This window comes from Schistocerca americana, unplaced genomic scaffold (genome assembly GCF_021461395.2).
Source record: "Schistocerca americana isolate TAMUIC-IGC-003095 unplaced genomic scaffold, iqSchAmer2.1 HiC_scaffold_15, whole genome shotgun sequence".
Classification (NCBI taxonomy): domain Eukaryota; kingdom Metazoa; phylum Arthropoda; class Insecta; order Orthoptera; family Acrididae; genus Schistocerca; species Schistocerca americana.
Window position 1 is genome coordinate 7,829,947 of NW_025725583.1, and position 131,830 is coordinate 7,961,776.

The following is a 131,830-nucleotide window of genomic DNA, read 5'->3' on the forward strand; positions in this document are numbered from 1 at the left end:
TGGCACTGCACGTAGTGGGCGTGTGGCGGATGCAGAGATCACTGAACGTGAATTGTCACATGCAATGAATGTTTTTGAACTAACCCGATGAGTGTTTGTGCTGGTGTCTGCTGATGAAGGTCGATCAGGTGAAGGAACTGTGGATCACAGTTGCAACAGCAAGGTTCAAAAAAATGTTCAAATTTGTGTGAAATCTTATGGGACTTAACTGCTAAGGTCATCAGTCCCTAAGCTTACACACTATTTAGCCTAAATTATCCTAAGGACAAACACACACACTCATGGCTGAGGCAGGACTCGAACCTCAGCCGGGACCAGCCGCACACACAGACAACGAGGTATCAGCCGCGGTGAGTTCGTCGGAAGTGTGTGCGATACTTTGTTTCAACTCGTCGTTTTGCCGATGTAGTTGCGCTGCTGCATCATACTCTGACAGTAGATTAGTGATGCAGGTAACAATTTTGTCCGTGAGGGTGGAGCACTCACGAACCAAATCACATGTCGTGACGTAAACAGAACGACGAGCATAAGTGCCTGTGCATGGTATCTGAGTGTCAGAAGGGTGGTGTAGCACTGAACCTTGGACTATATTGGGGGAGAGTTTGTAATGGGACAATAAATCCATACCGAGAAATGGTTCGTCAACGTCGGCGATGTAAAAAGTCCACAGGAAACGTAGGGAAGGAGACAGATGCACCATAACTTTAGCAGAGCCGATAGTTTGTAATGTTGATTCGTTGACAGCGCGTAGAAGCGGCTTCGATCGGTGAAAAACCGGGAGGAGCCAACGATGTAGGTATGATGGACATGTCAGCGCTTGTGTCGACTAAGAAAACAAGCCCCGATGAATTGTCGGTCACGTATAAACGACCACTCGCCTAAGAGGACGAGTGGACAGAGTGCAGTGTTTGAGGATGCCTATGAAGGACTTGGCATCTTTTAGATCCTGCGTTTGGCGTTTGGGTGCTGGTAAGGTAATCTGCACTTCTTGGCCTCATACCCGAAAATCTTGTGGTACCAACAGTATGGATGAGCCGGATGTGGCGGGGGCAGTGATTGTGACAGTGGAGGAGGTCTGTCCCCGCTGATCTGTTCCGGAATGTAAACCGGGATGTTAGGTGTGTATACGAATCTTGAGTGCTCGGAAAGAGGAGGGGGTGAACGAGTACTGCCCAGTGGTGTAGGTGGCATGGAGGCGGAACTAGCCCTGCCTCTGCCCGCAGACGGCCGGTAAACAGGCGGCATAGTGCCAACCAGCGGTGAGAGGTGTGCTGGTTGTTTTTGTTGCTGTAGTGCATACAGCTGATCTGCAATGCGAAGGCGAGAGCTGATAGACTCGAAGGAGTGCAGAAGCAGGTGTATCTGCAGGTTGGTAGGTAACTTGGCAGACCATACCGCTCACAGGGTAACATCTGGCATCGTGTGTTCACTCACAAGTAGCCAAAGGCAGCACCAGATTTGTGACGGAGTGCGGTCCTCCAGGTGTTCATCGTACAGGATCTTGATTATTAATTCCTGTGGCGAGCAGGCCAGTCGGTCCAATATTGTCTTCTTGGTGAACTCGGATTTTGGTGGCGGCAGTGGTGAAAGGAGGAGGTCACAAATTAAATCTGAATGGTCACGGAGGTGCGTGATGAGATATAGAAATTTAGAGTTGTCATTGGTCACCTCATGTAACTCAAAAAGGTGCTCCACAAGTGCGAACCATGAAACGGGGTTGTCCTCTTATAAAGGAGGTGGCTTCACAGCTGGGGGGGGGGGGGGGGGCGAGGGTGGCTTCAGCGTATCTTGGAAGGTGTGCTGTCCCGTGGTAGGATAGGCTGTCCTGTAACCCGCCACTACTGGCGTGGGTGTGTTACTAGCAAACACATCCTGAAACAATGGCCGGTTGCAATGTCCCTGAAGAGTCACAGTAGCACAACACGGCAGGCATGGTCGGTATCGTGGGAACGATTGGATGCGCGGCGCGTGAGGTAAGCCCGTAAACTGGACCACAGGTTAAAGGCGCAGTACATAAATTGTCCACCTTGGAAATGACAGGGAACGCTGGCGCGGCAGGTGCAGACGGTACTGGAGAAGGAGGGAGCGGCTGTATGGTCGGAATTAGGTCCCCCGTGAGTGAGGGAGGGGGTAGGGGGGGTGGTTTTTGTACTTGGTGTGACAACAGCGAGAGTTTCCTGTGCACATTGGAAACGCACCCCGTGTGGTAGGACCATAAATCACTGGTGAAACCTGCTGAAGGTCACATTGTCATGGTACAACGTTCCTGGATGGTGAAACACCGTCAGGTGTTCTCGAACTAACGTGGCTGAGAAACTGGGCGACAGATCTGGTGGTTGAGCCTGGCGAATTTGATATATAAAAATGTCCGTTACAAAGTTGTGAGGAAGGCAAAACTGGCATAGCTTGAGAGCAAATGGTTCAAATGGCTCTGAGCACTATGCGACTTAACTTCTGAGGTCATCAGTCGCCTAGAACTTAGAACTAATTAAACCTAACTAACCTAAGGGCATCACACACATCCATGCCCGAGGCAGGACTCGAACCTGCGACCGTAGCGGTCGCTCGGTTCCAGACTGTAGCGCCTAGAACCGCACGGCCACTCCGGCTGGCGCTTGATAGCAGCTGACCGCGTTTGCGTTTTGCACGAATGGCGGGGTTGCACATGGCACTACTGTAACCGACGTTGCGGCGCATAGAGGATCAAAGCACATGTGCGAATTGGATCCCTTTGAACGCAACACGAGTGATCGATCGTTACACGATTCTAGAAATCGTACACTTCACCTTTCACATGGTGGTGTGCACAGTCCGGCGACATGAAACCTGAGCCCATTGTTTGAGGTAACGGCTTAACACTCGGTCGTTGTAGAGCTGCAAAGTTCGACTTTAACTTCGTTGGAGATCGCGAATCACTGTCCGTTAGCGGCGAAACAACCGTTGGCAGGGGATTGGAGTGGCCTGGTAGTAGTAGCTGAGCCTCCAAATAAAACGTTGGGTGAGGCAGCCATGGCGTCGAACATAAAACCTGTTAATTCCACGCTGGCCGGAGTGGCCGTGCGGTTCTGGGCGCTGCAGTCTGGAGCCGAGCGACCGCTACGGTCGCAGGTTCGAATCCTGCCTTGGGCATGGATGTGTGTGATTTCCTTAGGTTAGTTAGGTTTAATTAGTTCTAAGTTCTAGGCGACTGATGACCTCAGAAGTTAAGTCGCATAGTGCTCAGAGCCATTTTGTTAATTCCACACAGCCGGTGTGCAACAGACTGTTCCCATAAATGTCTAAAGATACATATATTTCAGCACAAAGAAAGATAGACGTGTACACTGTACAAGGTATAAAGGCTGACAGGAACATTAACATGACGGCTCGTCAGAGCAGTTAGAGTTCAAAGATCATGCTTTACGTGGTCGATGTGACCAATCGATGCCACACCATCAGAACCAAATGAGCTCTTATTTTTGAGAGAATGTATGATTTTCTTAATTTAAGAAGGAGAAGTTGTTGATACGTTTATATAATTAAATTTTATGAGAGTAACTTTTGCAAAATACTACTGTGATTTTTCTCTTGAACTGCTTGTCCCTAAGCTTTCTACTATATTTAAGAAATGACTGTTAAGTATATTTATACCTGTGACTCATCATTTACAGCCTCGCATTTAGTTCAGTAGTGATATTACCCTGCTCTGTTGTTGGTTGTCCTGTTTCTTGTTTCACTACATTCCATATACCTTAAGTCTGTTGTTGGAATTATTGATTTCTGACATTATACGCATGTTGCCTGATGTTTTAATCACTTTCTTGGTAATCTTGAGTGGCTTTTGTGCTGTGCAACTGTTACAGGATCCCTACTCGTTCTTGCCAAAAAATACATTTCCCTTTTCCTTTCACAGTATACTCTAATCCCTCTAGTGATACATGGTTTTCCTCATAGCGGTTTAGTGTCTGTTCTGATAAGCTTATGTGGAAGCTATTTTTCCTGTTAGCATATGTTTCATCATAAATTCCATTCTGGGTCACCTACTGTATACTATTCTTAAAAACATCTGTAGTGGAGTCATTAATTATTCTAACTGATTTCCACAGAGTAGTATCCATACTGTAAGACACAGAGTTATTTACCCTTCTTCTTAGGCTTTTCAAACCGAATCGTATTTCAAACCGAATCGTATTTCCTGAACGTTGTTTTAATAGTGGACACCGCCGTAGCATAGTCATTCAACGCCTCATGTACTGTTCTGCAAACTTCGTGCACTATCAGTGACATCACATGAGTGGATAGTTAAAAAGGAAAGGCAGACTTCTCAGACTTAGTGGAGTTTTCGGTTATTAAATGTAGTTTTAAAAATGGACATTACCTCAAAATAATAACTCAAGGCCACACTTAACTACTTTACAAACTTCAGACACTATCATTGTTATCACTTGAGTGGATCTTCCGAAAAAGAGATGTAGGCTTTTGAACTGTCTCCCTTAGCACGAAATGGAAGCGTCACTGCCGAGCGAACGCTAGGCGGGTATAGCTTCCCTCCAAAACTTATCATTCTTTTCGTGGAGTTCACTCATTTGAAGAAGCAGCTCAAAATCAGTTGTTGACATATGAGAAAAGTTATCAAATCGTTCTGAGGGTTCATACATGAACTGGCCTAATAATAATTGGCGTCTGTCATACCTGCAAGAATAAGTAGAAATAAAATCAGGTTGGAGAAATTTTAATACAGTAACTGATAATTTATAGCATTTTTAAAACTTACTGATTTCGAAATGTATGAAGTGATGTAGCCCGCCATCTTCTTTTACGTGTTTTCTTTTCTTTTGCAATGACAAAATATAATTATTCACACTCAAAACCGCAAATGCACCGTCAACAGTCTGTGTGTTAGCCATGTTTAAGGTGGCTCTAAACAAATTCAACTGAATGTTGGCTCCAAGGTGTGATCACAGTCGCATAAATATTGGCCAGCGTTAGCGCCAACGTTGGAACCAACGTGTGGACGAAAGGTAAGAAATGCACAAAGGTGGAGCAGCGCAAGTTCCAGGAAGTGAAAGCGCTGGTAGCTTCAGGAAATAGGGTGGTTTTGTGGCCAAGCCCAGCAGGATCTGCAGCAGCCATCGAATAGCTGAGTGGTGAGAGGAAAAGAATCTCACTAAGCAGAGCTAGAATAATCTGTGCACAACAGTATTGGAAACAAGATATGCGAAATAAAAACAGTGTGCACTATTAATGGCACTAATGATGAGTACTGTTATAACAATAATGTGATAATAAATTGTTAAATAAAAATGGAATTAATATAAAGCAAGTAAAGTAACTGACAAAGTAAATTAGAAACAATGGAAAAGCAAGATTTAGTGATGAATCGAAACGCAACAATTAATACTTTAGTTAACTTACGGCTAACTATAGTCTACAATAAAAATATAAACACACAAAATGGAAACAGCAAGCCTTAAATGTTCTTAACTCCTAAACCACAGGCTTCCCAATTCATTTGCATTGCAAACTGATCTTTTTCCATTTTTGGTCTTCACCATTATGCTGCCATCATTTGCTCATACTTTTTGTAGCCCAAATCTCGAAAGCGCGTTATTCCAAATGTTAAATCTTTCAGAGGTGAGATCCTCTCGTATTGTCAGCGTTTCTTCATAGCTCTGAAGATTTCAGACTTTTCCTGTACGACACTAACTTCATTATTATCGGTCTAGGTTTCGTAGATCCTGAAGTCCTACGTCCCGCTCTGTTAGTTCTGTCTAGCTTCTCGTGGGCAAGATCCATACTTAATTCGTCTGTGTTCTCATCTACTGTTCCCTGGAATACCAAACAGCCTGCGATAATTGCGTCTCTGATACTGATCAAGCTCGTCATACTTCTCGACCGGTTTCTGTCCGAGTAATTGCGCTCTTTCTTCAGTTTCTTTTAATGATTTTTTTCAGAGCACGGACGCATTCGTCTCATGTTGAATACAGCCCTGTATTGTTCGAATTCAGCATTGGTAATGTGTTGCTTGATATAGTCACGTCGATTAAATATCGCCGGCCGGTGTGGCCGTGCGGTTATAGTCGCTTCAGTCTGGAACCGCGTGACCGCTACGGTCGCAGGTTCGAATCCTGCCTCGGGCATGGATGTGTGTGATGTCTTTAGATTAGTTAGGTTTAAGTAGTTCTAAGTTCTCGGGGACTGATGACCACAGATGTTAAGTCCCATAGTGCTCAGAGCCATTTGAACCATTTTGAATTTGATTAAATATCTAGGCGTAACGTTGCAAAGCGATTTGAAATGAAACGAGCACGTAAGAGTGTTAGGAGGGAAGGAGAATGTTTGACTTCGATTTATTGGGAGAATTTTAGGAAAGTGTGGCTCATCTATGAAGGAGACTGCTTATAGAACACAAGCACAACCCACTCTTGACTACTGCTCTTTGGGAGCCCCACAAAATCAGAATAAGGAAAGACATCGAAACAATTCAGATGCGAGTAACTAGGTTTGTTACCGATATGTTCAATCAGTACTCGAGTATTACGGAGATACTTCGTGAACTCAAATGGGAATATCTGGAGGGAAGATGATGTTATTTTCGCGATACACTGTTGAGAAGATTTACGGAACCGGCATCTGAAGCTGACTACGGAAAGATTCTGCCACCGTCAACGTAGTCCTGAGTAAGGACTACTAAGATAAGAGAAATTAGGGCACGTACGGAGGCATTTAGATAGTCATATTTTCCTCCATTATTTGCGGCGTACCGGGAAAGGAGTTGACTAATAGTGCTACAAGATTCCCTCCGCCCTGCATCATACAGGGGCTTGCGGAATATGTATGTGGATGTAGATGAAATAACGTGAAAAACAACTGTTTTTGTCTCAATCAATAGACGTGACTTTTTTGCTGTTAAAACAAAATTGTGGAAGAACACGCATGGCGCATCGTACCTCTACGGTATGTTGACTGCTGATGCTGATGTTAACAGATGTCCCCCTTCCGCCTACTGCTCCGCCCATTAGCACAAAGCAAATCAATATGTTTCCCATAAATGATCCTTTTTCATACAGTTTCTTTGACGGTTTGTGTGAATGCCGCCAATCGGTCGAAATGTTTTCGCGTTTCGTTCCATTCCGTGACGTCCAGTGTTAATCGACTTTTGCATGTTTAGTCGATGCTATATGAAATAAATTACGTTTATATGTAGAGCATTAAAGAATGAACAGGAGTTTTAACTTTTAATGCAACTTACCTCTCTAATATTTCTGTTCTCCTCTAAGCCACTGAAAACATTGTCTGTTTTGATTCCATGAGCTCGTATCAACAGTCGTTCAAAGATCTTCCTTTCGGAAGCTGACGGCTGCGATATTGCATCTCTATGTTTATGTTACAGCTAGTCTGTTGTGCGTTACGGTTATGTTTAGTTGTAGATTAGTTAGTTGTGTGTAGCATTACTGTTGCAAATGGCGAATGATAGAGAAATACTGAGAGAGATTTGGAATGGGCGGATACCGACGTGTTTTCATTTAAATTCAGAAGAAGTGCATGACGTTCAGGTTCCTGATCCAGTGTACCTGATGATTCCTAGGTTAAGCTATTTCCCATTGGTGACAGATAAGGTGAGTTTCGACATACATTCTGAAAAACAAAAAACTCCTGAAACTGATTTGATTCTCGTTTTCTTATGTAAGATTTTATTTAAAGTACTGATCATGAACAGTTCAATTTTGTGGGAAGTTTTATATTCATACTGTGTAGCATTCATGTTCACACCATAGTGTCAGGAGATGGTTTTCTACCCAAACTTTTGAGTGAATATTTTTAACATTATCTGGGTCGTACCAGAAGACAAAATGATTTGCATTGTAGCACTGTCAGTACATCTCGTATAGTACGATAGAGCGAGAGGGAGATGGAGGACTGACTGATATATCGTTCTCTGTACGCCTCTGGCCACAGGAAATAGTTACCATCCACCTGTGTTATGGAGATAAAAATAAAATTTAGTTTTCAGGGCAGGTCAGTCGAGCGCCCTGTCTCTATAGTCATGAACGTGGCTTGAGTACACGTCTCAAACGTTTATTTCAAGCTTACATTGCGTGCATATTGCCACTATTGCGGCAAAAAAGCATGTCAGCTAGGAAAAGTGTATGTGGAATGGGCATACAACGCAGCGATAACATTCGAACTTTCAGCTAATAAAACAAGGTACAAAACATTGAAAATATGCCCTTTCTGTGGTTATTAACACTTAATCCTGTCACCTGATGGTTACTGCTTACAGATTATTATATGAAGCTAACTTGAGAAGAATGTAATTTGTGCAGCTGTCCAATACCTCTTATTGATATCAAGATAAATGTTGTTCATAGGTTTGTGTTGCAATATGATGATGCACAAGCATAATCAACAAAATGGAATGGCCTAAGGTATATGCTGTCGTGAAATTGATTGTGTACATGCAGGGACAATTAAGCTTGCTGTGTTTAGTTTTGAAAACCCTCCTCACACCCTTGAAGATCTCAGGATGGCCGACATACCAAAGAAGACCCAAATGTTTTAAAATGCATGGGGGGGGGGGGGGGGGTGGGAAGGAGAGGAACACAATATTATTACTCACCAGCATATAATGAGTTCACAGGTATGAAAAACAGACAACTTTCAAATAGGATGCTTTTAGTTTGGTTAATGTTTTGATTTATTTAACAGTAAAGTTCCTTTTAATTTCTCAAGATCTATTATTTCATTCCTTACTCCAAATGTGTCTAAGTTTGCATGTTTGTAGGTGTGGAGATTGTGCAAAACAATTTTTGAGCAGTTGATTTCATCCTGTAATGTAATGATGATTGGTGTGTTACATCACACATGTCGAGAAAGGACAGAACACTGGCAATACTTCCCTTTCATCTATATTGGTTTTTTTGGGTGTAGTTTGTGCTGTCTCAGACCGACCTGTCCCATAGTCTCAGAGGTTTCATTTAAGTTGAAGGCTAACAGTTGGGATGTCAGTTGGTGAAGCCAATGAATGTGAATATGAAATCTTAGATGTGGTGACATACTGATCTGTAATATGCCTGAGGACTAAGTTAGTGGAAGGTGGCAATTTGGTTGTGAGGTGCTGAAGTCGTATCGAACGCTTCGGCTAATCTGCTCAGTTTGCCATAATAGATGACATGAATTGGAGGGAGTGAAGCAGATGTTCATGGGCTAAAGACCAAGATGTTAGTCAAACCAGTAGTCCTGTAACACTTCCTGTTCATCATTTGCTCTGATGATCTCACAGGTTTCCTTAGTTAATGGTCCTGTGAAGCTAAAGTTATAATGTGCACAGTAGACGTTGGATGGAGCAATATTGCTTGTGTGCGCTATGTAAATACTTTATGTGCAATGACTCTAGACTCCTTTATAACAGACTTAGTGCAGACTTGTGGAAGTTAAATGTTTTTGCACAGTAATACTCTTATCATTAATTGATAAATTGAATGCTTAAAATGTGTAGTTGTGAAGGATAGATGAGTTAATACTGACTGCCAGCTTTATGAGTGATATAGTGATTTTGGCAACGTTTTTTTAAATGAAAAGAGTGACAGGCTGATATTATGTCTTGCCTGAGGCCTAGAAAAATATATTAAATTTGTGGTTTACTACTGGAAGTTTATAATTCCACAACATGGAAGTTGATTACTTTTAGTAACTGGTGAATTTGAACTTTTATTCAGTGAAGAGATATTAGTGAAAAATGTGCTATGTAAATTGATGTTTGCTGTTGTAAATCTATGAAGAACAAAGAATTTTTAATCACCTCTGACAGCAGAGGTGAACATAACTGAGTCACATGACAACCAAAACTTTTGCAGTCTGATGCTCCTTTATTTGATTTCTCACTTCTTCAGGTTCAAGCCAAGGAAACTGCACAATGTCATGCAAAAGCCTTACACTTCTTTCCATATTTTGTAATCATGCTCCAGTTGTGCCTGGCCCCAAGCATTTGTATTTTTTATTTTGCTCTGTGTATCCATCTCATCCTTTGTCTCCCCATGAGTCTTTCACAGTTTTGTGTGTCCCTAGTAATCTTTTGCTGTCATTTTTCATTCCAAGCTTTCCTTGGATTATTTTTATGGACAACTCTACACTCTTGGACTGCTTTTACAGGCCCTCTGGCTCTGAATTGTGAAGAACTCTCCAATCCTTGAAATTAGCTTTCATAGTCCATGGATTTTTCCAAGAACCACCCTCACAAAAAAGAGAAGATGCTTCAGTTTTCACACTGTTATGCTCAGTCTGAAATTTGTAAAGAAAAACAAAGAACGTTAATACCTTGTGTGCTCCTTTGATGCAGTCAGTGTGTTCAGTGGTGTTTTGAGAGTATAGAAGTGTCTATTACCCAGCTGCAGTATGACTTCTATATCTTTCACATGGTGTAGTTTATGTTTTTCTGAAATATTTGAATTCCTTGACCCACATATATTTGTTAACATCCACTTGTAACTTTTTGTTCTCTACTCTTGGCTTTCTGTCACAATGTGGAAGGCATTTATTTTCAGCCCAGATTTCATTGCTACTGTTTGTACAGTTTCCATAATATTTTCCATTTCTTTTGTGTGTGTGACACAAACATAATATTGTCTGCAAAAAATTAATGTGGAGGGTTTTTCCTTCAAATTGACACCAATATAGTTTTGCTTGTAATTTCTCATGTGATTTTTCTCAAGTGCTAGATGAAAACAGACTGCTGCTAGCCCTGTGTCCTGTCTCAAGCTTTTTACAACTTTTAAGTTAGCGGTAACTTTATAAATGTTTGTTTCCTCCTTAGTATTTGATCACCTCCCCCATGCTAAAAAAAAGTGCTTGAGTTTAACAGGAATGCCAAACTTAGTGTTTTGATTAATGTTGTCTTGTGGGTACTAAAGTATAATAAATCTTCTTGAAGTCCACAAAACTATATTGTTTTCTCAGTTGTTTTAGTGTATTATTTCCCCAGTGCTTTTTCAGGACAAAGGTGATGTCTGTTGTGAACTTAGATTACTGGAATCCCCCTTGCTCTTCACCTAATGTCTGTTGCAGAAGGTTTTATACAAGCTGATAGGTATACACAAAAGACTTTGTCTATAACTTTTGTTTAATAGTGTTAAACCTCCACACTTATTTACTACCATCTTGTCCTTCTTTGTAGGCAAAGCATGGGCAAAAGTGACTTTCCACTCTTCTGACAGTGTCTGCTCTTTCGACATCTGATCTAAAAGTCTGTGGGTCTTTGAGACGGGTATTTTCCCTCAATCTTAAGCAGATTGGCTAATATTCCTTCTTCCTCATCACTTATTTTTCCTTAACAGAATTATTGCTTTTCTCATTTAGATAAGACTGGAAATGGGACAGTCAGGATCAACACTTGTGAGCTCATGAAAGATTGATAAGGTTTTTCATTATATTTGGACCATCTTATTGCTATCTCTGATTTGCTAGTCAGCATTGTTCTATTTATGTATAGCAGAAATTGATTTTACTTGGTCTGTCTTCAAACAATTCAGTTTCTGCTTGCAGAATGTAATTGCTGTTTCTGTGAAAGTCTTCTAGTAACTCTTTACCAAAGCTATAATATACCTTTTTCATACTCTTATTGAGAATCCAACAGTTTCAAGTAAGGAACTTTAGACCTATTTGAAAATTCATGCAGATATCTTTGAATAAAGGTGTTACTGTTTTTCAGATACTTCATTTTTATTACTGTAGTAGGGAAGTTGTGATAGAACGTAAATACTTTAGGAGTAAAGGAGACCACTCAGGGAAAGGCCCAATATGAGAGTCCTGGTACTTGCCCCCACAGTATTTCTTTTCATATAGTAAGTAATATGTGTATCAAGTTTGGTTGAAATCAGTGTAGTGCTTTAGAAGGAGCTTTTTACCCCTGGATTTGCCTGCACATGCATATGTCACACACATTTGTATCTCTGGTGAATTTTGGCTTCTGGTTTCATTTTCCCGCAGTTCAATATTTAAGACAACACATCTCCTGAATTGTGTGTCGTACAATGATATATAATTTTACATATACATCCAGTGGTATATGTGGGGACTGCCTTGAAATGTGTTACGAATTGAGTTATTACTGAAGAAGTAATAAATTAAAAAGTCGTGTGTAATGTAGCAGTTTTACCACATGAACAATGGAAATGTTGTAAATGACAAACTTTTTTCCCCCTTCATCAAATTACTGGGGACGTGATTGAGTATAAGTCTTGTGAAGTTTGTTGCCAGTTACTAAGTGCTGTCATTCTCAAATAGTGGATGAATGTAGTCTGGCTGTTTGTGCTTTGTGAGCTACACTCCTTTTTCATCCCTACTACTTTGAGAAGTAGATGGTTCTTACCCCCACAGTAATTCATTCCAGACAGTAAGTCATATTTGTACCAAGTGTGGGTGGAACTGATCCAGTGTTTTAGGAGGAGATGTGGAACACACATTAATAAATACATCTGCTTTTATTATATGTATGGATTCACATTTATTTTTCCCCCAGAATGGTTTTGTCTTATTTCTTTGTAGTGCAGATGTGGGGAATTGGCAAAATCCATCTAGTCTCCTCAGAGAATGTTATTAACAAAAGCTCTCGTGTTTCAATGATACTATGGCTGTATTGATGGAGACAAAGTTTGTCTTCTGGATGAATGTCACAGATCCCTAAGAAAATGAAGGTTACTGCAACAATGGTTGTGCTCATGTTGTTCTTTAGTCTTCATTCTGAATATTAGTTTTCAGTAATATTTATTTTCTGTTCTCTAATTTCTTGCCTTATTCCTTTTAATTCATTATACTTTGTTCTAGATCTTCATTGTGATTTGTGGCTACTGTCTGTAATAGACCACCATGTCAAAGTGTACAGCCTACACATCAGTTGTACAGTGTGTTAATGGCAAGTGCTCCATTTTCTGAAGGACCTGTATGTGTTTTGTCTCTTTGCCTATCCACGGTATCTTTAAACATTTGATGATTATGCATTGTAAAAAGTGTCATTTCTTTTTGTGTCTGTCTGTCTCTGTCTCTCTCTCCCTCCCCCCTTCCCCCCCGCCCAGCTTCAGATGTCCATGTTTAACATTTGTAAAAGAAAAAAAATCTCTTTTTCTCATATTGATCTTATTTGAGGTGAAGAGGAATGTCTTGGTCTTAAGAGCTTTTAAGACTTGTCTGTTGTTACCGTGCTTCTTAGAGGGGCAAAATCTCTACATAGGCCATATGATGATGGTCGGAAACTATATCAACTCTTTTACCATGTCTGTTCTCTGTGTGAAACATTCTTTACATCTAGTGTGTCATGCATGGAATTGGCCCATTATTTATTATGTATTTTTGGGTGTGTTTGGTCTCTCAGCAGAGCATTGCACATCATTGTGTGACCACCATCATAGTTTTTCCATTGCCTGCCCCAAATGGTGACGTGTTTCAGACTTTAATTAATTAATTAATTAATTTACTTGAACATGTGTGGGGCTGTGTCGAACCCTTATTGCTGTTACTGAACTGCATTTGCATTGTTAAATTTGCAGCACTACTGCAAAATAGTTCTCTTATTCTGGAAACTTGTTTTGTCTGTGTCCAGGTGGCAGTAACAACTTTGCAGTTGTTGACATAGTTATAGACTGCACACTTAGTTTGGATTTAAAAAATGATGATGGGTGAATGCAGTTTAATGGCACAATAGCACAGTATTCCCCATCAGATTTTTGTTTTGCAGCTTTATGTTTTTCTTTTGCTGTATTTCTTTTTATTGTAAGTGTGCTTTCGACACTTTCCAAAGAACTGTGTGTCGATGTTCTAATGTATAACAACTCACTATGGCTACATTGGCAAAAGTTCAGTGCCATTTATAGTTGGTGATGATCATCACGGCTATCCATTTGGTGCATTCCGTTCAAATGTGAGTTCAAACATCTCCTCAGGGATTACAGAAGTGTTCGATTCCACCCATCTGCTTTGACCCATGACGTCATCAATGTGGCAGTTATGACCATTCTCCAATATGACTCCTATGACGTCACTAGATAAACATGACAACAAACATGAAAATAAATATAAATACGACAGTAACGTCTACCTCCAAAAATATAATCATAGTTACGGGACAACTGCAGGAAATTGGAGTTTTAGGGGACAAGCTAAATATAAACATAAAAAATGCATGTCATGATCTCAAACAATGCCGGGAAAAAAAAGAAAAAACACAAAATTACTACATTCCGCTGCACCTACAAAAATCCACAGGAATCGGACACTTCCCTTGACCTATATAGCTCAACCGGAACTATTGATACCGGAAAACCAACACATAAAGCAATAAAAACTGGAATCGGACACTTGCCTTAACCTATATAGGTCAACCACAGCTGACAATACCAGAACACAGCTACAACAAAAATTGGAATTTAACATTTCCTTCGATCTATATAGGTCAACCACAGCTGAAGATACCAGAATACACACACATAGCTATAATGACAAAAACTGGAATTGAGCATTTCTTTTGACTTATATAGGTCAAACACAGCTGACGATACCAAAACACACACACACCTACAATGACAAAAATTTGAATTGAACATTTGCCTTGACCTATATAGGTCAACCACAGTTGATGATACCAAAAAACAAACACCTACAAACTTCAAACACACACAAAACATTACAACTTGTAAACAATAGACCCAAAAAAATTACTAGGTACTAGCAATAAATTCCAGTGCTACACACTAGGTTGGCCAGCCCAATCTCTCTCTCTCTCTCTCTCTCTCTCTCTCTCTCTCTCTCTCTCTCTCTCTCTCTCTCTCTCACACACACACACACACACACACACACACACACACAAGAAAAAACTCCCAAACCACCCACAACCTACCAACACCAACCCCCTCCCCACTTCACCCCCACGCCAAAAAATCAAAACACCGCCAACAAATAAAAAACACACAACAAATGAAACACAGTCACCCATTACAACTCAAAAACAGCTGCAACAGAAAAGGCCCTCTCCAACATAATCATAAAACAACCACGCCGCCCCCCCCCCAACCCACCCACCTAAACCCACAACGCTCCCCCTCCCTTCTTCCCCCCTGCCCCCCCCCCCCCCCCCACACACACACATACCAAACCCACTCAACAAACCACCCTCGGCCTGCACATCTTACTCGCTGCCCTCAGAAAAATGCAATAATGCCCAGGGACGCTCTTCCACCAACAATGCTCATGTAAGTGAGAGTGCAGGTTAAAAGAGCGCCTCTTCCCCCTCCCTATGACTGATTTAACTGCCCCCCCCCCCCCAAAACCCCTGTATTGTATTACTACATGCCCCTGTTTCGTAATTTTTAAACTCTAAACTACGGCTTACAACAACATAGCCCATCTTCCCCAAATCCTTGTATGACGAAAAAGAATCTGCAACTACAGTAGTCCTTTCTTCAATATATTCTTCAATCAACCCCACCAATTCTCTCTTAGTATACCCCTCCAAAACACTGAAAACACCGTCAGCATACCCACCTCCGGAAGTAACAGGCCCACCACTTGCTGCTCCCATACTTCCTCTTCCAAAACTGTGGCTGGTCTATCTCAACCACCTCCCCCAACCCACCCAACTTACCGCTGTACCTCACATACTCAGAACACACCTCCTTACAAAACGAAAACCAATCTAACGCCATCCTCTCACTCACTCCAATCTTATGTGCACAAAAACTAATAGACGATCTATCAAAAAAATAGTAAGTAATCAGAACACTCTCTGTCATGGTGAACCTAGATTTCTCGAACCAGGTACTGTGTCTAATGGAACACCAAAGGTTGTCCTTCAGACACCGCCACATGTATCCGTCCCTGGTCTGAGATGTCGGAACTCATGCCAACCTCATATTCTCTCGGCAGACGCTGTACCTCACAACTTCTGCTATTAACCCAAACATCTCCAGGCACTTAATCATGGACATCATGTTCTCCCCCATCTCTGCCCGCAACATCGCGCTGTTGAACTTGATTGTCATATCCATACCACACCACAAACAGAAAACCAATAACACCTATGGAAAACACAAACACATAAACAAAAAAGTTAATTGATAACTCACTGAAAACAATTTCAATCCTTAAGTCGCGGACACTGCCAACAACTCCGCTCTACCAACACCAAAGCTTAAATGAATCCAATGCGCCGCATAACACTCGGAAAACACACACACACACACACACACACACACACACACAGGGGGTCCACAACTCTTTTTTGGATACGTGCTTAGCGACTCTTTTTCCTTACCTCTTCTCTTCTTTCCTTTCCTTTTCTTTGTTCCTCCCTTTCTCTTCCCCCCCCCCCCTGTGCATGTCTGAAGGCTGACCCATGCATTCCCATGTGTAGCCGGTGATGGGGTAATGCGTAATTCCCTGCCCCGAGTAGACAGGTAGGACACGTACGTACCCCCTGGTAACAGCCAGGCCCAGGGAGGGGTGATTACCCGAGCTGATACCTTCGGAAAGTGCCGATTGGTCCCTCCGTCCACTTCTTGGGAGGTGTAACCTGAGGTATGAAAAATCACCTAAGACGGGAGTGCCCTCAGAGAGGGCCCCCACAAGGAAGGAGCGCGCCATTGGAGATACCAGTAATCATGGGGGATATTTCCGCAATGGTTTCCTCATCATCTACTATGTCTGCTCGCAACCGAAAGTTAAATGAGTCTCAGCCACGGACAATTCTTCCTTCGTTGCCGCAGTTCCTTGTTTCTCGGTCGGACGAAGGTCAAGACTTCTCCACAGTCATCCCTTTCATTATTCAGAAAGGTGTCGACGCCATTGCAGGTCCTGCAAAGTCTTCTTCCCAATTACGAAATGGCACCTTGGTGTTAGAAACAGTCAGTGCCCTCCAGGCACAAAAATTGTTGCATACTTCACTGCTACACACCTTCCCTGTCTGGGTGGAAGCGCACCGCACTTTGAATTCATTATGTGGAGTCGCTTACACACGCTCCCTCGACGGATTGTCCAACGAGGAAATTCAAACCTACCTGTGTGACCAGGGCGTAACGGCTGTTCATAGTCATGAAAAGGGTTGACAAGATCATCATTCCAACCCGTACTGTCTTCTTGACATTTGACGGAGTTCAACTTCCTTCAAACATAAAAGCGGGCTATGAGATAATTTCCGTTCGCCCTTACGTCCCAAACCCTACACGTTGCTATCGCTGTCAGCAGTTCAATCATACCAGCCAGTCATGTTCCAATCCGGCCAAATGTGTTACGTGTGGCAAGGATGCCCATGAGGGTGCTTGTCCACCTCCATCCCCTCATTGCATCAACTGTATGGGTGACCACGCTGCTTCCGCTAGAGATTGCCCCATTTTTAAAAATGAACGGCTCATTCAGGAAATAAGAGCGAAGGAAAAGGTGTCGACCTTTGCTGCTCAAAAGTTATTCACCAGTCGAAAGTCCACTGTTCCTCATGCAGGTAAATACAGCACTGTCCTTGCCTCTCCTCGGCCAACAAAGTGATCTCACCTTTAGTGCCACAGTCGTCAGATCGGCCAGCGCAAAAATCGCCCGTTCAACCTGCCCACTCTCCATACTCACTCTATGGCTCACCCTTCATCGGGTTCTGCTAAATCCCGAGCTCCAAAATGAGACACCCAGACTTCCATAAAAGAGCCTACTTGTGATGATTTTTTACATATCCCAAATTCACAACCATCGATTCCTCCTCCATCTCAACGTCCTGTTTCCAAGAAGGCTAATAAGAAACCTAGTTCCTCTCCTTCTCCGCCACGGTGTGTCTCATCTACAGCACCACCTGGCGGTAACCACCCTCAGCCGTCTTCTGTGTCGCCGAGGTGCACTGCTGGTGGCCGATCAACCAGCCGATCGCTGGTGGCAGGAGCTGCTCCCGAACAACCTATGGATCAGGATCTTCTGCCTTCGGCTGAATGCCGTTCCACACTGTCGGTCGCCTGCTCTGAGCAGTCGTTGAGTTGAGGGCAACCTTGGTCGCATTCTTCCCTTTTCTGTCCACCCTATGTCCATTATCCATTGGAATAACTGCGGCATTCGAGCCAATCGGGATGAATTGTCGATCCTCTTATGGTCCTACTCGCCGGTCATCTTCTATCTTCAGGAAACAAAGCTGCGTTTCCACGATCGCTTTGGTTTCTTCCATTTTCAGTCAGTCCGATTTGATCTCCCCTCTGTTGAAGGCACTCCAGCACATGCAGGACTCAATGATTCTTCTCCATGATACTCTCCATTATCACCCAATCCCCTTAAACAGTTCCTTCCAAGCTGTCGCTGTCTGTCTTTCCCTTTCTGGATACACATTCTCTCTTTGTACTGTATACATTCCTTCGTCCACATCAATGGCGAGAGCTGATCTCCTTCATCTTCTTGGTCAGCTTCCAGCCCCCTATTTGCTTGTTGGGGACTTCAATGCCCACCACCCGCTTTGGGAATCTCCGTGTCCTTGTCAGCTCCGGCTCACTATTGATAGATGTCTCCCACCAAGCGGATCTTGTTTGCCTCACTGGGGACCCTACATTTTTGTCTGCCTCCACGACAAATTTCTCTCATTTGGACCTTTCGGTCGGTACTGTTCCGCTAGCTCGGCGCTTTGAATGGTTCGCTCTTGCTGATACACTCTCGAATGACCACTTTCCATGTGTCCTTAGATTGCAGCCACAACTGCCATATATGCGCCCGAGACGCTGGAAGTTTACCCAAGTTGATTGGACACTTTTTTCGTCTCTAGCAACATTCGATGACCGTCACTTTCCTAGCGTCGACGATGAGGTCACTTATATTAAAGAAGTTATTCTTACAGCTGCGGAACGTTCAATACCTCACACCTCCGATATGCCCCGGCGCCCCCCAGTTCCTTGGTGGAACGAGGCATGCCGTGGCGCAATACGTGAGCGGCGATGTGCTCTTCGCGTTTTCCGGCACCATCTTACTTTGGCCAACTGTATCCCCTATAAGCAGTTCAGTGCACGATGCCGTCGCGTCATCTGCTATAGCAAGAAGGCAAGCTGGGACTTCCTTACTAGCTCATTTAACGCCTTCACTCCCTCCTCGGAAGTTTGGAGTCGAATTAGACGATTATCTGGCGCGCCAAGTTTCTCCCCGGTCTCTGGGCTCACTGTCGTGCATGATACATTAGTGGACCCCGTTGCAATTTCTAACTCATTGGGTCAACACTTTGCTGAGATTTCGAGCTCTTCAAATAACCCGACGTGCAGCGGAAGTGCAATCTCTTGCTTTCTCCTCTCAAAATCGCAAAAGCTATAATACTGTTTTCTCCATGCGCGAAGTCCAACACGCGCTTTCTTCTTCTCGCTCTTCCGCCCCAGGACCGGATGGTATCCACATCCAAATGTTGCTGCATGTATCATACCATAGTCTGCGTTACCTCCTTCGCCTTCATAATCGAATTTTGACCGACAGTACTTTTCCCAGAAGATGGCAGGAAGCTATCGTTGTCCCTGTTCCGAAACCTGGAAAGGACAAAAATCTCCCCTCTAGCTATCGCCTCATTTCTCTCACGAGTAGTGTATGTAAGGTTTTGGAGCGTGTGGTGAATTGCCGTTTAGCCTGGTGGCTGGAGTCCCGAAGTCTTTTAACACCTGCCCAATGCGGTTTCCGAAAGCATTGTTCTGCAGTTGACCATCTTGTTGCTCTCTCCACTTACATCATGAACAATTTTCTCAGGAAATGCCAAACAGTAGCAATATTTTTTGATCTGGAGAGAGTATACGATACCTGTTGGAGGACAGGCATCCTCCGCACACTGTTCTCTTGGGGCTTTCGAGGTCGGCTGCCCCTTTTTCTTCGTGAATTTATGGCAGAGCGCACATTTAGAGTGCGGGTGAACACCACTCTCTCCCGTACTTTCTCCCAAGTAAACGGGGTACCCCAGGGCTCCGTGCTAAGTGTTGTACTGTTTGCCATTGCCATAAATCCGATTATGGATTGTCTCCTTCCTGATGTCTCGGGCTCCCTCTTTGTGGACGATTTTGCGATCTACTACAGCTCTCAATGGACCAGCCTTCTTGAACGATGTCTTCAAGGATGTCTCGATCACCTCCACTCTTGGAGCATTGAAACCGGCATCCGCTTTTCTCCCAGTAAGACCGTTTGTGTTAATTTTTGGTGTCGTACAGAGTTTCTTCCGCCTCCCCTACATCTAAGCCCTGTCAACCTCCTGTTCGTGGATGTCGCTAAATTCTTGGGTCTTATGTTTGACACAAAACTGTGCTGGTCCTCCCACGTTTCCTGTCTCTTAGCTTGCTGTCTGTGATCCTTCAACACCCTCCGTGTCCTGAATGCTACCTCCTGGGGAGCGGACCGAGTGGTCCTTCTCCGCCTCTATCGGGCCTTAGTGCACTTGAAATTGGACTATGGAAGCATAGTTTACTCCTCTGCTCGGCCGTCTATTCTTCGGTGTCTCGACTCTGCCCACCACTGTGGATTACGTTTAGTGTCTGGAGCTTTTTACACCAGCCCTGTGGAATGCCTGTATGCTGAGACTGCTGAACCTCCACTGTCCAATCGGCGAGCTGTCCTTCTGAGTCGCTATGCTAGCCATCTGTCTTCCATGCCTGCTAATCCGGCCTATGACATTTCTTTCGACGGCTCCTTGGATTTAGGGTATGCAGGCCGCCCTTCCTCCCTACTACCACCGGGAGTCCGCTTCCGTCCACTGCTACATTCTCTTTCCTTCCACTTTGCTAAGACTTTCTTGACAACTTGGGGTACAGCACCGCCTTGGCTCCGGTCATGGACCTGCCTGCTCTGTGACCTTTGTCAGTTTCCCAAGGATGGTACCCCTTCTCTTGTTTATGGTCGGTCATTTGCTGCTCTATGGGCACAAATGAAGGATGCTACATTTATTTACACTGATGGCTCAGAAACATTGTTTGGTGTTGGGAGTGCCTATATTGTTGGCGACACCCCAAATCGATTTCGGCTTCCCGACCAGTGTTCGGTTTTTACTGCGGAGTTTTATGCTGCTCTCCAGGCTGTCAAATACATCCGCCGCCATCAGTGGATACAGTATGTTATCTGTGCAGATTCGCTCAGCTCTCTTCTCAGTCTCCAAGCTCTCTACCCTGTCCACCCTCTGGTCCACTGGATTCAGGACTGCCTCCACTTGCTTCACTTGGGGGGCATCTCTGTGGTGTCCCTCTGGATCCCAGGACATGTTGGTATATGTGTAAATGAGGGCCGATATAGCGGCCAAGGCTGCAGTCTCTCTTCAGCCTGCTATTCCCATAATTCCCTTCGCCGATCTACAGAGTGTTTTATGTCATCGTGTTGCTCTTTTATGGCACGCACATTGGTCGACGCTTCCCAATAATAAATTGCGGGACGTGAAAGCTCTTCCCTGTGCTTGGACCTCTTCCTCCCGAACTCGTCGTCGGGAGGAGGTAATTTTAACTAGACTCCGGATAGGGCACTGTCTTTTTAACCGTCGACATCTTTTATGTGGCGATCCTCCCCCACTCTGTCCCCACTGCTCTCAACTGTGGACGGTGAGACACCTTTTACTTGAGTGCCCCTATTTTACTCTCATTACATGCCCGCCTACAGCTGTCGCCTGATATATTTTCCATTTTAGCAGATGACACGCGCTCAGCCTTTAGCGTTCTCGAGTTTATTAGTGCCAGTGAGATGACGTCAGTCATTTGAAGCTCTTTTTGGGGACAAACAACCCCCCTTCTATAGTGGTTTTTAAAGCTTTCCTTCTGTTTTTAGTTTCCTCACTTTTTTGAGTTTTGCTCCCATTGCTGCTGGTTTCCAGTTTCGTTTTTTTTACCTTTTCTTAAGTCACAGACCGGGTGTTAATGACCGTAGCAGTTTTGTGCCAAAAAATAAAAAAATAATTAAAAAAAAATAAACAACCCAACCAGAGGGCACCATCAAACACAACAAGATGACATATACAAACACAACCACCTCATAAACTAAACTCCTTGCCATAATGACATCACACGCCCTTACATCATGGGTCAGATCAGACATTTCCATTGACCCCAACATATCACTAACAAGTTGGTTTGTAGAATGAAGCCTTTTTCACAGACATACTATCTTCCTGCTGTCTTCATTTATATTGAGTATCTTTCATTCCTGTCTGATATTTTGCAGCCATCCTGATCAAGAATTTCATTACAACTCTTTTGATAGCTCTTTGGTTCATCGTGTTTAGAGGAACAGAATAGGCACTGAATCTCCATTCTTGTTTTGTCATAAGTGTTGTGTTTATGGGCAATGCACAAGTCAAAATTTAAGTAATTTCTCGGTTCTTCATATTGATCGTGGGTTATCAAAAATCCCAAATAATTAAATGGGCTAACCTGTTCAGCAAAGACTGAAGATTGTAGTTTGATTGTGAGTTGTTGAAGCCAACAATAACAGTCGGTTTTTTAACACTTTGTGCATTGTGTGATAGTGTCTATGTTCCTTCTCAAAATCACTACTTTCTCAGTATGGATGGTATTTACAATTTTTTATATGATTACAGGAATTAAAACCAAGAACATTCCTGCCATAAAAACTCATAATTTTGCAAGATTCCTGAACTTTCATAATTAAAATATGTGTGATTGCATGAGATCAGTCACCATACTTATTGATAGCATTGTTAGTCAAAACTGACTGTATTGTGTTTCATTACTTCCCTCTTGAATGTGATAACAGCAGTTAAATACAAAAATTTGAAAAGGTACATGAGCTGTGTGAGGGGAATGGGAATGCATATCTATCACAAAAAAACATTGATTATTCCATTTTAGTTGCTGCTATAGTTGCTGTATCTGTCACAAGATGATTTACTGTGAGTACCAGCATTTACAATGGAAGCACAGTATTTGGTGCAGGCACACAAGATTGAAGGACATTATAAGAAAAAAGAATTTGCAATTTTTATTGAATTAATGAATTTGCCCATATTAATGAAAAATATCTGGTTTGCTTTGCCTACATACATTGCCTACATACATTTTTCTCCAGCTTTTGGAACTCAGCAGGTTAACTTACTTCCACCTGCTAGCACTATTTACCACTGGTCAATAATGGGTCTTGAGGTGGTGAGGACAAGGTGGCAGGAACTCATATTGTGGCAGCTACAAAGGACCTGTCCACACCAGACTTTTTCACTATAGTGTCCAGAATAGAAATTTTGTACAGAATCTTCCCATCAGAAATGCCAGAGAAAATTTCCTGGGCAATGTCTAAAGGTAAAGTCTTGAGTGTGTTAAAGAAGTGCTGTATAATCATTTCCATCATGTCCAGCACATCTCTCTCGCTGATGTATTATACAATGATTAACAAACTTCCAACAGTGACTACAGAAATTTTTGTTTTAAAGAATTTCCAAATGACTCTTTCGGTGGCATTTGGTTAAAGTTAACATGTTTTCTTCATCGAAGTTTGGTCTCCTATTCACCATTTTGGAAATAGCTCAAAGGCTCACGAATTATTGCTTTAATTTTATCCACCATTTGAAGGAAGAGAGGTCATAATTGAAAATTTGGCTAGCTAAAATATGAATTAATCTCTCTCTCTCTCTCTCTCCGCTTTTGCACTATCAGTGTTGTAATATCATTAATGATTTTGTCTTAAAGGTGGACTCTGTGCTTTGGTGACAGTTTTCATTATGCTTTTGTTGCAGAAATTCTAAGATGCCGCAAAAGCGTAATGAGAACTATGTTAAATTATTTATTGCATTTGTCTTTATTTTCTCTTGCAAATGAAGCGTTTCTCTGAAAATAATGTTACTTGCACTGCAGCACCCATTGTTTTAAGGTTCTTGGTACAATAAGTACTTTGTATTACTCTCGCAATTGGAACAAAAACCTCATTACTTCATTATCTAAGTGAATCAGGCAATACCAAGATGCACTTGGAAGTTGGAGCACGGACAACCCCTTGTAAAGTTTTACATGCTGTCACAACCACACTTACAATGTTAAACAAAATACATAAGGGTCATTCCATGTCAGGGGGGGGAGGGGGGGCAGGGATTCCCATTCGACCATCTCCAAATCTAATGAAATTTTGTTTGAAGGTTCTGTATTGCCTTTGATAGTTATGTACCAAATTTCAGTTCAGTATCTTAAGTAGTTGAATTTTTAGGGACTTTTGAAGAGAGGCTACTCACCTTTGCATCATGTACAAAGTGCAAATGTGCCAAGTCTGCTAGGCTTTTTTAAAAGTTCTAGCAAACATTTGGTCATTTGCTTTAATATACATAGACAACTTTTTATGCTGAATTACACCGTGGCAAAAATTAGGAATTTAGCCACACCTAAATATAGATACAGCTCTCTAAAGTGGCTAAAATATTCATCGTGCTATTCTGAGAACCAAAGTTTGACCAACCAGTACTAGTTTTCATATGAACCCATCACACCAAAACTTCAGGGGGTTATTCCTACCATATGATGTCTTTATATGGATCAAATTTAATTAACATTGGATGCCTAGATGAAAAGATATGCTTCTGCACAGTTGGCCAAAATTTTCTATGAACAAATTTTAGGGTATTTTTGGGGAGTAATATGTCAACTGTGTCATGTTCAATTCTGTTTTGTAGCCATAACTGGAAAGAGCACACTGAAAGCTTTCAAAGTTGTATTGTTTAATTTCTGAATCTTGCATTTTGATGTGGAAGAATATGTTTCAAAAGTTATTACTTTAGCACTTAGAGAAGATTGAAAAATGAAATATTCTTTACATTAAGTTCCATAATTAATTTTTTTGTTCAATTGTATGATCAGTTCCAAACATTAATTTAACACATGCCATAAACACAACTGTAATACACAACACAGCAAATTTCCAAAACAAAAATGCTAAAAAGTCAGTTTCATTTTTGGTTAAACAGTTCTATGATTTTATCAAGGACATATTGTGGATAACTATTGTCTTCCTGATGATCACGTTGATGGTGCTTCTGAAGTCATGAAAATATGTTGCTCAGGAATTTAGCAGGTGTTTTTAGCAGGTGGCCAATGGAAGGAATGAGCAGAACCATGTGAGTGCATAAAACTGCTGAGGACATTTCGTTGTTCATGTGTAACTTCACACACATTTCCAACCCACCAAAAATTGTCATACACACATGCAACATTGTAAACATGCAATTGGGATTGTTGGAATTTCTTTATCTGTGTTGAAGGCATTAACTGGGAATGCTGTAACATCATTGGAAACTCTCATTTACTGTGAGCTGATTGCAACTAATTGGCTTAAATTGATGATTTTCTCTTGATCCAGAAATTGTCTCCCCTGGCAAACCTTGTTTCTAGATCAGGCTGAATTTTTTCCGTTTCTTCTTTTGGCACATAAAAAACTTTATGCCTGGAATGCTAGCATCACAGAATTTGAACAAATCATATGGGGTCAATAGTTGGTTATCTAGGTGTCTCTGCAGACTAACTTGGGCAGTTAGTGTTCTTGCTGTTCCCCCAAAACCATCACAGGGCAATTTATTGTGGCTTGTTCCAAAAAATTTCCATTCGGCAAGTGATGCCAAAATCCTTTTTGTGCAGACATAAATTGATGAAATTTTTGAGATTCTTAAATTGAGCAGCTGAACCACCACTAAAGCAATAAATGTTCATAATGTTTTCAGTCTTTGTCTTTAAATATGCTATTAACTTTATTTGAAAGGCATTGATAGCAATGGTATCGTGATGGAGATAGTTGCTGATAATACAAATGCTAACACTGACATTCTTTGCCACTAAAATAGACAACAAATAGATGTAATGTGGCATGATAATTCACCCAATGAAATTCTTGCACAGCACCTTGAACAACAAAGGAATAATTCTATAATTCTCAGCAGAATCCATCAGTATAACTAATTCATTTTCTGCAAGATTTCCTTTTAGCTGTTTAAGGTATGAACTTTAGTGTTGTGACACAAAGGGATGGCTCCTTACAATGGTAATTTTCAGAATCAGTGCCTCCATGACATCTTCAATAGTTCTGATGTGTCTCCAATTTGTGGCTATCAGTATGGATCAAATGCTTTTATTTCATTGTTTCTTCAGAGTCATAGTCAAGAGAAGCCTCTAGTTGCATTTTTCGTGGGCATTCCTCACAACGTTTCAGCCTACAGTCTTTTGATTCCAAACCGTATATAGGTTTTTCATCAAATCCTTGTAATCGTCTTGGATTGATGTTGCTGAAGCCAACATTAATTTGACATTTTGATGAATTGCACAAACAGATACTGAATGTGATCCACAAGTACCAACTGTAGTACACCATTTTGGCCTAAGCTCAAACAACTTTGAGAAGCTCAATTGATTTCCATATTACTTGCAATAAGCAATGAACATTTCTTTCAGATTAAAGAGAAGCAGACATTTCTGCTTGTGAATCTTTCCCTATTTATTCTTACTGCAACACAATCCTTTTTGCCTGGGCATAAATGAGAAAAATCTTCGAAAAAATTGAGGAAATTTTGTTTTACTTCATCATTGAGCTTTTTCTCTTTTTGGTTTGCAAGATTTTGCCAAAATCCCATCTTCCATCTTTAGTGTCCTAGTCTTCTTCACCATTTTAGTTGAAACAGCAAATTCTTTAGCCATATTTTCAATAGTTTAGCTATTTAGGGCCAGGGCCAAAATTTGAACTTTACAGTAATTGCTTGAAATCTGAAACTTAATTAAGTTATTCAATTAAGAGGTCCATATCTTTACATTTTTGGCACTCTTCCATTTGTATTTGAGCAATATCTACTTGGCTCACACCAGCTGCCATGGCAATTACCTTAGTAATGCTGTTTTGGGCTTTCAGAACTTTGTGCTTTTGTATCCCATTGAATCCCTTTTGCTGATCCATTGATGCTTTAATGGTGACTCTTCAAGTTATGATAATGAAGTATTAGCACTAAAGCTAGCATCATCATCATCTTTGTCTTCAGTGGATGGTGATTCTTATTTATCCTGGTGGGGTGATTCCTTTTGGCCCACTTCGTATCTACATTTGGTACAAATTTTCTGACCAGGTTTAAAAACTTCATTAGTAACTTCAACCTATCAGACATTGCAATGGGTACTGGTATTAAAGCCTTCTTGGTTATGTGTTTTCTTCTACCAAATGAGTTGCAGCTAGTCCTCTGCAGTAATTGAAATTTTGTCAGCAACAGGGCATTATGGTATGAACAAATTTGAGCATCTTCAATAAAATCAACTCAGACCTACATTGTAGATGCTCCTTGTCCATTGGTGACATTTCATTGACTGGTTGTAGTTTACTTTTTAACATAATAGAATGGTGATTACTTATGACAGTCAGCTCCATCTGATCCACTAAAGTAGCAGGTTGTAAGGGTCTCTTGGTTCATTTTATACAATAGTTTATTAACCTATAACAAGCAATTTTGAAAGCTCATGATTATTGTGGTTAGAAGCACAATGTAGGATGCTGTTACACACGGTAAAATCTCGCAGTTTTTGTAAATTACTTGTGACTGATTCAGTCTTGTTTGTGTATAAAATATACAAATTAGGCTATCAAAACATATTGTTTTAGTATTTACCTTCAGCTACAACAATGATTACTGATTATTCAAACACTCAGAACTCAAACACGAAGATTGTACAATGTCAACACCAAAGATAACACTGCACAGAAGACTGCCACTGGGAAAACTGCCAATAATGAAAGCAACAGGTGATTCGGCACTGTATCACTGATGTGAGGATAGAGCCTTGAAAAACTATTGCTGCTTTATAATGCCTGTGGAAACTGAGTCACAATGCAGATATGCGCCACCATGCAATGTAGAGTTAAAACGTTCTGACGTAACATAGCTTTCCATTACCATCTTCTAGATTTTATAGTCTTAAGAGCATTTTCTGAGGTTTTATTATATTTGTATTCTATACAATAAATAATGTAAACACTTCTTATTAGCACAGTTACATTCCCTAAACCACAGGCATATCTTATACTATTAAGACACTACAATCATGCATATTTTGATTTACAAGTTCAAATTTTATTAACTTTTGTATCCATTGATAATCCATTTTCTTTACTTTTGATAGGCATTTTTATTCATCAAGATGCAAGATCCAGAAATTAAACAATATACCTCTGAAAGCTTAAAGCGTGCTCTTTCCAGCTGTGGCTAGAAAAAGAGGATTGAGCGTGACACAGTTAAGATATTGTCCCCCCAAAAATACCCTAAAATTTGTTCATAGAAAATTTTGACCAGCTGTGCAGATGCATATCTTTTCATCTAGGCATCCAATGTTAATTAAATTTGATTGATCCATTTATAGGCATCGAAGGTAGGAATAGCCCCCCCCCCCCCCCTGAAGTTTTGGTGTGATTGGTTCATATGAAAAATAGTACTGGTTGGTCAAACCTTGGCTCTCAGAATAGTGCGATGAATTGTTTAGCCACTTTAGAGAGCTGTATCTATATTTAGGTGTGGCTAAATCCTTAATTTTTTCCATGGTGTGTTTCAGCATAAAAAATTGTCTGTGTATATTAAAGCAAATGACCAAATGTTTGCTAGAATTTTTAAAAAAGCCTAGCAGACTTGACACATTTGCACTTTGTACATGATGTGAAGGCGAGTAGCCTCTTTTTAAAAGCCCCTAAAAATTCACCCACTGAAGATACTGAACTGGAATTTGATATACAACCATCAAAGGCAATATAGAACGTTCATATAAAATTTTATTAGATTTGGAGAGGGTCAAGTGGGGACACTTTTTAATATTGGTCCCTTTGATGTGAAATGTCCCATAATTGACATTATAGGTTTGATGGAGTTGAAATTTTCTCTTGAAATGAACATTTACAATGAATTCTTTCCTTAAAATATTTCCTTTTATGTCCTGCTGATCTGCTGTCAGTTTGTGACAGGCAGTTACCAGTGACCTTCTGCATCTCTTTTTAAGAGGCATGCGGATCTAGTGGTTTTCACTTTCCATATAGTAACTGAATACTTTTTCAAAAAATTTACACTTCGTTACAGCAAGATTGTTTTTTTCGTTGACTGGTAAGATGGAAGTAAAAAATGCCATTAGGTCCTATTTCCGGTGAAGTGATATGCCATGACACTCCTCATCATGGCTAGGGGTGTGAATCCCCAAAGGCGACCAGTATAAGCATGGACTGAAAAAAGGCCAGTGTAAACTATCTCCTCCTTCATGACACTGTGAGGAAGTTATGGCAGTATCTTGTTCTGTTGTTGAGAAACTGGAAGTTGGATGAATCTCACTGACGATCAGTGGCAGGAGAATGCTGAAGGCAAATACAAACTGCCACATTAAAGGTCCTTAAGGATATCTCAAACTCTGTGGCCAGAATGGAAAGGGAGAAGGGAATAAATCACACCACTGATAATTGGAATCGGAGCCCATGACTCAGCAGGGAAGACACTACTGCAAGGCTACACAAGTTATCAGGCAGTAAAATCCTCACAATACTAAATGTAATAAAAAAAATTGAAAATCGCGACATTCAATGTGAAACTCTGTTCAGAAGTTGTAAAAGTGGAGAATTGGAAGAAATCATGAAACATACTGAACTAGATCTGCTTAGGTGTATTGGAAACTGGGTGGTAATACGTGGTCTCTAGTGGTGGAGCAAATGTTCTCAGGGGTAAATGGAAGAACAAATGTGATTAATACCTACCATATTGATGATTGACTACTGATGGTAAAGCCAAAGGCTTCTTCCATGGATAACAAGTTTACTTCCCAATGGCAGAACAATTTCTATGAGTAACAAAGAAAAATGATGTTATAATAATGGGAGACTTTTAATTCCTTTGTGGGCAGCCACAACAATCCAAAAAGGGTTGGCAAATTTGGTTTGGAAAACATGAATAGCAGAGGTGAAAGACTATTAGAATTCTGTTAGTACTATGAAATGGTCCAAACAAACACGTGGCTCAGAATTTGAAATAGAAAAAGCACCTAGCAAGCACTAGGATATAATGCTAGATACAAAATAAACTCTATTCTAGTCGAACAAAGATAAGAAACCAAATAAAATCCAATCATTGTCATCATGCTTTTGACTTACATAGTTATCATGTAATAGTTACAGTAAAGTGCAGTATTATGTTTAAAAAACCATCAAAGTACAAATGAGACTAAGTCAAGTAAGTAATTGCGAAGTATTAAGACACCACTGAGTAATTTCAAGTGGAACAAATACTAACAAAGAGATAGAGGGGCTGGCCAGTACTTACCTCAGCTCAGTACAGCCGATAGATACACATAAAACAGAACTGAAAATTTACATTCCTAGCTTTCGGAACTTTGTTCCTTCATCAGGGAGGAGAGAGGGGAAAAAAGGGAAGAAGGGAAAGTGGATTCAGTTACTCACAACCCAGGTTATGAAGCAACAGGGAAAGGTAAACAGGGAGGGTAGCAAGGATGGAGGCATGGTTGTCAGAGGGAAGCCAAAGATATTCTACTGTAAGTACTGTGCCAGCTTCAAACCAAAGAGGATGCATACAGAAGTAAAGAGGTATATAGTATAAAGATAAACACAACTATGTAGGATGAAAAGATGCGTGAATGGCTAAAGAGGAAAGGGAAAGAGGAGAAGACTGAAGAGTGAATGGGAGTGAGGTTGTTCAACGTAGGTTCAGTCCAGGGGGATGGCGGGATGAAAGGATGTGTTGGAGTGCAAGTTCCCATCTCCGCAGTTCAGAGGGACTGGTGTTGGGTGGGAGAAGCCAAATGGCACATACGGTGTAGCAGGTGCCTAGGTCCCTAGAATTATGCTGGAGGGCATGCTCCGCTACTGGGTATTGGGCATCTCCTAGGCGGACAGTTCGTCTGTGTCCGTTCATGCGCTCAGCCAGTTTGATTGTTGTCATGCTGATGTAAAAGGCTGTGCAGTGCAGGCATGTCAGTTGATAAATGACATGTGTAGTTTCACACGTAGCCCTGCCTTGAATTGTGTATGTTTTACCAGTAGCGGGGCTGGAGTAGGTGGTTGTGGGGGGATGCATGGGGCAGGTTTTGCAGCGGGGTCGGTTACAGGGGTAGGAACCGCTGGGTAGAGAAGGTAGTCTGGGAATATTGTAGGGTTTAACAAGGATGTTACGGAGGTTAGGGGGGCGACGAAAGGCAACTCTGGGTGGTGTGGGGAGAATTTTGTCAAGGGATGATCTCATTTCAGGGGTTGACTTGAGAAAGTCATATCCCTGGCGGAGTAATTTGTTGATGTTTTCGAGGCCAGGATAATATTCGGTGACAAGGGGGATGCTTCTGTGTGGTCTGGGGGTAGAAACATTGTTGTTGGACGGGGACGAATGTATTGCTCAGGAAATCTGTTTGTGGACAAGGTCTGCAGGATAGTTGCGGGAGAGGAAAGCACTGGTCAGGTTATTGGTGTAGTTGTTGAGGGATTCGTCACTGGAGCAGATACGTTTGCCACGAATACCTAGGCTGTAGGGAAGGGAGCGTTTGATGTGGAAAGGATGGCAGCTATCAAAGTGAAGGTACTGTTGTTTGTTTGTGGGTTTGATATGGACAGAGGTGTGGATGTGAGCTTCAACAAGATGAAGGTCAACATCCAGGAAGGTGGCTTGGGTTTTGGAGAAGGACCAGGTGAAATTCAGATTCTAAAAGGAGTTGAAGTTATGGGAGTGTTTCTTCACCACGAGTCCAGACCACAAAGATGTCATCTATAAACCTATACCAGGCCAGGGGAAGCAGCTGTTGGGTCTTCAGGAACGCCTCCTCCATGCGGCCCATGAAGAGGTTGGCATAGGAGGGAGCCACCCTGGTTCCCATGGCCGTTCCCCTGATTTGTTTGTAGGTCTGGCCTTCAAAAGTGAAGTAATTATGGGTGAGGATGAAGTTGGTAAGTGTGATAAGGAACGAGGTTTTTGGAAGATCTTCGGGTGGGCGTTGGGAGAGGTAGTGCTCAAGGGCAGAGAGACCATGCGTATGTGGGGTGTTTGTGTAAAGGGATGTAGCATCTATGGTGACAAGAAAGGTTTCAGGTGGGAGAGGAGTGGGAATGGATTTGAGGCGTTCTAGGAAGTGGTTTGTGTCTTTGATGTAGGATGGGAGTCTGCGGGTGATAGGTTGTAGGTGCTGGTCTACCAGAGCTGAGATACGTTCGGTTGGGGATTTGAAGCCTGCTATAATGGGACGGCCAGGATGGTTCTCTTTGTGGATTTTGGGTAATAGGTAGAAGGTAGGGGTACGTGGCTCAGGTGGAGTGAGTAAGTCTATGGAAGCCGTTGTGAGGCCTTGTGAGGGACCTTGGATTTTTAGGATTTTTTGCCGCTCAGTCTGGATGGAGGGAATGGGATCCTGGGTAACAGCTTTGTAGGTTGAGGTGTCAGAGAGTTGACGCAGTCCTTCTGCCACATACTCCACACGGTCAAGTACGACAGTTGTGGAGCCTTTATCCGCCGGGAGGATGACAATAGAGCGGTCTATTTTCAGCTCCTTAATGGCACGGGATTCAGCTGGGGTGATGTTGGGGGTTGTCGGGATGTTCTTCAAGAAGGACTGGGAGGCAACACTGGATGTGAGGAATTCCTGAAATGTCTGCAAGGGATGGTTTTGGGGGAGGGGAGGAGGATCCCTTTGAGAAGGCAGTCGGAACTGTTCTAGACAGGGTTCAACACTGGGTCTAGTACTTGGGGGCTGTGTTTGGGTAGTGAAGTGATATTTCCAGTTGAGGTTCCGGGTGAATGAGAGGAGATCTTTAACCAGGGCAGTGTGGTTGAATTTAGGTGTGGGGCTAAAGGTTAAGCCTTTTGATAGAACAGATGTCTCTGGAGGAGAGAGGGATCTGGATGAGAGGTTTAGGACTGAATTGGGACTGGTGATATGTGGCATTTGACTGTGGTTATAGTTGAGATTTGGTCTGTGTGGGGTATGTGCTGGGATGGGGAGATTGAGTAGGGTGGCTAGGCTAGGTTTGTTGGCTATGAGGGGGGTTTGTTGAATGTTCTGTTGTGGTTGGTGTTTGTGAGGGATAGGGAGAGGGACCCCACTTCTTAGGTGTTGCACTAGCACTGTGGGTAGTTTTTTCAGGTGGTGTGTGGCATGGAACTCAAGTTTGCAGCTGGCTTCTAGGATGATGTTCCTCAGTGTGTTCTCCAAGCAAGGGTTTGAGAGGTGGAGGACTTTGAAGAGAGATAGGAGCTGTTGGGAGTGGTGGTTACATGAAGTAGTGTAGAGATTCAGGACAAGTTGGGTAAGGGCTAAGGATTGAAGGTTTTGGAAGTCCAGGAGAGACTGGTGGAAGGAGGAATTGCACCCGGAGATGGGAACTTTTAAGGTAAGCCCTTTAGGGGTAATTCCAAAGGTTAAGCAGGACTGGAGGAAAAGTATGTGGGATTGCAGTTTGGCTACGGTGAATGCATGTTTCCGGAATGAATGTAAATAATGTGGTATAGGATTAGGGTACATAGTGGGTAACTGGTGGGTAGGGAAATTAAATAACTAAAGTTGAAATAGTAATCATAAGAAGGAGTAAAACACGGAGGGAAGGACGAGAAGGAAAGAAATTGTGTTGGTAATGGTAATGTTCAATACCAAAGGAAGACCACTAAATAAGAAAAATACGGAAAAAGTTGAGCAGACCAAGCAAGTATGTCCAGATCAGGGGAAAAGAACACACGTAGCTCAAAAACAGAGATAGCGAGTGGCGAAAAGCGATCGCGCGTGCCACAAAAGCGATCGCGCGTGCCGCAAAAAAGATCGCTGGTGGGGCAGAAATGTCCCAAAAAACCGACGCCGCTGCTGGGTTGTTAAAGAATGCTGGAGATAGGTGAGATGCCAGTGACTGTTCAAGTTACAGGACCATGGCATAAGTAAGCCATACTAAAGAATTCTACCAAGTTTTGTTAAAGAGAGCTTAAAAGCTAATAGTAACCAACATTCAAGAGAAGACCAATTTGAATTTAAGAGAAGAGCCGTGGAAGCTCTAGTGGTACTACAGATGATTTTAAAAACAATAATTGAGATAAAAAGGAAAATGTGTGCTATGTTTGTTGAGTTAGATAAGCTTTTTGATAGGATGGACAGAAAACTGAATAAAACTGAAATAGACCAAAGAGATGAAAGATTGATTCAATATATACAAAAAGTGGACTAGAGAAATAGGTATCAGTTGCTTTAAGAAAGTGTCGTCAATAAGAAGATTTGTGAGGCAAGGCTATCCTTCGTCTCCATCTTTATTAATTTAATTTATTTATAGAAAGTGAAATACATACAATGAAAAGGGGCATCAATGGGATAAAAATGAGATTTAAGCACATAACAATGCATTTGATTTGCTGTTGATGTACCTAGTAGTAACAGTGGTTCCTGAAAATCATGAGCTGTGTATTAAATGTTCTTCTGGTACCTTAAACACCCACAAATTGAAAATAAATAGAAAACTTCTAAAATGATGCTATATAAACCAAACAGGGAAGGAAATAAACGACTAATGCAAGTAAATGCATTTTGCTGTTTCGAAAGTACAGTAACAGATGACAATAGTAGTACAGTGGATTAAAAGCGATAGAATGTGGAAGTGGAGAAGAGCCACAAAAACATACTTGACTGAAAGAAAATCCAGTGAACAAATATTAAAAGAAATTAAAGGGAAAATGAGAATCATTAACATGATGAACTGCAGCAACTGCAACTGAATAGTGAGAGATGGAGGACAACTGCATCAACAAGGCATTGCTTTTAGTGTCCTTTGATACTTGAATAAGTCATATGTTGTTATATTTAGTGCTGGTTCACTACTCTTCTTCACCTGAACAGGGCTCCGAAGGTCCAACAGTACCGACTGATCACTGTGTCATCCTCAGCCAGTAGGTGTCATTGGGTTCAGATATGGAAGGGCATGTGGTCAGCACACTGCTCTCCTGGCTGCTGTCAGTTTTTGTGACCAGAGCTGCTGTTTTACAGGCAAGCAGCTCTAGCTCCTCAATTGGCCTCACAAGGGCTGAGCCCATACTGCTTGACAACAGCGCTCGACAGATCTGGGAGGTCACCCATTGAAGTGCTAGCCATGCCCAAGAGTGCTCACCTTGGGTGATCTGACCGCAACCAGTGTTACCACTGCGGCAAGGCTGTTGGCTGATTTTGAAATATTGGGCTACTTTGTGTGGTATACCAAATGCAACCTAGTTTCTGTGTCATTTAATCAGATATACAGTGTGATAAAATCAGCATAGACTGTATCCACCTAAAGAGAAATTAAAAATCTGGATACTGGACATTGGATTCTCTGTAAGTGGTCCACAATTCTGTTACTGGGAATGGAAATGAGGGACTTGCCTTAAAATAAACCAGGATAAGCACTGTCAGTGATTGTTTAAAAATTTTACCTGTTTTATTGGTGTTCTGTGAATTAATGATTTGTCTGTGACTAAGTAGCTTTGGCTCACGTGGTCTCATGGGAAGTGAGTAAAAATGTCCATAATTTAATTAAATAATTGTGTGGAAAGGAAGTGGGAAGTGAAATTTTGTTGTGCATTATTGTACCCACAGGCCGTATGAAGAATTTCAAAATAATTTACATTATGTCAATCTACATTTTCTATTAGTTAAAGGTCATTACTTCTGATTTCCCAATTTATAAATAAAATAAGTGCATACTTACCAATTCATAACAGCTGATGTAACTAAAGCAGGGATCTCAAAAATCAAAAGAATACATGATGCACTGTTGTTTTCTAAACTGCCATAATGAGATATATGCTGTAGAAAGAGGGATGAGACCTTACCACTTGCCGTCTTTTTATTCATTTTTACACCATATGCTTGTGTCAGCCATGCTTCACGTTCAAGTGCTGGTCATCAATAAGTTGATCTCTCTTGTGTCTTCATTTTTGACCTCTGTATATTGAAATTGACATTACATCTTGTTTACATTTACTGTTACAGATACGTAAACATTTCATTCGTCATATACACCCAGATAAACAGAATGCAGAAATGTGGCTGGACTACAGTGGTCAAGCTCTTAAATGGTATGAACTATTTGCTATTATCTGGTTGTTTTCTGCATATAGCTGTGATTAGTTTTTAAGATTTGGTATATAGTTATTTCTTTCATGTAAGTAAAACATTGTAAATCAATCAAATTTCAATGTGGGTCTGTTACTTCAGACACTATTGAGTAATGGTTCCACTGCTATGCAATGCCATTTAATGAATTTGCATGCATAATCTCTTGGGTATGGTGGGGTGGATTTCTACGCAAAGCTGAATATTTATGTCCTCATTTACTTGAAAAATAAATATATTTTGAAGATTTTACCTCTAGAAAGACAAATTTCCCATTCGTTTTTAGTGATCAGTTCATTGACTTTCTCTTTATTTTGCGGTAAAACATAACTGAGTATAGTCAGTAGGTTAGCCAAACTTTTTCTCTAAAAACATATAGCTGAACCCCTCAGAGATTACTCAAATCTTCTGAGAGTACATGCATGGGAAGCATAGGGCTCCAGCCATTGTAATACTTTTTCCTTTCCTGTGTTGCAGTCTTACTCCTGATTGTATATTTTCTCAGGCTTGGTCTGTAGAACAGATTCCCTGTTGACAATCTGACTTGTTTTTAGGATGTAGAAAATGGTTTTCTTACTTTATTTATTTTACAACACTTCTCTTAGTTGGCTACATGTGGATTTTACCTCCAGTTTCTCAAAAATTTTGTAACAGCAGTGGGAGGAAGGTCATCTGATACACAACTTTATAGCCAGCCCAATGGGAGGGTTTTCCAGGTACCTGTGTGGTAGTAGACTCCCAACTATGCTGAGAATGCACTATTGATGCCTGATCAGTTATCTCTCTGCATGTGCCAAGGAGCAGGTACCTGTCCATCTGCGGTGCTCAAAGACTGTTGCCAGTAGCTCTAAGGCCTGGTGGTCATTGCTCTGGCTCGGTAATGTCCATGGGGAGAGCCTTCAACTGAAATAGGCAGCATCGCAGATATCACACAGAGTGAAAAGAACAAAGTTATCAGCTGTTGACTGTGAGGCTCGAGAAGCCTCTTCAGATAGACCTGAGTTCTTTAGTGCAGATCATTGCAATCCTAAGAACTTTCACTCTATGCCATGCCATGAGGGGAAAGAAAAACCGAGGAAACTGCAGTACTTACTCCTGTCAGTTCCTGATTTGTGCTCAGATTGATGGAGAGCCTTTTCTGTCTACTATGATGATGTTCTTTGATGAGAATATTGAAAATGTATTTGGAGAACTCTATTTTCTCAGTCAATTATGAATAGGCACTGTCTTTAATTAAAGCATCAAATCTTGTCCAGTCCTGAGCATTCCTCTCTTAAAAACAATCTACTTGTTACTGTAAATCCCATACGAACATAGACATAACACAGTGTTTCATTTTTCACTAAGACTCAATGCTACAGATGGAAACTTGGAGAAGCGAGGGGTGCACTTCATACACTGAGGCTCGCCAAACAACAAGGCCAATACACCAAAGCATTAATCATCACTTTTGAAGGGTATTTGCTTCCTGAAAAAGGCAGAATCATGTGGTCTACCATTGTATGTGAAGTCGTATTGTCGGTGTGTGAAGAATGTCAGATGTATTTGCAATAATTGGCGCCACTGGAACTGCTGTCATCTTTTCTATGGGCTTCCTCCACCCTCCACAGGCACCCTGATGGACCAAAGACCTTGCAACAGCTATTCATGACTGTCTCAAGTCGACATCCTTCACATACTGCTCTCATAACTTTTAAGTGGCTCCCTATCTGACTAAACACAGTAAGAAGGAATGCAAGAGGTACTTAAGTCTCCTTCTGGGAAATGTTTACCTCTGTATCCCAAGTGTGTGCCAATCCCCTTACTCTGCTGGGCTGCCAAAGATTAACAACTGTTTCATCAGTAATATTTCTACTGATGTATTGGTTCGTACTGAGCACTTCCTCAGCATTGTCTTTTTACCCAGCTATCTTAAAAATGCATAAAAGTATAAAAGACAAGACATCCTTCTATTCTTTACCACCCCCGCCTCCTCTCCCAGTAACCCTGAATTTATATAATGAACTTTTCATTGAGTAGGGTTTGCTTCAGTCTCTTGACTCATCACCCAATATGGCACCAGGCCCTGATTGATTCATGATCTGATGATCCAACATCTGAATGCAACTCACAGAATCAATCTACTCAGCAGGATCTTCAACATTATTTCACGATGGAGATGTAGTTTCATCATTTCAACCGTTAAATCAGCGTCTGTCAACAACTGCTGACTGATTAGTCTCACCAACGTGCTCTACAAACCTCTTGAAAGGATGGTAGCCAAAAATTATACTGGAGTCTTTCGTCAACATACTGGGATTCTTTCTGGAAGGGGCAATCTACAACCAACCATATGTTTACTCTGACAGGCATTTTCTAATGCTAAAGTGTCATTGTAGTACTTTTTTTATGTATTTAAGATGTACAACACTGACTGCTGCAACACATTTTAGTTACCCTCCATGAGTGGGGCTTTAGATGCACTCCACTGATTTTTATTGGTCAGTTTTTATTCCTCTGATAATTTCAGGTTAGAGTTGATATTTTGCTCAGCTACCCACAGGTCCAAGTGTGTCGCATCCCTTGAGGCTCTGTGCTGAGTGTTGCACTCTTCCATATGACCATCAATGGGCTAATTAACTCTGTCAAACTAGTGGTTACTCCTGTGCTGTATGTTGACAACTTTTACATTTGGTATAACTCCTAATTTGTAGTCCCAGCTGAACCCCAGCTCCAGGGAGGCCTCTCAAGGACTTCTACTTGGACACACTACCATGGCTTCCAATTTTCTCCCATGAAAATGCAGGCCATGCATTTCTGTTGTCATACAATAGTTCAGAACTCTGGGTACTCAGCAATAGGACAATGCAATGCAGTCCCAATTTTTAGGACTAGATGCATGCGACAACTTAATCTCATATTCTTCCTCTTCCACACATTTTGGGGTGTGGAACACAATACTTCACTTCATATTTACTACACTATGGTCTTGTCTCAGCTGAACTATAGTTGCCAGATTTATGGATCAGCGGCATCATTGTATCGTCCCTCTTCAGTTTCAACAGTACCAACTCTTTCTCACTTAGGCAATCATCATCCGACAATTTCATAATCGTGCAACTTATCAAATTTGTGATGGGTTTCTGAGTTGGAATACACCTTGAGACCCTCTGCCGTAATGTCTGGTACTACCCTTAGTGTGCTCCCCATGTATTCTTGTGAACCTTTTGTTAGTTAGTACCCGGACCACAGATTAGGAGTTATCTATTATTTCAAGAACCTAAAGTTTGGCACCCCATGACGTTTTGGTGTCTTTTCCTGTCTGTTCTTCATGAGTAGGAGAGTGCTACCATCATGTACACCTATAAAACCATAGATAGTATGAGTTTGCTTTTACGTTTTCTGCTAGTTAGGATCAACATTCATTGCAAGGAACACAGTATTTTTATTTATTTATTTTTTTTTTTTTTATTTATTTATTTTTTTTTTTTTTTTGGAGCTGATAGCCAGTAACAGAGCCCTACACATTATTGACCAGACCTCTCGTGACCGTGTTTTAACGTGTAGTGACACAGTGAACAGTCTCTAGGCTATTCATCGATGTTATTCTTGTCACCCTGTGATGGCTGCTATTTATAACCTTTTTTCTGACCTTAGTCGTACTCCCTGCTCATTTGTCTTTCTCTTGGTCCTAACTCATAAGTACCTGTGGGAACAAACGGGCTGACTGTCTAGCGAAGCAGTTACTATCCTAAAATTCGCTTCGACGATCCTGTGCACAGATTTGCGTGTGCAGGTAAGATATTGACGCACTCGGAGATGGAACATGATGGGCTTCTGTTCCTTCTAGTAAACTCTGCACTATCAAGGAAACCACAGCATTATGGCATTCCTTCTTCCATTCTTCCCAGAAGGAGTCCACTGCCCTGAATTGTCTCTGCATCGGTCATTCCATATTAACCCATAGTTTTATCTTATATAATCAGCCACCGAACGTTGTGGTTGACACATCCTGCATCTGCTGTTGGCAGATGGTGTATGGACAGTTGAATTTGTCTTTTGTTTCCTCAGAGTCAGTGATTTTTCTCAGACCTAATGTTTTAAACTGCTTTTGGGATGGTTAGGTTAGGGGTGTCTCTTGTTGCATAGTAGGTCCGAGGACCTATCAGCCATATCTCCTCCATCAGCCACCTTGTTCATCCCTTTTTTTACTCTGTTTTTAGTTCTTTTAGATGTGGTTAGCCCTTTTCTCTGCTCCACCATATTTTATGTATTTCTAAGAGGGCTCCTTCATACAGCACTCAGATGAAAGCAAGACATTAAGCATTCCTTATCTTTGATACTGGTCAATCATGACAGGACAGTTGAACAGATTTTATGCTTGCTCTGGAGAGAGTTCTATTTCCATCTTTTTACACTTTGTATCAGATGGGGTGGGATGTTTGTGGGAGGCGCACTACTCTTAACGTCCTGAGTTGTGAGGAACATTGGACAGCACACACCTGCCAGACTAGTGGGGAAGGTGTCTCTTGCCTCAGCTGAGCTGTGGGGGTTCCTGGTCTGTTTTATGGCTTGCAAGGCGACCTGACCTATATTATTTTATCTCAGAAGCAATTATTTCCCATCTCTGGCATCTATATTGCTTTTAATGCCTTGATTTTACTACTCTTACATACTATCATAATTCAGTCAGATTTCTGGCTGATGGAGCTTACTTCGAATGGACTGTCCAGTGAATGAAGGACTGATGATGGGACTGTTTAGTCCCATAACCCTTCAACCAACCAACCATACTGCTTAACATCCCATTTCATGATTCATTTTGTGTTGTATTGTTCAGTACATACAAAATTTTTATACAGTTTGTCAGCTGCAACACACTTTTTCCCAGTGTTTGTTCTGTCACACAGTATCTGGTGTTTTTCTGGATTTGGTAATTTTATTTTAATGTTGTGGCTGGATGCCCTTCATGTTGCCACTGTTATTGCTTAATTTAAGTGTTGGAAGCTGTGTTAGCCGTCAGTCTCTGAATAGTGTGAACTTTTTTCCTGTGCGTTTAGAGTAGCCAGTATTTTAAATCGGTGGTCATTAGTCGACTATGTGGATTGGTTCTGAATTTGGCTGACCTTCGTGTTGTGCGAACCCGTATGCTTCATGTTTAATTATATGAGCAGACGAGTTTATCAGCTGCAAATAATTAGAATTTTTTTTTTTTTTACTTTGCTGTACTTTCTGTGGAACAAAAACATGTCAAAAATGGATCTACTAATTTTTTAGTGATTTTTGTGACAGGTTTAGACATATGTTTTCATGTCATAGTAAGTATAGTTGCAGATAAAATAACTGTTTACACTCATTATTTGACTGCTCAAGACAGACAGTAACACTAACAACAAAAGTACTGTTAAGGCTTTTGTTGAACTAATTTTATAAAGCTGCTGACTGTTATCTCAACCTTACATTTAGATACAATGTGAGTTATGTTTTACTATTAAATGAAGAGAAACTCACTGGTGATGTTGTAACAGCACTGGAACATTTAGGTTTAACATCTCATCATAATGAGGCCATTAGAGGCAAATAGTTTACAATAATAAATTTGGTTTTATTTGTGGGCACCAATATGGCACTGCTTTGATTTCATTGCCTTTATCTTTCTAATTTTCTGCAGCTGCTACATCATCTACATCTACATTTATACTCCGCAAACCACCCAACGGTGTGTGGCGGAGGGCACTTTACGTGCCACTGTCATTACCTCCCTTTCCTGTTCCAGTCGCGTATGGTTCGCGGAAAGAACGACTGTCTGAAAGCCTCCGTGCGCGCTCTAATCTCTCTAATTTTACATACCCTATGTTAAGCATAAAACATTAAGAATCTGTGGAAACATTTTCCCTGCTTTAAATAAAATTCAGGGATATATTATAATGTTTTTATAGGACTTCACTCATAGCTTTCAGTTTTCTTTAATGTGAAAGCCAATCAGTAAATGGAATCCTTTTCATGTTTATCTCATGTTTCAATTTGGACGTACTTCAGCTTCCTATTCAACTTCGTGATAATGTTGCCTAATTGCACCATACAACCATGCACAACAAGTAATGCCATCTGGATCACTTGATTATTTTTTTTTTTTTTAATTTTTTTTTATTATACAGTTTCCATGAAATATAATAAAAACTCGGTTCAAGTGCACTTAAGGTTCCCACAGCTCTTCCGTTGCATGCTACTGTTAGCGGTTCTTCATCATTGGCCATAGTCAATTGGGTGATAGTATATGGTAGCCATTGAGGAGAACCACACAGTCTTATAGTCTTGGTTGTCCTGTCCCCCCCCCCCCCCCCCCCACTCCCCCCCTCCCGCCCCCTCTGAATACGTCACTATTTCCTAGGTTTTGGTTAGGTTGGTACCTAATAGCAAAGCTTAAATTACTACAAATGAAACAAAATACTAGCTAACTTCATTTACGAATCCTAGGAAATTACGAACATGCGGTGTGATTGGCTGTCCACTTCAGACTCTCAATTCTTCCTGTTCACTTCCTATCATTCATCGTGCAAAGTGCACTTATATCGAACATGATTAACCTCTTCAGTCCCAGTGATAAAATAAAGAAAGAAAAATGTTTTCATCATTTGTCTTATTGTTGTTACAGAGTTACATTCTAAAATACATTTTTTAAATTTTCATTTTTTGTATTTTCTAAAATACTTAAGGTACACATGTGTACTTCAGGTCTCAATCAGTAGAAGAAAAAAATTTTGTAACACATTTTAAGATTTTGGTTCATTTAATTTTAAAAAGCAGTTATTTTTAAGTACACACAGATATAAATTACACTTCTTGCAAATCGTCTTGTTCATAGTGACATTTAGATGCTTTCTTTGTCTCTACATATTGGGGAAGATGTGCAACCTGGTCATATCGACATAGGTTTCTTGGCTGGGGGACAATGATTCTTCTCTTGGGTGTATTGATCAGCTTCATAACTGTCAGTGCTCTCCCACCCATTCTCATATTTCTCTGGAGAACTGAGAGAAATTTTTCACATGAGAGGACTTTTATTAGCTCATTGCCCAAATTCAGTCTAAAATTTAATACAGACAAATAGTTAAATTTTGGTACTCCTTCTTTTGCACAAGACTTTTTGTACACAATCAAATGATTAACAATAGTGAAATCATAAAAATGAATAAACAGTATAACTGGTCACATTTTTGTCCTGGTGTTTGCACTTACAACACAGGAGGAATAAGACTTACCTTTTCATTTAAGGGCACACACCTTTTTGTCTTGCCTTACATATTTGTCCTAATCCCCTGTATTCAAATCACCATCAACTCTTTCAATTCTGAAACCACCTCAGAAATTCTGTTTTTCGTGACAGTTTCTGTTTGAGACCTATTGTTATCTAACAGAAGCTCAGTTGACTTAATGCCTGTAAAAAAATCTGTCACTGTGTATTACACGCTGTCCATTTTTTTTTTTGAACTGTCACAGTTGAAAGTGTAAATAAACCTGCTCATAAATCTATTTCTTTTAATTATATTCAGGCACTGTTCCTCTCTGAATATAAATAGTGAAGTCAAGAACTAGACCACATGTGGCACCCGAAATAAAGTTCTTTAACCGAAGTGGATTAGGCTTGTGTGGAACATGCGTTCTCATGCCACATGTTCCAGAGAAAGGGACCACCTGAGCATCATAAATTAAGAAATGTTTAGATTGTGGCTACGTGATTCACTTCTTCTTCAAAGAATTAATTATAGGCCTTACTACCCAGAGTTGTTAGTCCTGTTATGGTCATCTACATTATTTACAAAATTTAAATTGTTTCGCATGCCTATCCTGTGTCATAATATTAGTGATAAGAGGCATATCAGGTGACGTACTCTGGTACATCCTGGCTTGTGACAACATGAGTGTGCCCATAAGGATCCCAAGGCCAATAAAGGAAAGATTTTCATTAATGTTTGTGCTCAGATTTGCGGAATTACTTTGCACATGATAGATATTTGTTTGTTCTGCAACAATGTTCCAAAAATCGAAGGAAATTGATGGAGATCCGAAATGTGAGATAATTTGGGTGAAGGTCATGGTTAAAGCAGGCTCAAACATGGTAATTGGATGTCTCTGTAGGCCCCCTGGCTCAGCAGCTGTTGTGGCAGAACACCTGAAGGAAAATTTGGAAAATATTTCGAGTAGATTTCCCAACCATGTTACAGTTTTGGGTGGAGAATTTAATTTACCAGATATAGACTGGGAGACTCAAACATTTATTATGGGTGGCAGGGACAAAGAATCCAGTGAAATTTTTTTAAGTGCATTATCTGAAAACTACCTTGAGCAGTTAAACAGAGAACCGACTCGTGGCGATAACACATTAGACCTTCTGGTGATAAAAGACCCGAACTATTTGAAATAGTTTATGCAGAACAGGGAATCAGCAGTCATAAAGTGGTTACAGCATCGGTGATTTCAGCTGTAAGTAGAAATATTAAAAAAGGTAGGAAGATTTTTCTGTTCAGCAAAAGTGACAAAAAGCAGATTTCAGAGTACTTGATGGCTCAACACACAAGTTTTATCTCAAGTAAAGATAGTGTTGAGGATCAGTGGACAAAGTTCAAAACCAACGTACAATATGCATTAGATGAGTATGTGCCAAGCACGATCGTAAGAGATGGAAGAGAGCCACCGTGGTACAACAACCGAGTTAGAAAACTGCTACGGAAGCAAAAGGAACTTCACAGCAAACCTAAACATAGCCAAAGCCTTGCAGACAAACAAAAATGACATGAAGCGAGGCGTTCAACAAGTTTGAAAGTAAAGTTCTATGTACTGACTTGGCAGAAAATCCTAAGAAATTTTGGTCTTATGTCAAAGCGGTAGGTGGATCAAAACAAAATGTCCAGACACTCTGTGACCAAAATGGTACTGAAACAGAGGATGACAGACTAAAGGCCGAAATACTAAATGTGTTTTTCCAAAGCTGTTTCACAGAGGAAGACTGCACTGTAGTTCCTTCTCTAGGTTGCCGCACAGATGACAAAATGGTAGATATCGAAATAGATGACAGAGGGATAGAAAAACAATTAAAATTGCTCAAAAGAGGAAAGGCCGCTGGACCTGATGGGATACCAGTTCGATTTTACACAGAGTACGAGAAGGAACTTGCCCCCCTTCTTGCAGCAGTGTACCGTAGGTCTCTACAAAAGCGTAGCGTTCCAAAAGATTGGAAAAGGTCACAGGTCATCCCCGTTTTCAAGAAGGGATGTTGAACAGATGTCCAGAACTGTAGACCTATATCTCTAACGTTGTTCAGTTGTAGAATTTTATAACATGTATTATGTTAGGGTATAATGACTTCTGGAGACTAGAAATCTACTCTGTTGGAATCAGCATGGGTTTCGAAAAAGTCGATCGTGTGAAACCCAGCTCGCGCTATTCGTCCACGAGACTTGGAAGGCCATAGACACGGGTTCCCAGGTAGATGCCCTGTTTCTTGACTCCCGCAAGGTGTTTGATACAGTTCCCCTCAGTCGTTTAATGGACAAAGTAAGAGCATGTGGACTATCAGACCAATTGTGTGACTGGATTGAAGAGTTCCTAGATAACAGAACACAGCATGTCATTCTCAATGGAGAGAAGTCTTCCAAAGTAAGAGTGATTTCAGGTGTGCTGCAGGGGAGTGTCATAGGACTGTTGCTATTCACAATATGTTTAAATGACCTTGTGGATAACATTGGAAGTTCACTGAGGCTTTTTGTGGATGATGCTATAGTATATCGAGAGGTTGTAACAATGGAAAATTGCACTGAAATGCAGGAGAATCTGCAACGAATTGACGCATGGTGCAGGGAATGGCAATTGAATCTCAATGCAGACAAGTGTAATGTGCTGTGAATACATAGAAAGAAAGATACTTTATCATTTAGCTACAAAATAGCAGGTCAGCAACTGGAAGCAGTTAATTCCGTAAATTGTCTGGGAGTAGGCATTAGGCTTGATTTAAAATGGAATAACCTTATAAAATTAATTGTTGGTAAAGCTGATGCCAGACTGAGATTCATTGGAAGAATCCTAAGGAAATGCAGTCCGAAAACAAAGGAAGTAGGTTACAATACACTGCTTGAATACTGCTCACCGGTGTGGGATCTGTAGCAGATAGGGTTGATAGAACAGATAGAGAAGATCCAACGGAGAGCAGCGCGCTTCATTACAGGATCATTTAGTAATCGCAACAGCGTTACGGAGATGATAGATAAACTCCAGCATCAGGTGGCTTGCGGAGTATGAATGTAGATGTAGATCCTTATCATAATATTCAAAGAATACCCTGAATGCACTATGGGCCAGTTCTTCATAACTGTCTTCTCCTGGTTGCTTGTTTGCCATTTTTGATTGAGTCCACTTTAACTTATAGCCGTGTACTTTGTTCTTCGATGTGTTAGATTGTGTGTCTTCAACTTTGATTTGTGTAGGCTTTGGTAGCCACTGCAGATTTGACAATGTCTCCTCATCTGAGTTTGTTTAAAACTCATTGTCTGAGGCTAAACTGAAATCGCTCTCCTCCAGTGTGCGAAGTATTTCTTCATCTTCGATAACTGAAAATAACAACATAAATTTATTCTTGATTTTATAATAATCTGTTTCCTAACAATCAAGTTAAATATGCCTAAACATTAGATAATGGGAGAATTTTCCTCACGCAATGCCATAACAGCTAAAACTTGAAATGAGAAACAATTTGCACTGACTAGGAAATACAGGTTGTGACCTGAAGTACTTGTATATGTACTTAGAATTTCGTCATCTGCTGTGCTCAGCATAAGAAATAATTGTAAAAACATGTGATATATGACTTATGACATATGACTTTTTCATGTGTTGATAAAGTAAATGTAAGGTGTACAATAATGGACTATTTCAAACAACCTTCAGAGCATGCACTGTGGGCAGCCACTCTGCTGAGTCATATCTTCAAAATAACATAAGTGGCACTAGGATTGGAGGGTGGTGAGGTCTAGTGGCAAAAAGTAAAACTATGCAACCTACACAAATGTGTAATATAGGTCCTGAATTGGTAAAAAGAGTTCATTAATTTTGCAAAGTGAATACTTGAAGTCCACACATCTGTACCCATGGCTTGAAGAGCCTAAACAATATTGTCATTATAGTCTCTATTATTCATATAGTTCATAATGATCTCAGACTGATGCCAGGATATTTTTTCCTTTAGTGACAACTATGCCAGTGTGTTCACAATTATTTACTTTTTATACTCCATTTTCCCATTCAAATTTTTTTATGCTTAATTTTTGATAGTATTAAAGACGCCTCAAAAACATCTTCTCTAATTTCCTTTGAGGCATTATTTGCCTTTTGCTTCTTCGTAAGCATGTGTTGTTGATGTGCCATATTCATCTGGCTGGCAGTTATGTGTACTAGAAAAGATACTCTTCTATATAAGAAGATCAGAAATAGAAATAACTGAATCGTCATTGTTTCTGTAAACTAACATTTTTAAGCACTGTTAAACTAATTTTGGTGTGCTACTGTACAGATTTCAGTGTGTTTGCATGATATGTTGTCTCTGATAAACTGAACTGATTTCTTCTCTACAGAAGCGTCTCTCAACTATATGATTGTGTCATACATTCAAGTGATTTATATTATTTTTCATCTATTATTTATATTATTGTTTTCTAACTGCCTGTAATTTATATTGTGTTGTAACTTAGAATTTGAAACTTCCTGAAAGATGAAATCTGTGTGCCGGATTGAGACTTGAACTTGGGACCTTTGCCTTTCGCAGGCAAGTTCTCTACCAACTGAACTACCCAATCTTGAGTAGCTCAAATGGTAGCAGACTTGCCCACAAAAGGCGCTGATCATCAGAGTCTCCTTCCAGTACCCAGTTTTAATCTGACAGGCAGTTTCATATCAGCCCTTACTATGCTGCAGTGTGTAAATTTCATTCAAGTTAGAATTTGTTTTTAAAATTTATACATTGAATAGAAACACTTTGTGTTAGAAATACTGTGTGTTTGTTAACTTAATTATGCTATGTGATCAAAAGTATCCAGACACCACCCAAGTAGTGTGGCATAGATGTGATGCATCACTTCCCATGTGGAATGTATGGACAGCGTCCAAATAAGGAACAAAACAGCAAATGAAAATACTGTGCACCTCATGGAACATTAAAGTGCTTGCATGAGGGGGTAACGAATCAAGAGAGCTGAAATCTCGCAGAATACAACCATGTCAATTATGCGGATACTATAAAAACTGTGCATAGCCAAAGAAGAATATCCTGTTTTCTAATCTGGATATTGAACAATTTAAGGAACCAGATGAAGTGTGATCAGACACTCCCTGTGGGGTGATTAAAGTGCTCGATTGACAGTTGTTGCCAGCCCTGGGAAAGAGAGCAGGAAGAATCCTTATCCAGTTTTTTTTGCATGTTCTGCAGATAGACCTTGTTATTCACATGCCGTAAAATAGGAGTTTAGAAGGTGATTGTGGTGTCACCGCCAGACACCACACTTGCTAGGTGGTAGCTTTAAATCGGCCGCGCTCCATTAGTACATGTCGGACCCGCGTGTCGCCATTGTCAGTGATCGCAGACCAAGCGCCACCACACGGCAGGTCTCGAGAGACTTACTAGCACTTGCTCCAGTTGTACGGATGACTTAGCTAGCGATGCAACACTGACGAAGCATCGTTTATTTGCAGAGAAGATAGTTAGAATAGCCTTCAGCTAAGTCAATGGCTACGACCTAGCAAGTCGCCATAGCAAGTGATAGTTATCGTATGAAGCATGTCTCATCAAGAACGATGTATACAAATGATGGATTAAAGTTAAGTATTCCAGAAGCTACATACTTTTCTTTATAGCATTCATTACGTATCCTGTTTCAGACCTCACGCCATCCTGCGTGAGCTTATAGCGTGCATTTCGGCCTTCGCTAGCAATATAACAGTGATCATGGCCAAATTTTAACAGAACATAGTCTGCCAACACGTGGTGCTGCTTCATGCAATTTTGTGGACTGTAAGTGAATAAGTGTTTCATAATATTTTAATCACTTTGTAATTATTGTTGCAGATATCTGCAGATGCAGACGCAGGTACTCACATTAGTGCATGTTCTACATGCAAAGTAATTATGGCTACAATTATTCACAGTTGTGTATTCCTCTTTCTATATGATTCAGACAGGGACACATCTCGATAGTCCTCCTTTTCATATATTCATCTGTTGGAAATATATCCCTCAGATAAGCTCACTGGCGATTGATGATGTCATGGAGCAACTGTACATTTGGAAAAAAAAAAAAAAAAAAAAAAAAAAAACCACATGTGGTTGTGTTCCCTTGTCTTTGTAGTCTCATGCAACATGGTGTCTTCCCACACTAACGCCGATGACACCACCACCACCACCACCACCACCACCACCACCACCACCACCTCCACCCAACTGGCCTCTCTGCACAGTGGTCCAATGGTTTTACCAGTTGTAACTTCCTCTTGAAGTGAGTATCGTTTTGCAAAGTGGAATGGAATTCATCTGTGAGAGCACAGGTCCAGTCTCAATTTTGACAAATTTGTAGTAAGTGAATGCATCTGTGCACTGCCATAAGCAGAAGATACACTGTTGGACATCTTGTATACATACTAACTGCTCTGCATTCTGTGACTTGAGCCAGCTGTGTGTTACATCAACAGTTTTCAGCAAACATCAGTAGGTTTTGTCAACAATTTTTCTTCTTTAGGGCAAGCAGCACAGTATATGTTAGATAATGACATGATTATTAGAAAGATGCACCAGCATAGCTGCTCACAGTAATGAATCTTTGTTAATGGCGGACTGTTTTGGCATTTATCACCATTGTCAGTTACCTGTGAATACAGTTTTGGTGAGAATGCGTATAAATGTGAATGTCATTCACATTAAAGTGACTGTATTGTATTCACATTTAGAATGATGTGACTTCCATATTATGTCATTAGTGAACTGTCTTGTAACTTCTGTGTTTTAATTATGTGGTAGCTGACATAAATATATTGAAAATAATATATTGATTATGGTTTGACAGTAGTGTGACATGTCTACTGTTATGACATTATATTTTTACAAAGACTATACAGATGAACCAGCAATATTATTTTGTTAACTAAATTTTGTCACGTTTATCTTTGGTTGTTGCAGTTGTTATTTCCGATTTATCAATTTAGACACAAATACTACCTCAAATACTGTACTGAACTTTCATAACACGAAAATGGCTAAAGCAGATGCAATGACAAAAGATAATGGTGACAAAATGTAGGTAATAAAGTGATGTCATTGTTCGTCTGTGTAATCTCTGTAAACATATAATGTCATAAGAGTAGAACTGCCAAACCATAATTAACATATTATTTTCGATATATTTACATCAGTTACCATCTAAGCAAAACATTGACAGCTATAAGACAGTTCACTAATGACGTAATATGGAAGTCGCATCAATCTAGTCATGAATACTGTATAGTTGCTATAATGTAAGTTGTATTCACATTTATACACATTCTCACCAAAACTGTATTCACAGGTTCTTGACAATGGCGAAAAATGCCGAAAAGTCTGCTTTTAATAAAAGATTAATTTTCATAAGCAGTTATTCTGGTGCATCTTTCTAATAATCACTGGGTTGCTTCATGAAGTTAAGATGTCCTCTTACATGATATGAAAAATATACGTGGACAAGGATCTGGTTATGTTGCAGCTTAGAATTCTACATTCCACTACATAATGAAGTGTGAAATAGAGAGTCTGTCTTGTCAGATTTTTACCTTGTGGAGAGGAACATGGCCAATGAAATGCGGCATCGGTTTTACATCACAAGCAGAACATATGAGCTGCCATATTATGTGGAGTTAAGTTCTGTATTAGGTTTTTTTTCTTCATTATAGAGTAGTTAGTATGCGTGTAACCTGTTTCAAGGCATCAGCATATTGATGATCACCTGAAAAAATGTTGTTTTAGGTAAGATGTGTTAAAATAAAATGACTGGAGACTACATGTCAGTAGTTCAGGCTTTCCATATTTGCTGTTTTTAGTGTTGTAACTTGTGTGCTGTCAAAGTATGCCAATTCAGTCCTGTGACACAATGATGATATATCAAAAGCATATCATTTTGGATATAATTTGTCATTGTTGAATATCAAATGATATCTGTAGATGCAACCATTACACTGTGTACACCATATGACTAAGGCAATGCAGCCATGCCGAAACTGTAGTGTAGTTTGTAGCATCGTGATCTTAAAGAGGTTGGTGTCTAACTGCTTCAAACGTTTTTGTCACCTTTTGCTTTCTAAAAGATTCTAGGCCTTTCTTACTAATTTAGTAGAAGTATGATCTGTAGTAGTCAATGTTCTTTATTATAAATAATGCATTTGCTGCAATTATTGTTGCATAGCCCAGTGACTGGAATATTACCCCAGTGGCCAGAAATCTAAACGTGACTGCCAGCTTGTGTTGGAAAGTAAACACAAGTTATACGCAGGAAGTTTTTTGATACTCTGCAAGTTTGTGTAAAGTATCTATACGGAAAATCTCCTCTTTCATTGGAATGAAATTACAAAATTAATACCAGTCTTGAAACGTATGTGAAGTACGTTATTTCTGAGTGATGATAGTCAGTAGAACATTGAGAATATTGATATTATACATGCACTAACTGACATTAGACACTTTAAATATATCACTGGCCAAAAAAAAACAATTTTTGAATGTTTCCCGCACTTCATGAGAGTCAATTCTTAGCAATTTCTGTTATACACATTAGATGTAAGTATTTTGTATTAATGGATTAAGAGAAAAAGACACATTTTAATTACATATGCTAACAACATTGAAAATTTATTTGAATTTTTTAAATGGTAGCTACATTTTAAGAGTTCTAAATTGCTGGAAGAAATCCTCGCAGATGGCTGGGTCTGAAGAGAATCGTGGTGGCTGCATGAGATCATTGTCTTTTAGCTTTGCTCTTGTAATGAAGTTCTGGGGCATCCCTACACAAAGACCAACAGTAATCCGCAAGCATTTCTTCATTCCAAGAGCCCTGATATCTTTGTTCCATAACAGAAGTGTCCTGATGGAATCTTTCTCCATGCTCATCACTGTCACCAATTGAGTGTAGTTATCATCTCTTTTGTTGCCTAAAAATCCATGAACAACTCCCTTGAAAGCTTCCCAAGCGTCCTTTTTTTCCCCCCTCCAAAACTTGGTCAAATGCAGGATACTTTACAAGTTCTGGAATTTGTGATCCGATAAAAAACCTTCCTTAACTTCTGCATCATTTAATTTCAGAAATTTCTCTCTTAGGCACTTGAAGGCCCATCCTTCTTGGTTCATACCTGAGACAAAATTTTGCATCAAACCCAGCTTGATATGCAGGGGTTGAAGAACAACGTGTTTTGGGTCCACGAGATGCTCGGCAACAACGTTTTTCTCACTAGGTTAAAATTTCTTTCAGGCCAGTCTGCTTTAATATAATGTGGTTTCCTATCCATGTTGTCCCACATACATAAGAAGCAGCAATGTTTTGTCTACCGCAATTGTAGTCCTAAGAGTGTGGAAATGACTTTTAGAATACCATAGATTGTCCATTTGTGTTCATGATATGTGACTGAGTCCAAGAGGGCTGTCATTTATATATGTCATCTTTATGTGAACTGCATGACCAATAGCAATGGAAGGAAGACAGTTGCTGTTGTGAAGTAATACAGCTTTCAAATTAAGTTTGGAAGAGTGTATGAATAGCTTCCATTCAGTTGGATCATGGTTCAAATTCAAAGATTTCATTAAGCCATTAATGTCACAACAAACAACAAGATTGTTTTTCTTCTCCAAAAAGGGAAGCAGTTCCATGTGATGTTTTCTGTACTGTGAGACAGTGACATCACTTTAGAGAAGATTCCATTGCTGTAGGTGAGACCCAAGAATTTCTGCCTTCTCCTTTGACAGGTCAAGATCACTAATGAGATCACTCAATTGCACTTGAGTCAGTCTGTGCAGTTTATCATCTTTTCCCTCAAAATCAGGGTCACGGGATGTGGAAGGCTTGTTTGGTTCTTCTTCTTCTTCTTATTCCACAGTGTCTTCATTTTCTACTTAAAACACACAATTTTCAGGTGGAGTAGGAACTGATAAACTATCTGAATGCAGAATGGGTCGATTAGCAAATCGAAGATTAGGGTACTACACTGTTCTTCTTTTCTTCATAGACAATCCTGCCTATATGCATGGAGTCCAGCAGAAATAGCAGTCATCTGAATGGTTTGTGGGCTCATGCAAACCATAGGCACAGCAAAAGTCGTAGACCATTTCTTATTTTTCAGCCATTGTCGCAGTGTAACTGAACAAGTGTTGCAACACATATGTGGAGCCCAAGACTTATCCCGGTGCCCTACTTTCATATCAAAATAATACTGATAGGCAGACTTCACAAGAGGCATCAGTTTGCGTACACGAGAATTAACTATTTTTGAGCCTAAAACATTTTCATTGTTAGCCAGTGTATTCAATTTAAAACTGATAGAGATTTAATTGAGTTGATGAATAACTTCTACTAGTACATGTCTCAGATCTTTGTACAGCATTGTTTAGTATTCCTCAACCAGCAATTTGCTGTTCAAGCCATTGGTGAGCCAAGAATCTTCTTGGTAATTTTCTCCACTCCTCTTCAACAATCATTAACAGAATTAAAACAGCTGTTTTACTCACATCCATTCTTGTAAAGAAAGTTTGTTAATTTATGTGCCCAGTTGCAGACTAGAAGTGCTGCTGAGAGCACTGTTATTGCATATCACCATGAGGAGCACATTCTGTGGGATGTAGCAAGTAGTTTCAGAGCATCCGGCAACCATGATGGACACCTCACCTGGCATACTTTGCAATACGTCCCATGTCATGACAGCTTTAGGTCAGATATCAAACCTCTTGTGGAGTGATAACTCTTGTTTGTCTGTTGTACTGGCATGTGATGAAGGTTTTTTTTTGTTTTTTTGTTTTTCAATATTGGCACCAAAGCCTCAAGATGACACATAGTGACACATCACATTCAGTGTTGGTAAGACTGTTGTGGTTTGTGTGTGATCTGCTTGAAGCTGTGGGAGCATTCACCAGCAGACACAACTGGGACATTATGGCTCAGATGCAGTGCTTTTTGTTGTTCTTGAATTGTAAACCTGTTTGGAAAAGGTGTGCTACTTTCCTCTAGAGACAAAAAAAATTCTGGTTTGTGGATTGATTTCATGTCATTTACAGTAACTGCATACCTTCCTTTCTTCATTTAATTGCCCTCCCCCTCTCCCCCCTGTCCTCAGAGACTGCTGCATAATAGGTGTTAAGCAAAGCGTAGGACTATAGCAGAGATGCTGAATGAGACGCATTTGGCTGTCAAGATGGCACTGCATGAAGTCTTCAGTGTCTACCATACCTGAATATTGTCAATGATCTTTTGTAAATCCCAAAGAAATTTCCAATATATATATATATATATATATATATATATAAAGGCTGTTAGTGGCACCAACATTAGTGTCCAGTCCCCAGCAAAAGAGACAGGAACTGAAATTGGGCGTAGGAAAGCAAAAGCTGGAATTCTTAGCTCTGTTTTGAAATGTTTGTTTACGAGGAAAAATCCAGTAGTATTACCCCAAGTTAACCCACAAACCACTGAAAAGATGAGTGAGGTTGAGAGGTGTTGAGAAACAGCTCAAATCGTTAAAACTGAACAAAGCTCCAGGACCTGATGGAATCCCTATCAGATTCCATCCTGAACTTGCAGCTGGGTTAGCCCATCTTCTAAGTATAATCTATCACAGATCCTGTGAACAAAACACTATGCCCAGTAGTTGGTAGGAAGCACAGGTAAAACCTGTCTACAAGAAGATTAGTAGAAGTGATCCACAACACTGTCATCCAATATCCTTGACATTGATTTGTTGTAGAATGTTAGAACATATTCTGGTTTCAAACATAATAAGGAATTTTGAAAAGAATGACCTCCTCCATGCCAGCCAGCCAGATTCCGAAAACATTGATCATGTGAAACCCAACTCGCACTTTTCTCACAGGAAATACTGAAAACTTCAGATCAATGCAGTCAGTAGATGCAGTGTTTCTTGATGTCCAAAAAGCATTTGACTCGGTACTACACCTACAATTATTGTCAAAAGTATGCTCGTATGGGGGTTTCAAGTGAAATTTGTGACTGGACTGAGAATTTCTTGGTAGGGAGCACACAGCATGTTATCTGGGAAGGAGAGTTGTCGTCAGATGCAGAAGTAACTTCGGGTGTGCCCCAGGGAAGTCTATTGGGACCATTGCTGTTCATGGTGTATATTAATGACTTTGCAGACAATAGTAACCTCAGAGTTTTTCCAGGCAATGCAGTTATCTGTAATGAAGTATTGTCTGAAAGAAGCTTCATAAATATTCAGTTAGATCTTGATAAGGTTTCAAATGGCTCTGAGCATTATGGGACTTAACATCTGAGGTCATCAGTTACTTAGAACTACTTAAACCTAACTAGCCTAAGGACATCGCACACATCCATGCCCGAGGCAGGATTCAAACCTGCAACCGTAGCAGTCATGCTGTTCCAGACTGAAGCGCCTAGAATCGCTAGGCCACACCGGCCAGCAATAAGGTTTCAAAGTGGTACAAAGATTGCAACTTGCTTTAAATGTTCAGAAATGTAAAATTGTGCGCTTCACAAAATGAAAAAAATGTAGTAGCCTATGACTATAATATCAGTGAGTCACGGTTAGAATCAGCCAAGAAATACCTGGGCGTAACACTTAGTAGGCATATGAAATGGAATGATCAGATAGACTCAGCTGTGGGTAAAGCAGGTGGTGGACTTAAGTTAGTTGGTAGAACACTGAGGAAATGCAATCAATCTACAAAGGAGATTGCTTACAAATCGCTTGAGTGATCCATTCTAAGATATTCCTCAAGTGTGTGGGAACAATACCAAATAGGACTAAAAGGGATATTGAGTGTATACAGGGAAGGGCAGCATGAATGGTCATGGGTTTGTTTGACCCATGGGAGAGTGTTACAGAGATGCTGAAGAAACTGAACTGCCAGGCTCTTGAAGATAGACATAAACTATCTCCCAAGAAAATCTACTAACAAAGTTTCAAGAACTGGCTTTAAAGTTGACTCCAAGAACATACTATGACCCCCTTTGTATCCCTTACAGAGGGATGGTGAGCATAAGATATGAATAATTACAGCATGCACAGAGACATTCAGTCATTCATTCTTCCTGCACTCTGTACGTGAATAGAATGGGAAGAAACCCTAATAACTGGTACAACGGGGCATACCCTATGCCATGCGTTTTGCGAAGTATGGATATAGTTGTAGATGTAGAATGAAGAATGGATATGTAAATTTGTGGCTGTTATAGTGACTGACATTGATTGCCACTATGGAGAAATTTGGAAGTGGAGTAATTACAGTGTGGTCTTGTTTCTTATCTGAAGGGCTTAGGAATTTTGTTGTTCTACATTGAGTATCAGTGAAGAGATTTACTTGAACGTTGCTTGTACTTAATTGCTCTCTGCCGGTGAACAAGTTGGAGAAATATGGCAGGGCACCCATTCAAATTGGGTAGATGGGAGGTGAGGGGTACACCAGTGGGATATTTTTCAATGCAGGCTTCACACCATATCAGAGCCACCCACCACACGTTGATACTTTCCCGTGTTGCAGCTCTCCAAGAAGAATTGTCTGCCATTCCCCAGGAAATGTTCCATCACCTTATTAAATTAATGATGTCAAGAGTGGAAGCTGTTTTAAAGGAAAGGTAGGGCCAAACACAGTACAGACACTGCCACCCGAGATGGACTCGTGGCCAGACAGCTGAACTGGTTCTCAGATGCCATTAGTCTCCTGTTCTGTGAGACCACGTTTTCTATTTTATAGGTATCACTATGTTGAATAATGGGTGCTCTTTAACACCTTGACTACACCGGAGCAGGGGTGGGAAGGCTGTGGTGGGGCAACTCCCATTGCATCCAGAGTCCCGGGGACACCCACCTGCTGCTTTACCTATTTCTTTCATCTACTTTTTATTATTGACGCTCCAGTTGATGTCCATTACATTTTTTACCTTCTCACTTCTACTGTTCTCAATCTGTCATCTTGAATGTTGTTTGCTGTGTAACTATCTTCACCCTTCATCGCGTTGGTGGGGGTCGGATGCAGGGTGGGGCTTTTCTCAGCATTTCCCCATTTCTGTTCCATTTGAAAATGGTGTGCAAGAAGAAGACTACAAGTAGGCCTCTACATAAGCTTGAAACCGGCTGATTTTTTACATCATGATCATTTTGTAAGGAGGAAGTGATATATTTCCTGACTTCTTATAACATGCACTCTAGGAATTTTAACAGCATGTCTCTCCGTTATGCTCACCACCTCTCCTGTACCACCCACAGCTGTAGTTTGATCAACCTCTGTGGGATTCTGTCATGTTTACAAAATAAACTCATGACTAAAAATGGGTCTTTGGATCTTTTTTATCACCTGTATTATTACTACTCAGTATTGATCCCGGGATGATGAACAATACTCGTAAATTGCTCAAATGAAGATTCTAGTTGGTTTCATTGAGGATGAATTATATTTCCTTATGATTCGTTCAGTGAATCATAGTCCAGAATCTGCTTTTCATACAACTAACTTTATGTAATCATGTCATTTTGCATCGCTCCTTACAGTTACTCGGTAACGGCCCTACGATACGCATTCAGATACCACCAGAATTACTATTATTTTTGAAGCTTTCATCCCAGCTAGAATAATGTGTAGAGTTCTGTCCATTAGAATGTCCTGAAGCCAATCACAGTGCCTGTCTGACATTCTGTAGGCTCGTAGTGACTAAGCAGAACAACGTCAAACACATCCCAGAAGACGAGGAATATGACCTCAAACTGATCACCATCCTCTGTTGTTTTTTGCAACTTGAGAAAGAAGAGGGAGCACTTTCTTTCATAAGATTAATGTTAGTGGATTCTGTGTTTATATCTGTAGAGGAAATTGTCATTGACAATAGAAGTTCATGATCATGAGCATAAAATGCATTCCATAATTCTGTAACAACAATATAGGCCTATAATTATGTGTATCTATTTGACAGCCATGGGTTTTTGCAAATGTGAATAACCTATTTATTTTTCCTATTGCTTGAAGTACAGGGTGTATCAAAAAGAATCATCTGATTTGGCACATCTATATATCTGAAACTAATAAACATACATAATGAATTTTGTGTTTTTATGAACGGGAAACTCAAATAGTTTTTTTTTCCCCTGCTTTCTCATAGGTTTTCAATATGCCTCCCTTTAGATGCATGGCATTTATCAATGTGGTATTCAGATTTTTCCCACACTGCAGCAAGCATGTCTTGAGTTACAGCTTCCACAGTGATGTCATAGTTCATTCATTGTTGTTGGTAACAGAGGCACATAAACAGTCTTTCATAAATCTCCACAAGAAATAATCACATACAGTCAGGTCCAGTGACCTTGGAGACCAGTAATGTAAGGCTGAATCATTTGACCCATTGCAACTGATCCATTGTTCAGTAATCCTTTGATTTACAAATTCCTGCACTTCCAGATGCCTGGGTGACTGTTGGTAAATGAAGTCATTCAAATCAGTCTCCAACTGTGGAAAAAGAGAGTTCTCAAACATGTCGAGATTGTGCTTCCTCTAATAGTGTTATTGGCAAAAAAGGGACCATCCACATCCACCATTTCCTGTGAAACTGCATAAAACGCATTAAATCTTGGAGAGTCCCTCTCGTGCTATCATCTAATGCCCTGTGCTGTAGGAGGAGCCACACCATACCTAGTACGAAAGTCACACTGAACAGTTATTAATGACACACATGGCGCAAAATGTAGAACACAAAACACTTTCTGTTGTCCTGACCTCATTTTTACTAGAACTGAAGTGGGCACCACTCCTGCTACCCAGCCGGAACCATATAAAGCTTGAGAGTTTGCTCTTTCCAACAGTATGTTGTTACGCGCATATCTCAAATAACATAATAGTTACAATTTTTTTAAAAATTTGATGATTTTTATACACCCTGTACTTTGGTTCTCCAGCAACATGTGATAAGCTGCTCCTACAAGGGAAGAAAATTCTTTCCTATAATCTATAGTTAATTTAGTCACTTAGTTATTCAATCATACATGTACCCCTTCTGGTCCTGTTACATTTCCTCTCTTCAGCTATTGTAGTTGATTTTCTGTTCCATATCTCAGTTACTGTCATTCCAGCTTTTGCTGGATGATTGAAAGGAGGGATTGAACTTCAGAATATGAAATTCAGCACTTCAGCTTTCTTCACCGACTGTTCTGTTTTGGTGCCAATATGAACTCTCAATGACTGTACAGATGACTTTGGTGTGTTTACTGACTTTATGCATGACTAAAGCTTGTAGAGATATTTTAGCAGGTTGATAACCAAGATTTTGCTTTATAGGTTATCAAGTGCACTGATTTTCCTCTCCTGTGTTTGGTTTTGCCTCTTTCAGCTTATATTTATAAACATGATTTTCAACTCATTTAAATCTTTTATGAAGCACTCTTTTCTTTTGTAGCAGTTTTATAATACACTTACTTGCTAACCCTTCTGGGTACACACGTTTGTCATAGCCTGGCACTAAACTAGGCAGGTCACTTCCACAAAACTATGTAGAAAGTGGAAACCAAGCACAATGCCGATAGCAGAAAAAGCAGTAGAAAGTGAATGTTACAACAACAAGTAACACGAGCCCAAATTAGTACCGGTGAATGAAAGCTGGAACTGTCATCACACAACTCTTTGGCAACACCCTCGTCTTCGACATTGTACCAAGTCTGGTGGCACAGTGGTTAGCGCATTGAACTCATATTCGGGAGAACAATGGTTCAAACCCACATCTGACAATCCTGATTTAGGTTTTTCATGATTTCTGTTAGTCCTTTCAAGCAAATGCTGGGATGGTTCCTATGTATGGGCACGGCCGACTTCCTTCCGCATCGTTCCCTAATCTGATGTGACCGATGATCTCTGTTTGGTCCCTTCTCCCAAATCAACCAAAACCTCAACATTGTGCAGTGTGCCTCGTGTAGTAGTTTGAAGATGAGGCCTGAGTGTAGTCACCATCATCACGTGGCACATGGATACTCGTGTGTTCATCTGGATGACACCTGATGATCTTGGAATCTGTGATACGTAGAGAAATAGTCCTATAGTTCCAGTTCTGTAGCTTTTGGCAGGTACTCAAGGCAACTGAGATGTGCATAATGTGCTACATCGCTGGGTGTCTGGTGGTGATATGAATGAGTGTTTGGTGAGCATGGGGCTCAAGCCCTTGCAGTTTTACTTCATTTCCTGTGCCACAGGCTTTTATCTTCCTATTCTTCCTAGAATAATTCTTTCTTTCTTTTCTTGTCCGCTGACTTCTTGCATTCTTCATTCACTGCGGCATTTGAAGTCTTCCTTTCAGCTCCTCTTTTTCTTCCTGTGTGTTCCCGGAGGCTGGCTGGCATATTTGACATCTAAAGTGTGACTTAGTAATGCTAATTACCAGAACATGGGTCAACAGGTAGGGCTCGCATGTACCTGCTGATAAAGGGCAGTCCCTGGTAGGGGTGACTGTGCTGGTGTCTTCTCAATGGTCAGTTAGTCCCTGTGTGTGGAGTTTTAAATGTGTGAATGATAACCCATGACAGGTTAGTACCCTTTCATGAGGAAGCCTGAGCAGGAATGAGTATGCCATTGGAGACATGGCAATCAAATCACAATGTGCATACCAAACCAATCCTTTCAACCTCCATCTCACAAAGAGAACTGGGAAGAAACCAAAGGACTAATGAACTTTCCAGCTGCACGTCACTACTTAGTAGTTGTGACACACAGAAGAAGATTAGAGTTCTGTTAATGCAAACCCATTCATCACTCACCAAGAAGTAGACACAGCTGCAAACCCATGCTCTAACTTATATGACGGAAACCTTCTATCAAGACCACGTGAGGTGGCACAGTGGTTAGCACACTGGACTTACATTCGGGAGGACAACGGTTCAAACCCATGTCTGGCTATCCTGAGTTAGGTTTTTTATGATTTCTTTAAATCGCTTCAGGCAGATGCTGGGATGGTTCCTTTGAAAGGGTATGGCAGACTTACTTCCCTGATCTGATGGGACCGATGACCTCACTGTTTGGTCCCCTTTCCGCAGATCAGTCAATTGGCCAACCAGCCTGCTGATCACAACAGATAGGGCATACCAGGCACAAAAAGTGTTGAAAAGCTACACACCTCCATGGATATGTCTTTCGTGTAGACCCCCTGTGGGTCTGGGGGTTAGAATAGGCCCGAGGTATTCCTGCCTGTCGTAAGAGGCAACTAAAAGGAGTCTCACACATTTCAGCCTTTATGTGATGGTCCTCTGTAGGGTTTGACCTCTGTTTTTCAAAATTTTCCTGAAGAGCGAGCCAATTGGGGAAGGGCGCCTTACATGGTGCATCATGTCCATCATGCGCTGAGACCTATTGCATCCTTCATCAATGTGGATCTGCACTTTTGTTCATTCTTCAACTGTTGGGCGAGGTCACCCTCCTGGTTGCGTATTTTTCCATCAGCTGTGCAATATCATTTTCTACGCTGACTTTTTTGCTTGGTTCCACTTGATATGTAGTACAGTAGCCAGTCCATTGTAGTGCGACCGCCGTGTACCCTGTTGGTTTTAGCCCCCTGACAACACAGGGATCGATCTGGTGATGCCTGCGCTGTTAACTCCCCACGTATGCCAAGGAGTAGATTTCCGTCATCCTGGGGCATCGGGACTCCTGGCAATAGCCATACTGCCAGGTGGCCTTTGCTGTGGCTGGGTGGCGCCTGTGCGAGGGCCCCTGGTCAGAGTGGGTGGCATCAGGGCGGATGACACACAATGAAGCATAGTACATTATCTCTTGCTGGTGGTCAAACACCAGCAGTCTGTAAGTGTTCATAGGCTCAATTCCATGCACAGAAGTATGACCCCAAATCGTTCCCTCCCTGGCCACACCGTGGGAGGAACATTAGGCTAAGGATGGCAGTGGCTCTTATTCAACCCGTTACCTTGTATGTTCGAGGGCTGATGGGGAATCATTCATGACGATGAAGCCTCAGTTTTTTTGTTGAGCATTTAGAGGAAAAGTATGCAGAGGTGGAGGGCTTCTCCAAAATGAGATCTGGATCAGTCTTGATCAAAACAACATCCTCTGCCCAGTCACGGGTGTTACTCACTTTTGACAAGCTGGGGGATGTTTCTGTAACCATTACACCCCATAAGAGTTTAAATATGGTCCTCAGTATCATATTTCACAGGGACCTTCTTTTGCAGTCTGACTATGAGCTGTGTGCCAATTTAGAACGGTGAGGTGTAAATTTTGTTTGGCGTGTCCACCAGGGTCCGAGGGATAATCAGGTTGCCACCGGTGCCTTCATCTTGGCCTTCGAGGGTGATACATTACCCGAGAAGGCCAAGGTGATGGTCTATGACTGTGATGTAAGGCCCTATATCCCTCCCCCAAAAATGTTGGAAGTTCTGCCATATGTCTTCCCGCTGTACTTCCAGCATCACATGTCATGATTGCAGACACCCATCGCATACTCGATGTGCCCCGCCTCCCATCTGTGTGTCAACTGCAGAGAGCACTATTCACCTTGTTCACCTGACTACAGGATTTCTCCAGAAAGAAAGGAAAATCATGGAGTACAATACCCTGGACCGACTGATCTACACTGAGGCTAAGAGGAAATTTGAATGCCTACATCCTGTACATATGACATCATCTTACACCAATGGTACAACAGTTCTAGCCCCCATCAGCTCCGCCAACCCCAGTCACCTCTCAGAGCCAGAAGACTACACCTGCCCCTTGATGGTGGGAGGTCACTTCCCTCCCTGTTGCTCCTGCACCACCTACTTCGGGAGGAACACCTCCCCATCCTCCCCCCCCCCCCCCCCCCCCCCCCCCACCAACCATCAGGGATATCAGTCCCCGCTTCTGCACTGGAGAAGCATAAGTCTTCTTCAGCTCCTCTCACTTGGAAGGGGTCCCTTGGGTCACAACCTTCCCAGGTTTCTGCTAGTAGGAAAGATGATACCCGCCACTGGCTGAAGAGCTCAAAAGCAGCTGGTCGTAGGGCTTCACGCTCATCCTCAGTCCTGGAGACTGAATCAGTGAAGTCCTCCCAGCCAGGAAAACCCAACGAGCAGCGAGAGAAATCCAAAAAGAAGATCCCCAAGACCAAGGGAATTGCAGTGGCTCCCACATCACTGCTACCTACGGGCTCTGTGTCTGCGGATGAGGTGGAGATTCTGGCGTCCGCTGAGGACCTAGATCTCACCGGACCTTCAGGCGCAATGGATATAGACTTCTCGGGCAATAAGTCAGTGGCAGCAGATGATGCTGTGGCATAAACTGCTTCATTGAATATTCCATGTCATCCTTGTCTCATGATCACGTCAGGGATGGGAACATCAATGTGATGGTTAAGCAGGGGACTACAGCAATCCTTTCTGCAGCAGAAAACATGATCCCTTGCTCTTTCGGCTTCCCCGGCGAATGGCAGTCCCTTGGTGGTCGCCGGAAGTCACTGAAGCAATTGAGGAGTGTCAGCAAGCTCTACAGTGGCATAAGCAGCACCCTTCCATGGAGCACCTCATAGCCTTTAAATGGCTCCGTGCTCGCATTCGTCAACTTATCAGAGGATGGAAGCAGGAGCGTTGGGAGAGATACATGTCGACCATTGGGTGCCGTAAATCACCTTCCCAAGTGTCTGGGCAGAGATTGAATGAGTTTTTGGGTACCAGACCGCAACACGTGTTCCCAGTGTTAACATAAATGGCATGTTATTTATTGACTGACGCAATCGCGGATGTCACGCACTTTGCTGAGCACTATGCTTGAGTCTCTGTGTTGGAGAATTACCCCCCAGCCTTTCGCACTCTCAAACGGCAGCTGGAATGGAAAGTCTTCTGGTTCACTACACGCCACAGTGAATCCTATAACACCCCATTTACAGAGTGAGAGCTCCTCAGTGCCCTTGCACAATGCTCCGAAACTGCTCCTGGGCCAGATCGGATCCACAGTCAGATGATTAAACATCTCTCATCTGACTACAATTGACATCACCTCATCATTTTCAACCAGATCTGATGTGATGGCGTCTTTCCGTCGCAATGGCAGTAGAGTACCATTATTCCGACGCTAAAACCCAGTAAAAATCCACTTGATGTGGATAGCTATCGGCCCACCAGCTTCACCAATGTTCTCTGTAAGCTGCTGGAACGTATGGTGTGTCAGCGGTTAGGTTGGGTCCTCGAGTCACGTGCCCTACTGGCGCCATGTCAGGGTAGATTCCACCAGGGTCGCTCTACCACTGATAATCTTTTGTCCCTCAAGTCTGCCATCCAAACAGCCTTTTCCAGAGTCCAACACCTGGTTGCCATCTTTTTTGATACACGAAAAGTGTACGACACGGCCTCGTGACATCTTATCCTTGACACATTATACGAGTGGGGTCTTCGAGGCCCGATCCCGATTTTTACCGAAAATTTTCTGTTGCTTCATACTTTCTGTGTCCATATTGGTGCCTTCCATAGTTCCCCACATATCCAGAAGAATGGGGTCCCGCAGGGCTCTGTATTGAGTGTATCTCTATTTTTAGTGGCCGTTAATGGTCTAGCAGCAGCTGTAGGGCAGTCTGTCTCACCTTATCTGTATGCAGACGACGTCTACATTTCGTACTGCTCCCCCTTTACTGGTGTTCCTGAGCGGCGCCTACAGGGAGCCATCCACAAGGCACAGTCATGGGTTGTAGCCCATGGTTTTCAGTTTTTGGCTGCAAAGTCGTGTGTTATGCACTTCTGCTGGTGTCATACCATTCATCCAGAACCAGAACTTTACCTTAATGACAATCCACTCACTATAGTGGAGACATATCAATTCTTAGGACTGGTTTTCGATGCCCAATTGACTTGGCTTCCTCACCTTCGTCAGCTTAAGTGGAAGTGCTAGCAGCACCTCAGTGCCCTCCGCTACCTGAGCAACACCAACAGGGGTGCAGATCGCTCTACGCTGCTGCAGCTCTACAGAGCCCTTGTTCAATCCCGCCTTGACTATGGGAGTCTGGTTTATGGTTCGAAGGCACCCTCGGTGTTGTGTTTAATTGACCCAGTGCACCACTGTGGTGTCGCCTAGTGACAGGAGCTTTTAGGACGAGTCCAGTGACCAGTGTCCTGGTGGAGGCCGGAGTCCCTCCATCGCAGGTTAGGCGTGCACAACTGCTGGCCAGTTACATTGCATGCGTTCGTAATTCTCCTGTGCATCCGAATTACCATCTCTTTTTCCCACCTGCGGCGGTTCATCTCTCGCATCGGCAGCCCAGGTCAGGGCTTCCAACTGCAGTTTGTGTCCGATCTCTTCTTTCCAAACTGGAGTTCTTGCCCTTACCACCTATACTTGAGGTCCATTCACATACACCTCCATGATGTACACCTAGGTCGCAGCTTCACCTGGACCTTTCACATGGCTCTGAGGACTCACTTAACCCCGTGGCTCTCCGCTGCCACTTCCTCTCAATTCTTGATATGTACCGAGGCTGTGAAGTAGTTTACACTGACGCTTCGATGGCTGATAATCACGTCGGCTTCGCATATGTCCTTGGAGGACATATTGAACAGCATTCCTTGCCTGATGGCTGCAGTGGTTTCACTGCCGAGCTGTTGGCTATACCTCGTGCTCTTGAGCACATGTGTTCATGCCTTGGGGAGTTGTTTCTTCTGTGTGCTGATTGCTTGAGCAGCCTACAAGCTATCGACCAGTGCTGCCCTCATCATCCTTTGGTGGCGACCATCCAGGAGTCCATCTACACCCTGTAACGGTCCAGTCGTTCAGTGGTGTTTGTCTGGACCCGAGGTCACTTCGGAATCCCAGGCAGCGAACTTGCCGACAGGCTGGCCAAACACGCTATGCAGAAACCGCTTGTGGAAATCAGCTTCTCTGCAACTGACCTGCGTTCACTAGTATGCCGCAAGGTTTTGCGGCTTTGGGAGACGCAATGGCATAACCTCAGTATGCACAACAAACTGCGTGACATTAAGAAAACTATGAATGTGGGGAAGATCTCCATACCGGCTTCTCGCAGGGACTCTGTGGTTCTCTGTCGGCTCCGCATTGGCCACGTTGGGGTGGCACACAGCTACCCGGTGAGTCATGATGACCCATCTCAGTGTCAGTGCAGCATCTGGCTGACAGTGGCCCATATCTTGATGAGCTGTCCTCCTTTGGCTGCCCTGCGACGGACTCTTCAGTTACCGGACTTGTTGCGATTAATTTTAGCTGATAACACCTTGTTGGCTAATTTAGTTTTATGTTTTATATGTGATGGTGGATTTTATCATTCTATATATGTCTTCGTGCGTGTCCTTTGTCCCTTTGTGTTCTCCAGTCTAATGCTTTTAGGCTGAGTGTTTTAATGTGTCGCAGAGTGGCTGGCGTTTCCTTTTTATTCTCGTGGTCGGCAAGCCACGGTCATCTGCTCCCTTGTTTTTATCCCTTCTGCTATTTTCTTGCCTCCCTCTGTGGTTTTCTTTTCCTGTTTTGTCCATAATAGTGTTGGTTGTCCTTCTGTCGTTCTTCCATTCTCCTTTTATTGTGCTGTTTGTCTCCTTTCTTTTCTTTTCTTCTTTCCCGTGTGTAATTAGTTTACTGGGAATAAGAGAGCAATGACCTCACAGTTTGGTCCCTTCGCCCCCCCCCCCTCCCCCCTCGTTTAAACCAACCAACCAACCATCTTTCGTGTAGAGGCCCATTGAACTCCAAATTGCTCATGGGGAGTTGTTACTACCAGTCTGCTTGATGGTCTGGGTGAGGGAGAAATACAAGGTTACCATTTCCAATCAGGATGTGGAAGCAGTCTGTTGAGTTACAAAGAAGATAGACATTGAATTAGTGTCTGCCTGTACGTATTCCTTATATCTGATTGAAGATTAAAATAGACTACAAGGCAATCAATGTAAATCCTGTATATCAAACACAATATGTTGCTACCAGTGTCAACATTTCAGTCATATTCTATGTCTTGTAAAAATTTAGCAAAATATGCAGATTGTAGCAGAGATGTACATGAGAGAGGTTGCACACACCCTTTCCCCCCATTGCATCAACTGCAGGGGAGACCATGTTGCTTCATCCTGTGAATGCTCTGTATACCTCACCGAGTAGGCTGTACAGGAGACTGAGGCGAGGGAAAATGTTTCACTTATGGTTGCTCGGAAAAAATTTGCTACCCGGCATCTGGCAGCTACAGCACTATCGTGGCTACACCGTGACCAAAACTGGATACGGCCATGCAGACCTATGACTTACAATGTGGCTCAGCTCCACAATTGTGAAATGCCCAAGCACTGAAGTAGTATCCACTACTTTACCTGCACAACATATTATCAAACATTCACCCTCAAAAGAAGTCTCTTGTGACTCCACAAAAAGTGGGAAATTTAAGAGGAAATACCCCAAGAAAATTTCCTGCTTAACTCTGGTCAGTGAAAATTCAGATCCTTGTCTGACAAATGCAAAATAACTAAGAAGATAAAGATAAACATTCTTCCCCTTCCCCAGCTCGGAGATCCTCCTCGGTGGCAAAACTGTGAAAAAACATTACTTGGCCAACCTGCACTTCATCGGCACGAATTGTCAATCGACCATCTACTTTAGAGATAACTTATCGACACGGGGAGGAAACCTGCACTGCTGAAGAAATAATGGAGCAGGATCTTCCTGGTTCTGAACATTGTAGTCCAGTGCATACAAAACCAGGCACTCCAAAGCTGCCAGGGTTATGGCTACTAATACAAGTGCCATCTCTCATCGTTAGTTGTAGCTGTCCTTCAATGAAATAGGCGCAACATTAGATTGAATAGGGCAGAACTGCAGCTGCTACTGTGTTCACTATCCCCAGCAGTTACATACCAGCAAGAAATGAAAATACAGCCTCAAGACAATTTTGATATTTCACTCTTCACCCCAATACTTAATGGCCTTCCTCCTGAGGCTGCAGCTCGAGCTCAGAGGGGCGTATTGACGCTCACCTGAAACAGTGTATCATTCCACTAAACACCCAGTTGCTGTTTGTATTTCCCTTTGTGAAATTACATTTTCTGTTTGCAACATTTACATATCCATGTAACTTGTTCTTGCCAGGGCAGACGTACTACAATTTATCATCCAGCTCCCAACACCTGTCTTGCTGCTTGGTGACTGCAGTGCTCACCATTCTATTTGAGGGCTCTCCCAGAGTCAGTGCAAGGGATGCACTCCTGGCAGATATTATGGACCAGATGAATATTGTTGCTCTCAATGCAGGTGAACCTATATTTCTTACAGATTCAACACATTTATTATCACTCCTGGATCTCTCATTTTGTAGCACTCAGCTTGCTCACTGTCTAGAGTAGTCCATCTTCTCGGACACACTCGACCACCCATTTCCTGTGTGTAATTCCCTTGCTGAACTGCTAACAGTCCAGGCATAAGACAACTTGACAGCTTTCTAAAGCTGAGTGCAAGCTTTATGCCTTAGGTTTGCCAAACCTTGACAAACAAAATTCGGCAGCAGTGATGACTAGGTAGAGTACCCTGTAAACATCTACATCTACACTTACACTCTGCAAGCCACCCAACGGTGTGTGGCGGAGGGCACTTTACGTGCCACTGTCATTACCTCCCTTTCCTGTTCCAGTCGCGTACGGTTCGCGGGAAGAACGACTGCCAAAAAGCCTTCGTGCATGCTCGAATCTCTCTAATTTTACACTCGTGATCTCCTCGGGAGGTATAAGTAGGGGGAAGCTTGTAACAATCTGGGTGTCGGTCTGGTGACTGTCGTTACCAATGATAGTCTAAATATGGTTCAGGACATCATTTTCCACCGAGACCTGCTCCTGCAATCCGATGATGAGCTATGCGCCAACAGGGAGCGATGGGCTATACACGATGGACAGAGAGTACGTAAGGGCCAAAGGACAACAGCGCCACTAACAGTGCCTTCAGCTTAGCTTTTGAGGATGATTCATTGCCTGAAAAGGTGAAGGGGATGGTGATGTGAAACTGTATGTCCCCCCTCCCGTGCAATGCTTAAAGTGTTTGAAATTTTGACATATGTCTTAGCATTGCAATGTTACCGCAACCTGTAGAGATTGTGGGTGAGCACTGCATGTGAATGCTCCTTGTGCACTTCCACCCATCTGTGTCAATTGTGGAAAGTGCCATTCTCTCTGCTCGCCAGATTGCACTATTTTCCAGAGAGAGATGGAAATACAAGAATATTGGGCAAACTAACTTACCAAGAGGCCAAGAAGTAGTATAAGCAGTTGCATCCAGCACGTAAAACTTTCATATGATACATCTACTATGATGTCACCCACATTGGCAACAGTATTCCCACCGATTACATCTCCTACAGTGGGCCCTCAGGGCTGCTCAACCATGCCTGCCCCCCCCCCTCCCCCCCTGATGGTTGGGGGCTCTGCTCTTGCTGCTTCCCCCCTCAGGGGCTCAGCATTCATTTGCTGAGTACGGGCTTGATGACCCCGGGGTTCCTGAGCTGAGGACTGGTAAGCGCCGCCATCCCTCTGTCACTGTAAACTCTGGGCATGCTGCTTCAGTGACCACCATGTTCTGCAGTGGTGGAATGTTGTGTGTTTTGGAGAACGGGGTCTTGGCTTTACTGCCTGGACCATGAGGAAGGTACACACCTCTTTAAAAAAATCCCTTAACCTCAAGGTATGCCATATGCTGATGAGGTGAATGGCTGTCGAGGTAAAACAGTCTCTAGCGGGCCCCTCGCCCAGTTGTATAAGGCTTGCTCAGGCATGCAGGGCTTTGCCTGAGTCAACAGTTGTTTTCCTAGTGTATTGTGGATCATTATGGAATGGCCTCATCAAACTACTACTCCTGATGGGACAGATTTACCATCAGTTAGTACCTACACCCACTCATCAAAGAGCTCGGTTGGTTAGCCCTCCTGAAAAGAAGTCTCAGAATCATAGTAACAGGGAATTAGTGTGCCACAACACTTTCATTGTAATCAAGTGAACAAGGAGAACCTTTGAGAAGGTCTCCCCTTTCTATATTCCCAAGGCATTGGAAGGTATTGCTGGGTCTCTAAAAAGTGTCAAACAACTTAGTAATATAACAGTTGTAGTTGAAACTGCTAATTCAAACCAAATATCTAAGCTTCTGGGCTGTAAGGCCTTAGATGACTACCCAGTTGAGGCTGAGTTGCATAACACCCTTAACTTTAATAAGGGTGTGATTAACTGCTCCAATATAATGGAGGTGGACAGTGCGGAGTTACATGAAGAACGGAAAAATATGGGCGTCATGGAAGTGCAGAACTATATGAGGAGAGTCAATGGCAAATTGGAAAAATCTGCAACATTTATTTGTACTCCAGAATTGCCTGAACATATCCTTGTGGGCTATATCTGTCTTAAGGTTCGCCCATTTGTTCCTAACCAAATGCGATGCTAAAAATGTCAAATATTTGGCCGTACCACTATGGGATGTAATGGGAGGGCTATGTGTGGCAATTTTGGAGACTCAGCTCACGAATCGGGCAATCCTTGTACACTTCCTCTGAAATGTGTGAACTGTTCCAGAAATCACCCAGTGTGGAGCAAAAAAGTGTGAGGTTTACAACAATGAAAGGAAAATCCAGGAGTTGAATGTCAAGAGACGCATACCCTATGGGTGAAGCTAAAAAAGATTTCACAGCTGTGGAACTTCTGGTTGTTGCTACTTCTTTTGCATCAGCCCTTAAGACGCCAATCGCTAAGTGCGAAGCCTCCACACAAACTTGGACCACAGATTCAAGTATAAGCTCATGCAAGGAAACACTCCACTTGAAACAGAAGTCATTTGGAAGCCGTCAGCAATGGGCTTACCACCTAAGCCACATACCACTACCCACTATCAGAAGCCAGCTAAGCCGTCTCCACAACCCAGGTAACCACCTCCTCCCATAAATAAAGAAAAGTTAAACCTTTGGATCGGCGAGCTCTCTCACTCTCTGATGGGGACTATGCTCTTGAGGATATTGACTTCCAGTCGGAGGAACTGGAGAGCCGGGAACTGGCTAATGTTCCCCCTGACTTCCCTGGTAAATCTCCACCTTTGAGGGAGAAAGACAAGAATAACCTTCTTTAAACAATGGCTTCCACTGGGACTTCGGTATTGCAGTGGAATATAAATGGATATCACTCACATTTGGAAGAATTACAGCTCCTGGTCTAGGAGAAACCGTTCTGCATGTGGTTACAAGAAACCCATCTTAAAGTCACCGACACACCTGCAGTATGGAGTTACCACCCATAAAGGAAGGATGATACTGCTGGAGACAGGGCTAAATGTGGAGTGGCTGTTTTCATTGGTGACAGATGCCACTCCTCTCCTGTTCCTCTTATCATGACCATACAAGCAATTCCCGTGAAAGTTATAGCACCTTTTAATATCACGGTGTGTTCTTTTTACCTTCCACGTAACAATGCTTTGGATGCAGATGCACTGGCAGAACTCTTCCGGGCATTCCCACGCCCATTCCTGCTTGTGACAAACTTCAATGCACACAATGTGCTGTGGGGACTCTGCTACCACTTGCTCCAGAGGTCGGATGATCAAGTGACTCATCCATTCTGAGAATATCTGCCTTCTGAACACAGGTCAGATGACACACGTTTCCACAGCTACAGGGGTTTTATCAGTCATTGACCTTTCTTTGTTCCCCAGCTATTGCAGGCTCATTTCAGTGGGAAGTGGCTACTGATTTACATTCTAGTGACCACCTGCCAACTGGGATGGTGGCTGACAGGAGACCACACAGATGGATGATGCCAAGGGCAAATTGGTTGCAGTACAGTTGACATGCTGTTTTTGAACAAAAGGTTTGTGAACAGGAGATGGTGGCCCAGATCACTTGTGAGATCAAACAGGTTGCCGCAGAGTCCATCTCCCGGTTTAATAACTGCCTCAGACAATGGCCTGTACCTTGCTGGAATGACGACTGTTGATTGGAAATTGGGGCCAGATGAACAGCTCTGCAGATCTTCAAACACTGTCCAACTATAGAAAACCTTCATGCCTTCAGATCTGGGAGAGCACATGCTAGGTGAGTGATAAAAGATTGGAAGAGGGCTTCCTGGAAGGAATTCACAACTTCCATTAATTGGTCCACTTCTACTGTGCAAATTTCGGACTCAATATGACAGATTTACGGCAAGGGCAGTACACACCCCATTGTGGCCTTGTCAAGTAATGGGGTCTTGGTGGACATGCCAGAAGACATGGCTCAGGTTTTAGATGAACACTTCTTTACTGTCACAACCTCATCCAGATAAGCTCCTGCTTTTAGGGTGTTCTGTAGGACTGTGGAGATGAGGAAGCTCAATTTCTTCTCATATAATGAGGAAGTCCACAACATTCCATTCTCCATGTGGGAACTGGAATCAGTTTTACTCCAGGGCCTGATGATATTCATTATGGCATTCTTTGTCATCTGTGCCCTGAAGTGAAAGGACAGCTCCTCTCTTGTATCAATCAGGTCTGGTTTGATAGACAGTACTCCACGACTTCGAAGGAAGAAATATTAATTCCATTCTGGAAGCAAGGCAAGGACCATAGTGCCCCTAACAGTTACTGGAGTGTAGCTCTTACCAGTTCTATGAGTTAGACTCTTGAATGTATGGTCAACCTCCGCCTTGTCTGGCTGCTCAAATCCCGAGGTCACCTGAGACGCTTCCAGTGCAGTTTCAGGCACTACTGTTCCATCCTTGACAACATTATTCTACTGGAGACAGTGATACAGGAGTCCTTCTTCTACTGAAACAGTTTAGTTTGTGTGTTTTCTGACCTCAAGAAAGCATGTGACGCTACTTGGAGGTACAACAATCTTTGCCAACTTCATGACTGGGGATTACGTGGACACCTTCCTCTTCTTATCCAATCCTTTCTCAAGGACCAGCATTTTTGACATCACGTTGGAGATGCCTTGTCTGACTGCTGTGTTCAAGAGAATTGGGTCCACCACGGCAGTGTCCTCATTGTCACATTGTTTGCCATTGTTATCAATGGCATTTCCTCCGCACTCAGGAGCCCTGTCAAATGCTCTTTGTTTGAGGATGACTTTGCAGTCTTCTGCTGTTCCTCTGATCTCACGACGACGATGACGAGGATGCAGCTACTGCTGACCATTAGAAGGCTGGAAACGTGGGCCAGGACAACTGGTTTTTTGTTCTCACCAGAGAAACCTACATGTGCAGTTTTAACTGTTCTCATTGAAGTTATAAGCAACCAATGCTCACAATAAACTCTGTCCGAACAGGCCTTGGAAGGCCCAGTGGTATCAACTGGCTGTCATGTCATCCTTAGCCCACAGGCATCACTGGATGTGGAAATGGAGGGGCATGCAGTCAGCACACCGCTCTCCTGATCGTATGTCAGTTTATGAGACCAGAGCTGCTATTTTTCAATCAAGTAGCTCCTCAGTTTGCCTCACAAGGGCTGAGTGCACCCCACTTGCCAGCAGCACTCGGCACACCGGATGGTCACCTGTCCAAGTGCTAGACCAGCCCGACAGCGCTTAACTTCAGTGATCTGACAGGAACAGTTGGTACCACTGCGGCAAGGCCATTGGCGGTGCCCACAGTGGGGGACAATATTTTACGTTTTCAAGAAACTGCACTTTTTGGGTTCAATATTTGATTTGGAATTAACTTGGCTTGTACACCTGAAAGACCTACAAACAAAGGACTTCCAGTCATCGAATATTTTGAAATACCTTAGCGGAAAAACACGGGGAGCTGACAGGTCCCACCTCCTGCAGTTTTGTAGGGCACTTTTTCAATCGTGTTCGATTATAGCAGCATTGTCTACAGATCAGTCCATACTTCCTACCTCAAGATGTTAGACGCTGTCCACCGTGAGGACATTCGGATATCGACTGGAGCCTTTCGGACTAGCCCAGTTCTGAGTCTGTGTGCAGAGGCTGGTGAACCACCACTCTGGATTCGGTGATGTATCCTTTTGGCTCAACAGGCACTGAAAATCTCTGTGTCACTTCAGTCATTAGCATTTAGTGCAGTAGTCCAACCCTCCTTTGAATGGCTGCTCAGGAATCAGTCCCATGCGACCAAGCCATTTGGGATACATGCTACAGACTGTCTCAAGGATCTGGATCTATCAGATATCAAAATACACACCAAGGGGTGAAACACATTGCTGCCTTGGCGTCTTCAGAGGCCCAAAGTGATTTTTAAGCTTGACACAATGCAAGAAAACTTGTTCTCGAGATTATGTTTTTACAACTTTGTTTTCATCCATTTTAAGTAGGTACCACAGTTTTATTGTTGTTTATACAGATGGATCACAGCAAGCGAATATCCTCAGTTGTTCTGCTGTTTTCCCTAATAGGGTTTTTAAAGTGTGTCTTCCAGAGCAATTTACGAATTATATGGCATTCTGATGGCACTGGAGAAGATTCACAGATGTCACCATACAAGGTTTCTTGTCTATTCCGACTCACTTAGTGCACTGCATGCACTTCACCGAAGTTATCCTGATTAAGCTCATTGATGATGCCTTACAGTGGCTTCAACACTGTGGCAAGGTGGTGATCTTTTGCTGGGTACCTGGGGCGACATTGGGATACAGGGAAACAACATGGCCGACAAAGCTGCCGGAAGCGTGTCGGGATGGTGCTATCCATCAATGTCCCGTCTTGTTACACGCCATCATCTCATTTTCTGACGGATGCATAATGTGTCAGTGGGAGACTGAATGGTTGCACGTGACAGGAAACAAACTGCGGTCGCTCAAATTGACCACACGGACGTGGCGGATTTAATGTCAGCCTCACCGCTGGAAGGATGTTCTGCTTACCAAACTGCGCATTGGACATAGTCCTTTAACACGTGGCTTCCTCCTCTGGCCGGAGGATCCGCCACTCTGCGGAGGGATTGGCAGAACGCACTGTTGCCACCTCTGCACAGACCAGACTTCGTGGTTCAACCCAGCCCTAACCCTACCAGCTATTTCGCTCTTCCCTCTTGCGAGGTATGTTAGACTTGTCTATCTTTTGTCTCCCTGTGCTCCCCTTGCCCTGTCCGTGTTGCTACACTAAATCAATTTGAGTGAAGTACCTCTGCTTTCATGAGCTTCCAGATGCTCCGTAGAAGGGGCACCTTGCATGCCTTTCTTGCTGTCTCTCCCTTTCTTCTTTTTATCTGTTACCTCTCTTTCATTGACATTTCGTACACCTTGGGTTTCTCTTCCCACGGGTTTTGTGCAGTAGACTCTCTCTGATCTGCAGTCATGTAGACCTGTCTAGTAGACTGGTCCCTTTAATCAACCAACCAACCGGTCTTATGGCACAAGGAATTCTCCCACTGCCCTTACTTTTCAGTCACACTGCTCTTTCGTGTGTACGAACCATGAAATTCTTGGCAAAACCTGTACACAAAGTCAGATAAAGCTAGTAAATCAGAAATATTTCCTCCAATCTGTAAATATCATGGGACGTTCAAAAGTAAGTGCACATTGTTATGGCAGGCCAAGTAACTTTTATTGAATGCTACATTACACTTCAAAGTTACACCGAAACTATCAGCATTGTCACTAAGTCATTGTAAACAGTGGTCGGAACATTCTACCAATCGATCAGTTCCTCGACAACAGAAACCTGTTCCTTGCTCACGGAGCCATTTGAGAACCACTGTGTGAACATCCTCATTATTGAAAAGTCTGTGGCCAATGTAGATTGCCTTCCTTCCTGGTCAGCATCAACTCTTGGCTGTGCGGCCTTGGTCAAATTGTTGGTATCATTTCACTTCAGCTGGATGCAACATTGCATTTTCCCCTTATACTGCTTGAATTTCATGATGAATCTGTGTGCAGTTACCCACAGAAATCGTACTGTCCTCCATACTTCAACTTTGGAGTAAATTTCCAGTTGCCACGCCATTTTGCTCCCACTCTGTGATATAACTGTTCACTTTAATGCAGCAGAAATCTCTCTGTAGTCAACCCAAACTCTCTTCTGACATTGCGCCACTCTTATTAGCCCAGTCGACAAAGACCAAAGAAGGGTTGTGTAGGGGAAAAGTTCCTGTAGCTACCAATTTTTGTACAGGAGTAGGAGGGGACCCATGGACAACATACTAAAATGCTGACTGGTGGTCTGTGTGCATCGGTATAGGAGGTGTATAAAGGTTACCTTCTGTGTTTTTCCTGAATAATTCAAAAACTGCAGCTTCAAGGAAAAATGTTTCCTGATACAGAATTAAACTCCATTAAATTTCTTACGAAAAAGGTTCTATTCGTTTTTCTGTGGGATAGATAGTTTCTGCTTTGCAGGGGATTGAAAAATGACATGATTAGTGTTTTACTGGTATAAAATTTATGGTCAATTGTAAATGAAGTGGGTTCATGAGTAGTGGATTGCGGTGTGAGACCTGTTCGAAATATTTTCACTGGGGGGAATGCAGTGGGGAAGCCAGTGGGCATTCTGGTGAGATCCTCTCCTGAAACTGCAGGTTATGTAGCAAGAGTAAGTTGATAGAGGAGCAGGAGCGTAAGATCTGTGCCCTTCAGGTGTAGTTGAGAAACGCACAGGAGGAGCTAGATAGGATGAGGAGGGAAAAGGGGGTTGGGGAATGGGAGCTGGCTGTTGGCAAGAGATCTGCTAGGAGAAGGAGATTTTCAGATAGTTTTACTATTGGTGTTTGTAATAGATTTGACCAACTGTCAGAGTCTAGTGGAGAGGAATCTCTAGTAGCTGTAGATGTAGGAAGTATGCATCAGACCTCAGCAGTTACGGTGGCTAGGACAGTTGCAAAGTCTAAGAGAAAGAAGAAGGTTCTGCTGTTAGGTAGTTCTCATGGTAGAGGTGTAGGCCAGCAGTTGCAGGAAGTTTTGGGGAGTGAGTACCAGGTCACCAGCATTGTGAAGCCTAATGCAGGATTGGCTCAGGTGACTTTTAACATAGGGGGGGGTTATGTAGGGATTTTACAAAATAGGATCAGGTAGTGATTGTGGGTGGGGCTGGTAATAGTATTGATAGGGATGGGGAGTATGACATAGATGGTGACCTGGAAAAGATAGCCACTCAGACTGGCAACACGAATGTGCATTTCGTGGAACTGTTTCAGCGTCACGATCGGCCTCATCTTAATACAGCCGTCAGGCGTAATAACATGAGACTTGGGGGTGCGCTAATGACAGAAGGCATGAGTCACATTTCAGTGGTGTCGATGGAGTCTATCAGCAGGACGGGTTTCACTAGACATGGCCTGCACCTCAACAGGTATGGAAAGGGAGATTGGCAAAGCTTATAGGTGACAGCATAGGTGGGGGTGGTGGGATCACTCATGGGAAAATTCCGGTAGTTGTGGGTGTTAGAGCTGTACCTTTTTTAGATTGAAGTCAGCTGACAGGTATTCCTGCTTAAGGGAAGTCTCTCTAACAAAGAAACCACTTTCGACAAAGCTTAGGTATCCGATTAATGAGGGAATTAGTATATTTCATCAAAACATACAAGGCATTAGAGATAAAGTTAGTGAACTACTTATAGATGTTGACTCTGAAATTATTGGTATATCTGAACACTTCTTAAATAAGGAGATCATTCAGAGGCTTCCTTTACCAGGATACAGGTTGGCTGGCAGCTTTTCTAGGAGCTCTTTGCGGTGTGGGGGAGTAGCCATGTATGTGAAAAACGGTATCCCATTTGAGTCAATTGATGTTTCAAAGTACTGCACTGAAAAGGCGTTTGAATGTTGTGCAGGTGTGGTTAAATTTAGTGGAGCTAAACTTCTTACTGTTGTTATTTATAGATCCCCAGACTCCGATTTCACAACATTTTTGCTAAAGCTAGAGAAGGTCCTTGGTTCACTTTATAGGAAATACAAAAAGTTAGTTATATTTGGTGACTTCAGTATAAATTGTATAAGTGATTGTGCAAGGAAAAGGATGCTGGTAGACCTCCTTAATTCATATAATCTTATGCAAACCATATTCTTTCCAACAAGAGTGCAAGGGAACAGTAGAACAACCATAGACAATATTTTTGTTCATTCGTCATTACTAGAAGGGCATTCTGTTAGCAAAATGATGAATTGCCTTTCAGATCATGATGCACATATTTTAAGTCTAAAAGATTTTTGTGCTGCAACACAGGTTAAATATAGTTACCAACTTTTTAGGAAAGCTGATCCAGTTGCTGTAGAGACTTTTGTATACCTTATCAAGGAACAAGAGTGGCAAGATGTTTATAGTGCTGATACAGTAGACGATAAATATAATGCTTTCCTCAAGACTTTTCTCGTGCTCTTAGAACGTTCAAAACAGGGTACTAGCACAAACAGGCAGCCTGGGTGGCTGACTAAAGGTATAAGAATATCGTGTAGAACAAAGTGGCAATTATATCAAAACATTAGAAACAATCACAATCTAATTGCAGCAGCCCATTACAAACAGTATTGTAAGGTGCTTAAAATGTTATTAGGAAGGCAAAAAGTATGTGGTATGCAGATAGAATAGCTAAGTCTCAGGATAAAATTAAAACCATATGGTCAGTCGTAAAGGAAGTGGCTGATCTGCAGAGACAGGTCGAGGATATAGAATCAGTGCGTAGTGGGAATGTCCGTGTTACTGATAAGTCGCATACATGTACAGTATTTAATAATCACTTTCTGAATATAGCAGGTGAAGTAAATAGAAACAGTCCCAACAGGGAATCATATAGCGCTCGTAGAAAAAAGTGTTCCGAGACTGTTACCTGAAATGCTCCTCCATGATACTGACAAGAGGGAGATTGAGTTAATAATTAAATCACTGAAGACCAAGAACTCTCATGGATATGACGGGGTATGTAGCAGAATACTGAAGTATTGTTCCATGTATGTTAGCCCAGTACTTAGCCATATCTGTAACTTTTCCTTTAGGAGTGGTCGGTTTCCTGACCGATTAAAGTACTCGGTAGTGAAGCCACTTTATAAAAAGGGAGACAGGGATAATGTTGATAATTATAGACCTATTTCTATGCCATCGGTGTTTGCTAAAGTTATCGAGAGGGTTGTATATACAAGGTTACTGCAGCATTTAAATTCACATAATTTGCTGTCAAATGTACAGTTTGGTTTTAGAAATGGCTTAACAACTGAAAATGCTATAGTCTCTTTTCTCTGTGAGGTTTTGGATGGGTTAAATAAAAGGTTGCGAATGTTAGGTGTTTTCTTTGATTTAACAAAGGCTTTTGACCGTTTTGACCACAAAATATTACTGCAGAAGTTGGAACATTATGGAGTAAGGGGAGTAACTTACAGTTGGTTCGCCTCTTACTTTAAGAACAGAAAGCAGAAGGTAATTATCCGCAATATTGAGAGTGGTAATGATGTTCAGTCCCAATGGGGCACTGTTAAATGGGGCGTTCCCCAAGGATCGGTGCTGGGTCCACTGCTGTTTCTTATTTATATAAATGATATGCCTTCTAGTATTACAGGTGATTCAAAAATATTTCTGTTTGCTGATGACACCAGCTTGGTAGTGAAGGATCTTGTGTGTAATATTGAAACATTATCAAATAATGTAGTTCATGAAATAAGTTCGTGGCTTGTGGAAAATAATTTGATGCTAAATCACAGTAAGACTCAGTTTTTACAGTTTCTAACTCACAATTCAACAAGAACTGATATTTTAATCAGACAGAATGGGCATGTTATAAGTGAGACGGAACAGTTCAAGTTCCTAGGCGTACGGATAGATAGTAAGCTGTTGTGGAAAGCCCATGTTCAGGATTTTGTTCAGAAACTAAATGCCGCTTTATTTACCATTAGAACAGTATCTGAAATAAGTGACATTTCAACACGAAAAGTAGTCTACTTCGCATATTTTCATACGCTTATGTCATATGGTATTATTTTTTGGGGTAATTCTTCTGATTCAAAAAGGGTATTTTTGACTCAAAAACGGGCTGTTCGAGCTATGTGTGGTGCAAGTTCGAGAACCTCTTGTCGACCCCTATTCAATAGTCTGGGAATTCTGACATTGCCCTCACAGTATATATTTTCTTTAATGTCGTTTGCTGTTAGCAATATTAGCTTATTCCCAAGAGTTAGCAGCTTTCACTCAGTTAATACTAGGCAGAAATCAAATCTGCATGTGGAATGCACTTCCTTGACTCTTGTGCAGAAAGGAGTGCAGTATTCTGCTGCATCCATTTTCAATAAGCTACCACAAGAACTCAAAAATCTTAGCAGTAGCCCAAATGCTTTTAAGTCTAAACTGAAGAGTTTCCTCATGGCTCACTCCTTCTATTCTGTCGAGGAGCTCCTGGAAGAGCTAAAAAAATTAAGCAAATTCCAGTGTTACATTCTTGATTTTCTTTATTTAAACTAACGACGTGTCACCTGAATATGTTTCTTATATTTCATTTTATCTGTTTCTACAATCGTGTTGTAATTTCATGTATTGACTCGTTCCATGACCATGGAGACTTCTCCTTAATGTGGTCCCATGGAACAATAAATAAATAAATAAAAATAAAAAGAACAAATATTAAATGTGTGTACCACATCTAAGTGCAGTAAGGTATAAATTGTGTTATGTGGGTGGAGGGAGGTGCATGAGGGAAGGCAGGTGACCAGGCTGTGATCAAGGTTTGCAAGTTGAAGAGTGAGCAGGCAAGTCCCCAGTCCACCCCACCACATCAAAAGAAGCAACTACAGCGTGTTTTATAAACGGATACCAACTTTTCTGTTGCTTCCCTTATAAATCACTGGTGACCCAATCCACAGAAATGTCTGGGGTTTTTTATCTTCCACAAAGTGCATTAACTGTAATAGAGGTATGAGTTACTGATAATACTTATACATATGGACAGATTCTATGAAAATCTCTGCACACTGTTCTACACTGCTAGAGGGGAAATTGATTCTTAGCCATCCTGTAGAGCGGGTGTGGTATTCTTCTGGGAAAGGTGACTTCCTCCACCACAATGACAGCTTGCATTTCAGTTTACAGAGAGACAGAACCTTCCCAGCATTTCCTGTCCAGTTCTCATATGTGGGTAGAAGAAACTTCACTGAGCTGGTGTTTATATACTAGTCATTTTGAGTTCATTAACTGAATACTTAATTGCTGCTGTTAAGTGAGTTTTTGTGTAAAATAAGTTTCTGTAAACAGTGGCTGAGAAGTAATTATTTAGTAAGTGTATTGATGTCAGTAACCTATGTAGTGCTGGTGGGGAAGGGATTGGATTGGTAAGTGTGGTGTTGTAGTCAGTTGATAGTGGATTAATTAATGATAAGAAAGTTTCTTCACTTCTCTCATCAGTAACTGTTACTGGGAGACTGCATAAATCTCTTCCATTCATGGATTGCTGGCACTTGGAGAGTGGGCTGCACTGAGTGGAGCCAGTTACCACACACCCCCACCACATCTAGTAAGGTGAATGTGAATATGACTAATGGAATGGGACTGATGATGTTCAGTCTAGAATACTAATCTGGTGTAATGCATTACTGACCTGTGTTGAAATATCTGAAGTTCTGTAACACCTAAGTGCCCTACTTGTGTTGCAGAGGGAGCCAATTCAAGCCTGTTGGCATCTTCATAAGTTGTGAGAGCTGTGGCTAGGGTGATGCATTTGGTACACCTCATACTGAGAAAAGTATTGCTGCCAGTAATAGTGGCACAGTGAAACTGACTTTGTCCAAAACATATTGACAGCGTGTTATACTTGAGGCAGGCTCGTCAACATAGTAGAGTTGACAGCTACAGCTGATGAGCCTTATTATATAATAGCTCACTTAACAACTGCAAATAACTACCAACTTAAAAACTGAATATAACTCCACTATATAGACAAGAGCTCAGTGAAGTTCTTTTGTCTACTCCCATAAGATAACTGGACAGGAAATGTTGGGAAAGTATAGTATGTGTAAACTGAAAGTGATGGGTGAAGTTGCCTCTTCCAGAATGCTATAACTGCCCAATAGGGTCAGTGTAGACTAGTGTGCTGAGATTTATATAGATTCTATCGATATACATTTCTTGCATTAGTATTATTAGTTACTCACATCTGCATTCCACATAATGTTAGCACACATTGTGGAAAATAAACACCCCTGGTCACATCTGTAAACTGTATTGCCAGTGATTTGTAAGATAAGATGCCCAAGGGTCAGTACAACTTTGTGAAATACTGTGTAGTTGCTTATTGTGATGTAGAATCATAGAGAGAATGGGGAATAACCTGCTCGCTCTTCAGTTTGCAATTTTATGAAGGAGGGAAATGCATGACCACTCTATCATGACCTGCCTTCCCTCACATGACCACCCAACACCCCCATCCCGATCCTGATACACCTCTGTAACACAATTTATGCCTTCATATGCACTTAGATGTGATACACACATTTAATATTTGTTCTTAACCCACTTCATAGAAAACTGAACATTAATTTTATACCATTGAAAGACTACTTTTAATAATTTGCAGTTTATTTTCATCACCTGCAATGTGGAAACCATTGATCCTAGAGAAAAATGAAATGGTCTTTTTGCAGTTAATTGAATCTAGTTTTATTTTGTATTGGGTAACATTTTCACTAGAAGACACAGGTTTTGAGCTATTCAAGGAAAACTTAAAAAAGTGACCTTTACACCCCCCTCCCATTCCCCGCACCCCCACCACAATGCCCACTCCCCACTGGTCAGAAATTTTAGTATGTTGTACATGGCACACTCTCCTACCACTGTACAAACATTTGTGATCACACGACTCTTTGCTAATTTTCGTTTGTTGACTGGACTATATTGCACAATAGTCTTAGCATAGAACTTGGGATTAACTGTTTTAAGTTCCTCCATAGAATACATCTGCCTGCCAGGTAACAGAGCATATTAGAATTCAGGTGGATAAAGTGACCAAAATTCTGCGAAGAATACATTTGCATTTTTATACTGTCACAATATTTTCTCCAAAACATTTTCATAGCTGTTGAATATGGTGGCATGCATTTAGCAGATGCTGTTGTTGTTGTTGTTGTTGTTGTTGTTGTTGTTGTTATTGTGGTTGTGGTGTGGTGTGTTGTGGTGTGGTCTTCAGTCCAGAGACTGGTTTGATACAGCTCTCCAAGCTACTCTATCTGTGCAAGCTTCTTCATCTTCAAGCACCTACTGCAACCTACATCCTTCTGAATCTGCTTAGTGTATTCATCTCTTGGTCTCCCTCTATGATATTTACCCTCCATGCTGCCCTCCAATACTAAATGGGTGATCCCTTGATGCCTCAGAACATGTCCTACCAACCAATCCCTTCTTCTAATCAAGTTGTGCAACAAATTTCCCTTCTCCCCAATTCTATTCAGTACCTCCTCATTAGTTATGTGATCTACCCATCTAATCTTCAGCATTCTTCTGTAGCACCACATTTTGAAAGCGTCTATTCTCTTCTTTTGTAAACTGTTTAGCATCCATGTTTCACTTCCATACTTGGCTACACTCCATACAAATAGTTTCAGGAAAGACTTCCTGACACTTAAATCTATACTTGATGTTAACAAATTTCTCTTCTTTAGAAACACTTCCCTTGCGATTGCCAGTCTATATTTTATATCCTCCCTACTTCGAACATCATCAGTAATTTTGCTCCCCAAATAGCAAAACTCATCCACTACTTTAAGCATCTCATTTCCTAATCTAATTCTCTCAGCATCGCCTGATTTAATTAGACTACATTCCATTATCCTTGTTTTCCTTTTGTTGATGTTCATCATATATCCTCCTTTAAAGACACTGTCCATTCTGTTCAACTGCTCTTCCAGGTCATTTGCTGTCCCTAACAGAATTACAATGTCATCGGCAAACCTCAAAGTTCTTATCCATGGATATTAATTCCTACTCCAAATTTTTCTTTTGTTTCCTTTACTGCTTGCTCAATATATAGATTTAATAACATCGGGGATAGGCTACAACCCTGTCTCACTCCTTTCCCAACCACTGCTTCCCTTTTATCACCTCGACTCTTATAACTGCCATCTGGTTTCTGTACAAATTGTAAATAGCCTTTCACTCCCTGTGTTTGACCCCTTCCACCTTCAGAATTTGAAAGAGACAGTTCCAGTCAACATTATCAACGGCTACAAATGCTAGAAAAGTAAGTTTAAGTTTACCTGTCCTTAATCTACCTTCTAAGATAAGTCGTAGGGTCAGTATTGCCTCACATCTTCCAAAATTTCTACAGAATGCAAACTGATCTTCCCTGAGGTCAGCGTCTACCAGTTTCTCCACGTGTCTGTAAAGAATTCGTGTTAGTATTTTGCATGTGTGACTTATTCAACTGATAGTTCAGTAATTTTCACACCTGTCAACACCTGCTTTATTTGGGATTCTTCTTGAAGTAGGGCATTTTGTGTGTCTCATACATCTTGCTCACAGATGGTAGAGTTTTGTCAGGGCTGGCTCTCCCAAGGCTGTCACTAGTGGTACTGGCATGTTGTCTACTCTGGGGGCCTTATTTCGACTTAGGTCTTTCAGTGCTCTGTCAAACTCTCCACACAGTATCATATCTCCCATTTCATCTTCATCTATGACCTCTTCCATTTCAGTAATATTGTCCTCGAGTACATCGCCATTGTATAGACCCTCTGTATACTCCTTCCACCTTTCTTCTTTCCCATCTTTGCTTAGAACTGGTTTCCATATGACCTCTTGATATTCATACAAGTGCTTATCTTTTCTCCAAAGATCTCTTTGATTTTCCTGTAGTCAGTATATATCTTACCCCTAGTGATATATGCCTCTACATCCTTACATTTGTCCTCTACTCATTCCTGCTTAGCCATTTTGCACTTTCTGTCGATCTCATTTTTGAGATGTTTGTATTCCTTTTTGCCTGCTTCATTTACTGCATTTTTATATTTTCTCCTTTCATCAATTAAATTCAATATCTCTTCTGTTATCCAAGAATTTCTACAGGCCATCGTATTTTTACCTACTTGATCCTCTGCTGCCTTCACTATTTCATCTCTCAAAGCTACCCATTCTTCTTCTGTTTTATTTCTTTCCCCTGTTCTTGTCAATCGTTCCCTAATGCTCTATCTGAAACTGTCTACAACCTCTGGTTCTTTCAGTTTATCCAGTTCTCATCTCCTTAAATTCCCCCTTTTTTGCTGTTTCTTCAGTTTTAATCTACAGTTCATAACAAATAGACTGTGGTCAGAGTACACATCTCCCTCTGGAAATGTCTTACAATTTAAAACCTGGTTCCTAAATCTCTGTCTTACCATTATATAATCTATCTGGAACCTTCCAGTGTCTCCAGGTCTCTTCCATGAATACAACCTTCTTTCATGATTCTTGAACCAAGTGTTAGCTATGATTAAGTTATGCTCTGTGCAAAATTCTACCAGGTGGCTTCCTCTTTCATTCCTTACCCCCATTCCATATTCACCTACTACTTTTCCTTCTCTTCCTTTTCCTACTATTGAATTCCAGCCACCCATGACTATTAAATTTTCGTCTCGCTTCACTATCTGAGTAATTTCTTTTATCTCATCATATATTTCACTAATCTCTTCGTCATCTGCAGAGCTAGCTAGCATATAAACTTGTACTACTGTGGTAGGCGTGGGCTTCGTGTCTATCTTTGCTGCAATAATGCTTTCATTATGCTGTTTGTAGTAGCGTACCTGCGTTCCTTTTTAATTTTTTTATTCATTATTAAACCTGCCCCTGCAGTGCCCCTATTTGATTTTGTATTTATAATCCTGTATTCAACTGACCAGAAGTTGTGTTCCTCCTGCCACCAAACTTCACTAATTCCCACTATAACTAACTGTAACCTATCTATTTCCCATTTTATATTTTCTAACCTGCCTGCCCGATTAAGCGCTCTGACATTCCACGCTCCGATACGTAGAACACGAGTTTTCTTTCTCCTGATAACAACGTCGTCCTGGGTAGTCTCCGCCCGGAGATCCAAATGGGGGCTATTTTACCTCCGGAATATTTTACCCAAGAGGACACCATCATCATTTAACCATACAGTAAAGCTGCATGCCCTCAGGAAATATTACGTCTGTAGTTTCCCCTTGCTTTCAGCCGTTTGCCGTACCAACACAGCAAGGGCCCACACATTAGTCTGGCCTCTCGACAGACAGCCCCCCATTGTGGTTGCACCTACGGTATGGCTCTGTATCGCTGAGGCACGCAAGCCTCCCCACCAACGGCAAGGTCCATGGTCCATGGTTCGTCAGCATTAAAACAATCTATTCTGAAGATAAACGTTATCACTCAGACATCAAGTTCTGAAAGCTAAACACCTACTCTTGTACATGCAGCTGTAGGTTTTCATCCCAAATAAACATGAAAGTATGTCAAGAATACTGAGTAGTTCACTTATTTCCCAGTAGGCAGATAAGGCAAAGGATATTACATCAAATAACAATGTGCCCTTTCATTCTCCAAAAGCAAATAATGTGATTTAGAGCAGGGACAAGAGCATTAGAAATAAGAATCTAGCAATCTGTGCAGTTCTACTGTAAAAATAAATATGAAGTGTAAACTAGATGGAATCACAAAAATCCATGTCAGTATTTTTAGGCCAGACAGATACAGAATGGCAACGATAAGTTGAGGAGCTTTATATCTCAGACTGTACAGCCTAAGATGTAAAATTTATGTTGGTTTGGAGTTTTAAAACTTATGAATAATGATTTGGAGTTTTCTCTTCTACAGTTTTTAAATACCAGTTTGCCATTGTAAGTTGAATATTGATTACATTTGTTTCTACTTTCTGTAATATCACTTGCAAGTCAAAAAGGATTTTAATATCAGCCTATTGTAAAGCAGCATGCATTTTTGCCATTTGCCCCTGCTGATAATTTTTTTCTTTCCAGGCATTATCCAATTGGTGTCCTTTATGATTTGTACGCATCTGAAAGTAACTTGCCTTGGAATATAACTGTACATTTTGAAAAATTTCCTGAAACAGAATTACTTCACTGCCCTGGTAGGTAAGTCCGTGTTATTGTTTTAGTTACATAAATAATTAGTGTCATATTTGTCATTAAACTAGTCAAACTATGAACAATATGTTGTCTTTTAGAGAAGCTGTGGAATCACACTTCATGGCCTGTGTGAAAGAGGCGGATGTTCTAAAACACAGAAGTCAAGTTGTATCAAACATGCAAAAGAAGGACCATATGCAGTTGTGGCTTGGCCTGCAGAATGGTGAGTAATACATATATCTCATTACAATAATGAAATTCCTCTCAAGAAATTGAAATAATGACGTTTATTTGCTTTGTTGTGTATGTAATGTTGACATCAATCTACAGATGAAACACTTAAAGATAAGTAATTTAAAATTGAGCTGTTCTCGTGCTATTTCATGTGGGGTATAATCTCCTGTTTCATTAATGAAGTACTTATATATTTATTTATTTATTTAATTTTAGAGGTGCTAAGTGTGCTTTACTACAAATGTCTTCTCCAGCATTCATCATCATATTTCACTTTTGTATCAGCCTTCATTTATTTTTGTTGAGGTGCATCATTGAAACACTTTGTAGTCATGCTCTCCTAGAACAAAAAGGGTAATAAAACAGAAACAGTGTTCATGCTTGGAAAGACTTACCCCATGAGCTCGGGGTTTTTGTTGGACCTTCAGCCATCACCTGCCTCTTTGCTATCACTGTTTTAGAAGAAGTGGATAGTTACTAGTTCTGAGAGTCCCTAGATTTTGTTGTGGTTGTTGAACAAGAAAAAGGTATGAATATTCACTTTTAGCACGAGAATTGACAACTTCCATGAATATTGGGATGGGTAAGCACGAGGTGGCTGGGAGCAAAGTGGCATTGAGTTATGTGAATTGCAGGACATTGTTTGTCTGTGGTCATACTAATTTTATTTGTTCCTTGAAATCAAGGACCATTCTTTGGCACATGTGGTCACAACAACTAGCTGTACTCGAGGGATATCAGAACAGCTTTCTATCTGTAGTATCATTTCTGGTGTGTCCTGGGGATATCTGGCCTGGATCTGAGTGAAGAGCCTAAACCAGCAGCTTCATTGGTTCTGTAACATTGTTAGTTACAAATTTCTCAACTTACACTGTACTGTGGAGGCTTTTAAGGCTACCCTGGGTTTTTTAACTCCAGAATGCACTTAGTTATTTTTAATGATGGCTGAAATTCCTAAAATCACAAGTGAGAGCTAAGCTTAAGAAATTGAAACATATAGTTGATGTGGGAATTTGGAACATAAAAGCATGTCATAGATGAATTTCTGTGAAGTATATTATTAACAGATGTTGAAGATCAATCAGTTTAGTAGTGGTTAATAGTAAGTGTAGGTTTTTTGGTTGTTAAAAGAATTAATACTTTTATTAGTTCCTCTTGTAATGTCAGAATTATCTTTTAAATGAGTATCTATATATGTATTTTTGTTATTTTCAGATAAGTTTGATCCATTTTGGGCAACCAATAGAAAACTCATGGAAGTTACTGGTGATGAGACATTTAAGTACATACCATTCCGCTGTTATAATAGTGAGGAGCCATTCCTGCAGAAACTGGTGAAACCTGTGACAGAAGAGGGGCAGCGCAAAACCCTTCAGCATTTGCTACAGGAAGTCTACCCAAATTTACCCAACGGTATGGGCATTCACTCTATGTAAACTAGAATTTTAATGTGATTATTCAGTTTCTCCCGGCGTATTTGTGATCAAAGAGTCCACGGGTATACCACCAGTTCTTAGTGTGAAACAGGGGCAGTACTTCATAGTGCTTCTTCCCAAGCCATCCTGAGACTGTAGCCATAGTTTCGGTTGATAAGATGGTCCCTGGTGGGAATTTCGATGGCCTCTCCAACGATGCTGTCCCAGTATTTCAAAGTTGATGTTAAAGTCCTGGTATATTTGTATTCTATCACATGACTCTCAGATATATTGTCCTCTGTGACCACCAACTTACGATACATTATTCAAGTGTGCTGCTGGTGTTCTCAGCATTGATCTTCAATTGTGGGCCTGTTTTCCGATATATGTCTTGCCACAATGGCACACAGTCTGATATAGAGCAGCCTCCTGCAACCTAGGTCATCTTCGATACTTGCCAATATTGCCCATGTTTTATTGGGCATGCAAAAGAATGTTTTTACTCAGTGCTTTTTCAGTATGTGTGCAATTTGTCTTGATAATGTGCCAGTATGTGATATTATAGACAGTGGCTACCTCTTCCTCCATGGCTTCTCCACAGGTTGGATGAAAGTTGGGTGGGCACGCCTAGGAGCTCAATTCATAAGAGCACCTGACATTTGCGGCATGTCTAATTGCTGAAATACTGTGTCCGTGGGACCCTATGAAATAGTAGAATTTTAATATTGGTGTGTTCTGTTTTCTTGGATTTTTTATAGTTAAGTTCTTGGTGATGTCTTTATATTTAAATGTAACATGCAGTTTTGGGTCTCTTACAACGTGTTATTAAAAGTGTGACTTGGTAAATGTACATACAGTAATCAGTGTTGAGTGTTGTTGTTTCTGAATTTGTACGAAAGAAAAAAAAATGTTTGTGAAATTAATTGTGACACTAATGATGTGTGTTTCCTAAACCACCACCTCTCAACTTAGACTGCAATAATTCTGAGAGTACCTTATCAGTCCCGATGGTCTTATTTCATTATAGTGTTTAAAATCAGTTTGGTATAAAAGTTGCTTAGTACATTTTTAGCAATTGATTGACTCAGAACTTAAGCATACCTGTGGCTCTTTGACTAGATCAGCCTCTATCTGGTAAACTTTGTGGGGACTGTATGTAACTAAATTAACTGTTTCTGAAGAAGAAAATGAAATAATGTAGAAGAAAATAGGGTATAATTCGATCTGCTGGTATATGAATTAGAAGAGTCTTGAAAATTGCTATAACTCTGTACTTAATACTTGGATACCTGCCATGGCAACAGGCCACTGGCATTCTACATTTTGAATATTCTGCCACTGGCTTCTGCAGAGGCCGGCCACCACAGGCCACGTGTGATGGGCAAAATGACGTGTGCACACAACACGGCATCCACTGCGCTTGCTGCCAGAGCCCCCCTCTTCATAAGTGCAGTGCTGCAGATGTTTGCACTCATATTGTGTTCATACATATTGTCAGCAACTGCTTGAAACAGTACTCAGGTTGCCTATAAGTTTGTGTCTATGTTCTCAACTATTGTTTGCTTGTGACTGGAGAAATAATAAACTGTGGTTCATTGTGGCCATGTTGTTGGTGTTCTACGGTACATTACAGTTGGCGATGAGTGTGGCTTTCACTTCTAAGTGCTCAGTCGATTTGGTTGTTCTGTCGGTTCTTCTGGACATGGAGGTAGTGCTCCAATCTCTCATCATCCTATCCCCCTTGAGACGATGCGGCCGAAGACTGGGAGGCTTATGAGAAGCGGCTGCAGCAACACTTCGTCACTTCTGGTGTCACTGATGAAAACATGTGTAAGGTTTTATTCCTTTCTTGGATTTCTCCTTGAGCCTACCAGTTGCTGTGCCCATTAGTCCTGATCCAGGAACCCAGATCACTTTTGTTCGACATGTGCACGTTGTCAGACTATCATAATAAATGCAAGCATGTCTTTGCAGGCTGTGAAGAGTTCTGTCATTGTCATAAACAGCCCTACCAGTCATATCAGGCTAGGGTGACCTAACTCCATGGCCTCAATTGCAAAAATCAGTTGGCTAGCAACACCCATCATGGTTACATACTATGATCCGTGATGCCATCATTTGATTGCCTTTTGCGAGGAGGTCTATCAGTGTGCACTGCAGTATGAAATTCCATGTCTGGCCAAAGTATTAAATATCGTTCAACATTTTAGGTGCTGCTGGTGATGAGATTGAGACTTGGTGTCACATCATTGGGTGGCTTCTGTTCCTGGCTGTTGGCGTCAGTCAGTTGTCTGGGGAGGACGATGGAAGTGTGAGTGATGGACAAAGTACTCAGTCTGCAAGTAGACCCAGATGAAGCCATGCTTTATTGAACTCGTGAACTGATGTGGATTTGTTATCTCCGGCATTGTCTCTGGGTACTCGACGTTTAGTGAGTTACAACAAGCAGCATATTCCAGTATTGAGGCAATTTACAGCTCCCACTATGTATAAATCTATGCTTCATTCCTTGACTGTTTTGGTAGCGGATGGTGCTGGTACTGCAAATTTGTTCAGTCTGGATGTTTACAATGCTTTTTGTTTTCCTGTTTCAGATACGGTTCACTTTGTTCCTGACCAAGTCCCTTACCAGCAGTTTGATTCTTCATGTTCCGAGTTCTTGTCTCTCTCCTCAGATAAGTTATGTTGTGCCACTAATTTTACAGCCCACATTACCCTGAAACCTATGGTGCAGCCATATTTGTTCGTGCACACGCTATTCCAGTGGCTTTGTGTGATAAAGTGAAATCGGAATTGGGTCGAGTGAGAGGCCTACACCCCCTTGTGATTTTTAAAAAACCTACTGGTCTGCTTCACCTCTGCGGCAACTTCAGAGTTTCGGTTAATGCTCAATCTATCATTGGCCCCTACCTTCTATCTCGTATGGGTGAATTATTGACTAAACTCGTAGGGGGCCAGTTTTTCTCCAAAACTGATTTATGTGAAGCCTATTTACAGTTTTGTTGGATGAGGATTGTAAACAGCTCGTTAGGATTAACATGTCCTTGGGGTTGTACAAATATTAGTGCCTTCCAACAATTTTTCAGTATTTTTTGGAACAATTGACATTGTCCTTTCCAGGGTGCGTAAACTACCTCAATGACATCATTGTGACGTGCACGTCCATGGAAGAGCATTTATGTAACTTACGCAACTTGTTCATAGTCTTACGTACTGCAGGGTTGAAATGCAGCCATGTGTCGTGTATGTGGGTTCTGAAGTTTCTAAGGGTGGTGTTAAACCTTTATGTCATCATGTCGCCATTTTCACAGTTCCACCTCGCCCTACAAATGTCAAAGAACTCAGTGATTTTAGGTAACATTGCTTACTGTAACAAATTTATTTCAGGTCCGGCCGCATTCGCTCATCCCCTCCACGAGTTATTCCACAAGAACATTCCTTTTCAATGGACTCCAGCCTGCAAGCCCACGTTCACATTTTTTAAATCTAAATTACATTCTGCTTCGTGTTAGGCTACTTTCCACGCTGGCCACCACCTTGTTCTGTCTACGGACAGCTCTCAGTACGGACTTGGGGAAATTCATGCACATCAATATAAGGATGGTTCTGAATGCCCGTAATCCTTCTGCTTCATTACTCAACAAAAACAGCATTGCCTCAAGTGTTGGGCATCGTTTCTGTCATGCTACAAATGTGAAATACATTTTAAGCCTACATCGCAACATGCCAACATCAATGTGCTATCCCAGCTTCTTCCCAACACTGCCAGTCCAGTTTTACATGCTTTTGATCCTCTGTACAATTGTTTTGCCCATAATCCCCACCTTCTGGTATTAGGTGGTGTTCTTAGTTATGGACGAGCTGTCATGTAGGCATGTGATCCTGGCCACCTACAGTGAAACGACTTCAGCTCCTACAACAGGGACTTTGGGGGAAAGAGGGGGGGGGGGGGGGGGTAGTATTTTACGTGCCAAGTTATTGGCCTGTCAGGACATGTTTTGGCCCAGTATCAACGGTGACAATGTACATCTCCTCACTGCCTGCTCTCATTGTGCTACCCAACAGGCGGTGCTCTCTCCGTGGACAACACCACAGCGTCAACGGGAATGCATCCGTGTTGATTTCGTTGGACCCATCCTAAATTATTCTTCCAGGTTTCTGATAGTCAATGCTTTCTCCAAATTTCCATATGTTATTTGCTGTCCTTGGACATCAACCGTGGCTATGATTCAGGCCCTTTCCACCATTTTTTTTTTCTATTGAAGGATTGTGTTATAAGCATGTGACGGATAATAATCCACAGCTTGTGTCCCAGGTCTTCTATTATTTTTGCGGTCATTAAAGCATTTGCCACATGACTGCTTGTCCTTTTCATCCTGAATCTAATGTGAAGGCAGAAAAATCTTGTTCGTATGTTGAAGTTTCAGATGAAATAGTATGTCACAAACCACTCCATAGATGACACCTGAGTTCATTCAGATTTACGCTGGTGTGGGAGGATCGGAAGCTAACAAAGATGCTCCATGGTAGCACCCTTCCTGTACCTGCGCATGCCACCCCACCAACATCCATCAGCGTGACCATCGTCACTGTTCACTACTGGCTCTGCGATATGAGCTCAGGGGTTTGGTTGCTGACTGAAGTGGAGTCCAGCCACAATCCACAGCTGCCGAGGCTGCCACCTCTGTATGGTACACACCATGACCAGCTGCGTCCTCACTGCCACTACCACCTCATCCCTCAGCATCTGTCCCATCCTGGTGGGGCATCATTGCTGCAGGGGCAGACCTGCCCTCCTTGTGGGTGTTGCCACCTCCTGCTTTTCCTCCAGGTCCAGTTGTCTGGCACCTGCTGCTGGGCCTTCCCATGGTGCTTTGCTGTCACCTACGATCGAGGTTTCTCTCTGTTCCTTCTTCCTCCCTTTGTGCTCCTGAAGGCTGGCCCATGTGTTTGATGCCTAACCAGTGACTACGTTATGCATAATTCCCAGCCCCGGGTCAACAGGTGTGTTTTGCACGTACCCCCTGGTACAGGCCAGGCCAAGGGAGGCATGATTGCCTTAGCTGTTACCTTCCCACTTGCCAGTTGGTCCCTCTGTTAAGAGTTCGTGAGATCTGCCTGAGGTATGAACAGTCACCTAAGGCGGATGAGACCCCCTCTAATGGGAGCCCCCAGTTGGAAGAAGCATGCCATTGGAGACCTTGGAAATCATAGGGTTTTTTTTTTTTTTTTTTTTTTTTTTCGCAATGAGCCAATCACCATCTCAGACTATATCCACTAAATGTCAGAGGAATGAGGCTAAAGATTTCATGACTCTCCCATCTGCACCTTGGTTCCTCATGGTGTCATTTTCTGAAGGAGGTCAGTCATTTGCTACAGTTAATGAGTTTATAATTTAGAGAGATGTTATTGTAATTGCTGGCCTTGTGAAATCCTGCTCTCATTTGTGTAATGACACATAGCTTTTGGATACCAATTGTGATTCTTAAGCTCAGCAACTGCTTGCAGCTTCACTCCTTCACAGCTATCCTGTTCGTGTTGGGGCTCATCAAACACTGAATTCTTCGCGTGGTGTTATTTACACTTGGCTGCTTGATGGTCTCACTGAGGGAGAAATCCAAACTTACCTCTCTGATCAGAGCGTCACTGTGGTCCTTGGGTAATGAAAAAGGTTGATGGAACCTTAGTGCCTACACACACTCTTTTTCCCATGTTTGATGGAATAGTGCTTCCATCGAAAATTAGAGCAGGCAGTGAAGTCATCATGGTCTGACCATAAATTCCAAACTCAGTGCGTTGCTACCAGTGTCGATGTTACAACCACACTTGCATGTCCTGTCAAAACACAGCCAAATCTGTTACTTGTGGAAGGGATGCTCACGAGGGCGACTGCTCGCTTTCTTTTCCCCTCTATTTCAGTTGTAATGGTGACCGAGCCACCTCATCCCCTGTGTATTCCGCGTGTCTCAATGAGGGTGCCATCCAGGAGATCCAGGTGAAGGAAAAATCACCTTACCCTATCACTTGCAAGTTCTTGGCTAGTTGAAAGCCCTGCATTTTACCATCTGGCTCTTACTGTACTGTTCTTGCTATGCCTTCCTCCACGAAGGATATGGCCACGTAGACTTGCGACCTCCATTTCAGCACTGCTGTTGTAAAATTGCTCAGTATCATGGTAGCAACCCATCTCCTTCTCCTACAGCTACCCAAGAGGCCACCAAATCTTTGTCCCAGGCAGCGAAATCACCTGCTACACAACCAGCAGGACAGAAAGGATAAAAAGAATACTTCTGTGAAGACTTTTTATGTCCCTCCAACCAACAATAGTGTGAATCTTCATCTGCCAACTATAAAGGCCCTAAGAAATAGAATAAAGGCTAACTGTCTTCTCTTTCCCTGACTTGGAGATCCTCTTCAACTGTTTCGCCGCGTGATACCCTCACCTGGCTGACCTCCATTTTTGCCAGTGCGTATCACCTACTGTTTTTCTGCCCTGGAATCCACAGGTCAATCCTGGGCCGGTGTCACTGTAGATCTCGAGGAACAGGATCCTCCAGCCTCTGTGCCGTGCAGCAGAGAGTTTTTGAAGGCTGGCATTCGACAGCTGCTGAGGTGACTACCATACATTTGTTCCCCCCTCCTCATTCCCTATTATGACTCTTCTCTGCTGGAATATTTATGGCATTAGAGCCAACAAGGAAGAATTGCAACTGCTTTTGGAAGCACCGTGTGAGGTTGTTATCTGCTTCCAGGAAACGAAATTGTGTACTCATGACTGCTTTGACCTCCCACGTATCCTTCCAGACTGCCTAGACTTTCCTTCTGAAGATGGCATTCCATCTTGTGGGGGAGTTTTGCTGCTCATTTGGGATGATATCTATAGCCAAATGATCTCGCTGAACACCTGGCTGTAAGCTATTGCAGTCCGCATTTTCCTTCCTCTCTCCACCTTTCCTGCCCTCAGGGGCTCAGCATTTTTTTTGCTGAGTACGGGCTTGGTGATCCCGGGGTTCCTGAACTGGGGACCGGTAAGCGCTGCCAATTTCCTGTTAACGTAAGATCTGGGCATGCTTCAATGACCACTGTGTGGTGTGGCAGTCGAGCAATGTGTGTCACAGGAAATGGGGATCTTGACTTGACCGCCCGGATTGCGAAGATGGTAAAAACCTCTATAAGAAACTCCTGAATCTCAAGGTGTGCTGCGTGCTGAGGAGATGCAGGGCTATTGATGTGGAACAGTCATTAGTGGTAACCTGTGGGGAACCTGCCGCACTTCAGTTGTATTAGGCTTACTCGGGCATGTGCAGGCTTCTGTCTGAGTCGACCCGTGTTTCTTTAGCTGCTCTTGGGACTGAGATGGAACCCTCTAAATCATCTTCTTCTCCTCCCTGTGGTAAGGGTGTACCGCCTGGGAATATTCACACCCAATCCTCCAAACAAATGAGGTAATCTGCATCAGTTGAATTATAGTAACAGGGCTCAAGGGGTCATAAATCAAAATGTGTTTTTGGTCTTTAAGAGGAAAGAGGGGACATTTAAAGTGTCCCCACCTTCTATATCCATAAAGGCTTGGAAAGACTTGCTGGAAGCCTGAACTCTATTAATTGGCTGAGCAATGGATCCCTACTGGTCAAGACTAACATGGCAAAGCGGGTGGAACTACTTACAAAGACCAAAAAATTGGGTGAATATGATGTATCTGTTGAACTGCATAACTCCCTTCGCTCTCGCAAGAGTGTGGTCACATGCTGTGACATTATAGATATCGGCATAGCCAAACTTACACAGGAATGGGAGTTACAGCGGATAATGGACATAGAGCAAAGGATGCGTAGGAATAATGGAGAAATTGAGAAGACTGGCACTTTCATTGTGACCTTTAGTTCTCCAATGTTGCCTAATCACGTCATGGCAGGTTTCCTCCGACTTGGGGTTAGGCCTTATGCAGTCCGCATCATTTTGGTCACACAACGCTGAGTTGCGGGGGTGAAGCGACCTATGGGAAATGGGGAAAGGAAGCCCATGAAGCTGGGATAGACTGTCCATCTCCAGCAGTCTGCGGTAACTGATCTGGGAGCCCCCAGTCTGGAGCTGCGACTGCCCTGTTTTTGCAGAGGAGCAAAAAATTCAGGACTCCCCCAAAAACATACATTTTTCGTATTAGGTGCATTGTGGTGCCACCTACTGCCAGGCACTCCATATCAGTGACCTCAGTAGTCATTGGACATCGTGAGAGAGCAGAATGGGGTGCTCCGCAGAACTCATGGACTTTGAACATTGTCAGGTGATTGGGTGTCACTTGTGCCATACATTTGTACGTGAGATTTCCACACTCCTAAACATCCCTAGGTCTACTGTTTCTGATGTGATAGTGAAGTGGAAACATGGGGGGACACGTACAGCACAAAAGTGTACAGGCCGACCTCGTTTGTTGACTGACAGAGACCGTCAACAGTTGAAGAGGGTCATACTGTGTGATAGGCAGATATCTATCCAGACCATCACACAGGAATTCCTAACTGCATAAGGATACACTGCAAGTACTATGACAGTTAGGTGGGAGGTGAGGAAACTTCTATTTAATGGTCCAGTGGCTGCTCACAAGCCACACATCACGCCGGTAAATGCCAAACGACGTCTTGCTTGGTGTAAGGAGCGTAAACGTTGGACGATTGAACAGTGGAAAAGCGTTGTGTGAAATGACGCATCACAGAATAAAATGTGGCAGGTTGTGGGTATGGTGAATGCCCGTTGAACATCATCTGCTAATGTGTGTAGTGCCAACAGTAAAAAATTCGGAGGCAGCGGTGTTATGGTTTGGTCGTGTTTTTCATGGAGGGGGCTTGCACCCCTTGTTGTTTTATGTGGTGCAATTACAGCACAGTCATACATTGATGTTTGAAGTACCTCCCTGCTCCCCACTGTTGAAGAGCAATTCAGGGATGGCAATTGCATCATTCAACACGATCAAGTCTCTGTACGTAATGCACTGCCTGTGGTGGAGTGGTTACATGACTATAACATCCCTGTAATCGACTGACCTGCACAGAGTCCTGACCAGAATCCTACAGAACACCTATGGGATGTTTTGGAATGTCGACTTTGTGCCAGGCCTCACCGACAGACATCAGTACCTCTCCTCAATGCAGCACTCCGTGAAGAATGGGCTGCCATTCCCCAACAAACCTTCCAGCACCTGATGCCTGCTTGAGTGGAAGCTATCATCAAGGCTAAGGGTGGGCCAACACCATATTGAATTCCAGCATTACCAACAGAGTGTGCCACAAACTTGTAAGTCATTTTCAGCCAAGTGTACGGATACTTTTGATCACACAGTGTAAAAACCACCAAGCAGATCCCCTATGCTGAAACCAAAAAAGAATGTAAGGCAACAAACCCTTTTGTCTTCACCACTTCTTATGATTCCATGTCACAGAAACCTTTTCCTAAGGCAAGGCCTTGATGCAGATGTCATCCGGTTACAACCATCCATCATCAGCACCTGTACTTGCATGTGTACATGCCAAGGCAAAACAAGTAAGGATAAAGCAGTACAAGCAGTCACCACAGAAAAGACCAGCAACAGTTCTGTAGTGAGTGTCAAGAAGGCACACAACAAACAGAGTGCCTCTAAATGCCCTCTTTCTCCCTCATGTCGAAGGGACAGGGTGCAGGAAAAGATGCACGGCTAAAGCTGTCTCGAGCGCCGTCAGACGTCATTCTTTCAGGTCTGACTGATGATGAGGACATCATGGAGTTAGATGCCTCGGATCCAGGCAACTCCTCCACTCTCCCTCGTTCTACAAGTGCTTCACCTCCACGGTCCAAAGATAGGGTTAAATTAAAACTAAGACGACGAAATGGCTCCCATCCTACAGTGGAACTTGCAGGGGTTCAGGACACATATGGAGGAACTCTGTCTCTTATCTCAGATTACACCACTGTGTCTGTCTCTCCAGGAGACTCATTTCCATCAGTCGTACATCCTTGAGCTACGAGGCTATCTAATTCACAAAAATGATGACCTGAGTGGAGAGAGATCATTACCGACTACCACTCCTCACCTCTTTCTCTTACAATGTCTTTACAAGCAGTTGCTATATTTGTGCAGATGCATCATCCGTTGACAGTATGTTCCCATTACTTGCCCCCACATGATGCGCTTGATAAAGAGTCCGTAACGACCTGATTAACAGCTCCCCTACCCCTTCATCCTCTGTGGTGATTTTAATGCACACGATGTACTTTGGGGCTCTGCACCTACCTGCCCCAGGTGTAGAGCAATTGAGGCACTTCTTGTGTCATGCACATACTAGCTAAATGCGGGACAGAGCACTCACTTCTGCACAGCAACTGGGTTGTTCTCTGCCATTGCTCTCTCACTTTGCTCTCCAGCTCTTGCTCACACTGCTCAATGGGAAGGGGTCGATGACTTGCACAGAAGTGATGTCTTCCCAATCCGGATTCACCTGCCAGATGGGGTGAAACCCAAAAGGAAACCGCCACAATGGGTGCTCGGTAGAGCCGACTGGACACTTCATAGCCAGTTGGCTCAGTTCGAACATTGTGCCGGGAACGGCACTCTCCAAACAAATCCGTGAGACATTGCCCAGACTATGGCAATATATTTTTCCACAGATACTGCAACAGCCAGTCAGGAACCACATTTACAGCACCGTAGAGTGGTTGCTGAGAGGTGTAGTTTGGACTTCCGGTCCACCTCTGATGAAGATAACAACTGCCCATTTTTCCATGTGGGAACTGGATTCTGCATTGTCTGTTGCTCGTGACACATCCCCTGATCACGACAGGATCCATTACAGTATGCTGTGGCACCTCACAAGGCGAAGCAAAGATATCCTCCTCGCACTTCTTAATGCCATTTGGGTGTCATGTCACTTTCCTGGCTCGTGGCGTGAGACTATTTTAATTTCTCTTTTAAAAAATGGGAAAGACCATACATGCCCAAGTAGTTACCATAGTGCTGCCCTCACTGGCTGCATGAGGATGACCATGGAGTGGATAGTCAACTGCTGTCTTGTCTGGCTTTTAGAATCCAGGCAACTCTTTAGACACTTTCAGTGTGGGTTCAGGAGGTATAGCTCCACCTTTGATAACCTTACCTCCTGGAGGCGGCTATACAACAGACTTTGCTACACCAGTGTCACCTTCTAGGTACATTTTTTGACATCGAGAAGGCCTACAATACTACTTGGAGTCTCTTATCATGGAGCAGCTTCATGAATGGGGTTTTATTGGTTGTCATCCCATTTTTATTCACTCCTTCCTCTCGCCACGATATTTTAGATACAAAGTCTGTGACGTCCTGTCTGATTGCTTTGAGCAGGAGAATGGTGTTCTTCAAGGTAGCGTTTTAAGTCTGACTGTCTTTGCCATAGCTGTTAATAGCGTTACATCCATAGTGAAAAGCCCTGTCCAGTGTTCTTTGTTTTTGGATGACTTCTCTGTGTTTCGCTCTTCTTAAAGCTTCGCAACAACAACACGTCAGTTGCAACTAACTCTTCAACATTTGGAAGAGTGGGTGCAGAAGAGTGGTTTTAAAGTTTTCCACCAAGAAGTCTGTGTGTCTTGTTTTAAACCGTTCTCTTTCCATTTTAAACTTTCCGGAGTTACTTTTAAAGACACAGTAAGGTTTCTGGGCATCATATTTCCCTCTAAGCTTACATGCTTACCACATCTTAAGGACTTGAGAAAAATGGTCACTTAAGACTTTGAGTATTTTAAAATTTCTTAGCCACAGTACATGGGGAGCAGACAGGATTTGGCTGCTGTGGTTTTACAGGACATTTGTGCGATCTCGGCTCGATTATGGGTGCATGGTGTATGAGTCTGAGAGACAGTCTTATTTAAAGATGTTGGATATGGTGCACCATGAAGGAATTTGGTTTGCCACTGGAGCATTCAGAACAAGTCCCATACCAAGCCTCTGTGCAGAAGCTGGTGATATGCCATTTCAAGTCAGGCAATGGCTACTTACGGTGTGCCAGGCATATAGAACACTGTCCACACCATACAACCCAAGTACCATACCTTTGCTCAGCCTCCACTGGAAAGGCTTTTTCATAACCGGCACCAGGCAATGAGGCCCTACGGGATTCGTGCACAAGATTGCCATCTAGACATGGGAGTGGCCAGTCTTCATGTTTTACATCACGGTGGGAGCAGAATTCCACCTTGGCTTCTGTGGAGGCCCAGACTTAGACTTGACGAATTTTAAGAAAGATCATACGTCAGCTTTTACATTTCAATCTCTTTTTTCTAACATTTTAGGTATGCATCACGATTTCACGGTAGTGTATACAGATGGCTCCAAACAAGGGAATTCCCTTGGCTGCCCTGTCATGTTCTCTGACCATTTCACCAGTATTTGCGTTCATGACGAGAATACCATTTTCTCAGCGGAGCTCCACGTGACCCTGAAAGCACTATAGCAGATGCATCATATTCAGGGCAAATGGTTGGTCTTAGTGCCTTACAATCGTTACAGAACTTGCACTTTTTTTAGTACGTAAAACTTTATTTAATTCAAAGATATATAGTAGATACAAGTTAAGTTTTAAAATTCATTACATTTTGTTTACAGTTTTCTATTTTTATAGTTATTGTTTTTATTGCATTACTGTGTTAAGTTAGTTCATTTCATTTTTAAAACCTTTTCCGTTTGTATTTAAATTTTTTGTCGAATTTGAGTCTTTCTGTGTCATGATAATGGACTTGACTGTTTTAATTATAAGTTTTTGGTAGCGATTAATGTGGACAATATTTTTCTAATGTATTAGAAAACACAAAGACATGGAATTGGCAATTGAATATTTGCTTATTATTGATTTGGTGTAAGAAGGGTGATTTTGCTTTTGCTTTCACTTTTATTCCCAGCGAGGGCATTGGTCTAGCACTGAACAAAAACAAACACTGCACTCGATACTGAAAGAGAACTTCACAGAAGCCCTTTGATGGTTTTTCTGGGATGGCTAGTAGGTGTGTGCAGCCTGGAGCGGTGGGCTGGAGCGGCGGTGGGTGTTGCCGTGGGCCGCTGCCCTCCCTCAGCTGGGCTCCGTCCGCGGCGGTCGGCCTGGCGGTGATGGCAGGGGGGGCTGGCACGGCTCTCTTGAAGGCTGCTTCTATGACGATTCTGAGGAAGTTTGAGAATTCTGTTTTGTACCCTTTTGATCTCATGGCTGTTTGTTTTCCTCCCATAAGTACGAGAGGTATTCCATGAACATCTCCTTGTTTTTGTTCTTTTGCTGCATACACTGTTTGACCTAAAATCCAAGTGGTGGTTTGTTTCTTTGCTCTGGGGAATGGTTTTATGTCCGGGATGGTTAATAGTTTGATGTTTATCCTTTCAGGTGTACTTCTGTTTATCAGTGCCAGCATAGTTTTATCTCCCATATTTGTTTCGTTTCTCCACATTGGAAACGATGTTCCAAGGTATCGTTTTCATTACAGGTCTGACATTTTCTTGATGGTCTGAGGTGAATTGCTGGTAACCTTTCATTTGTGGGTACAGTGTTGTTTATTGCTTTGTACCACGTCGCTTTGACGTTCGTATTGAGTGTGCTTTCGTGCAGGTTGAGCCACACTTGTCTCCAGTTGTGCACAGGTTTCTTTGATTCAGTCTTGTTCCGTTTCACTTCTCCTCTCAGTTCCACGTAGAGCTTTTTGGTCGTCCTCGTTCTTGTGTCTTCTGCTGTGTCTAGTACGTAACCTTTTTGGATGAAGTGTTCTCTGAGGTATTTCAATTTGTATGCATTTACCCAGCTGAGGAGTTGGTCCAGCTGATATATGACCAACTGTACTTGCTCCAACGGCAGGGTAAGCAGGTATTATTCTGCTGGGGGCCAGGTCATGTAGGGTCATTGGGAAATGAACAGGCCAATCGGGCTGCCAAGGAGGCCTGCAGAGGACAGGATGTGGCACAGTGTCCTATTCCCTTGCAGGCTGTCATTTCTACACTACACAGGAAGTGCATGCAGTTGTGGGATGAGGAATGGCTGTCAGTGACGGCCAATGAGCTGTGCTTGGTGAAATCAACAACCCAGCCGTGGCGTTGCTCCTGCCAGTTGCTCAGGCAGGATGAAGTGATCCTCACACATCTTAGAATTGGGCACTGCCCTCTCGCACACAGATTCTTACTACAGCAAGAGGATCCCCCATTTTGTGATGCTTGTGGCGTGTACATCTCTATCCACCATGTTCTAACAAAGAGCATTTTATATTGTGATGTAAGGGCAGAAGCTGATATTGGTGGGGATCTGCCCTCTAGCCACGCAGAGTGGCCGCGCAGTCTCGGGCACCATGCCACGGATTGCGTGGCCCCTCCTGCCAGAGGTTCGAGTCCTCCCTCGGGTGTGGGTGTATGTGATGTTCTTAGTATAAGTCAGTTTAAGGGGGACGTTGATGAAAAACACACACTATTTCAAAAATGCACCAAATCCACAGTTTTGGAGATATGGCAATTAAATTTTGTACCATGCTTTACATGAAAGTAACACATTTACATATAACATACTTTGATTATATATATTCAACTTTTTTTTGAATGAAACTTGAAGTTTTATTTTCAAAAAATAATGTATGTTCCTTTTTCTCAGAAAGTATTCGATTTCTACAAAAATTTCTATTTCATCTGTTTAGATGTTGTAAGCTTCTCTCATGAGGTTTTTGGAATATGTCAAATAGGAGACTTTTCTTATTTTTTAATTGTAATTCCACCAGTAAAATTTTAAATTCATGCAATATTCCAAGCATTTTGCCCCATATCTCAGCTTGCAATCAGAATTTCAAAATTTGCCCTTGAGACAACGTTTATTAAGTTTACTGAAATATGTGTACAAAATTTCATAATTCTAGCATTTATAGAATCTGAGGAAAAGGTACATAAACTTTTCAGGAGAAACAATTTAAAGTTCAACCTAACTTTTTTCCTTGTGTCACTTCTTCAGAAGGCACCACATTTATCCTCTGGGTCATCTTTCCCTTCAAGGCTTCTCTTCTGGTTTCTTGTTGTCTGTCTTCTTTCCTTTACCAGGTCTTCAACTGACTTTTCAACTGCAGAGACGCACTGTAAATCTATTTTTCTAAGGATATCTTGAGTAAAATTTCCTATCTTGTAGCTCATTCTTTCTAATACCTTCATCCTTCCGACGTTCCCATCATTAAATACAATAACTGCATCATAAGTTGCAATTCTGACAACTGTAGCTGATGCAAATGTGTTTTTAGGGCATCGTTTCCATATGAGTGAATTTAGAGACTCATTTGGATTTTGGGTTTTGCCATGAACACACTTTTTGAGAAGTGTAGGATCAGCCAGAAACCTGTAAGTGGGCTTGACAAGATCCAGGATACAATTTGGAAGCCTCTCCTTGTGAATGTAGGGGTTGTTATTGAAGTGGTATTGAAGTGCTGCTTCAAATCGTGGGCGTGGCCTCGAGGTCACATCACACTTTCAATTAATTTTCAGGCACTTCAGATGCAATTTCAACATTGAAACTTTGGGAACTTATTGTCCTGAGTTGTACTAACAAATAAAAAATAAATTAAAAATTGACATTTTTGGTCAATTTTATCAACTTCGTCCCTCCTTAAGTAGTGTGTAAGTCTAGGGACCGATAACATTAGCAGTTTGGTTCCTTAGGAATTCACACACATTTGAACATTTTTGTTCTGCCCACTATTTTAGCTGATGATGAGACTAGTGTGACTAAGGTTTTAAAGTTTTGTGATGTGTCTGGACTCTGGCCTAAACTTTTAGGCTGGAGGTGTTAGTGTGTTGTGGAGTGCCTGGCTCCTCCTTTTTTTATTCTTGTGGTTAGCCAGCCATGTCCATCTGCTATATTGTTTTAGCTCCTTTTACCACTTTCTTCCTGTGTCGTTAATGTTTTACTACTATCGCAATACTTCGTTCTGTGGTTCTGTGTGGGTATGCACATAGTTTTCCAGCTTTTGTTTGCTGTGTTTTACGTGCTGTGTTGTCTTCCTGTTTAGTGTATTTTACTGACACTCATCTCAAACTGTCTTTGTGCAAGTGCTGAAGACCTTGCTGTCGTGCACCCATACAAACATGTCCATGTCCGCCTTTTTTTGTTTGTAACGTCTGTATCCCTCCGTGATTTGCTGTCACCAGGGCAGACTTCCTCCAGCTTATTGGTCAACTCCCTCACCCCTTTTTGCTGCTCAGTGACTTTAACGCACACAATTTATTTGAGGCTCTTCAAGAATTTGTCAGAGAGGTGCCCCCTTAACTGACCTCAGTCAACTCAACTTCATCTGCCTTAATACTGGAATGCTCACATTTATTTCAGACTTCATGCACACCTATTCCCATTTGGAGCTCTTGTTCTGCACTGCCCAACTTGCCTGTCATCTTGAATGGTCCGTTCACTCCGACAAATACAAGGTCGACTGGAGGCTTGACTCTTCCCTGGCAGTGTTCGATGAACATCATTTCCCCAGTTGTGATGACCAGGTAGAGAATGTGACAAACGTTATCCTTGCTGATCCAGAACATTGCATACCTTGCACTGTATCATTACTGTGCCGTGTCTCAGTCCCCTGGTGGACTGAGGAATGCCGTGATGCGTTTCGCTTGCAGAGGCATACTCTCCCCATTTTTAACCATCATCCTACAATGGCGAACTGCCTTTGTTATAAGCAGTTGCATGTACAGGGTCATTGCATTCTTCGGGATAACAAAACAGCCAACTAGATTTCATTTACTAGCTCTTGTGACAGTTTCATTCCCTCTTCCGTCGTGTGGGGCAACCAACGTCAGCTCTCTGGGACCAAGGTCCATTTCCTGATTTCTGGCCTGACCATAGCATATGTGGACCCTATTGCTATTCCTAAACTTTAGGCCACTATTTTGTGGGGATTTTGTGATCCACCCACTGTCACCCCTCCTTCCTCCCTCGGAACCAAGTTGAGGAAGCTCGTGTGCTGATCTTGTCCTCTCAGAACCATGAATGCTACAATGCTGCTTTTACTATGAAGGAGCTAGACAATGCTCTCACTTAATCATGATATTTCGCCCCAGGGCTGGACGATGCTCACATTCAGATGTTGCAGCGCATTTCTCTTGTGGGGAAGCATTTTCTCCTTCATACATATAATCGCAGTTGGACAGGTAGCATGTTTCCCAGTTGCTGGTGTGAAGCCACCGTCACACCCATACCTAAGGCTGGTAAGGCCAAATGCCTTCATTCTAGGTACTGTCCCATTTCTCTCACTGGCTGTGTTTGGTCAATTCCTGCGATCTACTAACCACGGCTCAATGTGGATTTTGAACGTGCCATTGTGCAGTTGACCGCAAATGGTTTTCTGCAAAAACACCAGACTGCAGCTGTGTTTTTTAATTTGGAAAAAGCATACAACACCTGCTAGAGGACTGGTACCCTCCATACTCTATACACATGGGACTTCCGAGGCCGCCTGCCTCATTCCCTTCAGGAGTTTTTAAAAGACAAAAGTTTTCAAGGTACATGTGGGTTCGGACTTTATCGACATTTTACTGTAGCCATTAACCCGACTATGGCCTGTCTCCTGCCAGTTATATCTGGCTCCCTTTTTGTTGAGGAATTTGTGATGCATCACAGTTTTCCACAGACTTCTCTCCGTGAATGGTGTCTTCAGAAATCGTGGAACATCGACTGTGGCTTCCACTTCTCCTCTGACAAAACCGTTCGTATGAATTTCTAGCAGTGCAATTGGTTTCTTTCACCGTCCTTACATCTTGGGCCTATTGCTCACGCATTTACTGAAACCACAACGTTCCTGGGACTCATGCTTGATATGTGGCCGCCCGCTGTATGCAGTCCATCAGTGTCTTGTGTATCTTAAGCAGTACTTCCTAGGGAGCGGATCAGACCACTCACCTCCAATGGTGCCAATGCCCTCTTTTTCGATGACTCCCTTGACTGCCAATATGGGACTTGCCCTTCTTCTCTGTTACCTCCTGGTACTGCACCGGTGCTTAACTTCATGTTACCTAACATGTTATCAATGAATGTGAATCTTTCATCACCTTGTCTTCATGTGGCAGCCTGTGTTCATCTTGAACTTAATTCATTTCCCAAGGAAACTACTCCAGATTTGATCTATTGCTGATAGTTTCTCGACCTTCGCATACAACTTAGCATCTGGTCATGGACTGTGGAGACTCACACACTGACACTGACCAATCATTGGTGAACTCTGGATAGAGTTGAAGCAGCATGGAATGGCATAACTGTATCTGCCATCTACACTCGGTCTGTCTTGATGTTCACCACTAATCTTGTAATCGGATACTGTATTACTCTTCCTCTTTGTTAGAGGCATTATTTTGCATTTTTTCCACATTTAAAGAGAGCTGCCTTTCATTACACTCAGTGGAAATTTTGTCCAAGTCTTTCTAGAATTCCTTATGATCGTCCAAAAATGATACTTTTCTTGTACACAGCAGTATCGTTAACATATGATCTTGTAGTGTGTCTGAATCTACATGGTAAATTGTTTATGTATACTAAAAATATTAGGGACCCTATTACATATCCTTGTAAATAACTACAGGCATGTTTGTAGATTCTACGAATCTAGATTTCTAAAAGGCATTAGGTATTTATCACATTGCCATTTGGCAACAAGAACAGGATAATACAAACATTTTCCCAATTATCTGATTGGCTCAAGAAATTGATAGAACTGCACTGGAAGCCCAATCTTCAGTTCAAACAAGAGTAACATCAGGCATACTTCTGGGACCTGTAATGGGAGCACAAATGTTCTCTGTGTACATAGAGTAGTCAGCAGTGCTGGTTTGCTCTGATCATGTCTGTAGGATAGTAACATTGCTGGATGATGTAAGGAAATGCAGAAAGACTTGGACAGTATTTCTATTTGATGTTATGCTTAAATGCACACAAAAACAAGATTAACACCCTAAACATGAAATAGCTCTGTAGTATCATATTACTGCTTGCAGCTTCACTCCTCCACAGCTATCCTGTTCATGTCAAGGCCCATCAAACACGGAATTCTTCCCATTGTGTTATTTACACTAGGCTGCTCGATGGTCTGACCAAGGCAGAAATCGAAGCGTACCTATGATCAGGGTGTCATTGCAGTCCATTGGGTGATGAAAAATGAAGACGCATCCTTAGTAGTGCCCACGCACACTCTTTTTCTCACTTTTAATAAAGCAGGCTGTGAAATTATCACACTCAGATGGTACATTCCAAATCCGATGTGCTGCTACCAGTGTCATCGTTACCACCACACTTGAATGTTCTGTCGACACCCGGCCAAGTGTGTAACCTGTTGTAGGGATGCTCACGAGCGTGATTGTCTGCCTTCTTCGCCCCGATGTATCAGTAGCGATGGTGACTGTGCAACCCCCTCCCGAGATTGTCCCGTGTACCTCAATGAGCGGGCTGTCCAGGAGATCCGGGTGAAGGAAATTGTGCCTTACCCGGTCGCTCGCAAGTTATTGGTTAGTCAGAAACCATGCGTTCTACCATATGGCATTTACAGTACTGTTCTTGCTACAACTTTCCCCATTAAGGACACGATCACACAGACGTGCGACTTCAAATTTAGCAATACAGTTGTAAAATCACCCAGTGTCACAGTAGCATCCCCGTCTCCACCGCCAGCTGTGCAGTCACCAAACTTCTGCCCCGAACAAATGCTCCCATGAAGACTCTTTACGTCCTTCCAGCCAACAAGTATCTGAGTCTTCCTCTGGCAACCAGAAAGGCTCCAAGAAGTCAAACAAAGGCAAACAGTCTTCTCCTTCGCTGACTTGGAGATCCTCTTCGACGGTGTCACCACGCAATAATCTCACCCAGCTGACCTCATTGTCGCTGTTGTGCACCGCCACGAGTTTTTCTGCCCTATACTCCACACACTGACAAAGGGAAAAATGCCGATCCCTCTGTAGACCTCATGGAGCTGGATCCTCCAGCCTCTGTGCTCTGTACCAGTGAGTCTTTGAAGGCTGGCACTTGGCAGCTGCTGAGATGGTAGCCCTTCATTTGTACCTTACTCACCTTTCCTCCTCATGACTCCTCCAATTGCAGCCTTAGAGGCAACAAGAGAACTTAGGCTGCTCTTGGAATCGCAATGTCCACTTGTTCTCTGCCTCCAGGAATCAAAATTGCATCCTCATGACGACTTTGAGCTCTCGCATTTCTTTCTGATCCACTTTGACCTTCCCACAGAGGATGGCATTCCATCTCACAGGCAAGTCATGCTGCTCATCCGGGATGACGTTCATAGTCAAACAGTCTCCCTGACTACCTGCCTTCAAGATGTTGCAGTCTGCATTTTCCTTCCTCACTTCCTTTGTACTGTTTACATCCTCCCATCATTCGATTTCACCAGGGCAGACTTCCTCCAGCTTATTGGGCAACTCCCTCACCCCTTTGTGCTGCATGGTGATTTTAATGCGCGCTATCCCCTTTGGTGCTCTCCCAGGACCTGTTGGAGGGGTACCCTCATTGCAGACCTTTTCAATCAACTTAACCACATCTGCCTTAACACAGGAGCAGCGACGTTCCTTTCAGACTCCGTGCACACCTATTCCCATTTGGACCTCTGCTTCTGCACTGCCCAGCTTTCCCATGGTCTCTAGTGGTCCGTTCCCCTGACATGTACTCGAGCGACTATTTCCCATGGGCTATCCATTTGCTGACTCCTGCCCCACCTACATGCACACCCAAATGGCAGCTTTCTAAGGCTGATAGGAGGCTTTACCCTCCCTGGTGACCTTTGATGAACATTATTTCCCCAGTTGTGATGACCAGGTAGAGTACCTTACAAACGTTATTCTTACTATCGCAGAACGTTTCATTCCTCAGACTTTCTCTTTACTGCTCCGTGTCCCGGTCCCTCGGTGGACTGAGGCATGCCACAATGCAATTTGTGCATGGAGACGTGCTGTCTGCATTCCCCATCGTCCTATGATGGCAAGCTGCATTTGTTATAAACAGTTGCATGCACAGTGTTGTCGCGTTCTTGCAGGTAGCTGACTAGGTCTTCTGTCAGTTCCAGTCCCTCTTCCGTCGTGTGGGCCAACCTCCGATGACACTCTGGGACCGAGGTCCATCCCCCACTTTCCAGCTTGACCATAGCAGATGATATTGTGAACCCTATTGCTATCTCCAACAACTTGGGTGCTGTTTCACAGAGATTTCAAGCTCCACCAACCATCACCCTGCCTTCCTCCATCTGAAACGAGTGGAGGAGTCTCGACAATATCCTTCGCTTCTCAGAATTGTGAGTGCTACAATGCACTTCATCCTGATCCTCTGCCACAGGGCCAGACAATGTTCACATTCAGATGTTGCAGAACATTTCTCTTGCAGGCAAGCACTTTCTCCCTCGTATGTACAATTGCATCTGGGCAGATGGCACACTTCCCAGATGCTGACATGAAACCAGTGTCATACACATACCTAAACCAGTTAAGGATAAACACCTTCCTTCTAGTTATTGCCCCATGTCTCTCACCAGCTATTATTGCAAGGGGATGGAATGTATTATTCATGCCTGGCTGGTATAGTGGCTCGAGTCTTCAATTTACTAACCACTGCACAATGTGGATTTCGAGCACACCGCACCGTTCTGCAGTTGACCATCTCGTCACTTTGTCCACCCATTTCATGAATGGTTTTCTGCGGAAGTACCAGTCTGTGGCCATGTTTTTCGATTTGGAGAAAGCCTATGATACCTGTTGGGGGACTGGTATCCTCCATACACAATACACCAGGGCTCTCATGGCTGCATGCCCCGTTATCTTCAGGAATTTTTAAAAGACCAAGTTTTCAATGTGTGTGGGTTCTGTCTTGTTGGCAGACGTTTGCGCTGCCTGATACGCTTCCTGCTTTTTTTATCAGATGACGCTGCATTGGCCGATTTAGTTTTGAGTTTTATTTGTGCAGGGGGTTTTTATCGCTTGATCTGAGTGTTTGTCCTTTTTTTGTGTTGAGTCTGGCCTTTGGCCTATGATTTTAGACTGGGGTTTTTAGTGTGTTTCTTGGTGGTATTCTCTTCCTTTGGTTTGTTTCTATGGTTGGCCAACCACTATCACACTTGTGATTTTAATTCCTTTTGTCTGGTCTGTCTGTGTCTTTCTTGCCTTGTGTCGTCTCTTGTCATCTCCATTGTTTGTTTTTATTCCTTGTGGATGTTTAAAGTTCATGGAAAAAGGGACCAATGGCCCTAGTAATCTGGTCCCTTCAATCCCACAAACCAAGCAACCATCCGATAATGGCCTGTCTCCCGCCATGCATCTCCGACTCCCTTTTCATTGATATGATTTTGCTATCCATTGCAGTTCTCCACCAACTTGTCTCCTTGAGTGTTGTCTTCAGCATTGTCTCGATCATCTTTACTCATGGGGCATTGACAATGGCTTTCTCTTTTCCACTGACAAAACCGTTTGTATGAATATCTGACGGCACAATTGGCTTCTTCCACTGTCTTTACATCTTGGGCCAGTTGTCTTCTGTTCATTGAAACTACAAAATTCCTGGGGCTCATGCTCAATGGGAAGCTTTCTTGGTCCTACCACGTGTCTTACCTGGGCGGCTGCTGTATGCGGTCCCTCAACGCCCTGTATGTCCTCAGTGGTACTTTCTGGGGCACAGATCAGACCACCCCCTGCCATTTGTACTGGTCCCTTGTCTGTTCAAAACTAGACAACGGGTGTTTAGTTTATGCACATGCATGTCCGTTCCTCTTATGGCCTCTCAATACTATCCACCATCATGGCATGTGTTTGGCCACTGGCACCTTTTACACTAGCCCGGTTGAGAGTCTGTATGCAGAAGGTACCAAACTACCACTGTCATACTGCCGTGATTTTCTCCTTGGCAGATACACATGCTATTTGTCTGCCGCGCCTGGCCACCCATCCTGTGCCGCCTCCTCTGATGACTCCTTTGATAAGCAGTAAGGGGCGTGTCCCTCTTCTCTGTTGCCTTGTGGAGTTTACTTTTGGCTGTTGCTCCAGTAGCTTAACTTCACATTACCTGCCACTTTCCCAATGGGTGTGTACCCTTCACCACTTTGGCTTCGTGCAGCGGCCCGTGTTCATCTTGGCTTTCATTCCGTTCCTAAGGACACTACTCCAGCCTTGCTCTATCGTCTTAAGTTTCACGATGTACACATGGAACTTCACGATGGTACCTTTGTGTACACTGATGGCTCTCTGACTGATTGTGGTGTTGGGTGTGCCTTCATCGTTAGCACAGACGTTTTTCGGTGCAGGCTTCTGGAACATTGCTCAGTATTAAGCAGAGCTTTTCGCCCTGTATCAGGCTGCACAGTACATCCGGCAACACAGGCTTTTCAATTGTGTCATCTGCTCCTACTCTTATCAGTGCCCTTCAGATCACCTGTGTGCTGTAAACCATCTATCCTTTGGTGCAACAGGTCCAGGACAGCTATCACTTACTCACTTTTGATGGAGTCAGTGTGATGTTTATCTGGGTCCCTGGTCACATCAGTCTTACAGGAAACAAGGCCGCTAATGCTGTTGCCCAGGCTGCAGTCCTCGTGCCTCGGCCCATTAGTTCTTCCATTCCCTTTGATTATCTCTGTGTTCCTATATGTCCACAGGTGGTGTCACTTTGGCATCACCACTGGTTCTCCCTTCATGGGAACAAGCTCTAGCGAATTATACCTCTCCCAGTGGCTTGGACATTCTCCTCCTGGCCCTCTCACTGTGGTGAGATCATTTTAGCAAGGTCTTCTTAGCCATCACCATTTGTTGAGTGGTGCTCCCCCACCACTTTTTGCTCAGCGCCCTCAATCTTTGATGGTTCACCATTTCCTGAGAGAATGCCCTTTTTTTAACCACTTAGATTACGAAATGAGACACACAAAGTAGTAGATGAGTTTTGCTATTTGGGGAGCAAAATAGCTGATGATGGTCGAAGCAGAGAGGATATAAAATATAGACTGGCAATTGCAAGGAAAGCATTACTGAAGAAGAGAAATTTGTTATCATCGAGTATAGATTTAAGTGTCAGAAAGTCTTTCCTGAAAGTATTTGTATGGAGTGTAGCCATGCATGGAAGTGAAACATGGATGATAAGTAGTTCAGACAAGAAGAGAATAGAAGCTTTCGAAATGTGGTGCTACAGAAGAATGCTGAAGATTAAATGGGTAGGTCATATAACTAATGAGGAGGTACTGAATAGAATTAGGTAGAAGAGAAATTTGTGGCACAAATTGACTAGAAGAAGTGATCAGTTGATAGGACGTGTTCTGAGGCATCAATACTCCAATACTAAATTGATGATCATCAATTTAGTATTGGAGGAAAGTGCAGCTGGTAAAATTTGTAGAGGGAGACCAAGGCATGAATACACTAAACAGATTCAGAAGGATGTAGGTTGCAGTATTTACTGGGTTGTGAAGCAGCTGAATGGGTTGAAAATAAATAAATCACCGTGTCTTGATGGGATTCCAATTCGGTTTTACAGAGAGTACTCTACTGCATTGGCTCCTTACTTAGCTTGCATTTATCGTGAATCTCTTGCCCAGTGTAAAGTCCCAAGTGACTGGAAAAAAGCGCAGGTGGCACCTGTATGTAAGAAGGGTAGAAGGACAGATCCTCAACATTAGAGACCAATATCCTTAACATCAGTTTGTTGCAGGATTCTCGAACACATTCTCAGTTCGAATATAATGAATTTCCTTGAGACAGAGAAGTTGCTGTCCATGCATCAGCACCGCTTTAGAAAGCATCGCTCCTGCGAAACGCAACTCGCCCTTTATTCTCATATCTTGCAAACCATGGATGAAGGGTCTCAGACGGATGCCATATTCCTTGACTTCCGGAAAGCGTTTGACTCGGTGCCCCACTGCAGACTCCTAACTAAGGAACGAGCATATGGGATTGGTTCCCAAGTATGTGAGTGGCTCGAAGACTTCTTAAGTAATAGAACCTAGTACGTTGTCCTCGATGGTGGTGTTCATTAGAGGTGAGGGTGTCATCTGGAGTGCCCCAGGGAAGTGTGGTAGGTCCACTGTTGTTTTCTATCTACATAAATGATCTTTTGGATAGGGTGGATAGCAGTGTGCGGCTGTTTGCTGATGATGCTGTGGTGTACGGGAAGGTGTCGTTGTTGAGTGACTGTAGGAGGATACAAGATGACTTGGACAGGATTTGTGATTGGTGTAAAGAATGGCAGCTAACTCTAAATATAGATAAATGTAAATTAATGCAGATGAATAGGAAAAAGAATCCTGTAATGTTTGAATACTCCATTAGCAGTGTAGCACTTGACACAGTCACGTCGATTAAATATTTGGGCGTAACATTGCATAGTGATATGAAGTGGGACAAGCATGTAATGGAAGTTGTGGGGACAGGGGATAGTCATCTCCGGTCCATTGGTAGAATTTTGGGAAGATGTGGTTCAGCTGTAAAGGAGACCGCTTATAAAACACTAATACGACCTATTCTTGAGTACTGCTCGAGCGTTTGGGATCCCTATCAGGTCGGATTGAGGGAGGACATACAAGCAATTCAGAGGTGGGCTGCTAGATTTGTTACTGGTAGGTTTGATCATCATGCGAGTGTTATGGAAATGCTTCAGGAACTCGGGTGTGACTCTCTGGAGGAAAGGAGGCATTCTTTTCGTGAAATGTTACTGAGGAAATTTAGAGAACCAGCATTTGAGGCTGACTGCAGTACAATTTTACTACCGCCAACTTACATTTTGCGGAAAGACCACAAAGATAAGATAAGAGAGATTAGGGCTCGTACAGAGGCATATAGGCAGTCATTTTTCCCTCGTTCTGTTTGGGAGTGGAACAGGAAGAGAAGATGATAGTTGTGGTACGAGGTACCCTCCACCACGCACCGTATGGTGGATTGCGGAGTATGTATGTAGATGTAGATGTACTCAGAGATGAAGAAGCTTGCACAAGATAGAGTAGCATGGAGAGCTGCATCAAACCAGTCTCTGGATTGAAGAAGAAGAAGAAGACGACGACAACAACAACAACAACTACTACTACTACTACTACTACTACTACTACTACTACTTTCTCATTTATGTTTGCCTTTTGATTTATTGGCTGTTTCAGTGAACAACGTGCAGGCTGTTGACCACGTTTCACGTTTTGTCGGTCGTAGCAATATGGCAAAGGACACTTAAGATTAAGTTCAGGACCTCTATTTCTCATGGTGTGTTTTATCGACCTTTCTCAAAGTCCCTGTTTTTAGTTGTCTTTCCTTCTGTCAGTTGGGCTTAACATGTAATCCTTTTAACACCTTTTTTGTCTTTGTGTTCTACATCTCTGACATGGTCATGTATGACCCTAGTTGTTGTTGCACCCTAAAACAAAACAAAACAAAACAAAACTGTATCATATTACTGTATTAGTTGTAAACTTCTAAACTGCCAAAGGCTAAAGGAATGTGTAATGAAACTATAACACCATAGTGGGGAAGGCAAATGGAAGACATTTGCTTAGGTGCACTATACGTTTTTATAGGAATGATGCATAAGACTCTAATGTAAGCATTTGTAAAGTATTTCTCAAGCTTTTGATGTCGATGTTAAGTTGAAGTTAAGGAAGGCATTTAAAGTATTGTGAGAATTGTTACAGATCAGAATAGATAACACAGAAGTATAAACGATTCTCAGCAAAAATAAATAGGAATCCCTGAAAGAAATGTTTTCTCAAAGAAGTTTGTCGGGAAAATTTAGAGGAGTGATGTTAGAGGTTGATTGCACTACCATTTTGCTGAATTTGTGAAAATCTCGTGTAGGGACCATGAGAATGAAATAAGAGAGGTAAATCACCGAATAGCAGAAATGGTGTCATCGACAGGCACACAAAGGAAGAGAATGGATGAAAACTTGGTTAGCTTATGGAAGAAATCAGTTGATGCTCAACATTGAAAACCTAGGAAATGGCTTTCTAAGTGTATAATTGTGATAAGCTTAGATATTTTAATTCTGTTTACTTTGCACAGTTGTTCTAAACAAATTTTAATAATATTTAAATGTATTTAAAAATGTGGACATATGATAATAGTGACAGTATTTAATGTTTATGGTAAGAATAGTATTTTTTTTGTTTTGAAACAGATGTATGGTTTCAGATTAAGTCAGTGGCATAAAAAAGCTTGTCTTTATTTTCCAGTACGAGTGGTAACCCACGGAATTGAACCTCCATTAGACACTCCTCTGCAGTGGATGAGTGAACATCTCAGTTACCCAGACAACTTCCTGCATTTGTGTGTTCACACATAATATTTAAGCATATAGCTTTATTTTCTCTTATTAATTTATGGACTTCATAAATTTCATGTTATTTTCTCTTTGAGACTAGTTGTTTTTGTTTTGCTGTTTATTTTATGTATTATTTTATATTTTTATATTTTGTCTTATTTAAGATACCTGCCTAGTCCACTATCATGTATACATTTTGTGGTCAATGGAACAGTTTTGTGTTCTTTTGTCCATTGTTGTGCAAAATTGTATTAGCTCATAATGTGTTAGGTTTGGTTATAATTATCGAGTACACAGGTGGGAATTCTTAACATGTACTTTTTGAGTGTAATTGTATTAAATGTATTGGAATGAAAGTATGCTCTTTGAAATGCTTTACTAGATTATATTGCTTTGTAACTGGGTGTGGAAATTTGTGTTATGAATCTCATTTGAAATTCTTCAATTTTATTCTCCATGATATAAGTGAGGCATGTTTTCTGGATTGTTGAGTAAACTTGTGTACATTTTTGTGCACAGTTGTACATTGTCACTTAGTCTTAACAGATAACCTTATACATTGGATCAAAATACCTGTTCAGAATTTCTTATTTTAGAAAACTAGAATTTCCAGATGTGGATGATTGTTCTGTACCCACCTTATTATATTACACAAGTAGTTTCCAAATCTATATATGGTTGCTTGTGCATAGCAGTATTTTCCGTAATGATAGACTGTGGAAATTTGTAATTAATCCAGAATTTGATTAACAGTTACATTCTAAAAAGTGAGTTATTTGAGATATAGTTTTCAGTCATAACGTGCTTCTCTTCACATTGCTGTTTTTCTACTGAAAACAAAGAAAAAAAACTTGTCTGACATTCTCTGTAGAAGTTTATGAAGACACCTGCTCCAAATCAGGAATACCAAGTTGCTATTTGTTTTCTTAACATCAATATCCACCCAGTAATTCATGCATTTTTGATATCCCAGTTGTACTACGCTCTTATGTACCGTGTTTTATGTATACCAGTTTATTTCTGTGATAAGTATATTTTAAAGTTAGCATTATTGCAAACAGTAAACAGTGACACAGCAGTTTACAATGTGTGTGTGTGTGTGTGTGTGTGTGTGTGTGTGTGTGTGTGTTGTGCATGCACGCTCTTGTAAAAAGTTGCAGAAATTTGAACTTAATGCACTTCTCAGTATTGGTACAAGTGGAGTGCTGTGACACACAGTTTGGATAAATAATCTCTCAATTGAGTCCCAAGTTGCTTCAAGAAAACAGGAACAGTTTTCCACTTTCATTGAAAGATATTTCAGCAGAAGATGCATAAAATACTGTTTTGTAAGGCCTGAAGGTGAACCTCGCATTATTTCGAAGATTCGGAGTTATTTGCTTTGGATTTTAGTCTAGACTGCTGTCAGATATGCTTAAAACATTTATCTTGCAAAAGGCTGTGTATGCTAAAACATAAGAAGCCACAATTAAATGTTGATCAGCAATATCTTTTGGTATTAGAAATGCACATTGTCATGTGTCCATCACTTATTCATTACTTGATGTGGAATTTATAAGGAAAAAGCTGTACGCTTTCGTCAGGGTTGATGTTTCTTGAATGAATTTTTTACCCTGCAGAGTGTGTGTGTGTGTGTGTGTGTGTGTGTGTGTGTGTGTGTGTGTTCGTTCTTGTTTTGTTTTGAAACTTCCTGGTAGATTAAAAGTATGTGTCACCAACTGGGACTCAAACCCAAAATCTTGCCTATTTCTTACCAACTGTGGTAGCCAGGCGCTACACCCGATGTGCCCTAGCAGCTTCTACTCTGCCACTATCTCTCTCCCAGTTTCTAAACTTCACACAAATTCTCCCGCATAACTTGCTAGACTAGCACTCATGGTAGAAATATAAAGTTGGTGCTTGTTTGCACTATTAACAGTACAGAGACACTGCTGCTTCGTAGCACATTTATGTAAATTGTGCATAGAATTATTGAGTTATGCACTTTTCATTTTATTCTTCCTCTCTGTGGAAGGCACTGAAATTACTCTCGTAACTACTCGATATTTCGTATGCTGTATTTTATAGCTGTCTTACCTTAGCATCTCATTGCCTTTTAGTGTTACTTTGTTGTTCCTTTTTCTGCTCATCAATTAACTCAGTATCATTAAAATCGAACATTCATGCCTGTAGACAAACACATTTTCTTATATTTCTTGATATGCTTATATCACAAAAAAAAAAAAAAACAATGCACCCGACTTTGTTCTTTCACCTTATGATACCTTATCGTGTGGCAAAGTTTAGTTGCAGCGATAGGTGGGACTAGATTCTGATTTGTCAAGTTACACCATTTTACAATTAGTTAACAGTCTACTCATTGGTGTGTTTCTTCTGTTCCATACTTCTGAGTGCAACAGGGTAGGTTACTGTAGAAATTTCTTCTCTTCAGCCAAATATCCCAGTGGGCTGAGGGTGGAGCAGAGGGATTCCAAATTGGAAATATTTGGGAGGGGGCTTCCAGTTCCAGCATTTGCCTAATCACCTAGGGTAGATCACATGAAAACCAGATTGTGAATTTTATGCGCTGATACTTTATGATATTTCATATGCAGCTGTGCTTTGTAAAGTAACTGAAGAATGGAACAAATACTAATGGAGTAAATAAAATAAAGTTGTTTCATGTGATGGAAATTTTCAGTTTAAATATTTAGCTATTTTGCTTTATCCACATCTGTCTTCCACTCTCAGGTTGATGTACGCTATCTTTAGGAGACGAGTATATACTGCCGTACAAGGTTGTTCATTGATACAAATTTTGAGCATGATTAGAGGTTTCATTTCTGTTATCTTTGCATAAACATGATAAAAGTTATACTGACACACACATTCTTCATTCTTCTAGTACTATATTAGGGTTTGAGGGTGGCAATCAATGAGCTATCTGCAACTGGGAGACACCACTGTACGTGAATCAGAATTACATGACATTAACTGTTCCCATAGAGCCAGCAATAATGTGTTGTAATCTTTGCAAACTCATGTACAATTGATGTAGTTCACCAAATTACAAAGAATAATGAAACAATAGCCTGGCACAGTGAGTCTTGACACCAGTTATGCCGAAAAAGCCAGACATCTCCGAAGACAGCCTTTGTTACACTTTACATTCCAAACTGCTTTAGATCTTATTTTTAACAGCATTGTGATTCATATTTCATCTGTGTTTAACAATCTGAAATTTTGGGTATGATGATAATCATACCCCAAACTGTTTTACTGAACATTTTTTGCAAGAAATACTGCGAGTAAGTTATCTTTTTTATATGCTTCAGAGGATAGGTAACTGTATTCATCCAGACAAGAACTTGATGAATTTCTCCAGTAATCACACTCTACACTGTAGAAATTGTGTTCAGCATTTTCCTACGTAGATTTCTTTTGTGTCAGATAGTTTGAGTGCTTTAACTCTTCATTGTGCTTATTGCATTCTGTGGAAGCCTTATAACATATTGTGCTGTAATTACAGTAGTGCTCAGGACATGGCAATTCTGCCAATATGGCACACACATAGAGAGAGAGAGAGAGAGAGAGAGAGAGAGAGAGAGAGAGAGAGAGAGAGAGAGAGAGAACTGTGAACTTTGGTGTATTGTCATCTTCAATGACATTTTCCTGGGTATATGTCTGTGTAGTCATGTTTTATAGATCATATCATGATGTTACCATTGTTGGGTTTCTAAGAGACAAACTTGTTTTACAACTCTTCGTGCAAAGCTTCGGTACATTTACTGTTTGTTTCTATAGCAATGAGCATGCTCAAATAAACATGTTGTTATTATTTGGTGACAATCATAAAGCAAATTACTCTATGATGATATACCACAATGTTATTTTTATGAAAACACACTGGTTTCAACGGGTATCACATGTCAGATTTTTCTGAAATATGGTCCAACATTAAAATAAAACATGCTGATAATGCTGCAGTAAAAGTTGAAAACTCATTTGTTACATATATCAGTTTTTTAAAATTACTTACATTTGAATACATTGATGTTCAAGCTAGAATTTTTTTAATCGATCAAAGTATAAAAATTTAAATTATGGCTTATATTTTTAATAGTATAAATATCAGTATTTCTATGTGTTTTTGGTATATTGTAAATTAAAAAGTAGGAGCAACTGACATTATAGTCCCCATTGTGTGTCTGTCCAGAAAGCTTGTATAATAATTTGAACATTCTGTAATTTTGATTGGAATTATTAAATGCTTTCAGTTGACTGTTGAATAAATGTTCATTTGTGGCCAATAATTTTGAGATGTTGGAGTGTCTTACAGGGGCTGTAAAAAAATTTAAAACATATGATAACTTGCCCCTGTCCTATGTCATTCATAAAGGCACTTAAACATTCAGGAATGTAATGTTGCCACACTATATTAGTGTAGCTATTATACCTCACAGCTTTATTATACATGATCACCATTGATTTGTTAGGATTTTTTGCTTTGTCTGACAAAGTAGAGTACAATTTTCTTCCAGTTCTGTACTTAAGTGAATGGTAAAGCTCTAAAGCCTAGGAAGCAGGCTCTCATTTCTGTGACTGTAAGGAGAGATGTAGATTTTACATGTTGTTCTCGAATCAGTGTTATTGCTGTGTGTACTGAATGAGCCAAACAGTCTGGAGTATCTAACATCTTGATAGATTTGGTAATGAGTGTATTAAGTTTCCAGTGCAATGTGGAAACATAATTAACTGAAATGAGCTGACAAGAAAACAAGGAGGTCAGAGTGACCTCTTCTGGCACCCTTACATTTAGTGCATCATTGGACGTTAGTCATGTGGTACATACATTTTGTTGTTGTATTAACTGCCTGAAGGGCTAAGATGTCTTCCTGAAAATGCCTTTAGTTAAATTGCATGAGTAACTCTAGGTTTTGTAATATATTACATGAGAATGCTGGTTGATTGCAGTTTCATCTCTGAGTATTTGTTGCCAGTAATTTCAGCAATCAAGCAGTTTTAAAATTGCACATGTATGTTATGAAATAATTAGTTTTGTACATTGGTCTGCATACTTAGTTACATGACTTTACCTTTGTAAAGTGGAGGTTGCAGCCCCTTAAAGGTGTTTTATTTTGAAGTAGACTAACTGCCACTTAAATAACTACATGACAAAATAGGCTAAATGTCTCATGCATTGTTAAATGAAGAATGTGCCTTAAAACTCCATAGTCTGCTGTGTCATTTCTTCCCTTCTGTGCTAGGATGTAGATAGAGGAAGAAATATAAGGAAATGTCTTTAAATTAGTAATTGTTTCTCAGTGCAGAAATGTCAAATAGTTTAATTATGCATGTCATTTATATTAGATTAAAAATACAACAGTTTTGGCCTCGGGATAATCAATGGATGTCTCCCATGTATGGATTATTATTCACGCTTTCATATGATGTTATAAAAATTGTGTAAAGCAGCAGAAGTCATATTATTGCTTCTTTTAACTATGTTTATTGCACAGAATGAAAGGAATACATTCAAGTACAGATGTAAATACTGTATGCCAATAAAGTAAATTTGTTTCATTTTTGTCTAGAGTATTTGGGCCTATTCGTATTTTACATTTAACTTGGTATCCTAAATGATTCCACAGTTATTAAGCAAAATATCATTCCTAAGCTGAAGTTCAATTTCACTGTTGTGATTTATGTGATCTCATATTTGAAAAAGAGAAACCGTCTAAAGATGTCCAGTGTAGCTGTATTTTCAAGGAACTTTGTGTTAATATCTGTAGTAATTTATTTTAAAATGTCTTAAGTATTTCATTCTGTACTGTGAATCTGATTCCATGAGGTACTTAATGTTGTACGTAGTATTCATGTGCTTCATTAGTCACAGTGATGGAAAATGTATTTCACATTTTAGTAAGTACTTATTATACATTGTGTCAACACTACCAACTGTGAATATTTGTTTTCAATGGTATCTGAAGTTGTGGGCTGCATTTGGGCTGCTGTTGTATGTTTTGTTGTATTTTCAGTGTGACAAATAAATGTGTTTCAAAATAAATTTTGTCTGTAATTTTGTAATAGTAAGTGTATGATTAGAGGTTTATTTCGTATCTACTGTTACATTTCTACATGGAACAGTAGTTAAATTTAAGGGCATTACAAACTGGTGTTGTGAAAGTTTCATATTCCTTTCTTTCCAGCAGATGTTGGTAGTTATGTTTCCTTGTACAAAATATTGTTGTTATCAGATCAAAAATAAAGAATTAGCTTTGATTTATGAAAAGTGTGTGGGGATCCCGAGAAACACTGGATTACTCAGAATGGAATGCATTTCTGGAACTCTGACAACTCATTTATTCATTAAGATAATGTCAGTGGTTTTGCAGTAAAATAAAGTACTTTGGTTTTCAAAACAGGTTCTTAAATGCCAGACCCTAGGTTGTAATAAATGAAAATTACTGCATGATTATTTAGTTACTCTATAAGTTACTGCACAGTGTGTGGCAGAGGGTTCCTTGTATCAGTGTTCCTTGTCATTGTGTCATTCTGTGGTTTCGTTAAATCAGTTAAGGCAAATACAGGATGGTTGGTTTCAGCTTGAGATCTGTTGCCGACAGTGTAATTCTTTGAGAGATGTTAAATTCTAAACTCACTTCCTTCCTTTATAATTCCATTCATGGTTGCTGTTGGGATGAAGCATGATAATGGCTGTAGACGTCAGTACATATCACAATGTCTTGCTTTTATCGAGATAGCAATTGGAAAAAATACGTACTATCTGCACACTTTTGGTTGCAATGAAATACAGAAGATTCCAACTTAGTAAATGACAGGCATGCTAAGATAATTAATGTTCATATGCTGCTTATAATCAAAACTGAAATTGACTCATACGATAAATCAGATGTGAGAGGCGACAACTGTGATAGACCAAGAAGTACTTAATCACTCATCTTCAAGTAAACTGCTTACTGCAGCATACAACAGCTCTCATATGCTGCAGATGCACAAGTTAACAAACATGTTGTTCATCATAAATCTTCTGGTTCTTTATATGGGTCCAACAAGCAGAAAAAAATAGTGCGAGTGGAGGGGGGTGGGGGGATGAGTGAGTTCTTAAAATAGTGTGTGGCTGGTAATAGTCTCACAGTTTTAAAAATTGACACTTCATATGACATGCAGTATAATAGAGAAACCTGTCACAAATCATGCCATTTTTGTTTATATTTTCTTCCTTAATTTGATACATTGTAAGACAGATGCATTGTGCCAGAAGATGATCCTCATGATCATCTTGTAAGCTACTTCCTTCATAAAGAAGTTACACTGCAAATGAATTTCAGTTGGTGTTTACATGTACCATTTTTAAGATTCACATGTTTTATTTTTATCATACAGAGGTATATAAATGATGACACTGATTCAAGTGATACATCATTGGCTGTGCTTATATACATTAGTTTTCTTTTGGGTATATTTACAATATTGTCATCACTCCAGCTGTTGATCAGCTGAAAGATCAGACTATTAACATTTCTCATAAGAGATCACATTTTTGGTAACAACAGCATAGTTTATTATTGATCTATACATAGAGCTTTATGTAGATAATAATATTCACAGTAATAAAAATTCTGTGGGTAAAAGTGTGCACAGTTGGGGGGGGGGGGGGGGGTGTTTACATGCAGGTACATCTGTAGATACATATATAAAATACACTCCTGGAAATGGAAAAAAGAACACATTGACACCGGTGTGTCAGACCCACCATACTTGCTCCGGACACTGCGAGAGGGCTGTACAAGCAATGATCACACGCACGGCACAGCGGACACACCAGGAACCGCGGTGTTGGCCGTCGAATGGCGCTAGCTGCGCAGCATTTGTGCACCGCCGCCGTCAGTGTCAGCCAGTTTGCCGTGGCATACGGAGCTCCATCGCAGTCTTTAACACTGGTAGCATGCCGCGACAGCGTGGACGTGAACCGTATGTGCAGTTGACGGACTTTGAGCGAGGGCGTATAGTGGGCATGCGGGAGGCCGGGTGGACGTACCGCCGAATTGCTCAACACGTGGGGCGTGAGGTCTCCACAGTACATCGATGTTGTCGCCAGTGGTCGGCGGAAGGTGCACGTGGCCGTCGACCTGGGACCGGACCGCAGCGACGCACGGATGCACGCCAAGACCGTAGGATCCTACGCAGTGCCGTAGGGGACCGCACCGCCACTTCCCAGCAAATTAGGGACACTGTTGCTCCTGGGGTATCGGCGAGGACCATTCGCAACCGTCTCCATGAAGCTGGGCTACGGTCCCGCACACCGTTAGGCCGTCTTCCGCTCACGCCCCAACATCGTGCAGCCCGCCTCCAGTGGTGTCGTGACAGGCGTGAATGGAGGGAAGAATGGAGACGTGTCGTCTTCAGCGATGAGAGTCGCTTCTGCCTTGGTGCCAATGATGGTCGTATGCGTGTTTGGCGCCGTGCAGGTGAGCGCCACAATCAGGACTGCATACGACCGAGGCACACAGGGCCAACACCCGGCATCATGGTGTGGGGAGCGATCTCCTACACTGGCCGTACACCACTGATGATCGTCGAGGGGACACTGAATAGTGCACGGTACATCCAAACCGTCATCGAACCCATCGTTCTACCATTCCTAGACCGGCAAGGGAACTTGCTGTTCCAACAGGACAATGCACGTCCGCATGTATCCCGTGCCACCCAACGTGCTCTAGAAGGTGTAAGTCAACTACCCTGGCCAGCAAGATCTCCGGATCTGTCCCCCATTGAGCATGTTTGGGAGTGGATGAAGTGTCGTCTCACGCGGTCTGCACGTCCAGCACGAACGCTGGTCCAACTGAGGCGCCAGGTGGAAATGGCATGGCAAGCCGTTCCACAGGACTACATCCAGCATCTCTACGATCGTCTCCATGGGAGAATAGCAGCCTGCATTGCTGCGAAAGGTGGATATACACTGTACTAGTGCCGACATTGTGCATGCTCTGTTGCCTGTATCTATGTGCCTGTGGTTCTGTCAGTGTGATCATGTGATGTATCTGACCCCAGGAATGTGTCAATAAAGTTTCCCCTTCTTGGGACAATGAATTCATGGTGTTCTTATTTCAATTTCCAGGAGTGCATACACAGAAATAAGTATCATTTGTATAGTAGATGCTAATCTCTGCATGATTGAATAAAGCATCATCATATGTAATCAGGCTATGTTATATTAAAATTTGTGTAAGATCTATTTCTTACTACCTATTCTACAGAAGTTGCAAATTTGGGTATGAGACTTCTTCACATCAAGTTGTGTGAAGGAGATAGCAATAAGCTTAACTTTGATGCAGCTGACATTTAGATATTTCCAACAGTCATTCATAGAAAGACATCTAGGCCAGACATATGGGCTTCAGCAGGAAAAAGTAGTTCAAGTCAAATACAAGGATATCATCAGAGCTGCAGCATACCAAATGACTGATATTCTTTGTTAACTCTGTAGACAAAATTGTTGTTTTTGCATTTGATGAAGACTTCTCACTTAGCCTTCTTTATGGTCTGTTTAAACACAACCATCCTGTGTGTGACACATTAAGTTCAATAAAAGAATAACTTGTGATAATTTTTTTTTAAAAACTAAGTATTCTTTATTCTGAGCACATTTCTGTAAAATCACTTCTTTCCGGCCACTAATAATGTAAGTTTGTTTCCATAATGTGGTACTGCAGTATAAGTAGTAAGTTTTTCGTGATAATTTTCCCGATGTTGTGTACGACTTCTTAGACACTGAGGTGACCAGTAATAGTGCAGTTGCTTTGTACACCCTAAATAAGTAATACTTCATTAATTGCAACAAAACTTACCTTTGCTCACCAGGCTTGGCTGTAACTATGAAACTGCACGTGTTGATGAGCAGTTCAGAACACACTAAATGAGCCATGATTACTTTGTGGCAAACTGATACAAGTTCAGAAGGGCTGTACTGCAGCTTCACTACAGTCACTAGAAAACACAAGTTCGTAGACACTTGTTGACACTTCTGATAGCGTTGGCGTTTAGGCACAGTTTACAGGAGACGTAAGTCTCTTCAGTCCCTAATGGTTGACACGGGCTATGTCATGGCGAGAAGGCAGCGTGACGACATTACTCCGACAGGAACTTCATGGAAGTGGGCAGGATCTGACGTCAAACAGAACTGCCCTCCTGGCCTCTGGCAATGCTATTCCAGGGCAGAGGTGCCTCAGAACTACGGGAGACCCGGCTTCTTCGTAGCATCTCATTGGCATCTCATGATACCAGTTTACTGTGCAGTATCTCTGTGGCGGTCATTACTTCTTGCACTGCTCTCGATATTCGACCACACCGCATCAGTAATACGTGTAGAAAAATTTTGGATGATTCGTATTGACCCTATTGCTTCATAGTGAATCCATAACTTTCTTAGTCAATTGCAGACAAATTAAACTACTCCTGTTTACTATCACATAAGCAGGAAAATTGCACACAATGTTTTTAAATGTTCTCACTATGTACTTATATAATGACACAAGATTGTAAAGGAAACACCTGGAATCAATTTTTAACTGACATTTGATACTTCATTTATAAAGCAATAACAATAAGATCCTTCACAAGACAGTTTTTAGGTAAACAGCAGGTACAGTATTTTGGGATAAATACCAAGAGCATGAGTTCTCTCTTGTGCAATACAGGTTCAGAAAAAAGTCATTGTCCAACCAAATTTTAAAGCAACACAAAGGAACTTACGGAGTAATTTTTGGATAAGAAGCACATAATATGGTGTAAAATCTTTTACTTTTGGTGAAATTAATGAAATATCCATTGTGTTAAATGTACATAAAAATTAAAACTGGCCAAAATTCCAGCCCAGAAGTCACTTTTGCAAGCAGTGCTTTTCCAGTTGACTAACCTGGAGACATACAGGCAATCCTACAACTCTCTCTCTCTCTCTCTCTCTCTCTCTCTCTCTCTCTCTCTCTCTCTCTCTCTCTCTCTCTCTCTCTCTCTCTCCAAACAGGCATCAGAAGATCCAAGAGCTCTGACTGACTGCCATGTCATCCTGAGCTGGTAGGCATCACTGGATGCAGATATGGAAGGGGCATATGGTCAGCACACAGCTTCCCTGGCTGTCATCAGTTTTCGTGACCAGAGTTGCTGTTTCTTAATTAATCAAACAGTTCCTCAATTTGCCTCACAAGGGCCGAGTGCACCCCACTTGCCAACAATGCTCGGCAGACCGCGACGATCACCTATCCAAGTGCTAGCCAAGCCCGACAGTGCTTAATTTCAGTGAACTGATGGAAACCAATGTTGCCACTGCTGCAATGTCATTGGTATCCCACAGCTTTAACCTGTTATTAACTTTTCCCTTCCATTCAAGCCACACACACAGCACAGTGATTAGATGCTGGATCCATATTTGGGAGTGCCAGAATTAAAATTTGGCCAGTTTTCTGTGATTCCCTTAAATTGCTTGAAGAAAATGCTGAGATCGTTCTTCTGAAAAGGACACACTCAGTTTCCTTCCCCAACAACAGCTTATGCTCTATCTCTATGAAGCTTTTCATCCACATATAAATTCCTAATCATCCTTTCCCTTCCTTTTGCCCTAGCACTAGGGCTAGTCAGCAGTTTTGGGTAACTTGGAAGTAAGAGTTCCAAATTGTTATTCGCTCACAGTAGTTGTCACTGTCTGACAATCAGTCCAGCTGGAGCAAACGGAGAGGGCAGTCATTTGAGTGGAGTATAGCTAGTTAGTGGATCTGGTTAATCAGAGCTTCTGACAAGTTCACTACCTCAGCTTTCTACTGTGCTATCACAGGAAATTATGAGAATCTGGGTGAGTTGGTCTTTTGACAAAAGTCAGCACACTGATGTTGACATTGTGCGTTGTGCTGTCAGTGCACCAGACAAAAAATTAGGCACCCTCAAGAAGCATCACACTAATACTGTATGACTTGTGTCTAGCCTCAATAATGGCGAGGAAGTGAGCCCAAAAGTATCTCCTGCCGTATCTATCCAGATGAAGCCACTCATTGATGATTAGATCCCATTGTTGTGATCTTCAGTCCAAAGACTGGTCTAGTGCAAGTCTCGATGTTAGCCTGTCTTAGTGTCTCTCTCCATCTCTACATAACTTCTGTAACCTATATCCAGTTGAACCTGCTTACCATATCCAAGCCATGGCTTTCCACTTTTTTTCCCCATTTCAGTTCAGTACGTCATTAATATTTGATCTACCCATCTAATATTCAACATTCTCATGTAGCGCTATATTTCAAAAGCTCACATTCTATTCTTGTTTGAACTGTATATCTTCTACATTTCACTTCTGCACAAGGCTAAATTCTAGACAAATATCTTCAGAAAACAAATCTATAACATTTAAAGTCATATTTAATGTTAACAAATTCCTCTCTGTCAGAAATGCTTTTCTTCATATTACCAGTCTACAGTTTAGACCTCCTCTACTTTGACCGACATCAGCTACTTTGCTGCTCAAACAGCAAAAATCGTATACTACTTTTAGTGCACCCAGGGGGATCACAACTCACTTTGTTAGGCAAGATGGGGTTCAAACTATAGTAGTACCTCTTCCTTTTTACCCTCTGAATCTGTCTTCTCGCAGACCTGTTCCCTAGAATAGTTCCCTGCTGACCACCTAGCTTGCTCATACGACATCTGTTATGGCTTTTCCCGTTTTGAAAAGTGTCATGATTACCACTGAGTTGCTGATAAAATCTTTATTTACACAACCAGTTTCGGTCAGCTAACCATCAGGTCTTTAAAAGCATTTACAGTATCATATTAGCAAACATAAAATCATTGAAGTCAGACAATAAACCATGAATTAGTTATCATTGTCACATCATAATGCAAATTACATCACCAATAAATAAACTGTGTTATGTAGTGCACTATCAACAATCAGTGTTCACTTCCACACACCAGTCATAATGGCGTACCACATTATCGTGAGGTCCACTTCCGACCACCAGTCATAACATGGTCAACCACTTCTGATGCCAGTTGTAAAGGTCAACCCCTCAGGTCAGGCAGTCAGTGGGCATCAAAGGTGGACAGGTGAGACGGTGATGTTACTAGTGTTGGAGACTGAGCTCCAAGGGCTGGTGAGTGTTACAGTTTTATGCCAGAAGTTGCCAGTGAAACAGCAGTATCTGTAATAACATTTTGTTAACGTGATTGCTGCAATGAATATTGTCTTCCCTGGCACTCAGCAAATGGGCCAAGCTGCTTGCTCAAGTGTCGGTGAGGAATGCTAGATGTAGCACCCTGAGGGCTCAATGTAGTTTTGCGGCAGGTCTGACACACTGCGTGGGAGTGGGTTGTGGTAGTGATGCGTGCGGACGCAACTCTGTGGACATGATGGCTTCTGTGCTCCCAAAGAGGGACATTGCTTGAATCTGCATCCTTGGTGTCTTCCAGCATCCAGGTCTCCCCCAGCACACATAGCCTACAGCCAAGAATGTGATACATGTACAGCCTGGGAGGCAGCAGTTGGGTACCCATCCAGCTAGTAGAAGATGGCAGCTTGAAGTAAGTCATTTTGGCCCTTTACCAGGGGAAGGCCTAGTTGGTATGTATCTCCTATCAGTCATGGTTGCGACCCATCAGAAGTGATGGCATGGAATGATTAAGTTCAACCACAGCCAATAAGCTGCAGTCTCATAGTTGAAGTCTTCAAACAGATGGAAAGGAGCACATCACAGTTTGCCTGCAGAATTAACCTGTAACTAGTAAGACGGTTATTCCGTCGGGATCAGTGAAGCAGATGGAATGATCAGACATTGAGGACAAGATGTCCAAAATGGGTATTTAAAGCCAGACATCATGTCATTATAGCAGGTTAGGTGGCCAATTGCCCTCATTTAACCTGAGGTGTCAGTGATCCTGTCCATGCCATGGTGTCTCAAGTATGGATGTTTCAACTACTAGCATAACCATGTTTCTCATAGCTACTTGTGTACTCCGCCTATGCATTTCTTATCAGCATTAGAACGTTTGGAGCAGAGCTCGGACGTTGCCTGTTGTTCCGTGTTGTAGAGTTTGCAGAACAATGTTGTGGGTATGTCATACCGCACTATTTGCACTCCTTGCTGTAGCTCTGCTCACTGAGTTATGAGTGTTACCTAACTTTTGCAGTACTGACACTCTTTGCATGCTCTAGATTTTGATTGTGACACACTGTCTGAGTCAGACTTGGGTCTCTTACTGTCTGTGTTGAGCAATAGTTTCAACAATTTATTGGTGCACCAGAACAGGGTTGCTGGGCAACAGTCCTCCTTTCTTCAAGAAATTCTACCCAAATTTTGGGTTAGTGTCACACTAGAACAACTCCATATCATAGGTTATATTTACAAAGTACTGACAAGAGTGGGTTTTACTGCTCATTACCACTTTGTTCCTTAAAATCTACACTCATGCTCATAAATTAAGCATAATGCTGATACATTGTGAAACAACACTCTGGTGGGTGGTTTGCAGGTTTAAATCACCTCAAGGTATGACCATGCAGTGCATTTGATCTGCGGATTAGGGTGACTGGAGGCTGGTCAAACACAGCAGGTCATAGCACGGGCCCTCCGTGTGCCACCTAGTGTGATCTCAAGCTAATGGCAATGATTCCAGCTGACAGGAAACGTGTCCAGGCACTACAGTACGGGACGTCCACAGTGTACAACACCACAAGAAGACCGATATCTCACCATCAGAGCCTGCAGATGGCCATGGAGTACTGCAGGTAGCCTTGCTCGGGACCTTACTGCAGCCACTGGAACAGTTGTCTCCAGACACGCAGTCTACGGTCGACTGAACAGACATGGTTTATTCGTCTGGAGACCTGCAAGGTGCATTCCACTGACCCCTGGTCACAGGAGAGCCTGTAAAGCCTGGTGTCAAGAACACAGTACATGGTCATTGGAACAGTGGACCCAGGTTATGTTCACGGAAGAGTCGAGGTATAGTCTGAATACTGATTCTCACTGGGTTTTCATCTGGTGTGAACCAGGAACCTGATACCAACCCCTTAATGTCCTTGAAAGGGACCTGTATGGAAGTCATGGTTTGATGGTGTGGGGTGGGGTTATGAGTGGTGCACATACACCCCTGCATGTCTTTGACAGAGGAACTGTAACAGGTCAGGTGTATCAGGACATCATTTTGCACCTGTATGTCTGCCTTTTCAGGGGTGCAGTGTGTCCCACCTTCCTCCTGATGGATAGTAACGCATGGCTCCACCGAGCTGACATTGTGGAGGAGTACCTTGAAACAGAAGATATCAGGCAAATGGAGTGGCCTGCCTGTCCTCCAGACCTAAACCCCATCGAGCACGTCTGGGATGCTCTCGGTCGACGTATCGCTGCACGTCTTCAAACCCCAAGGACACTTCAGGAGCTTCGACAGGCACTGGTGTAAGAATGGGAGGCTATTCCCCAGCAGCTGCTCAACCATCTGATCCAAAATATGCCAACCCATTGTGCAGCCTGTGTATGTGTGCATGGTGGTCATATCCCATATTGATGTCGATGTACATGTGCAGGAAACAGTGGCATTTTGTAGCACATGTGTTTCAGGACGGTTTTCTCATCTTATTGCCAATACCGTGGACTTACAGATCTGTGCTGTGTGTGTTCCCTACGTGCCTATGCTATTAGCGCCAGTTTTGTGTAGTGCCACATTGTGTGGCACCACATTCTGCAATTATCTT

At 41.9% G+C, this 131,830-nt stretch overlaps 1 protein-coding gene across 1 annotated transcript; it reads left to right on the forward strand.

Annotated features, from left to right (window-relative positions):
• The first annotated feature begins 7,371 nt into the window (after positions 1 to 7,371).
• On the forward strand, positions 7,372 to 116,450 carry LOC124569471 (autophagy protein 5-like). The gene is made up of 6 exons (XM_047131084.1): positions 7,372 to 7,598; positions 35,904 to 35,989; positions 87,075 to 87,191; positions 87,284 to 87,408; positions 88,635 to 88,832; positions 116,006 to 116,450. Exons 1-6 carry the CDS (start codon positions 7,443 to 7,445, stop codon positions 116,113 to 116,115), a joined length of 792 nt encoding a protein of 263 aa, XP_046987040.1. The 5' UTR covers positions 7,372 to 7,442; the 3' UTR covers positions 116,116 to 116,450.
• The last annotated feature ends 15,380 nt before the right edge of the window (positions 116,451 to 131,830 follow it).

What these genes read in the sequence shown, in the direction of transcription:
- LOC124569471 (XM_047131084.1), top strand. Translation starts at nt 7,443, where the DNA reads ATGGCGAATGATAGAGAAATACTGAGAGAGATTTGGAATGGGCGGATA. An exon ending in AGTGGTCAAGCTCTTAAATG is followed by an intron (nt 35,990 to 87,074) that starts GTATGAACTATT and finishes TTTTCTTTCCAG; the next exon opens with GCATTATCCAATTGGTGTCC. An exon ending in GTGGCTTGGCCTGCAGAATG is followed by an intron (nt 87,409 to 88,634) that starts GTGAGTAATACA and finishes TGTTATTTTCAG; the next exon opens with ATAAGTTTGATCCATTTTGG.